General features: G+C 37.0%; 8 protein-coding genes and 1 pseudogene across 10 annotated transcripts; 6 read left to right on the top strand and 3 right to left on the bottom strand.

The window, feature by feature from the left end:
* Positions 1–11,794: 11,794 nt before the first annotated feature.
* Positions 11,795–12,769, top strand: LOC106716058. Its single transcript, XM_014509486.2, has 2 exons — positions 11,795–12,006; positions 12,177–12,769. The coding sequence occupies exons 1-2, from the start codon at positions 11,883–11,885 to the stop codon at positions 12,443–12,445; spliced, it is 393 nt and encodes a 130-aa protein (XP_014364972.2). The 5' UTR covers positions 11,795–11,882; the 3' UTR covers positions 12,446–12,769.
* Positions 12,770–19,907: 7,138 nt separating this feature from the next.
* LOC106716063 (tripeptidyl-peptidase 2) lies at positions 19,908–31,591 on the bottom strand. The gene is made up of 25 exons (XM_014509492.2): positions 31,413–31,591; positions 31,202–31,333; positions 30,518–30,704; positions 30,285–30,435; positions 29,328–29,491; positions 28,889–29,132; positions 28,258–28,388; positions 28,022–28,184; positions 27,864–27,934; positions 27,378–27,517; positions 27,080–27,257; positions 25,744–25,909; positions 25,504–25,670; positions 25,239–25,417; positions 24,925–25,142; positions 24,714–24,825; positions 24,463–24,585; positions 24,028–24,183; positions 23,866–23,954; positions 23,133–23,383; positions 22,309–22,420; positions 22,146–22,218; positions 21,989–22,074; positions 21,428–21,599; positions 19,908–21,223 (listed from the first exon to the last, which is right to left on the bottom strand). The coding sequence occupies exons 1-25, from the start codon at positions 31,575–31,577 to the stop codon at positions 21,014–21,016; spliced, it is 3,840 nt and encodes a 1,279-aa protein (XP_014364978.2). The 5' UTR covers positions 31,578–31,591; the 3' UTR covers positions 19,908–21,013.
* Positions 31,592–32,813: 1,222 nt separating this feature from the next.
* LOC106716061 (cyclic GMP-AMP synthase) lies at positions 32,814–36,642 on the top strand. 2 transcript variants are annotated; one of them, XM_014509490.2, is made up of 5 exons: positions 32,814–32,918; positions 33,350–33,397; positions 34,721–34,919; positions 35,293–35,817; positions 36,071–36,642. In XM_014509490.2, exons 2-5 carry the CDS (start codon positions 33,369–33,371, stop codon positions 36,428–36,430), a joined length of 1,113 nt encoding a protein of 370 aa, XP_014364976.2. In that variant the 5' UTR covers positions 32,814–32,918; positions 33,350–33,368; the 3' UTR covers positions 36,431–36,642. The 2 variants fall into 2 exon arrangements, with proteins under 2 accessions (XP_014364976.2, XP_014364974.2); XM_014509488.2 differs by having other exon boundaries at positions 32,822–32,918; positions 35,194–35,817; positions 36,071–36,638.
* Positions 36,643–38,208: 1,566 nt separating this feature from the next.
* Positions 38,209–39,640, top strand: LOC123722435 (NADH dehydrogenase [ubiquinone] 1 alpha subcomplex subunit 1). The gene is made up of 3 exons (XM_045684281.1): positions 38,209–38,404; positions 39,044–39,130; positions 39,549–39,640. Exons 1-3 carry the CDS (start codon positions 38,306–38,308, stop codon positions 39,573–39,575), a joined length of 213 nt encoding a protein of 70 aa, XP_045540237.1. The 5' UTR covers positions 38,209–38,305; the 3' UTR covers positions 39,576–39,640.
* A 1,237-nt stretch (positions 39,641–40,877) lies between these two features.
* On the top strand, positions 40,878–41,720 carry LOC106716054 (mitotic spindle assembly checkpoint protein MAD2B). Its single transcript, XM_014509482.2, has one exon. The coding sequence runs from the start codon at positions 41,114–41,116 to the stop codon at positions 41,696–41,698; it is 585 nt and encodes a 194-aa protein (XP_014364968.2). The 5' UTR covers positions 40,878–41,113; the 3' UTR covers positions 41,699–41,720.
* Positions 41,721–42,017: 297 nt separating this feature from the next.
* On the bottom strand, positions 42,018–43,405 carry LOC106716042 (gamma-butyrobetaine dioxygenase). The gene has a single exon (XM_014509469.2). The coding sequence runs from the start codon at positions 43,349–43,351 to the stop codon at positions 42,050–42,052; it is 1,302 nt and encodes a 433-aa protein (XP_014364955.2). The 5' UTR covers positions 43,352–43,405; the 3' UTR covers positions 42,018–42,049.
* A 1,509-nt stretch (positions 43,406–44,914) lies between these two features.
* LOC106716028 (sulfite oxidase, mitochondrial) lies at positions 44,915–48,837 on the bottom strand. 2 transcript variants are annotated; one of them, XM_045682240.1, is made up of 12 exons: positions 48,647–48,837; positions 48,023–48,180; positions 47,815–47,944; positions 47,149–47,327; positions 46,871–47,024; positions 46,528–46,717; positions 46,407–46,453; positions 46,237–46,324; positions 45,956–46,148; positions 45,570–45,770; positions 45,328–45,497; positions 44,915–45,212 (listed from the first exon to the last, which is right to left on the bottom strand). In XM_045682240.1, exons 1-12 carry the CDS (start codon positions 48,670–48,672, stop codon positions 45,084–45,086), a joined length of 1,665 nt encoding a protein of 554 aa, XP_045538196.1. In that variant the 5' UTR covers positions 48,673–48,837; the 3' UTR covers positions 44,915–45,083. The 2 variants fall into 2 exon arrangements, with proteins under 2 accessions (XP_045538196.1, XP_045538199.1); XM_045682243.1 differs by having other exon boundaries at positions 46,407–46,450.
* Positions 48,838–82,067: 33,230 nt separating this feature from the next.
* Positions 82,068–122,951, top strand: LOC106716047 (atrial natriuretic peptide-converting enzyme). The gene is made up of 17 exons (XM_045682201.1): positions 82,068–82,089; positions 95,414–95,495; positions 101,266–101,473; positions 102,345–103,055; positions 107,675–107,815; positions 111,857–112,051; positions 113,447–113,579; positions 113,740–113,892; positions 114,105–114,323; positions 115,886–116,033; positions 116,203–116,251; positions 116,309–116,435; positions 121,516–121,696; positions 121,881–122,034; positions 122,153–122,276; positions 122,350–122,498; positions 122,718–122,951. The coding sequence occupies exons 1-17, from the start codon at positions 82,074–82,076 to the stop codon at positions 122,916–122,918; spliced, it is 2,991 nt and encodes a 996-aa protein (XP_045538157.1). The 5' UTR covers positions 82,068–82,073; the 3' UTR covers positions 122,919–122,951.
* Positions 122,952–136,441: 13,490 nt separating this feature from the next.
* Positions 136,442–138,515, top strand: LOC123721642 (annotated as a pseudogene).
* Positions 138,516–144,179: the final 5,664 nt, after the last annotated feature.

Below are 144,179 nucleotides of genomic sequence, written 5' to 3'. Positions count from 1 at the left end.
CGTCAGCGTGGCATTTGTTTGCTGACATTTGTGCTACAATTACGATAATGACATAATGTTCTTAGTATTTTTTTGTCAATGTCTGCTCTATAATTGATTAATTTGAATCTCTTAGTGCAAATATATACGAGTAGCATGCAAATACTCGTCGCCGGAGCCAACATGGAAGTTATCACGCAGTGTGACTGCTTTGACAAATGAAGTGCGCCGGTATGCCAGCCGATTGGACTCGAGCCGGGACATTATGCCAGACGAGTGGCAGTTCAAGTTAATGCTAATGTACCAACATGTTGCCAATATATTGCAAAGTTTATTTTTATACTGAAATCTTTCCGTGATTCAGCATCTGTTAACAACAGTTATTGATTGATTTGAAGAGAATTGAAAAAGTAAGATTTTTTTGTAAGCATTGATATTGCTTATCTATCTTAATGTTAAAAAAATATTTTGAAATTTGAAATATTTTATTGGGCCATAATGTTTCTTAGTTTTTTTTTTTTTTAATGATAAGAAATATTAAATTGATTGTTTTTGAACTCAGGATTACAACACCTCGACTTTTGTTTACGCGATATATTGTTGTATTTGAAATATTTTTCCTTTCTCTTGATTCCTTTTCACTTGTACCGGAAACAATAAATCCGAGGCAGACGCCTGACCTTCTGTCTGTAAAAAAACGGTGGGAAATTTGATTGTTTCGAACAATCAAATTTCCCTTCGTTTTTTACTTTGTAACGTAAACATGATTTCTTTAGACAACAGAAAGTTAAGAAATTGCCATTTTGGAAACATTGCCAAACTTACAATTTATATTCTATTGTGTTTTATTTGAAATTTAATACAATTAAAATCTTCCATGTTATACGTTTTGGTATACCAAAAATGTGTTAAAATAAAAATTAAAATGCAAAAAATACTATATTTTTTACAGTGTCTTATAGCCAATTTACGCCCGCCAATTTATAACTAAATTTGGTTTGAATTAATTACATCTGAAGCTGACTTCCGAGTCCCTTAGCTCATAAATTACTTGTCTGACCGCTCCAGCCTGCGCACACCCTCACTATTCCCCTCCCAGACCCGCGACAGATTTGCATCTGACACTTGCTTTATTAACCCTTGACATTTGTTATTGTAATTACTATTAATCAGAATCACATTATAGATGATTCTGGGACATTAATGAATGTCTTAGAAACGTCCTAAATACGTCAATTAAGTGGTTCTTAGATTTGAGAGCGTCTACTTTAAAAGATTTTCAAAAAGTGAAGGCAACAACATAAATGTACTTCTACGTCAACATATTCAATACGGTATTACTGTTCTAGAGTTTGTCGTGGAATTGTAGAGGCTTTGTTAAATATTCACAATAGATCATAAATCATTTTCTCACGATGTCATCTCGGATTATCGAAATTGCCAAACTTACGCTATTAATAATTCGATAACTTTTTATTTATCTAATCTAGTGGCTGCTTTAGTTAACAGATAAAACTTATTCTGGGATAGAAAATAGCAAAAGAAATATGCTCAATTAGAAGAACTGCCGCTACCATAATTTAATTCACTGAGTTTTCTGTTTTAATTTTTTTTTTTGATAATACTCTGTATGACGTATGTAATGGGAATTTTCATTGTATTCACAAAAAAATACAACAGTTGTTACCTTTATGAGGATAACGAAAAAAATAGTATGAAATGAAAATGGAATACGTTCAGGCTTGCAATCAGAGTGTACACAATCCACACATATCTACGCTTTGAATACCAAAAAGTTGAACATATTCATATACTTAGTTAGCAAAACATATGACCATATAGATATAGGATGTAGGATGTAATGTTCCATACCCAAAAGTTTTCCCAAAAAAAAAAAAACACCTACAATCTTTACAAATGTTCTACCATTGGTCCATTGACTTGAAAGGTTATATTTAATCATTATTATGAATGAAGTACATGAAAATTATTTAAAGTTTTGCATCTTAAAAACATAGTCGAGTTATCAAAAAATAAATTTGCAATTTAATCGTTTATCAACAAGCAATTAAAATGAGATCGCTGCAGTTTTATTGATTCCCTGCGCGATACGTTTGCGGCACAATAAATTGACTATAATCCGATTGGGGTCATTATTCAGATTCTGAGAGATATTTGATTATTTCCGTACTATTTGCCTTCCGTGTTGAATTGTATATTGTAAAAAGTTATTACAATTATATTTTTATCCATCAAAAATTAAGATAGTAACTTGGAAATCATTTAGACGTAAAAAAACAAGTTTGTTCCGAGTAACAAGGTTTTCATTACATCCCCATTTTTAATCTTGTTTATTCTTTGATTCAACTCTTTTTAATGTACAGGATCATCAAACAAACTTACATTATCTTCATTACGCTATCGAGTTAAGTTCATAAGATTATTTTTAATAAACTTCATAAGATTACTGTAAAGATTGCGTTAAAAATAGCAACAAAAATATCACAAGTCAGTGTAGTACGATAGACAACGGAACAATGACATATCGTGGTTTTTTTAACGAGATGGAGTATGCTACGGTTTCTATTTATTATCTGTGAAAACATTGACTGGGTAGGGAAACGGTTAAAACACAATAAATAAATATCGTTTATATACAATATAATGAATCCTTTAGTATTAAAACTTTTAGATTAGTCATTTTAAAATAAACAATATTTTTAAAATAGCTTACAAGTTAACTGTTAAAGGAAAATATGTATTTTATACATGTATATAGAAATTCAAGTCCAGTATTTAACATCGACCAAAATTAAATTACTAATTTCAACGCCGATACCGATCGAAGAAAAAATGCAGATTTATTTATTTAAATTTACTTTTTGCGAAGTTTGTAAACAGCTGTTCCAAAACTCAAACGCTATGTCTAGGATACGTCTCGTCTAGACAGATTATTTGCCTAGCGGTTTATACTTGATTTTTTAATAATATAAAATAAGATAATAAAGTATACAAAAATATAAAGTATATCGAAAATTTCCCACTTACAATAAAGTATAAATAGGAGGATAAATTCTTTGAGAAACTATTTGTGAAGAAAAACTATAGCGTCTGAATGACTGACCGAAATTTAAAAAGATAAAACTACTTCAAAGTTTGATAAAGTTTCTTTTTGGCTATGTAATATTTTTTTCTATTTGATTGTTCTTTTTGAATCTATAACAGATATCAAACTATCAGACTAAAGTTTTGCAAACCTCTCGGAAATTTGCATTAAAAGTTCGTGAAAAGAAACGCTTTCATACAGTTATGCCGAATGCCTTTTGTTCTTTATCTGAACAAAGTTCCGGAGCCGCGGAGAGTTCAACTCATTGAATTACTTTACGAGCGATAACTTTTGTTAAAGCTGAATAGTTTGTTTTATCGGAAGAATATTAATAAAGTCCAAAATAAAATTTAAGAAAGAATAATTTTTAACAATTATGAGTTTACAAAAAAAAACAATTGGCTACTATTATTTTATACGATATTAGATATTTCTAAATTAGTTACTAAAAAACTATGCGGACAAATATTTTTACTTGTACTCTTCGATACTGAATGTTTTCTACTTGGAAAATGCATCCCGGTCAAGTGTGAGACGAAACAGTACCTCCTAACACAATAATGATTTTCGTTCTACGTTACAATGCCAATTACTTAAAATCTGTGCCAAGTGTGTGAATGAGGCGCTGAATTCCAGGAATCTTAACGTGGCATGTGGAATTAGTTTAATTGGCCACCCGCGTCCCTCCATCACCCGTCTCGCATACTAATTGCCTCCGTCATCTCCTGTCAAAGAAGTAATAGGAATACATACACTTAGATTATTATATTTATACAAAAAGTTAAATAGAAAATATTTTTAAGACCAAAAAAAATCACTTCCAACCTGCAACTTTTGCATATACACTTCAAAATTTTACACTCTTATTATTTTATGAATCAGGTCTAAAGTACATAAGCCTTGACTGCTAAGCTCCGCGATTTCATTTAACATATTTTATGCGTTCAGCATTTACATATAATTTATGTAATTATACACATATATTTATGGATAAATATTCATATATAAATTTTATTTTCGAAAACAATTATGAACTACGTAATAATAATTCCGGTTGTCATTGTAACCTCAAACCGATAGATGGCAGGCGTGTAAGTCAATGGTACACATAACCTGTAGGCTGTAGGCAGTGGCTGCACGCAGTATTTACGACCACCTGAGGGCCCGTGTAACAGTTCCGTTGCCAAGCACGTACAAGCTCCTCGAGCTCGGATTTACGCTATGAAAGAAATATGATTCTAGTTTATTGGAATTGGAACCAGTTACACAAGAAGTATTTGAAGTGAAAACGTTAGTTTTAAAGATACCTTTACAGTAAGATGAAGTAACAAGCTAATTAAAAAAAATCGAAAGAATAAAATAGAATAAAATTGCATTTAGTTTCGTAGTATAAAGGCCGTTGTTCCTATGCGCTACTAGTATTTTTTCCCCTTCTCACTGCAACATTTTTTTAGAAAATTATTTTAAAATCTCTATCTGTTAACTCAAAATCAACTAACGATAGACAATTTAGCTAAAAGCGGATCACAAGATTGTATTGACATGAATTCAGTTATGTTTCCTAATTTTTTAATAAACAATTAATAACTTTTGTGTACTTCCAAAAATCTGTATAAGGTTTACGAAATATACTCATCTTTCTTACCAATAACAAATTGGCCTTAAGTGTTACAAATTGAGTTATAAATTGTAAGAACGTAGATCAGACTACACCACGTTCGTATTATTAAAATTAAGACATGAAGTAGAATTATTGACGCGTTAATTATGCGACGATGTAATTTCTACCCTTAATACTTTTGCGAAAATTGTGAATTATTCATAAGAGTCTCGAAGTGGCGAGGCGATGTTGATAACATATAAAGTCTTGAATATGTTACTAATATTCGCGCACCTTCTTTTGCCACAGAAATAAATAGAAAAACGTATTTATTTAATACACTTTCGTATTCATTAGATATACTGATATATGTATACAAATATAAACGTGATGATAAGAAAAAAGTCTAATAATACTTACCATAGATATAGTTCAATTGTTTATATAAATTGAATAGTATCTAAACATATCGAGAGAGCTATTGATGTTTGAATAATTTAATGCTAATTCTGCTGTATTTTGATCATAAACTGACTACTCAATATTCGCTTGAACTAACATTCTGATGCAACAGTATCTAGTTGAGTATGCGATATAAATTGCACACCGCCGCAAAATACTGCACTAGTATTTGTATTTAATGTTATTGTTTCACTATAAGTTTACTTTGGTACAGTTGAAACCGGAGTTCTAGCAAAAATCGTGCATATTTATAAATTAAAAATTGTTTTATCGAAGTATTAAACACACCTTTTAACTGTGTTTATTCTCTTGTGTAACTTTTACAAATCACCAATTACACGATATAATTCCACCATCACCATTCTACCATCGGACGTTCAGACATACGGCTGGAATCCATACTTATGTAGTAGACGTGCCACGCGTTCGAACGAAAAAGTTTGAATCATCGTTCCTTGTGCGTACTGCTAAGGATTGGAATAAATTTCCGGCGTCAGTTTTTCCGTCCAAGTACGATGTGGGGGCCTTCAAGAGTAGAGCGAATAGGTATCTACAAAGCTAGCGCGTACCATCTTTAGACCACATCATCACCCCATCGGGTGGTATCGTGGTCAAGCGCTAACTTTTTCAATATAAAAAAACTAGAATCTAAGGAATGGTATAAGGCTATTTGCATTAATACAAGTGCCTCTGTAGTGGAGTTCTACGAACGATTCAAACATACTTCTTGATTATGTTTTATACGTTTCCAAAATGAATAGAAAAGTTGGAGTTTATGACCGATATTACTTTAAACTACCCCAGCTGTAAGCTATAACATCTTAATTAACTAAGGGCAAGATCAGCGTACAGTAACTTACAAATCTGCCCACTTGGAACTACGCCAAACTATGTTAAGGGAAACTGGATTCATTTCTGACCCAGTACTTATACGAGTATACACTAGAATAGTATAGTACTAGTAATAGTAATAAGTACTATTAATAGTACAAAAGTAATACTAACAAGATAGAGGTGTAGATGCCATCCGGTTTATTCAACATTGTATGATTTGCCAAAACATAATTGCAGGTGGCATGTGAGAGCTCCCAAATAAATTGAATTTCTCGTTTCGAATTGAATTATATAAATCTTATTAAATACCTTAATAACAAACGATTTATAAAACGTTTTACTTCAGCTTACTTTATATCAAAACTTGTACATATAGAACAAAGCACATGTCAAACATCTATAGTAGATGTTCGTATTTATGTCTCGTGTTAGTAATCAAAGCTTGGATTTATAGCGACCATATGACGTCACTCGGATAATTAATCGATGCTGTGATACGAATGTGTGTTGCAAGCATTACAATAATTAAATGCATTGTCCCAGCACAGATAATAGGAAGAAAAAAACATAGAATATACCCGACTCACTTTTAAAAATGTTAAAACGTTAACGTATAAATACGAGCTATATATAAAAATAATATATAGACGGACAGGACTTATCGCAAACATTTAATTTTTGCCATTTCAATGTCCTTTGTTTCTAGACTTCGAAAAGTTTATTGAAAAATTTATAACGTCTCTAGATTGCAGTTTTTTGTTTAAGAATAAAAAAAAACAAAAAAGCACTTCCTTTCGATTAAAATATTTTTTATTAAAATCGGACCACCAGGGGCGGAGCATCGCGGTAACACACATAAAAAAGTACAGTTGAATTGATAACCTCCTTCTTTTTGAAGTAGGCTGACTTAGTTGATACTGTGAGTCGACAATTATCTTACTTATATTATAAATGCGAACGTTTAGATGGATGGATGGATGGACGTTTGAAGGTATCTCCAGAACGGCTCAACGGATCTCGATGAAATTTGGCACAGCTGTAGAACATAGTCCGGAAGAACACATTATGTTTTTTTATTAATTCCGCGCGGACGGAGTCGCGGCTGACAGCTAGTTGATGAATAAACATGGCATTACGTACAAAGCTATCACAATGAGTACAGCGGCATTGTTTTGTCTTCCTCTAATTCCATCGATAGCCGGATTATAAAGTGAATTCAGTCCCGCCTCCATGATAATTTCACACGAGGAACATATAGCACAACATAGGGTAGCAGAACAATAGACAATGCAGTACTGCTCTTGTATACACTCACACACCGTGACAAATCAGTACTGTTTTGACAGTAAGTGTGCGACAAATAATAGCAGTACTCCACTGTCTACTATTCCGCCCCCGTGGAAAACCAGAGTCAGTGCCAGCGAGATAATATTTCATTGTTCCGGAATTTATCGGATCTCGTCGGTTTTTGTTGTGACGTATTCAATGGTGCCCTTTGTGTAACTTATGCTGCCAATTAATTGAATAACTTTATTGAATGTTTGTTATTTATGGTCTAATATTATATCTTGGCATTTAAAGTTCAATGGATAATATTCTGGTCGAATTAGTTCTAGTTATAAATCTGAATGACTGTTCAAATTTTACTTGAAAATAATAAAAATAGTCCAGTTGGTACCAAGATGGATGTTTTTTAAAAAATCACTTTTCTATAATGTTTTATTCATTGACGTCGAGGTAGCATGTCACGTATATAACATACGTGATGGCTTATAACCAGAGCGTAGCACTGTCGTAGGTCTACGTGCTACACGCGGCACTCTGTTCACAACAAGGCAATATTTACGATTAAGACGTGCGCCCAAACAACTTCAAACGGATCGAAAGTGAAGATTCGATGTTTGATTTATTGATACTATGTTGATACAACTCGAGTGACCCTACAACAAGTTAGCAAATAACCAATAACAATTATTTAAAATGGGTCTTATTCGAGAATTTAAAATGTATAAATATTACTATCTTAAGACTCTTCTAAGTTAAGAAAAGATGACAATGAGAACGTCTAATTTTGTAAAGAAGTAAGTAATTTCATATATACTTAACGCGCTGTACGCTAATAGTACTTAAAATTAACACAACATCGTAATTCTTGATTTAGCAAAAATCAGAATGTTTGTTAACTTACATTTATAATAAACTTATATTTCAGATACAGTTTACTGATTGTCGGAGTAAATTTCAAATGAATCTAATTGCTACAAAATCTGGACAGTGACTTCCGTCGCCCACTCGACCGCTTGGAATGTTACCAAAACCCGGTGCCGCTGCTGCTCTCTGTTGCCCACAACTACTCACTGAATTTACGTGCCATGAAACTTCATTGAAATTTTGTACTCAATAGATCCAGTGAATAAAGATAGAATCAAGCTACCAATTGCGGTATTCGATTGCGACATTTGTATAAAAGGATACCTCAGACAACGAAATGCCTAGTTTCTAACACTTTACATTATTATTACTTACCTAAAAGATAATCTACACCATGAGTCAGAAGCAACTTAGTTGTTGTATAGCGCCATCTATTGTTCTTTAAAGAAAATATCCAAAAATAAATACGATCATAACAGTGACCAAAGATATATCTGTTTATTTGTTATATGTTACCGATCATATATCATGACTTGAATTGTACAGTATCGGCTTTACACATCAACATTCCTCCGAAATCGGTCATTCGACCGCAACCCTCGTGTTTGCAGTCTGGCGTGTGACAACTATGTCAGATAAGCTAGAAAATAGGTATTTATGTAACCAATACGAAGCCACAGATACTGTACGTTAACATCGCCACTGAATGCTGTACATTTTTTTAATGAATATTTTGTGTTTTGTTTTATAATTTCGGCATTTTTCTTCACAGAATTAGATTAGTACTGGAAGGTAATAAAGTAATCAACTGTATGACAGTTATATATCACTAGCTGTTGCCCGCGTCTCCGTCTGCACGCAGTTAAAAAAAAATGAAAAATAGATGTTGACCGATTCTCAGACCTACTGAATATGCTCACAAAATTTCATGAGAATCGGTCAAGCCGTTTCGGAGGAGTACGGAAACGAACAATGTGACACGAGAATTTTATATATTAGATACAAAATATGTACGATCAAACAAGCACATTGTAATATGTATATCCATGTAAATGTATATCCACTGCAAATTAATTAAGTGAATTTAATTACTTTAGTGACAAAAGCATCTCGCTTTATCGCAATCCGACGTACAATTAACGCGTCCACGATTTATTAGTGAAAGATACGCTAGTAACTATCAGAGTTATAAGAAAATGTTTGAATTCGACGACACTAATATAAAATTAATGTTTAAAATATATTTTAATATTTAAGTCAAGCTTATAAAGACTATGAATCGCTTCTTACAAATTGAATGTGTCTAGATTTAAATCAGAGTGATAAAATGTTCTTGTTTTTGTTGATTCCGCAATAAACATTTATTTTTATCGAGGTTATGAATAAATATATATCTGAAGATATCGTAATACCCCCCTATACCTCCTTACACCTCACATCTCCCCGTAGTTTCACTATTGCAGCACGTAAACTTCAGAAAGGCTTTACATTCGATGCTTGCACGTCCGCCACGCTCTCGTAGCTTCCAATTCAGGAAGGCTTCGCAATACCGATGCTCCTTCACTAGAAATTGTAATCTCTACTAAGCTTGACTCCTATACACTGCAAGTAAATTGACTGGTAGATATATAAATTCCTTTTAACAACACGAGCTGTCACGTATTTTGTACAAAATAGAACAAAACATGTAATTTATCTAGCACGCCTGTATGAGGTAAAATTAATTAATTATTATTATGAGAAGTGGTGTTCTGTGTTTACAGAGTACAAGAAATGTACAAACTACAAACTCAAAGCTAATACTTTATAAAGTTACTAGCTTTTACCCGCGACTCCGTCCGCGCGGAATAAAAAATAGAAAACGGGGTAAAAATTATCCTATGTCCTTTTCCTGGTTCTAAGCTACCTGCCCACCAATTTTCAGTCAAATCGATTCAGCCGTTCTTGAGTTATAAATGGTGTAACTAACACAACTTTCTTTTATATATATATATAGATAAAATACCTTTTTCGCTGCAATTTTAAATCACTATCTCAAAGAAAAAACTTGTTGGCCTTATGTGTATGGACAAAATTAAAGAATTAAAAATATACATCAATCTAGATATCTACACAAGTCTATCTAGATTGTTTCAAATGTGTACAATTCAATAACTCGTCGGATTCAAACATATCTGTTGCTATAATGCGCCACTCGTCTTCGAGCACATTGTCAATATTGATATTCCGCTGTAATACCGAAGTCAACCGATATCGGGACCTCAGCGCGCCCGACTGTGACTTATGACACACGACTACAATGTGGCAGCATGCAAATAATTCCACAAAGGCACATCTGATACCTTCATAGATCCGGTTTATATTAGTCGAAAAAAACACATCTATGAAATCTCTTGAAGTTGTATGAAAACGCTTAAACAGTAATTTAACTGTAATTTTCTATTGTTGTAAAACCTGTATAAGAACATTATTATTATATCTGGTTATTTTTTACCGGATGATATAATTATTTTTATACATTTTTCAACTATGTACGATATATGAAATCTGGATTTTCTTTTCTTCTTTATGAAACATAAGCATAAGCTAAGCGAGCGTAAGCAGCTTAAGACTGCAACGGCAAGTCATTTACTTTTTACAAGTAATTTATTAATTGTATTATGAGATATGTAAAAATAGAGATCTTTGCATCAGCTGTGCGTTCAGAGGTGGACAAACTCTTTTCGTAGCCTACACAAGTTAGATAAGAAACGCCGCAACCAATAAAATAAATTTCTTGCTTTTAATTTGAAGGTGTACGATGTAATAAGTCGAATAACATATCGCGTTACCATTCCAGCAGCGGTGATATAAAAAGTCTGATTTACAATTCTAATGCCGAGCAAATATCAGCGGCGAAGGCAGACGCGACGCGTCGCCTTGACAAATATATACAAATATGAAGATGTTTGAGTTACGACACTCCATAGTTGCTATATTCTTATTACCCGATCTCGACGTCGGTTTTTCAACGTCGATGTTATCTTTTTGGCATTTCGTGTGCGCACCATGATTACTTTTTTCATAGTAAACATTTTATGATGTTATTATTGAGAAAAAACTTGTTACAGCATTATATTGGCTGAAGATAGGGCTTTTTTACAAATAAATCCAGTTTTATCAATTTTTTACATAACACAAGCAGTCATAATCTAAATCTAATATATAAAATTCTCGTGTCACAGTTTTCGTTCCCGTACTCCTCCGAAACGGCTTGACCGATTCTCATGAAACTTTGTGAGCATATTGTAGGTATAGTAGGTCTGAGAATCGGCCAACATCTATTTTTCATACCCCTATTAAGTTTTTTAACTGCGCGCGGACGGAGTCGCGGGCGACAGCTAGTTATTATATATATAAATTTTACAATATTGCAAAAATAAAAGAAATAAGCAACTTAAAGAATAAATAAATCATAAACATTATTAGGAAATAGTGATAACATGATGTATACTAGAATGTTTGAGTATTTTCTTTTAGAAATTGTTACATGTACAAGTTCAATATCATCCAATCCAATTAGGACGGTTACATTTGGTTGCGAAACGGAAAGCGAAACTTTCAGTCAGTTAGCGAACTATTTAGCGACCTCCCACACGTCCTACGTCGAATTGACACGAATGTCACTGTCGTACAACATCCCGACGCGTAAACATAACATAGACGAAGCAATAATATTTTATTTTATTTTTAAAATAGTCGTTTAGAAACATGTCTATAAAGTCTATTTTGCTGTTAATTACTTTATCGTTAGTTGCCTTTTGCAATGGTGCGTTTAGTGAACACAATGACGTCATCGAAGGCAGAGGAAAGAAGAAAAAAATCGCTTTATACGGTAAGTGGTCTTCATAGATTTTTTTAAATAAATATAACATATACAAAATGATCATTATTTTACTTATGAAATTCCCTTATTTTTTTTTAACTTAGACAAAGTAACTACTTATTCTTTGTCCAATACAAAGGAACATATTAAACAGCTATTAAAGAATTAATTATTTTCAGTGTACTGGGCAGACATAATAGTCAAGAAGATCTTCGTCCTGAAGCTGATATACGCCTTTGTTTTCTTCGTGGTCATCCACAAGGCGGGCTACTTCCTCTCATGGTTCATCAGTTACCTCAAGGAGCAGAAGAGAGATCATCATGAGTATCATCACATTCCTCATCATCACTATGACTACGGACCCCCAAGCAGTTACGGACCCCACAGTAGTTACGGACCCCCCAGCAGTTATGGAGGTCCATATAGAAGAGAAAGCCATGGCGTGTAGTCTTAATTACTATAGTAATAATTTAAAATATTTATTCCTTAATACTACACATGTATTGAACCCCCTAAGGTTTACTTGATATCTATATATGTATTTATCAAAAACATATCTGACACATTTTGTCTGATCCGAACCTTATCTCAAATATTTCATTTAATTACGTTTGCTAAGATTTGATGGCATTCCCATATCAATAACAATTGTACACACATGCGCCTGACACTTCCTTATATTACCCCTTAGTCTTGCCTTTATTACACGTCAATCTAATATAACAGATCCTAAACATAAATACTCGTATATTTACTTCAAACATAATATTATGACAGCCAGAAGGGAAAATGTATTGAAGATTATGTTTCCAAAGAACTACTTATTAACGTAAAAGTAAGCTTTTATTATTTATTAAAAACTTAACATTAAGTGAACAAAAAAAACTTAAAGTTCTTAAAAAATGTATAATAAAGTTTCATTGCGTCTTCTCCGTTGATTAGAGGTAGGCAACTCATCTGCAATTGGCAGTAGTGATGTAACGAATATTCGCATTCGCATTCGCATTCGCCAATATTCGCATATTTTTCGATATTCGCATTCGCATTCCTATTCGCAAAAAACGATGCGAATATTTAGCGAATGTATTTAACAAACAAAAAGGAAATTATTACATGGTTGCATATGAAATGATAACACAACTGATAAGATTTATATATTTTTATTTAACCATACTTGAATTAAAAAAAAATATTATGGAACAGTCTTGGTAAGCAACTAAATTAGAAACACTTTCTCTTTTGTTCTTGTTAGTCTAATTAAAATATTAACAAAATCACAACTTAACTCCACCACAGAAAAAATAATGAATGTCCATGCCTTACATATATTTTGAAAAAAATCTAATTCTAAATTCAAGTATCTTTTGTGAAAACAGAACTTCAGAGATCCAATCAAATCTAAGTATAATATTAATTTATAACCTTTTTGGCTTTAATTATATATTTTTCCATCCCGCTAGATATTTTATAAGAATTAAATATGATAATGAAATATAAACTTAAAAAATCAAATAATGAATACTTGACTATTTGTAAATAAGCTTTTTACAAAAACAAAAAATATTTATTTCTATTTAAAATTGGGTTAAATTTGGGAAATGCAATAACACCAAACTAACCTCAAATCAAAACAATACTTTTCGAATGAACTTTCTGTGACTAACTTCGTTCATTCAACCTGTATCGGCTCGGCTATGTTCAATTTAAACATGGCCGACACGAAATGTCAAACATTTTGCGCGCGCTTTATTTGAAATTTAACATTCGCATTCGCGAATATTGAAGATGAATATTCGCATTCGCATTCGCATTCGCGAATGTGAAAAATCCAACATTCGTTACATCACTAATTGGCAGCGGTCGCTTCGTTTTTTCGATGAATTCAGGTGGCCCCTTGCGCGATTGCCACTTTATAATATGAAAAAAAAAAACATACAAATAGAGATACTAATACAAGTCTAGATATAGCGACACTAAAGAAGGTAACTTGTGTAGTATTGTATAGCAACAGGTGAGCTAAATGAAACGGCCGCATAAATTGCCGTCCGCCGTAAAACTTGTAGCGCGCTTTCGGTGTTATTACATTTTTACGTGTTCCATAAACCAACGTGAATTCTGCAAGATTAATAAAGTATAAAAGAAATAAGTATCTGATAACAAAACGTTGTATTAAATCATAGATTGCGTAGTTCTATTGCAATGCATCGTTTGAGGTTTGTAATCGAAATGTTTTAGCGTATTTTGTATGGTGTGATCCGTGCTACTGAACCTTTTAATGCATAAATTATTTTTAATAGTAGTAAACAAAGTGAAATATAATTAAATTTTCTGAGATTTTAATCGTGTTTGTTTCATTGTGTATTCCATTAAAAACTCTACCATTCAAGTTTTAAGTTTAATTTAAATATGCGGTCCAGTGCCAAAACATAAAGATAGGAAAACTGACCCTCCCTGCTATTGAAATCTTGGAGTTGTGCCCGAGTCGAGTCCCAAAAGATAAATATGTCAACTGATAAAACAAATTCTATTCCGTACTTATACATATAATAGAAGTGAAATTTCAGCAGTAATTTTTTTTATTCTTCCACAAAACAACCATCATCATCAACCTACCTTTCGTAGGGGGTCGGCACTATATTTACTACTCTTTCATATTCTTCCATCTATCAGCCGTCATGTGTAAGCTCACTCCCTTCTTACGCATATCCTCTTTCACACAATCCATACTTTTTCTTCGGTCTTCTTCTAACTTTGTGACCATCCACATTCAATCTTAATTTCTTATTTATGTGATCATCATCTCCACACAATATATCTAATCCAGGTCAGCATGACCTTCTGCTCCATTTCTCCATCAATAACGCTATTTTCAAACATTGCTCTACTACACATTCTTGACTTTATCAAAACCAATAATGGATGAAATATTTTGCAGCTCTGTATCGTAATTAAATAACTCATAAGTAAACAAATCATTATTATCTTCAACTTATAATAAAATGGAGAATCCAATATTACAAATACAACGTACTCGTGACACATGCTTCTAATATCTGTATTTTAATTTTGAAGTTAAGAAGTAAGTGGAAATTCGTTTCATTATGTGAGCACTTTGGAAATTCTGATTTCATATTTTCCTCATCGTAATTCTGTCATCTGGAGAATATATTTGATTTGTTGAATATGCCGAGCGAATTACTCATGGAAATGTCTGATATTGAAATACTCATATATTATTGTATATAATATAGAAATATCCCCCGATACCTCAATTCGTATTTTTCCATATAGCAGGCAACCTATCTATTGTTCCGTATTAGTACATACAGTTGGAATTAATGCAGAATTTCAAATCACAATAATTATGTCACAATACACGTTTTAAATTCTGTTTAGTGTAACAGTTAGCTTGTTGTATTTGGAAGCTTATTAAACCACTATCTTTGAGCAATCATTTTTTTATGAAACCGCAAATTATTTATATCGCGGATATCGCATTTCGAAATGCGGTTTTATAAAATTCGTATCCTTTTTCTAGTTTTTACATTATTCTATTGGATTCCAAAGACATCATTTTTTAGGTTTAATATAAATGCAGTCAGGGTAGAATAGCATCAATAATTAGATGGCTATCACAATGTTTCAGAATGGAGAAATGTTCATGTCACAATCGATATTACAGTCCAACGTCTATTTCCGAGCAAATTCACACAGACGGCAGACGACGAGGCGAAGTTATTCGATATTTGTGCATTCAGAGAGTACATTAAGACTGCGACTGCGAACACATTTCAAATTGATGTGCATTGTTTCACCAGTGAGGCATAAAAGCCTCCTAGCGAACTCAAATTCATGCACACTTAGTGACATATATACCTATATTGAAGTTTAAATATCAAAAGGTTGTGATTATGAATATGCCTGTGGTTTGTCTTTTAAAAGTTTAATCATCAAATATATCTGTCTGATCTGAATTTTTTATTTCAAAATATGTTCGTATAATCCTTTAGAATAATCTCTAAGATGATTTCGAGTTGATTCAGATTCTGAAATCGTAGTAATGCAGTCGGGAAAAAATCTCATTTCCCTAAGCTGGTTGGACCTAATCAACTAGTCGTGAAATTACCTCAGTCGTGGTCGTGGTTCCTCTCTGAGGTTATTTAAAATTAGCCAACTGATGAGGTGGCTGTAAGAAAAGAATTCCTATTAATATTCACTTTCCTAAAGCTTCTTTGAAAGGCGCTCAAAGATACTGAAATTTATTACAATGTTTAGGTGTCAGGATAAGAAAAATAATTACACACAATCATTACATCCAATATATAAAATTCTCGTGTCACAGTTTTCGTCACCGTACTCCTCCGAAACGGCTTGACCGATTCTTATGAAATTTTGTGAGCATATTCAGTAGGTCTGAGAATCGGCCAACGTCTATTTTTCATCCCCCCCCCATTTAGTTTTTTTAACTGCGCGCGGACGGAGTCGCGGGCGACAGCTAGTAGATTAATAAGAATCTTATAATAGTATTTTTTAACGCTTCATTCCAATCCTTTACTTATTGGAAATGAGTAGGGTGGAGATTAGAATTCGGAATTAGCTTAAATATTTAATTCTAAACTTTTTAATTCTCTTCACATTCACAAGGAGAACAACGTTTTCGGTTAGTTTACGCGCAGGACGTGTGGAATAAACACCGAATAGTTTGGTTAGCAGAGTTGCGACGTGCCTCGAGCCACTCTCCTCTCGCTGGACGGTAAATACCACTAATGAAGTAGACCGCCCCGGGCCGGAGCGCACTCTAAACACCCTGCTGTTATAATCTAGCTAGTTTTAACTTAAAACAATTTATTTCTTCTGTATTTACTTGATCATACTAACAAACTAAAACGTATACATGAAGATATGAAACATTTTCTTAGAAAATGCTTTGTAAACTTTTCCAATTTTGTCGCGTAATAATATATTTTAGGCTATATTTGCGCTCTGCGGAAATGAGTTTCGTAAGCTATTAATACATTTTTATCGTATTATTCGATCTTTTATTTGATCTTTATCGAAATTTGTAATTAGCCTATCCAGACATTCGCACGACGACGCTTCGACGTTAACGAGACACAAAATTAAAGTTATACAGATGTTGCCAACAATTTAATTACTAAACTTCTTTCTGCAATTCAACGAGGGATTAAATTTCCCGTTACTGATTGATTTTCCAAATTGCCTATAAATCATTTTGATATAAAACTCGAATATTATTAAGTTGTTTTATAAATATACTAGCTATCGCCCGCGAATCCGTCCGCGCGCAGTTAAAAAAAAAATGAAAAATAGATGTTGGCCGATTCTCAGACCTACTGAATATGCTCACAAAATTTCATGAGAATCGGTCAAGCCGTTTCGGAGGAGTATGGCAACGAAAACTGTGACACGAGAATTTTATATATTAGATAAGAAAATATTTTACAATAATAAGAAGCATGTTTGGTTGTATTTTTTACAGGTAGGAGGTAGCTGATGTGGTTTTATTTTTTACAGATTTCTATTTCCAGTCAATTCGTTATTTCCTCCGCGAAATTTATTCGGCTAAGTAATGGCAATTATTCATCAAATGCAATATACCTGTGTATTTTATTCGCTCGCTTCGTGTTCCCGAGCAATAAATTCGCAAAGGTAAATTGGCTTCTGTTTAATCTGTTGTAAAGTAATCGAATACCATTATTTCTACTTTATGACAACCCTGTTAAAAGCCAAGCGAATGGAATCTATTTTCTGTAATACTCCAAAAACGTCGTGATTTCTTTTTTACACATAAAAAATAAACATGACCCTTACGTATTTGCATACTTAATAAAAATACAATAAAGATTTACCACTGTTACTTCTGCATCGACTTTACGATGTCATCAAACTGAGGCAATAAGTGACTTATTCTTTTACTGCTGAATTATTGACTCTGCGTCTCGCCAAAGATTCTTTTTTAAGCTTTAAATGTTGCTATTTCACATCACTTAAATAGCAACTCGTTGGCACTCCCAACGTCTAGACATCGGGGTTTTACAACTTTAAAATATGAATTTATTCCGTGAAATCATTAGATGTCATTTTATTTCTTGAAATGTACTTTTAGAAAAATCGACATGTATACAAATTGGACTTGATACTTTCTGTAAAAAATTATGAGCGACTTTATAACATCTGACTGTCAATTATACTGTTAAATAAATTATATGAAACCTTACAATAAAGAAACTTAAATTAGATCTCCCGCCAACTGCTTCAAACTGGCGCTGCTACATTCAAGATGACGCCAAGAGAGCGAGGGCCTGACCATAGAGCAAAACTTTCGTTTTTCCATCGTCGCAAATATGGGGTTGCCACATTTAAATATATTTCAAAAAAATTGGGTGTCATAAAACTCAAATGATATTTATTTATACACATCTTGATTAACAACCATGAAAAAAAAAATATTCATGACCACTACCAACCTTCAGATGTTGACACATGCAAGCACAGTCGCATTAACTGACGGTTCCTGCAATTTTGGACCTTATACCTTGCTATTAAGCATTACATTAAATGCACAAATCTTTTAGCTCTGTGATCGATAAACTGAATCTGAAAAACTAAAAAGGAAGTAAACACCAACATCTCTTAAAAAATTTAAAAATCCTGAAATTAATTTCTGAACAATAAACAGTTATTTTTAATGGCCCCATAAATCAATATTTTGTATGTTTGTTTTAACATCGAAAGTAAATTAAACAATTTTACAAATTAGGGAGGGTCTCTTGTGTTGTGCACACAAATAAAAACAACAAATTTTGTGTAATATTGCCGATCTGTATATATTTTCAATTTCATTTTACAAATCAATTTTCTTAAGTTACCATTTCCTTTTCCAATTTATCTTATATATAATTCAATTAATAACATTGAACAGTTTGAATTTTGAGTTGTAGCATTATTCTTTGTGGGTACATATTCATACCTGGCAATACTTTTACCGAAGCGATTCAAGGAAGCAATTGTTACTCTATTCTCTTTCCAGCAGACCTAACAAGTCTACGTAGATTTATCTGTCAATGTCCACTGATACGATGTGTAACATAAAAAAAAATATAAAATCTTTTGACTTTTTTTGACTTTTTATTCTTTATTCCAATATTTTAACTTGATATAAAATAAATATCTTCTAGATTAATATTAATTAAATTTAATTTTAATCTTAGAGGATTTCATATTTTTCTATCAACGTAAATACTGAACAGTTCAGTGGACATTAGAATAAACAATCCCAACGCGTACAGTACTTTCTAGACCATAGACAAAAGCGTTGCAACATTTTTCACATCACTACCATCTTGAATCTACAGCTTCGTTCTTCGCACAAACAATTACACTAATGAGGTCATCATTCTAACAAAAAAAAAATACATTGTCGATAAAAAAATAAAAAAAAACATTAACTAGTCTGTTGAGCACACGCCGAGAACACGTTAGCACCCTGTTGTATTTTATAATAGTAAAAAAAAATTAAATAGATAAATTTTATAGAAACGCTATGAATTCCTTCTGAAAGTAATTATCTATTTAAAAAATTTAGCATATCTATAAAATCTAACAGGCTCAATACATACATACATACAACTTCATTATCGCTGCAACTTTACAGAGCTGTTTGAATTAAAAAAACCTAAACATAGAGGTAGGCAATACATAATACAACTTATATATTAACTAATATACTTAACTTGTTAAAAAAATCTTAAAAGCAACTTTTTTCTATATTTAACCATGAAATTCTACTGAAGTAAAACTTGTATTGACATATTGCTGTCTTTATTCATTCAAATACAATAAACAAAGTTGGCAATATAATCTTATACAAGTCCTACAACAGTCGAAACTACACAGTAAAAAATATTGTACAAATTGAAAAGAGGGATATTATGAGAAATATAACAACAATTGTAGAGTGTACTTTGCAGCGTTTATGTGATGCATCTACTTGTACAAATGGAGTTGAACAATGGAGAGAATTGAACACAATATACATCATCAGCTCACTATACTTCCCCGTTGAGAGGCTCTGAATCTTCAACAAGTCAGAAATGACTGGTCTGGTCCAGTTCGGGTTGACTTCACATATATCTTTGAATTTCTTCTCAGATATGTGCAGCATCACGTAAGAACGTCGGATAAATGTACATATTTAAATCAAAAAACACTTTGTGCATGTCAAAATTCGAACCGAGGACCTGTAGATTGCAAGTCAAATGTTTAACCCCTGAGCCACCGATGCTAGCAACACAATATTACATATGAATAAAATGCCTTCATTTTAAAATTGATTAAATGACAAACCTCATGTATTTCTCCATTTTAAATTATTCCATACAATAGTGTATAAAAATTACTATATAAGATTTATATAATGTTCAATTTCCTCCATACTATTTACCTATGTGATTGACCTACCTACTTAGTTATCACAACTATCGACATATGGATTTTATTATCTACTTCTAATACTTGAATTCATTGATAAATATTTTCTATTGACGCAATAAATGATCAAAAATAAGTAATACATACAAAACATTTGTATACACAAACAAATTTCAACTGTAAACCGTTTGCTATAAAGTTCAAATTGACTGTGGCAATAATTTTATATTGGTTTCTATTTGTTGGTGTTATACTATAAAATTTGTTAACATCATATAAATCTATGATCTAGGTCTATCTAAGTAAACATGACTTTATCGTAAATAAAGAAAAGCCTTATGAAGTGACAGTACGTGTAAAGCAAGTTCTTACAAATTAAAAATTGATTGTACATAAGTTAAGATAAATGAAATACATAAGTTTATGATGTAAAAAAAAATAATACCAGCAAAGAGAGAATTTAAAATGTAATACATATAGTGTGAAGCGGGCAGCTGCGGGCGTGCCTGGGGGCGTGTCTGGGGGCGTGTCTGGGGGCGTGCCTGCGGGCGCGGGGGGGCGTGCCTCAGAAGGGGCGGTAGTGTGGGGGGTACTTGGCGGGGAGGGCGCGCAGTGCGGCGAGGGCGAGGTGGTGCCAGCCCAGCTGCCGGTACGCGCCCAGCAGCCGCTCCTCCACCTCGCGCGACGGCCTCTCCTCCAGGATCTTGTTCAGCAGCTTGATGGCGCGCCCCCAGTGCTTCAGCGTGAAGCAGTGCCACACGCCGTAGTGCTGCACCTGCATAACAATGTCTTAACAATACTAGCTGTCGCCTGCGACTCCGTTCGTGCGGAATAAAAAAAACTTAATAAGTATCACATGTGTTCTTCCAGACTATGTTCTATCATCGAAATCCGTTGAATCATTTCAGAGATACCTTCAAACAAACAAACATCCATCTATCCATCCATCTAAACATTCGCAAGTAAGCATGTGTGATACCTTGGTGTCTGTGAGGTCCGCGAGACGCAGCAGGTCGGCGAGGTTGTTGTGGAGCGCGTCTTCTATCTTGTCTCGTGCTGCGCCGCCCTGCGCCAGCGCGTGCAGCCGGCACAGCGCCGCCCCGCGCCGGCACAGCGCCTCCACCGCCCACCCGCGCAGCCGCTCCTGCTCCCTGCAGTACACCACACATGTCTCTTACATCATCATCATCATCATCATCACCTCACTATACATCTCCACTGAGGGGCTCGGAGCCTACCCTAAGTTAGGTATCACTAGGCCATAGTCAACCACACTGACTCAGTGCGGGTTGACTTCACACATATCATTGAATTTCATCTCAGATATGTGCAACATCACGATGTTTTCCTTCATCGTAAGAACGTCGGATAAATGTACATATGTAAATCGAAACTCGAAAAACACATTGGTATATGGCGGGATTCGAACCTAGGAACTGCAGATTATAAGTCAAGTGCTTAGCTCCGCACTTTACTCTAGTGACTAGAAACAAATTTAATTTAATATCAATTCATATTTAAAAGACAATATATGACTGACTGTTTAATCTTGGTGGCATCTGCGCGTGTGTCATTCTTCATGCCGAGGTAAGCCAGCAGCTTGTCCTGGTCGATCTGTTTTATCACCTGCCGACAATGAATACTGTCACAAACATGTTACATCACAAATATTTCATCATATAACGTGTGATGATCACCTTGTCAGCAATGGTGATGAGCTGCTCGCACCAGGCTGTCGTCACATCGGGCTCCTCCGCCGCGTGTGGCAATCTGAAAACACATTAATAAAAATTAGATCGCCTTAATTATTAGTTATTATTTTCCACTAAAGTTATAGTTTCACACCAAAAAGTTAGTTACTTCTTAGGGTCAGTGGGCGAGTCGACACTGTTGAGGTATGCGACATGCGTGCCCAGGTAGCCGGGATACTTCTCCAGCATCTCCTCGTACAACTGCTCCAGCTTGTCACCCTCTACAATCACACAATCTCATATAAATAGGTAACACAAGAGTCAGTAGTTTTTAATGTTAGTCAATAAATGGTTTAACATAATTTATCCGTAATATTGTATACTTTTTTTCTACTTTCACAAAGTTAATGAATAAGTGAATGACTAAATTATAATAGCTCACTAAGTGTGCTTTTATAAATGTTAAAAAAGTATAACAAGGTATATTTCATACTGTAGCTGTCGTGTTGTTTTTTCTTTTATTCCATTTTTAGGTTCATGTAGTTTTTACATAATCTCTGATAGAATTAACTGCGTTAAGCAGCGCCTATCACATCTGACCAAATCCTTTGACTATAACCAGCCGAGTAACGTTGAGCGCATGAAGTAACATGCGAATGAATGAATGAATGACGTGAATCAATAAATGAGTGAATGAATGAATGAGTGATTGAATAAATGAGTGAATGAATGAGTGAATTAATAAGTGATTGAATGAGTGATTGAATGAATGAGTGAATGAATGAATGACTGATTGAATGAATGAATGATTGAATGAATGAATGAAGTGAGATATTTATGAATGAAGTGAGATGTGAGTGAATGATTGAACGAATGAAAGAAGTGAGTTACGAATGAAGTGAGAAGTGAGTTACGAATGAAGTGAGAAGTGAGTTACGAATGAAGTGAGATGTGAGTGAATGATTGAATGAATGAGAGTGTCAGTGTACCTACCTAGCTTGGCGAGCCAGGTGGCGGCGAGGTCGCGGTGCGCGTCCGCATACTCGTCGTGTCGGCGAGGCGTGGCGTGCGTGGCGTGTGTGGCGTGCGTGGCGTGCGTGGCGTGCGGCGCGGGCGTGCGGCGCGGCGGCTCGCAGGGCGCGGCTCGCACGAGGTACACGTCCACGCGACGTCCGAACTCGTCCTTCGCGAACGTCACCGTGCCCGACAACGTCTGACCCACCGATATAGTCGACCTGCTCACTCTGACATACACATACATTACATTACTGGACAAACGAGACAGCGATAATAAAATGACTTAGGCTTTAATGGACCATCTCTTGTCTGCGTTTCAAAACAAACACTTTATTTTTTTATTTAAACTAAATAAACTGTAATGTTTTTATGTAACACTTTCTAATTTTGGAATATAATCGAAAACATAGAAAAAGAGATTTCACGATGAAAAGTTACGGCGAGTGAGATTTGAACTCACTCATATCACTGTTTTATAGAATTTCATCTGTCATGTTAACTATATATGTTACATGTCAAAATCTGTTCAGTCGTTTAGGGGCCCCCACACAATAGAATTTACATATATACAAACTGACATATATAAAAACAAACTTACATACACGGGAAAACATTACAAAATACAAAAGGGCAAATAATCGCTAGCAAATTACATTTGAAATGTCTGTAGCGGGGATGCTTCAATTTCAAACTATATAATGTGACTCACTTGTCAGCGGGCACGGGGGCAATGTATATAGGCAGGAGATGACCACTGTGCAGCTGCGCACTGGTGAACTTCTTGCCACCTGTCACCGCCTGCAATTACATCAGTTTCATAATAATATATAGGTTATAGGTATTGAAGATTCTGTGAGGTGTGTGGTTGTACCTGCGAGTGCGAGCAGTAGACATCGAGGGTGATGGGCTGCGGCAGACGCTGCTGGATGACGACGGGCAACTCCTGCAGCCGCTCCAGCAGCGCGCGGCTCTCGTGTCGCACTCCCAGCCTCAGGACGTACTCGCCCTTCTCCAGCTTCACAGAATACTACAACAACAATCATTATATTTATACAAGTATAATATATTATTAATTGTAAATTTTAGATGGATGGATGGATGTTTGTTTGAAGGTATCTGCAGCACGGCTCAATAGATCTCGCGAATGAAATTTGGCATATAGAGCATAGTATGTCAGTTTTTTTTTTAATAAGTAAAGCCGAACAATTCTAAATTAAATAATTCTTATTTGCGGAGCACTGGAAGTTATTATTGTATTTATCATTTTGAAGATGCTTTATTACTGAAGTTATAAGACTCGTGTTACCTTGGACGGGTAAGCGTCGCCGACGGCCATCAGCTGCTTGCAGCTGTTGTACAACATCCACATCTGAGACTCGTACTCAGACTCGTACAATGTGTCGCACAACAACGACACTATAGGTGACACCTGACAACATTAACAAACTACTTCCAGAATACAATTATTTTACAAAAAAAAAAGTAAGCAATACTTTATTTAAAAAAAAAAACTGTATAAAATATGTGTTAAAAGTTATAAGTAACCGGGTACAGTACCTCTGTGGCCTTGGCTATGTGAAAGTTGTATGTGTTGATGAGCTGGTATATCTGTCTGCCTGGCGGGATGACGTCACGCGCACTCAGCGGCGCCAGCTTGCTCTCCGCCGGTCTGCGCAACAACACTTACATCAAATACACATCCAACATAACAGTTATATAATTCCTGTCCCAAATTATACAACTAATAGGTTTTCTGTGTAAGTAATACCTGTAGACCGGCTCCGTGTGCTTGAGCTGGGCTACGGGCTGCACCTCCTGCAGGCGCAGCGCTGAGAGCAGCACGGGGGCGGGGGCCTGCGCTCCGCCCAGCCACAGCTGCGACCCGAAGTCCGGCCTCAGCCCGTGGAACTCCACGCTGTAGTCCACCACCAGGTCGCCGATGTTCGCCCAGTACTTCGCTATCGCCACCTCCAGCGTCACACCGCCCTGTGTATACACCAAGAAAAATTATCAGATTTTTCATATGAAAAATTACAATGTCAACTAAAGTTTGTTGCAGATGTAGATGTATGTGTAACCGACCACAACTTGGAAGGGCAGGTAGGTGGGCGCCTCCGCGGTGACGTTGAGCAGCTTGTGCGTCTCGTGCGAGCGACAGCTGCGCTGGGGCAGCAGCTGCATCGTGTGCACCAGGAACCGGCCCGAGCGCTCGCGCTCCGCCGTGCTCAGCCGCAGCACCGCCCACGTCGCGTCCGCCGGCGCTGACAACATAACGTCACATCGTCACATACACACTACAACTGTCTGTCAACCAACCGAACGAGAGCTGGAAAAGTTGTATAGTTACCTATAACGAAGTGTCGCTTTATAGTGGCGGGTTTGAAGAGCACGTCGCGCTCGGCGAAGCGCGGGCTGGCGGGCGCGTCCAGCGGCAGCGGCTGCGGCTGCAGCACTGTGATGTTGACGCGGAACACCGGCCCCTTCTCCACACACGATACGTCGTACGCGTTTATACTGCACACGACACGACACGAGTGTCAACATACACATATACACACACGCAGAGGTCGCAGCAGAGATGCGGTACCTGGCGTGGTGCGCGCCGGGCGGCAGGTGCGCGGTGCGCAGGCGCAGGGCGAGCGTGCGCGCGGCGTTCATGAGGTCGAGATGCGCGGGCGCAGAGACCCAGGTCGCGGCGCAGGTCAGCGCCAGCCGCACGCCGAACGCGATCTGCTTGGGAATGACCGACTTGTCTGCAACACGCATCATTCTACATACGTTTTTTTGTATCTGTTCACCAAATAAATATCGCTCACTTATAGCTATAGTTAAATCTATATACCTAAAGTTAATTACCCGCCATTAGATACATGATATTTATCCACACTTAAAATTACAATGCTTTTAAACGATTTAACGGTTTATAGTTTCTCTCTGCCACATAAAATAAATGAATCAACAATAATCTATAGGCAATATGCAATTAAATATCTTAGCAAATTTTTTAAACTAAGCAATCCATGTGTTCTTAGTATAAATTCAATTGCTAAAAATAAAAAATGAAACTATGCTATTATTAGAAATAACGAACTATTTAACTCGACATATGTACTTGTTCACTATATAACATGAATCAACATACATGTTAAACATATAAACATACCGCACGAGCACTGAGGAGCAACACATCCCACATGTACCATCCTAACCTTGTCCCCGCAGCCTACGGGTGACAATGTGCATTGCAAACACTTCTCTAAACACGACCATTACTAATTATAACGAAAATATAGCAATTTCATAATGTATTACTTTCTTATATCAAGACATTATTATTAAAATTAAAGAGATATTTCTCCAATCCAAAATGGATTCTAAAACTTAGTTATATTTAGCAAAAACTCATTTAAACCGATGCTTTTGAACCTGGGAGTTGTCTTAACATAATATGGCACTACAATAATATCATACAAAAGTGCAGATAAATGTATGTATATTTATTTGTGACAAAGCTGCACTAGATGTTAGAAGAATGCAGGATGTCGTTCAACAATAGTTATGGTACAGTGGTAAATCTCGCAACAGCAATATTTGTTGGTTGCACGATAGACCTTGTCCGATGCTGTACATCAACCACACAGAAGACACACCTTAAGTGGAAGCATGTTCGTTTAAAGTCTAATGAGTGTGTGTCGGAGCTATAATATTAGTCTCCTTTCCTTTCTCATCCATATCTTACAAGAAACGGTTTAGAAAGGAAGTGGATATTACATAAAAGGGAACCCATAGGACGGGGAAATATCTTCTTTCTGTGCATTCTCTCTTCCGTCGAATAACGGTAGGCAATGCATTTACAATAGCAGAATGTGTATAGATAGCGGTTGTTTTACCACTTTGACATATATAAAAAAAGAAATACTGACTGTGCAGGTCTGTGTGGTCGAGCAGGAAGTGAGGCTCCACTGTGACACCGATGTCTTGTGGTGGGTCTGCGGGACGAGGACGCAGCAAGATGCCCTTGCCATTGTGTGGCCCACATTGCAAGCTGAATGTAACATCTCGCTCCACCTCGCTGTGGTATTTAGTTAGTATCTCGAACGCCTGGAAATAAAATACATTGTTTTCTAATTTCCCTTAAAATTTATCTTTTAATTTCATAACCAACATATAGCAATAAATGTCATAATTAAGGTAATATGTGTTGGATTATAATATGTGTACCCTTTCAATATTAAGCAGACCGCAGCCCTGCGCCCAGGGCTCCACGTGTGCGAGGTACGTGGCGGAGTTCTCCAGCGCGCGCTTCATGCTGTACGGTGAGTGTGGCAGCGCACGCGCACGCAGACCCGATATTAGCGCCGCTACAATTATCACAAAAATTATAATTAAATCGACATATCAACAAATTATACTGAAACTTTATAAACAAACAACATTAAAATTAATTTGAACAAATTTTTTTTTACGAAGATCATCGTTGGCTCGGGGATTAAGCACTTGACTTGCAATATGCAGGTCCAGGGTTTGAATCCCGCAATTTACATATGTACATTTATCCGACTTTCTTACGGTGAAGAAAAACATTGTGGTGGAACCTGCACATATCGGAGAATTCAAAGATATGTGTGAAGTCAACCCGCACTGGACCAGCGTGGTTGACTATGGCCTAGTCACTCCTTAAATACAGTAATAAAAATTACAACTTACCAACAGCACCGGCAACATGAGGAGCTGCCATCGACGTGCCATTCATTAGTTGACAATTGCGCAGAGTGAACCTATGACAAATTATAATAAATAACTGATACAAAATGGCGTAAGACAGTGTCAAAGTCAAAGTGTAAGTGGCGGTGTGTGTTGTGTACCTGGCGACGGAGGCGACGGCGCCGCCGGGGGCGCACACGGAGACTCCGGGGGCGCCGTCAGCGCACGGCCCGCGCGAGCTCCAGCTGAACGCGCCCGCAGTGCTCGCCGCGCGCATCGAGTACGCCGCGCTCATCATCTCCGCAGATACGTACGCGCCCACACCTAGCATTACACATTCAACTATTTACTCTTCTTTCTTGTAAGGGCAGTGGTAGTGGCAGAAAATGTTAGCTACCTATGAGTACGGGGTGCGCGATGTCTGGTGGAGTACCGACGGTGCAGAGCGCGGGTCCGTGGTTGCCGGCAGACACCACCCACGACACACCGTACCGGTTCACCACTGAACTTATCACCTCGCCCACACGACTGGAATGTGTCACAACATTTATCTCAATTAGGGAAATCTTATTCCAGTTATATTACTTTCATTAAATGTTTATTTTAAAACAAAGCACACTTAGAATTATCTTAAATTATTACTTTATAAAAAAAACTATCAGCCGCGACTCCGTCGGCGAGGAATAGACAAAAATTGAATTAGTAGCCTATGTATTCTTCCATACAATGTTCTACATCTGTGCCAAATTTCATTATTGAGACATTCTACAGATATTTCTATTATTCACATTTATAATATTAGGAAGATAACATTTACCTATATCAATATTATATCCTCTACAAAGTTATTTATATCTCTTAATTGCGTATTTATTCAAAAGTTCAACATAAACTTTTTAATCCATTTTCACTGTATAAAATTATCGTTAAATTTACATAATCACAGAATATTTATCATTCTGATCTATTAAATTTTAGTGACTACATCTATTTCTACATGAAAGTTGATATCAGATAGATGCACTAACCCGGAGTTTGACCAGTGGGCATGTTCCCCATAGCTCATGTTGATGACGTCGATCTTCTTGGTGTTGGTGAGGTCCATGATCTTGAGACAGGCGCGCACGAGGGCGGTGCCTGTCTCCATGGAGCCGAGGCGGCCATCGCCGATGGTCAGGGAGACTATCTGAGCACCAGGCGCCACACCATTGCGCTCCGTCTCTTCGGGGAAGTAGCCAGCCGCTATCGCCGCCACGTGTGTGCCGTGCGTTGCTGCATACATTCATTCAATTAACTCTTACATCTATAATACCACTCACAGATTACAAGCTCTAGTATCTATACCTCTCTATTGCTACTTTATCTGATGAGTGAAAACAGTCTCTCACTTTTATTCTGTCTAACAAAAACTTCAGTCAATGAATAGCGATATTTGCCCACTTGAAGTGATTTTTGAATGTAACTCACAGCACATTCCGACCACTTCCAACACGTCGCCATCATCGTGCACGTTGATGCTGACGGTCATCTCGTCGAGGGAGGTGAGGTGTGCGTGCTCGTGTGTCACGCTGTACTCTCCCAGTAATAAACCTTCCGACAGCTCCCCACTCTCTGTTGTGTCGATACAGGCCCTATATTAAAAGCAAATATTATGTAGAACTTTGGGTGAAAAAGATACAATAAAACTTATTTTCAAATATCTCAGAGTTTTACTTATCTTTAAAAGAAAGAAATTATCCTAATGTAACCTAATTGTGAATTACCAGCATAGTGATAACATATTATGATTTATCCCAGCAGGGTTGCCATCTAATGTTTGGTACCAGTGGAAGTTGGTTATGTAGCAATTAAACATATTATTTCTTGTAGATTTGTTTAATTAATGCTTAAATATATTATCATATTTTTTATGTAACTTATTCTATCTCAGCAATGTAATTTAAGATACTTGTGTGACCTTTTTTTTGGTGTCGAGGGGGAAATCTAAAGATACCCTGCCTTTAGGGGGGAAGACAGGGTTATGTGGGATTTGACCCACTAAAACCCCCTCGGCGGCCAAACTCAAGTGCAATAGAAGAGAGTTCCAGGATCTCCAAGGAACACACTGGAACCCTAAGATACATGTGTGACCTAGTCTCAGTGTTGGGATATTTCTTGATTTCACTTCAAGATTAGTAATGAGCTTTTCAACTTTAGAAACAGCTCTAAATCATTAAGCAACTGCAAAAGTGAGTTAATTTACCTCTATCTTAGTGTTCTTTAGACAATATATAATCTATTATAATCTTATCAAAAGAAATATATTTTTACCATCCACATTATTAGATCATTATCTACAATTTTATTTCTTACACTTGACATTGTAGAAAACTAAGTCTCATGAGTTTCTACTCAAACTGAAGTATTTAAGTAGATAAGTATTACCTCCAAATTTCACCATCATGAAATAAGACACAGTCATATGTGGGGCCAACATCTGTGTATTTCTTCTCTGCTGCTTGCAACACTTCTACTCGTGCCTCCAACTCTTCTTTGAGAAGTTTCTCATCAGCACTCAAATTAGGATTTTTAGCAGCTAGTATAAAAATCAACAGATTTTAAGTAAAATAATAAGAAATTATTTAGTGATAAATTAAAAATATTCTTACAAAACTTACCAACATCAGTTTCAAACTCGTGTAGTTTTGCATTAGCCTCAGCGAATGCTTTCTTATGTCCCACATCCCACAGGTGCTCCTTCCTATGTTCCTGCACACGCTCTTTTAGCTTTGTGGGGTAAATACTGAAAGGATATAATACTCCTGTTCTCCAAGTCCCGGTTGGATTCTTCCATGTCTCTGGAATCTAAGGAAATTGTTAAAAAATGATAAAGGATACATGAAGTTAAAACAAAGATCATGTAAATGTTTCTTTTTTATTTATAACACAAGTTGGAAAATGCCAGTTCCATGTATTATTGTAGTATTGCACCAGTTGAGCAGGCCATTTGTGCATTAACTAATATTGATGCTGACTCTACCGCTGTTCGATGTTGTATGATCTATTCCTTGTATATTATTTATTTTATACTGATTGTTTTAATGGCTCATAATATTAGCCAGTAATCTTATTCAATTATGATCACCATCAGCGATACAGATAACATATTTTCAAGCAAAAGAACTTGGAATTACCCCAAACCAAAATATGACAAAGAACAGCTGTGAATCACATCAGGTCAATGACCGAATGACATTGCGAATATGTGCAAGAACATTCGACCAGCAAGTATTTAACATGTACCTTTTGAAATTAAAATTGTACTAAGAATAATATTAACAACGATAATATATGTTCCTTACTTTAAGTTTCCTTCCTGTAATACCGGTAATGTGGCCATCGACAACTTTCTTGATAATAGTACTAGTATCGACATCTCCACATCCACTGCAATCAAATCTATCTATAACCTTTATTTCGCCTGTCGACGTTACCTAGTTGAAAGAAATGTATCAAAATTTAATCACAACAAAATAACAACCAAACAAACCATGACAAGTCAAAAATATACACCTTAAGGCCGGCGGCCGCAGGATCCACACCAGAATCTAGAATAGCTATTATAGTACCCCTGCCATCATACTCGGGATATTTATTTAAAAAAGACACTACTCCTGTTTCTTTTTTCGGTAATAATCCCCAAACAGGGAATTCACTCTCGATCGGTACTTCGGCCATTTTTGATGACCCGATATTTTGTGTTGCCAGTTACAAGTTGCTCACAAATGTGGCCATTTTATAAACCAAGTAGGGACCAGTCCCGGGTCCGGGTGGCAAAAATATAAGTCTGATCTCTTTTCAACAGTACCCTTTCCGTAAATGACCGTAAGTGACCGTAAATGAATTTTTTATTAAGTAGTAAAACCTCGTGAACACGGGCGCACCCGGCCTGCTGCTGATTTTTCGATTCCGCTTATTGTTTGTGATCGTGATATATTATTTGTCAGAACTGAGAACTTTGTACTGTAAAGAGCAATTTTAATCTATATACCGATAAACTGAATCGGTGGGAGGGATATTGTGATAACTCACTAGCGCCTTTCTGTCAATGTCAAAAAAGTGCCTTTTTCCACTGTCCCTGTTATGTTTTTTCTTTTAAGTCTCAGATTAAGTCATTTTCTATGCCCTTGTAGGTTGTAGGTTGTACATATTTTCTGACAGAACTAACCGCAATAGCATCGCCTCTATCACGAGTCAGTCATCCTTGTTTGACTATACCAACATATAGGTAAATTATTTCCAGTAAACTTTTTTTTTTCTTTTAAATTGCAGAAGATAGGCAAACGAGTCAACATTAATGATATTGCTAAAATAGAATAGTGACATCTGCCCAGAGGAAATCCCATACATTCTTTAATGCTATAAATATTATATCTCCGCTTTGATAAGCACTTATTACTTGAACTTGAACTGATCTATTGAATATGAACAAAACATTGTTGTTTTACATTCTTAATGTACATATTAAAAAGAACATTTTTATTCTCTGTATAATAAGATCTTATTCATCATATTCGTACATTATATTTATCACTTAGAGGAATTACTTGTTTCCTCTAAGAGTTATCAGCGGTTATCGGTGGGGAACATAATTAGCTTTGTATGGTAAAAATTACAAAGAACTTTTGTATGCGAACACATACAACATAGTAATATCTGTATTAGATATCAGTTTGCGGACTACAAACTGAATTTATTTCCATTATCAACTTTATTCGTAACTGTTTAAACTGGGTTGTATCTTTTCACTCTAGTACCAACGACACAAGTTATTTTTGTCGTAATTTTCGTGTTACCATTATAAAAAAATAGTGCATCAAATTATTTCCGTTTCGGGGGATTCCCGTGTAAATTGATAAAGAATGGTGGTATTTATTCAGTCGCCCTATAATCATTAATCTGATGTAACGTTAATCTGATAAAGTTCCGAATGTGATATATAAAATAATAAACTTTGTATTGAAGCAAACAAAACGTATTCAGCTAATCTGAAAACAAGTCGTCAGGAATTCTAGATAAGTGAGTTTATTGGAATTGTTTGTAAATGTAGAAAGTGCTTGAAAATATTATGTTAACTATTTTTTTTTGTTTTCTAGTTATTGTTATTCCTCACGATGTTAATAATGTTTTTAGTGTACTTTAATTAATGTTAATTTCTGAGTTTCTTGAACAAAATTATTTTACGTATGTAGGTAATATTTTCAGATATATTTATTTATGAATATTAAACTTTATAACTCATAAATTTATGACTGAAATAAGTCGCTGACTATTATTTTAAACAATATTGAAATTCAATTAAAGCAATAATTTTTAAAACTTCACGTATTAATTTTTAGCCAGCTCAACATATCATTAATTTTTCCTACCATTTATACAGTAATTTTCGGTTGATTTATTACATTAAAACTTTCAATAACATTGTAGCTATGAATGTTTTTTTTTTTCAGATAATAATTCCAAATTACAATGGCGTTTGTTGAATGCGTACTGGACAGGTAAGAGTTAAATTCGAAATACTTAACAATATTATTGGAACGATTGGAACGAAGTTCCTTATCGCGCGTTGTGAAAGGGGGCTAGACGGAAAAAATTCTTACGAAAAGTTGTCACGACACTTTTTGCTATAGTAAGTATGTTAACGAAGAATGAGCGCTACTTCACCATGGCAACGACGTGACAATATAAAACGAAAATTCATAGAAATAAAATGTACTTCTTGTGAAGACTTAAGTTTTTTATTCACATTCAATCGAAAGGAACTTCGTTCCATCCAGGTGTCCCTTGACACCTCTCAAGTTTTTTATACATTATTTCTTTACTTTCACTCAAGGGGTGGACGGTACAAATTTTAGAAATCGGTCTAATAGTTTTTGCGTTTCTTCTTTAGACACAAAGATACAAATCTTACTTCTTCATGATATATGTTAGTGTAGCATATATTAATAAAGAAATTGACAGATAACATAATATACACAGGTAAAAAATGTATCGCTGTACGTCTGGCGATTCATAGTATTAGTTCGCACATTGATGTATAGTTAGATAAGTTAGAGTTAGGATTGGGAGGAGTGTGCTGCGCCTGGACAGAAGAGCGCCGCACCCTGGTGGCGGCGATAGGCGGCGACCTCTCACTTCCCGGCGTTGTACGCGCCATGTTGGGAAGTGAGAGGTCTTGGAACGCGGTCTCCTCCTTCTGCGAAACAGTCATGTCGCAGAAGGAGGAGAAGGAGCGGGAACGCGAAGGGGATCCCCTAGCGCCCCCGCTCCGGCAGAGAAGAGTGGGGAGAAGGAGGCGGCAATTTGCCGCTGCTGCCCTTCTCCCCACGCCTTAGATTTGAGGGCCCGTAGAGGCCAAACGCAGGCGGGGTCACGGAAGTAAGCTAACGCGTTTCCCGTGGCCCCGCCGTAACGCGTGAGAGGGCAGTCTGGTTTTAGTGGGTATTCCGGTCGCCTTCTGCGGCCGGCGAGTCCCACACTCCCCTACGCCATTGCACAGCCCGGCGTAGGGGGTGCGTAAATGCATTTCCAGACTTTAAAAAAAAAAAAAAAAAAAAAAAAGGATTGGGAGGACAAGGATGCTTATATACTATGGGTGAAAAAAAAAACGACAGAGGTGTGTCAGGACCGCGCAAAATGGAGGTCCGAGGTCTTTGCCTACTTATCTGTTATGTTGTTGTTAATTAATTAATATTAATATTATACTCCATATAATATATATGTAATACGTATTATACGTATAATAAGGATGGGAATTTATTGGATAAAGGCGGCATGTGTGTCTGTTTTGACGATATTATGATGAATTACAATAACTACAGAATGGTATCAACCTCGGCGGTGCCGGTGAAGCCGGTGCTGCGCGACCTCAACGATGTGCTCGCAGATGTCTATGTCAGGCACATCGCACTCAGAAAAGAGGACTGTCGTTACTACTACGAAATATTTACACAGATTTTCTACCGGATACATAACGCTATGAAGGAGGTGGATCCCTACTACGCCAAGTATTCGAGTGAGGTACGTTCTTTACGTCGTCGGCTTCTGGCAAGTTTAGGCTTGTTAAAACAAAAACGAAACAAGTCTCCATAATTTTCCATTAATACATCCGAATATAATGAGATATCAGTCCAAATTTTTTTTGGACATACATACATGTTTGGTTACATATCAAATATTGGGCAACAGAGTTTAACCGTAAAACGAATTAATTTGCCTTAAACGTTGCGAAATTTTAAAAAATTACTGTTGGACCATGCTCCTTCTTATACTAAATATTAATTATGGTGTACAGGTAAAATTCGCGGGAAGTCATTTCGATAGACTGCGCATTAACAAGCCCGACGAGTATGACATGGTGATCGTAGTCCATGTGCCCTTCAACTTCATACAGATCGAGCCGAAACATCCGGGATACGTGCAGCTACGCGTCGACACTCGCCCCGGCTCCCCCCGGCAGTACACACCCGACAGCGTCGAGGTCAAAACTGCCTACAAGTGGCTCGACAGTAAGAACTACATCCTGCGATCTGAATACGCCAACTGGATAAAGAGCATTATCATTAGGGCCATAGATCGCTTATCACGCCAGGTGCAGAATGCTAATAAGGAGAATATGTATACCGTGCGATACACTGAGACTGGGCCGGCCCTTACCCTTATAATAGAGAACGACACGGGCTTTAAGCTAGATGTGGACTTGGTGCTGGCGCTGCAGTTTTCGGAAAGTCGGTGGCCAGTGGAGGGGTACAACAGTATTCCCGCGGGATGCAGCGTGGGCCACTGGATGGTGGCGCCCAAGCCCAACCGGCACGGCTACGACATCCACGACGAGAACCGTTCCTGGCGTATCTCGTTACAAGAGCAGGAGAGAAAGTTAATACACGACTCGCATAATCTGCGCTTGACTGTTAAACTGGTGAGTAATTGTTGGAAAATTATAAATTATTGCCTTAGTCGTCCTTTTTTACAAGTGAACTAAAACTAAATTAATTACTTGTATACTTACGTGATTGATACTTGTTCAAATGTTACTGTATTGTTAATGGTATAAAAATTAAGTCGTTTATAATGTTAAGTAGTTGCAGCTTATTTTTTAATATTAAACAAACCATGTCTGATTTTAAGACTCATGAATGTGTATGCGTAATATTCTTTTAATGTTGTTTTAGCTAAAAAAATTACGCGACTCCAAAAACATGTCTCATCTCGCGAGCTATTATATAAAGACCTTATTCCTCTGGGAAGTGACTGAAAATACCGACGCTGATTTCTGGATGAGAAATGATTTAGCGACACTCTTCAAGCATATGCTGCAGAAGCTTCACTCGGCATTGCGTGTTCATAGAATTAATTACTTCTGGAATTCGAGGTACAATCTCATTGGCAACCTCAATCCCAATGTGGTAGAGTCATATGCAAACATCGTGGGCAACTTGCTACAATCTTTAAACACCAGTGAGAGCCACCTGAGCGTCGCAAAGTATTTACTCACTAAAGCTGAATTCGAATCTTATAGGAGATTCTTTTAAAACATTCAGTCTGAATTCAATTATCAGCATCCGAGACAGCATCTTGCAAGAACGATGGCGGATTGATGTGCATTTCTTAAATTTAACCCTAAGATATTGATGACCATTCCCGTGCTGAGAGCTCTCCGAGCTTCACTACTAGCTGAGCGTTCTGTCATGTAGACACAAAAAAGAAATAACTTCAATTTTGTATACTCAATAAAATATTTTATATAACTTTTTCATTTAAGATAACTGCGTTTTTTTATTACAAAAACATAATTAAAACTTTTATTCAATATTTTTAATTTATTTCTTTTTCTTTGTACCCACACATTAATATTAATTTCTTAAATTATAATTTCTTTTTTTTATTCCATGATCAAAAAATACTTTCTTTATATTTAATTAAAAAATATATTTTTTTTACTTTTCTAACTAGCAACTTGCTCTGCTGACAAATTAACAGACATACAAATAGAAAAAAAAAAATCAAAATTGTTTTTTGCTAAAAGCGATAAGATTTTCATGTTGTATACTTACATACAGGTGCACTAATTTTATATGTCCATATAAAATAAATACAGTAATAGAACTACAACAGAGAGTGTTTATTACAATTTTGGTAAATGCTCCAGTCCATAGATATAGGTTTTATAGAACGAAATAACGAAAACAGCCGATTGCGGAGCGTATGCACGTGTCGTAGTTTTCTTTAAACTTTTATCACTTTTAAATTTATTGTGATTCACTAGAAAAATGTTTTAAGTTTTTCTTAAATGACATACGAATCATTGTAAGATAATCTTTTGAAATAAATAAAGAAATCAAACATTTATTAGGAAAGTTCAATTCGCGTGCTCTACGGATGAAAATTGCTTTTTTTCTCTTCACGCTTCTGTAAAAAGGATAATTTCACCAAGTGACAAAAGAACTGGCACGTTGCAACTAGAAATAAGAATTAAGTTGCTTTGACATGTACAAAAGTCTAACATATGTTTAAACTAATTCATAAATGAAATTTTAAATAAGAATCCGGAGCTATTCAATCATGTGGTACCAGATGATCCCGTCCTTTCTTTTGATTGCTGGATGCACTTCAATGGGCGGATTTGGGCTATGGTGGCTCCATTATTTGGTCCTCGGAAATGTATGTATAAGTCGAAAACTTTAAAAAAATTATCGAAGTTGCCTGTGTGTTCTTCCAGAATATGTTCTCAAATTTCGCCAATATCCGTGGAGTCGTTTCGGAGATAACTTCAAACATCCATTCATCCATCCAAACATTCCATCTAAACATTCGCATTTATAATATTAATAAGATAACATTATACATTATTTTCCTGTCAACGTCCCGTCAAAATTGGTCCAGCCATACCAGAAATTCGCGGAACAAACACGGTCTTGCGGATAGACAAAAATAAATTAGTAAATTTAAAAGTGGTAGACGACAGCAACAACAACATTTGTTGCACGAATGGGCCGGCTCGCCTGGTGCAATACCATGATCACACAGAAAACAGGGGTGAAGTGGAAGCAAATATATAAAAAAGGCACCTGAACCTAAGGTTAACAATCCTTTGATTAGTTTGTTAATCAAAGAATTTTAAACCTGGTTTCAAAGACTGGTCGAATTCATATATCTTTAATTTAAATACTTAAATAAGGTGCTTTTAGCCAAAAAGTAACACATGCACACCTATTTTTACCTCACACACCTACCTATTTACACCTAAAATAACGAGTCACAATGTAGCTGCCCTGGACCTGGCAACATCAATATTTAAAATGTCAACTTTTAGCTTTTAGTATTTCTGTCAAAAAGCAAAGAAAGAACCTGTGCAAAGAACGTAAAAAATAGTTTTTATTTTGAAGATTTGAATTTAATTGAAAATAATGTGGTACCAAATATTGCCAGGTTATTGCTTAATTGCAACGTGCTTAGGCTTACCTGGCTGGGGACTTTATCACCTGCATAATTTGGTTTTAGGAAACGTAAGTTACTAAAATTAATTGTGTGTTAGGTAACACTTCACAGTTATAACCTAATATATATTTAATAATTTTCATTAATTATATAGTTAGATATAAAATACAACTTTGTTAAGTAATATTGAATTTGAGTAGGTGTTTCACGTTTATTTGTCAAACAGACTCGTTTCATTGGAATTGACAAACATAGAAACTGATATATAAAACATACATAATATTCTTGAAAAACCCCCCTATTATATATGTGGTAAAAATAAAGTTAAATTTGTAGTATGCACTTATAAATGTAAAACCAATGAAGATTGTACAAGATAATATACAAGTAAACTATTTGTGAATGTGAATTAATTAAAAAAAGTAACAAAATAATTGACTGATTAGTGCTATGACACTTAGGAAAGAAACAAATTAAAAATTCTGAGTCAATCAGGTAAAAAAAGTTAAAAAAAATTGTTCTAAAGATTTGTATAATAAAATAATATAATTAAAAGAGGCAAAAACACTATTCAAAAGATTACCTTGTATAAGAATTACTTGATTATTATTGAGTGTCTATGTTATATTTCTCAATTTATATGCTCAAGTAATTTATTAGGCCTTGGAAAATATACAGAAAACTTTATGCATACTAATGTGTTACAGCACTACAGGCGTTCAATGGTGGACAGATGGGACCGAATGCTGTACCAGAGAGACACACGGCTTACTGGTGATGGTTATAAAGTTATTGTAAGTTGAAGTGTAGCATTTTATATTCAGCTTTTAAGAATACATGTCTAAAATTGATAATCTGTGCATTGAATAATACAATTTGAGTTGGAAAGTTAACACAGAATTATTTTATTGCACTTAAATGTTTGTATTAAGAAAGCATGCCAACAGTGGGCCTTGCACGAATATTTGCGACAAATGCCTTTTTATCATCACTTCATCAATTATGTCAAAATTTGTATGAGATTTTTGGTGTACTTTACGCCTAAGATTAATACCCTGAAGACTTTGTCAATAGTTATAATTAACAAAATGTATGTATAGAGGAAGGATGATGTGGAAGGCATTGGATGGCATACTGTTGAAAGCATTGGGAATGGCCTTTATTCAGTGATGGTGGTGTGTTCAGTTTCTTTCATTATTTCATTTTTTTCAGGGCCTGGAGAGTATTCCGGACAAATGAACATAATTACATATGTTGTTTTTAGTCTTGCTGTGTTGAATTAATAAAATATGTTTTGTAGTTTATGCAATTAATTGTTTTATTAAATAATGAATGTCATACATAATTAAATTTTATCGTGTTTTATTTGTGGGTTGTACTAAAGCTGCACTTGATTTAGTTATTTTACCATGTCTCCTCTACTATTTAAAATTTAATCATTTTTTTTTGTCTAAAGTTTTCCTATTGACATCTGTCACTGTCATCAGTCGGTTTAGTCGGCAGTGAATCGCTATAGTCGAATTTTTAATTAGACGAAGCCAACTGACAGTAGCTAATGTCACTTTGTAAAATAATGTTGCCACATTTAAAGTTATAGTGATGCGTTCAGTTCTCGCTCAATCAGATGAATGAACAATGAGTGTGAATAATCATTTCAAACTATAAAAGAATATTATTTCTATTTGTAAAATGTATGGTCTCGAACACATGATCGATAATGTTTCAGACAGATTTTTTATTAATGTCGCCAAAAGCGATAGTGATGATTTTTTTTCTGATGATGATTAAAAATGTAATAAACGATGTTTTTTATTTTCATTACCTACCTATAACTGTTATATTTCATACATTTATAGTTTCAACTACATGATGTAGAGAATAGGATTCATTCAGGAGTTTTTTCAATCATTCAATTTGTCACAACACTATTTATATTTCATCAAAAACTGACAACACAGGAAACGTCAGCTAGCTTCGTCTAATTAAAAATTCGACTATAGTGTGCTTGGAAATTGAATTGAATCGCTAGTCTGTCCAAGGAAAGGATTATTAGTTTGACATCTGACGCCTATGAAGAATCGGATTAATTTGTATGAAGATTAATATTGTACATAATGGACGGTTGTCATAGTGTCGGACCGTACGTGCGTAACGAACAATCATGACCTATCGAGCATCGGTCTTGTAATAAAATTACTCGAACAAATAAGTACCATAATTTAGGTGTTTTATTCCTTTTTTTACAGATTTATTATAGATACTAGGCTATGTATTGCACAGTTAACCAATGAAATGAGCTTGAAATACATTTCTTTTTTGTTTGTCAACTCCTCGATTTTTCCGTTAATGTGTTATTTCTTTATGTAGTTCTTGAAGAATAGAAATTAGTAAATTTATTTATATTGTTATTCAAAAACAATAATCGAAATTTTCGATTTCAAGTTCTATGAGAATAACTATCGAAAATCGCAAAAGATTCATAAACGAGTTTACTCAACCCATCTCTAGTGAACTGTCAAACCAATCGACCTTAGATAGGCACAACATAATCGTATTGAAATTTAAAGTTTTAACATAAACTATAAAAAGATTGCGAAAACTACATACACCAAGGATCCTTAAACGACTATGAAATACACTTGTTCTATTCAATTTAAGTTACATAATTAAATCTTATGTTTTGCTCGTGGAGTTGGTATCTGTAAGGTAGTTGAGTAGTACTTAATATCTAATAATTTATTTAAAAAATTTAATTGGTTTGAATTGAAAGTATCATTATGGACAATTGTTTTATTGACATCACTGTAGAATTTTTAGCTATCGCATTTCACAACATTTTGTACTATGGCTCTGTTTATCCACGAAATGTTTTTGATACGAGAAGAAAATATAGCGTTATCGTATATCGCTGCAAACATCCAGAAGTAAATCAGTATATTGATTTATGTTTAAAAAGCGTAGAAGAATGTTTGAAAAGTGGTACATTGAGACGCCTAGAATTTGCAGTGACTGATGATGAATATATTCCAATAGCAAAGTTTGTATTTGATTTTGATAAGAATTCAACGTATGACGAAAATTCTGACGCTTATTTAGTGCAAGCTGAACAAAATTTACGAGCTTTTTGCCTAAACATTAACACATTAAGTAGCAAATTTCAAAACAACATTGAAAACAAAAGTTTTACTATTTTCCTACACACTAACGAGTCAACTGCAGTTTCTATGGGTATCAATCCTGATTTACAAGAGTTCCCTTATGTTGAAGTTGAAGATAAGACTGAAGATTGTGAAAGAATCTTACCATTAAGAAGATTTGAATTAAGAGGTTATAGTATAGATACCTATGTTAAAATAAAATAGAAATGTAAATTTGGCATATTTTAATGGTCATACAAATTTTTTATTTTTAAATTTATAAATTGTAGCAAATATATATCACATTGGATAGAATGGAATATCTGCAGATTGAAATGTATGCAGATTTTATGGTTAAGAAATCACTTCTATTTTATTATCTGGTCTTGAATCACTAATCGTGGGTTTCTGAGACCAAAATCCTCATTAAACACAGTGTAATCTCTAGTTTGTCAATGATAATGACAAGGATGACAATATGTTTTACACAGAGATTTTTGTCTCGGAAACCAATAGTAACTATTTAAATACTGTAGATGTAGTTTTCAATAAATAAATTATATAAATGTTTTTCAATCAATAATAATCCCTCTTTTCCAATTTTACTTTCAAAGATCTCAAGCGGGAGTAAACTTCATCCCAATCAACATATGCTCCTATTAGCTTCCTGATGTTGTTGTCACAGTCTTGGTACTGGTTTCGGCCGTGCAGAAGACGGATGTTGTCGAATGTGAGGATGCTGCCAGTGTCCACCTTGACTTTTGCACTAAACCTGCGATTTAGCTCGAAGAAGAGGCTGTGAGCCTCATACCACGGCCTGACCAGCTCTATTGGGCCAGGGAAATGGCTGCCCCTTTGCGGTATCGAAAAGTTGATCCTCGACACATTCTCAAGCTTATCGACGCATATAACGGGCGATCTGTAAAGCTTGTAAAATTCATTTCCGTTTTCTACTCCAATGTCACTCCATTCAATTTCCATGTCGGTCAAAATCCTGTATTGGTTGGGATGATGTTCTTTCATGTAGTTAGCGACATAGTGGCAGTCAGATAGAGTATTCTCCCCTCCATCTGATTTCGTCTGCACCAGACAATGGAGTAAGTTAACTCCCGGACAGTAGCCATAGTAAGGCAGATCGGTATGCATCTGTAAATTGCTAGACAAATAGGCGACGTTGCTCGTGTTGGCGACGTTCTGCACTATAAATTTGACGCCATAGTGCGTTTGTTTAGGGAAACCGACTCGTTTTATTATAGACTCGATTGCGGTTTCGTCGTTCGGCGTGTTTTGTATCAGACTCACCCCGTACGTTGATAAATCATTTAACCATTTAAACAACGCTTTATCGGACGATACTATTTCGTTATAGTCATTGGTGGTGCAGATTTTTTGAAAATCATCACCTTTCCATGTGACTTTCGGAGGCTTGTACAACTCCTTGTCGTATTGCTGTTGGTTTTTCTTCGTGAAGCTTCGGAACTTCAGCCAGTCGAGGCGGTACTGCGATGTATGGCCGTCGTCCCATGTTACTCTCACAGAATTCTCGTCTTTATGAACTTGCGTTGGTTTCGTATTAAGGTTGAATTTGCTCCAATCTAGTATCCGGCTTTTCGCCGACGGATGGAAGCACTGTTGGCACTGGCAGTTGTCTCTCAGCCACACATGGGGAAAATTCAATGTTTCTCCGTTAATTTCGAGTGTGATTGCGTCTTCGAGGCTGTGATAACTATATCCGCTTCTAAATGATAAACTGTTTGTATTTAACAATTCACGTGTTAGTCTGGGTAGCGCGGTGTTACGTAGCCTCTTTATCAGCAGCATGCTGGCCGCGCTCCGCGAGCCGATGAACTGCTCTCCGTAGAGATAAAGACAGAACATTTATTTATAATTTAGTTACGACGCAATTGGGTAATAGAGATGTTAATTACTAATTGTCGCCCGCGACTCTAAAAAAAAATTAGTTGCCTACATGTTCTTCCAGACTATGTTTTACATTTGTACCAAATTTCTGCGAGGTCCGTTTAGTCGTTCTATTTACAATATTAGTAACAAGTATGATTATAGATTTTGTCTTGAATTATAATAATATAGAAAATTATATGACGTGTTTTTTTAATTCTATTATTTAAAATTAACAATTAACGGGGACAGATAAAGAGATAGATAGAAGAATAAAAAGAACATGGAACAAATATTGGTCTCTAAAAGACATATTTAAAAGTAAGATCCCCACCGAACTAAGGACGAAAGCTATGAACATTTGTCTACTGCCCTGCCTCACGTACTCGAGTCAAACCTGGCCTTTAACTAGAAAAAATCTCGATAAAATTAAGATATGTCAGAGAGGCATTGAAAGAAGCTACTTAGGACTTAAAATAAGAGATAAAGTTAGAAATACGGTAATCAGAAAACAAACAAAAGCTAAAGATGTGGTGAAATTATTATTACGACTTAAATGGAAATGGGCGGGACACACGCAAAGAGTAAAAGACGAAAGGTGGACAAAAGTAATAACTAACTGGTTCCCCATCAACAACAAAAGAAGAAAGGGTCGTCCACATTTAAGGTGGTGCGACGATATCATAAAAATTGCTGGTAACAGCTGGACCAGACTAACATCGGACAGAAAGACATGGAAGAATCTGGAGGAGGCTTTCACCGCTCTAGGCGGCCCTTACACAGAAGATCAAGGAGAAAACTCACACTAACCATACTAATTTTAAATAATAAGTTTAGCATATACAGAAACTAACAAAACTAACGCATTTCTTATTGGTAGTAAATATTAGCATTATTTTACTAGTAATAGTTTATTGTTCGAAAATTAGGTTTAATAATATGTAATTATAATATGTAACTGTGTTTAAGGGAAAATAAAGCCATCTTTATCTTATTTAAAATTATGTTTTTGATTTTCATTAAATGTGTACAAAATTGTGATTGGCTTTTGTAAATATTATGAACTAGCTGTCACCGGCGTCTCCGTCCGCGCGGTGTTTAAAAAAATGTAATAAGTAGCCTATTTGTTCTTCCAGCCTATCATCTACATCTATGCCAAAGTTCATTGAGATCCGTTGTGCCTGAGATACCTTCAAACAAACATTTATCCATCCAAACATTCGCATTTATAACATTAGTAAGATAAGATATAATTCATTTTAATTATGGGATAGGGATAACAACATTTTTGGAATTTGTTGAGGTGGTTTTTGCTGGCTTAGGTTAAATAAAACATTATTTTCTAGACAAATAACATTTTATTGTACTAAAGCATGATAAGCTTATGTGAAACGAAAAAAGCAATATAAAAAATATTAAATTCATAGGATCCTTAATGATAAAGCAAATACATAATATACACTTTTAGTTCATTCGATGTTCAAACAAAAGACTAGATAAGCTTAGTATTTTTTATAAGATTTACTAATTTATTTTCTAGATTTTACTGTTTTTGGTTTCTTTTGTTCAATGGAAAAATAAAAACAAATTAAGTTTTGTTCAATAGAGAGAATAGTTGAAATTAGGATAAAAGAGTATCAAAAATAAAAGGTACATATTTGTCACATGTGATGTCATTGTCATGCTCCGACCGAGCGAGTGTCAGAGTGTGTCAGTGCTGCAGACGCACGGTGACGCGGTGGTATGCGTTGCTGAGGATGCCGCGGATGTTCCAGATGTGCTCGAAGGTCTCCGGCTGCGTGTTCAAGTTGCCGTCCGTCGCCTTCACCCACAACTCCGCCTGTTTTTACGGCAATCGCTTAAAACATCGGTGGGAACTTTTGAGTGCCGCAGTGAGTGACTAAATACTGAATGAGTGTATCTGTACGAGGTGAGAGGTGCTCGTGGCGAGGTACCTGTGCGGCGTGCGCGGGCACGGGCAGACGCACCGTCCACAAGGTCCAGGCGTAGTGTTCGCGGTGCGGCGCCGCGTCCTGCTGCAGCCGCGCCTCCGTCCAGCTGCGGCCGCCGTCCGCGCTCACGTCCACGCGCACCACGCGCGCCCCGCCCCCGGAGTACGCGTACCCTGCGCAAGTTGTCAGCGTGCACAGGACTAGAGCGTGTTGCGATGTGTATGTGCGTGGTGTCGCTCCCTCACCCGCGGCCTCGATGTGTCCGTGTCGCACGGTGACGGTGTCTCCGTGTCGCGGCGCGCAGATGGCGGAGGTGACGGGGAGGCTGTAGACGGGCGGCGCGCGCTCGAAGTCCGCGCTCTCCCACGTCGTGGACGGGTTGAAGGCGCGGTAGTCCTTCTTGTGCCAGTGCGACGAGCTCTCCTCCGACGATATCGTTATGCATTCTGACAATTTAACGTTCGATCGCTCGGATCCGGCTCGAAAGACCGAATTTTGAATTCGCCTTTTTCGGAAAAACTCGGTCTCTCGGTTTACTAATTCCAGATTCGTTTAAAGTAAATAAAAACTAAGAAAAGCTTGGATCGGGTAACATAAAATAGCGATATGACTGTAGAGTGTTCAGTCATACCGAGCCACTTGACGCTCCTGACGGCGGGCGCTCCGGGCACGATGACGCGCAGCGGGCGGCCGTGGTCGGGCGGCAGCGGCTCGCCGTTCATGTGCGTGGCGAGCAGCACGCGCGCGCTCGCGTCCAGCGCCAGCCGCAGCGGGATCGACGTGCTGAAGTTCTGCCCCGTAGCGTCTATGTCCGCGCCCGTCAGCTGCACCAACACCATACAATTTGTCAACAAAGAGAATACACTATGTACTATATTCTACTATAAAACCGAGCAAGTATTTATCACTCACGATGACGTGCTTGCCCTCAGTGTCGTCAGGGTCCACTCCGCAGGTCAGCAGCACGTCGCGGAGGTACACTCCGCTCCATACGGCGTTGCTGAAATATTACATTCGAACCGAAACGTCCGTCAAAGACAATATTTTAAATTTTAAATCAATATAGATAAATGACGACCCACCTTATGGCTCCGCCCGCCCAATCGATGCCTTTGACCGGTTTCACCTGCTTCATAAATAATAACATTTATTAAAGTCCATGATGTTTGTCGGTACGTGGTGGTGAGATGTACGAGGGAGCACCTTGTGCATCTCGCTGCGCCTGTTGCCGGCGCACATGAGGGCGGCGCGCACGCTGGCGGCGGGCAGACTCCGCAGCTGCTGCAGACTGAACTCTCTGGAGTGGCCGGTGTCCTCCAGCACCACCCGCACGCGGTGCGCGCCCGCATCCAGCTCTGGAACAGGCATGTGCTGCCGCACGTAAAACAACTCGCTGCAAACAAAACAAACCAACACTGTTGCTGTCTATAACAAACTTTTGTCTACATTTTAATGTGGCACATTACGTTATGTTGTTTGAGAGTAATAGTACAAATGTACGTATCCACCGGAATAGCATTGTAATGAATAAAATTCACGTTCATACTTGGGCGTGTCGAAGTGCGCGATCTGGTACTCCGGCGGTATCTCTGCGTTGAAGGGCTTGGCGGTCTTGACGATGAGGCGCGGGTCGCGGTAGGGCTCCGTGGCCCACAGCTCTTCGTCGCTGTGGTCCACCAGGTCGTCGTCGTGCAGGTTTCCTGTAGCAACCACCATCTTATTACCGAGCTGCATATGAAAGTTACTATCGTAATCCTGTCTTATCTGTTACACATATAAAAATAAAATGGGTACATTCCTGCAGAAGAAAAATCTATCACTTACCTATTCTATATGATTCAAGCAACTCGTATACTTCTTTTGTCTTGTGCATTCCATACACATTCCAAAAGGGCTCAATGCTCAGTCCGGCTGCATTATAGATTTGTTCTCCTCCGGGATGTGAGGGCAAGAATGATGTGACGTCATACACACCATGTCTATATGTCACCCAGAAACTATTCCTGTGATATACAAGTGACATGTGATATACATCGGAGATATCATTCATAATCAGATAATTGACTTTCATGACAATTATTTAATACAAGTTTTTACCTGCGACTTTGTCCGCAGGGATTTAAAAAAAACAGGATGAATAGCACAATTTGATACTTGAGACAAGTAAATATGATACTCATACATTGACATCTATTTATATAAAAGAAAGTCGTGTTAGTTACACTATTTATAACTCAAGAATGGCTGAATCGATTTGACTGAAAATTGGTGGGCAGGTAGCTTAGAACCAGGAAACGGACATAGGATAATTTTTACCCCGTTTTTTATTTTTTATTCCGCGCGGACGAAGTCGTGGGTAAAAGCTAGTTTATGATATTAGTAAGATTTGAAAGTTTTTAATTAACACATTCAGAGACAATATGGTAGTTTCATATGAAAATATTGCATTGAATGTGTTAACCCAGAAAACTTCTTGGCATAATAACTAACTTTGTGTTATGTTTGCTGATCTCCTCAGCTCTGTAAGTTGGTAAATTGGGCTTCTTCTCTCCAGCTTCTATTGTTTTATACTCTTCAGTCTTTCCTTGTTTGTTCTTTTTTAATTTGTCACTACTGACATCTGCAACAAAATAAAATGATTAAGTAAACCAAATATAACTTACAATTATACCTATTAAATGAAATCCTATAAAATTACCTGTAGATGTGGAACTCACTAAAACAGATGCTAATATAGCAGCTCCTATATTCCAATTAAAATTCCTATATTTTTCATTGTAGCCTTTATAGTCTTCATAATTGTAGTGATGTGATAAAGCTGGTAAGTAAGAAAATTTATTTCTTAGTTTCAGTGACCTGAAATTAATAATAGCTCTATATATAATCAGCAATCCTAAACCGAGCTTTGTGGTCTGACAGAAAAAAAATTGGTTATTCATTTTCAGAAATGCATAATGTGTATGAAATATTATTTTTTTCTCGATATATACAGACACTCTCATTTTATTAAAATGTATAGATAAAAGCAATATAAATATTTAAGTTTTAGTAATTACACCAGTAATGTTAGCTCTAAAGAAACAAATGAATATAACTGATATAATAGCTGCGTCCTACAAGTTATTTTTTCGTACAATGAAGAATGGTTACAATTCGACCCAAACATATGGAAAACTAGCCGTCATCATAGCCCAAACATCCTACAAACAACTACAATAATTTTGAATCACTTGAGGTACCTAAATACAAAATTACGTGATAAGCCAAATGAATAATATCAAAGTTCATCATTTCGTAATAAAATTTTCTAACTTCCACTTACCTAAGTATGAATTTTCTGAGAGACATAATGGCAAGAATAAATTCTTAAACAGTTTTCGTGTTTTCAAGTATGCTGCCACCAAAATTATATTGCTTCAAAGAGTGAAATCTAATAAATTGACCTTGATAGTGTTACTGCGTTATCAATGTTATCAGCTTAAACAATAATAAAAAACATCGTGATTACGAGTTGCGAGCGAAAAGTAAACAAAGTGTCAGTGTCAATGTCTGTCAAGCTACTGTCAAGTTTTGATTTTTTTTGTATTGTTTTATGAAAATTGCTTCATGGTTTAAGTCCATGAATATTAATTGTTTAATATTTTTAAATTAAAATAGTCACTGAAAAATAATGCTCATTAAAGATAGCACTTTATTCAACTTAACATAGATATTTAATGAACTTTGCTCTCGTTATAAAATAAAGTGATTTTCAATCGTTTCTTGGTCATTTTCACACATGACACACATGATACAGCATTTTATTTATTAATCGCTTCAGCACCAGAAATCTTCGAGTAATTAAAGTTCTAATAGCAATAATATTTCTGAAAATTTGTTGTTACATTTGCAAAATGTATTTAATACGCCACCGCCATCACAAGAAAATAAATTAAATGCGTTACATGCATTAAGACGTAAGAAAGTAGGAAAATGTGCAACTCTTTAGTTCACTAATGAGTTTTTAAAGACCCCATGCATTAGTCTCTGATTGCATTAGACTCGTTGCATTTTTAGTTGCATTATTTTGTTATAGTGTTTATTTAATAAAATAATTACTTACTAATTTAGATTAAATAAAACTAAAAAAAATATTATGAACTAAGGTTATAATCGAACTAGGCTACAAACTATCGATGATTTTTGAATTGAACAGCATAAACAGTAGCTACTGGGAATGCTTAGGATGATACGCAGAATCGTATTCCTGCACAGTCTTCAACAATTTTAGCGAGCGTAAGATATTTCTATTAACTTTAATGACGACAACTAAATTACAAGAATGTAATTACTTGAGCCTGTACATACAGGCGTTTCATTTCGAACTTTTGTAGCTAATAAAAAAAAACGCTCTTTTCGCCAGCGAACCCATTAACTCGGCAATGGCTGTCATAAAAGAAAAATTAAGCCCGCCATAAAATTTCACTCTAAATGTTAGCGAAATGAAAATATAATAATTTCGGTTCACTGGATTCGTTATGATTTATTTCTAAAACTTAAGTGTTACCCGTTAAGAGATTTAAAAAAAACACTCATAATAAGTTTCTTTCTATTTTTTGTCTTGTCTTCTAGGATTTGAATTCTGATTAGGCCACTACTACTCGATCCACACTAACTGAAGAAACATGGTATTGTAAATTTGTACTAAATATTGGTAGGTCGTCGGTAACACATTTTTTTTCAACAAACTTTCAGAATTATGATGAATAAAGGAATTAGTTTGCCTATTTGAATATAATATTCCAAAAGTTTTAAGACTCATTATACATTTTGGTAAGTTACGATTGGAAGGCAAACGCAGGCACGTACGTTTGCAAAGAAAATTCATGGGTATTTGTACTCTTTTCGATACTTGCGAGGACTTCAGCAAAGTTTTGTCACGACTTTCGTGTAGTTCATTTATTAGCTCCTATGGAACATGGGTGAATTCCAATCGTCATTCCTTTGATTTGGATCGGATTTTATTTTTGCCTTTGACAAAGAATAGACAATGTGTCATAAGGTAAATAGGTTTTATTGATGAAAATAATAAAGAAAATGAAAGTTAATGCTTAACATATTTCTTTATAAAATCTTACATTAACAATAACTTCGGGTTGTTGTCGTTGGAGTAATATTGTTATGATATTTCATAGACTGGAGACTTGCCAACTGCAGGAATAAATTCTTAAAACTTGTTCACAACGTAGCATGAACGTAAAGGTGACAGCTTATTCAACTAATTTCCAAGAGCCTACATTATAGTAACAGGTGCCGTCACTTCGTTTTGATCGGTGACAAATATAGGAGACGCTATGATAATAGTATCTGTAATCATTTTTTAAGCCCGCTACACACGTACAGTTTTAACTGTACAGCTATACGACTGTCTGTTAAAACTGAAGGTGTGTAGCGGGCTTTAGGGGTATGGTGTGGCACTGGAGTTGCGGTTGCGTTGAATTAATGTAAGGTTTGTAAAAAGTTACATTCAAGTTAAGTTTTTTAAATGTTTGCGAAATCTACGGGAAAAAAGAATATAAAAAAATATCCTATCCTATCCTATGAACTTGTAATATATAAGTTTAGAGTCCAAAAGCTAGTTTCTAATTATTTTGTTTTTTTTTTAACGTAGTATCAACGTCTTAATATATTTCATTATAATTGAAAGATGTGACGTATCAATTTCAATTTGTTACAATTCACATAAGAAATCAATTGTAGGTAGAATCCCGATCAATCACGAAAAGTAAACAATCTTGAGAGCAGATCGTGCGGAACTTATAAATCATTTTTCTTTATTTACGAAGCGTCTAGTGTCTTCGTGGCGATGGAAAACAATAAGCTTGTAATGAAAATGAAAAGTTTCTCGAAGGTCGTAGCTCTTGCTTCGTAGCAACGTAGCCATTTCATAGAATAATATTGTTTGGCTACGAAAGTCGTTCATCATTTCACAGACATGTTTTTAAAACAATATGGAGCAAGATGACTTTTTTATATATATAATATTTAGAATATATTAACGATTAACAACGTAATTAAATTAGACTACTGTTATGCCAACAATCATTAAATTTCTTGGTGATTTTATCTTAATGAGTTTAACAATAACAATACGGGTTCCCTGCATTTAAGCAGTTTGAACAGAATCTACTAGAGATTACTTTCTTCATCCGCGCGGAATGAAGAAAAACTATTGTAGGCTTATGTGTTCTTCCAGAAAAATACACCCATCCAAAATTTTGAATTTAAAATATTATTATGATTGTGTACAATTGGGAAGTTGCTTGTTGAGTGCTATTAGTGCAAAGTATTTACACTGAGTGGAAACCCTGTGCGGGATCGATAGCAATGTACATAGAATATGCAATGCAAGCCTCTCAGCGGCGGCAAGTGGCCCGAGCAATACAAATGGAAGACGTAATGGACACAAGTATTCGCAATTTACAAAGATTACGCTGCCCTCTAGCGGAAAGGAACTCACACAAATAATAAAATAAGTTTTTTTTTTTTCAAATAATGCACATTGTTTGTTATTTCTAAGATGCTGTATCATTTACGTTAGACTGAATCATGAAATTTCTCTTCTGTTAAAATATTGTTAGCTTTGTTATTTTAAAGAGAGTAAGAGGGATGAATATTTTTATGATGATGATGTCTAGTTACTGAGTCAGCCGATTTATTAATTATATTCAGACTTCTTGTAACAGAATGATTTAAAATTCAAATGCATTATACGGACGTAAAATTGTCTATTATAATCCAATGTTGAATATCAATGATGTCTATCGATTAGTTTTAGAATAACAATCAGATACGCCTTAAGTGCTGAACTATGTAACTTTCTTACGGCTCCCTTGATAGTTGCCATTTTACATAAAACATGATTCAATTACAATTTAATGTTTTAAATTCATTTAATGGATTAACTAGGCATACTCCTGAGTGTTTATCGAACATTTTTATTAAAATTACTGATTGTAAATTACAATAATGTTACATGTTTCTTGCTGAGATGTGTCCTCATATGTTTTACATTATCTAATACATTTAGGTATATTGTATTTTATATATTAGGTATGCAGCCATCGATGCGTTAGTATCCTTAACATCTCAATCACAATCCATCCAATCAATATTATTTTAAACTTCTTCTTTTCAGCCATGTAACGCCCACTGCTGGGCATAAGTTCCCTCACAGATCGCCACGATGATCGGTCGGTCGGTACTGTGCAACCCGCATTAAATATAATAATTAATTTGTCGAATATCGATATGAGTATATTTGGAGCTCGGCACAACACTGCCGCGTAAAAGTTTTCGGATAAAAATTTAAATTGCCCCGCGCGTGAGCTCCAGAGATCTGATATCAGCAAATAAAGTTAGCGGATTATCATATCGCTTTTACACTCCAAATGGATTTCGAGTGTGAAAAGTAAATGGAAATTTCTTGGTATTCGGTAACATGCCAAATACAATATAGGCAATGGTGATGATGTATACTGAAGTGAGGATAAGCTTGTTTAATTATTTTTTGCACATATTATAGCAATTTTCAAATGAATGTAGAGTTTAGCCGATCCTACTGTTGTTCTAGAACTGCTTTTGAATTAACTCCAATGTAAACTATTTAGGTGTTACAACGGAAAGTTTGGATGTGTTGTTATACAGTACAGCAATGGGCAAGCACCGGGTTGGAAAGTGCGGCAGAACCTGGTAGGACTTTAGCTTAGGCAAACAGCGGAATGTGTCCCGCGGGCGGAGGCGCGGGGCCGCGGGTACATATTGTTGAACCCTGCAGTTACGAATCAAGCTAATATATTTTAGAAAAATAGTTCTACTCATGTTAATTCAAAAGTACTATGTTTGTTTTATATACGCTTTGAAATCAAACATTGCAGTCTGTTATTACATCATTTAAATTTATTACAGATCACGATTACTAGTGTTTATTTTTATGTAATACTAGCGCAAATATTTATTTGAGATAACTGGTTTTGTTTGGTTATCATGTCTGTATAAATTTTATCCGATACTAATATTTATGAGAAAATTAAAAAAAAAGTAATATAAATATACCACATCCATAGTTGATGTAAATGAATGTGCGCCTATGAAATTGGAATCGATAGAATGTTGAGTATGTGGGCAATGAAAGCAGCTGTAATATTGGCTAAATTAACCGCGCCGGGAATCTGCGAGCATTGCAGTCGCCGCCATACTTATTGTATTCTCCGACCGCCGAGAATTATATTGCGACGAGAGGCAATGTCACCGGAAAATCTTTAACGCAGCCCGCTTATAATTTGTCCGGTTAATTGTAAACACTCGCCAAATCGCGTTCTGAATGAATTTCACTAATCGACGAGGAATATATCGACACTTTGTAAGTGTGACGTTGAACCTCCAATCTAAATATTCGCATTTATATTATTTATAATATTACCTAGATAAGTAAGCGAATGTGAGATGGATGGATGGATGGATGTTTGTTTGAACTTATCTCCGGAACGGCTGAACGGATCTTAATGAAATTCGGTAGAGATGTAGAACATAGTCTGAAAGAACACATAGGCTACTAATTATGTTTTTTTTTAATGTTGCGCGGACGGAGTCGCGGGCAACAGCTAGTGAAGTATAAAGGTGACAGAAATATAACTTGTTAATTTGTGTATAATATGTAATTTGACGAGGCAAATTACAAACGAGCTGTGGAAACGATTTGCCTGTGACAGATGGCACAATTTTTTACTAAAAATACCAAACTCAATAACAACCCGTATTCAATTACTAGGACTCAATCCAAACAATAATCTTTTTTTGGTACCTCTATGAGATGGCTCTTCTATAAGAAAATCGTTCACAATAAGCGATTACAATATCTGTAATTCAGCAAAGAGCAAAGGATTGAAACCGATTGTTAGTGTCAGTTTTCTGTCCGCGTCCATTCAGAGAAAATAATAATTTGTGACTAACTTTGGAATACGTTCTCACTTATCAGGTGACCGAGCATCAGTTATCATCGAAATCACTCTTTTTGTTTTTCTCTTTGGAAATAAGAGTGAGCGAGATGTACCTACATTGTATACAGGTGTAACCTCGCGCCGCCATTATCCGTGGTCATCCATCACACAGCGCCGCGTCATTCTACGTCACGGTGATATTACTTCACAATTGTTATAAAAGTCCATAATGCTGCCTTATTGATACCGTATTCAATGTTATTGCTCATGCTCCTGTCCCACCATTAATAAGCGAAAAAGCATCTGGAATTCTTCAAGTTATTGCTGATTTCAAGATTTATTTGCAATCAGTTGTACAATTTAAAAGGCAAAGGATTTATAAAAGTTTCGTATTATAAAATAGCTAGCTATAGCTAGTAAATAAATTAATATTGGATAAACTTTTGCCTGGTTGTGGTCTTCTCTCGCAGAAAACGTTTCTAAGAAAAAAAAAAAGGACGCGAAAGAAATATGCGAGGTTTGTGAAAAAGGAGACATAATCAGATATGGTAACTATAACAAAACAAATGAACGATGAGTGTAGTCGGAGGCAATCATTTTTATCTGCGGCAGTTACCCGGCAGTTTGTCCGGGGCCCGCAGATGCCAGCCGTGATTTATATAAACCGCAAACGAGAACTTTACAAATAAATATTCCAGTCATGATTTGTTTGTGCTTAGTTGATGTTATATTTATTGTATGTTATTAAAGTGAATTAAATAAGAGTGCGTAGCAACAGATACAAGATACAAGATACAAGAGCTATCGTAAAAAAGTATGTATGGTAAATGAACAAATACGACAGCACGGCGTCTCCGCTCTAACGATAAAAACCGCCCGGATATTTGAATACGCTGAATATCACCGATAAATCTTCTTGTGTTTTTTAAAGGTAACACTATCTTCATATCGTGAACATGCCACAAAAAAGTGAAATTATATTAAAGTTAACAATTAAATTAAAGACAAGTAACATGATTGAGGGGGAGTTTTCGACCGCAAAGAAAAAAAATTATAGGCGTCACAAAGAAATAGCTCCAGAAAGGCGATGCAATTATGGCACAGAGCGGACGTCTAAGCCACGTTAAGCTTCGTTACTTGAAGATCTGCGGTTGAAACTTTAATATTATACAATTTTTTATCCTGACTTTTTCTACAAAGAGCAATAAAATGAATCTCAATAATTGAGTTGTTCAGTGTGTTTTTTTATATTGTAAGGTGACAAACAATCAAGCTGCCACATGAATTCGCCGAAATAGCTTAGCGACCTTTGCCTACCTTTAATCGAAGGAGGAGAAGATGCATAGAAAGAGGATATGTCCCGTTCCTATCCTTATAAAAAAGGGTGAGAAGGGACAAAGGATTAAAATTAGGTCTCCGGCGCGCCCAAGCATCAGACGAAACGTTCCACTTCACGCGTGTCTCCTGTCGTCGCGGTATTGCAATTGCACCGGGCAATCCAGTTCATTCGTGCAACAGATGTTGTTGTTGCTGCCGTCTACCACTGTTAATATGTTAAATGTTTCATGAACATTGTGATCAAACATTACAAATAAATAGTACTACTAAAGCGTAATTCAGTATTACAAGTTCAAGCCTAACTACTGTGCAGCTTATTAAATATGAATTTGTGGTGAACTAATGCCGCTTCGCTTCTAACCTAAAGCCGTGCAATTAGCGCTACATTGCGCAGTATGTGGATTACTTCATATCTATGGTTGATTTAATTTACTCCTGAACAATAAATGAAGGCTTGTCAAAACAAATACCTACGATATAAATTAAAATAGTAATTTAAAATCTCTATTTTGTAATATAACCAATAGATGGCGCGATTTCATCGATAAGAGCCAGTTGGGTTTTTGGTTTTTAAAAATTAAGGTTTCGTTACTTACAACTTACAAAGAAGGATTGAATACATTATTACTAAAAAAGAATACTTACTTTACATATATTTTGCTCCAATTGAAACACTAGTCATATATTAGAATTAGAAAGGCTTAGCCAAGTCAATTGTGATGCTACTTAAGTGAATGCTTATAGTTGACTAGAGAAGGGATTAGGAATAGCTGTTAGTAAATGTGTAGCACACCTGGCCCGCATCGCTTCCTGCGAACATTATGTTGAATACATTAGAGAAAGTAAAGCCTTCAGCCGCTACGTGATGTGAATAGTAATGGAAGGTCAATGCCAAAGTGCTTCTAACTAATAATACTATATTTTATTACAGTCATAGTATATCTTGATGAAATATTGTATAATCACATTTTTAGTTATTTGTAAATATATGCCACAGTTGTCAAATTATGCTATTCAATTCCGTGGCTAACGGAGCCTTACATTCTCGCGTTGCCTTCGTGAATAGTGAGCTTAACTACATCAAGCTTTAAACGAAAGTTTGCGAAAATTCTCACCAACGCAAACTAATTAATGAGATTTGTTGGGAGATTATTCACACGTTAAATAAGATTTAATTGATAAGGCGAGAGATGAGGTGGGCTAGTTACCAACTACGAGTATACCGTTGTGAAATCATATTAATTTAAATTAAATTATGGCTTACATTCTCGTGGTGTAGTTTATATGTGCGATTTTAATGCTTCACTTGTTATTAAAGTCGAGACAAATCAATACTAATAACATAAAGAGGAAAGATTTGTTTGTTTCTTTGTGTTGAATAAGTTCAAAAAATTATTGAACCGATTTTTAAATACATTTTTGATGAGTTTACAAAATGTATAGCTTCAAACATTTAGATTATTCATTTAGATATAATATTTAAATAATCAATGCGACATCAAAAATTTTTTGTATACATATCGGCATTGTAGTTACATTTTTTAATCCTTCGACGCTATCAACGTATGTAGGTTCAATGACCTTCCGGCTGTCATTTGGTGCATGAACTTCTCACGTCATGCAGACTCACTGGGGTCGTTCAGGTTTAATAATTAAATGTTCGCATCAAATGAAATTCCACTGCGTCCAATACATTTTCATAACACTGCGATGTCTAAGCAGTGTCTAATGAAATGCTTAGATTGTTTAAAATCAAATTAATGTAGATTATTCTGACAAGGTATTTAAAGTCGAGGTATATTGTTCAATTTTGGATACGTAGTGTACAATCAGGTTCATTTACTATTCTACGTCTATAATACTTAAATCATATTGTAATGAATGCGCGGAATATTACTATGCAGGCTAATTAAGCGCTTTTACTATGTTGAATTTGCATTTGCAAATATAGTACAACTTTATATACGCTCATCATAGAAAACGCGGAATTACTTCCACATTACGATGTCTTTCGAGTGGCCAGATTAAACTATGTGGTTACGTCGTGGCGAGGGTAGAAATGTACCTTTAAGCAGGTTGACAAATGTTTATGTTCGGAACGCCTTTGTCTGATATCACAACTAAAACTTTATTACGTCTCTGTTTAGTTAAGATTTCCAGAAGCAATTAAAGAAAGATACTTCGGTATCACAGCGCTTCGCAACTTTAACTGCATCAGAGCCTCATCTGTTAGTCTCGGTAACTTCCTCGCACCACTAATTGCAAAGCTTCGTCGCGACGAATATTTAAATTTCTTGCAAACTTGCTTTTAATTGGTTGAGATAAAGTTATTGCAACACCGTTCAGTTTTCTGATTCTTTTTATATTAATTTTATTATTGATTAATTTAAAACAAAGAAACATTTTTAATCTCTTATTTTATACAGTTTAATGTATAAAATAAGAGATTTCGTCAGATTTTTGCTTCAATTTCAATTAAAAAGGTTATAATTCGAAATAGGATTTGTATTTATGGTCCGAAACTTAGGCATCGTATGCAGTGGCCGCGCGGTGCGGGGATCGGAGACCGGCTCTCGGTCGCGGCTCGTTAAACTTTATCGATATCAGGCATCGATCCGCTCAGATTGCGGCCGCCAGCCCTGGGGCTATTTGAAAAATACCGGCAAATATCTAGTCTAGCCAATTTAAAAACATCGAAACCTACTCTACTGCATAATTGCATATTCCACTTCTAAATCGATTTTACTAGAATTTTTTAATTACTTTGAGATGTGCAAGGAAACTTTAATTGAACATTTGAAATTTTATGACTATTTCAATTTGATGAACCAAAAATGTTGATCACAGAATGAAAAATACTCTAGACTCTAGCTATAACCATACGAATGTGGTTAGATTACACGGAAAAAGATTGTATTCAAAATAATGTAATTTGAAGTACTTAAGCTTGTCTTATTGTATTCCGCAGGTACCCTTTCCCTACAAGATCTGCCTGAAAAAGTCCATTAACGGCTTTCCCTAGCTACATATTTTTCATGATCGAAATATGAATCTAAGCAGCAATCGCAAAAAATATGGAATATTATGTCACACCAAACCCCACGTTTAATGGACGGGCCTTGGACCTTGAGCCACGAAAAAAACGATTAAATAATTTTATAAGTTTCCAAAGAACATCAAACTTGCTATATAAATAAAATTGCTCATATAAAAACTAAAAAAATGAAGTCAGTACCAAATTAATATCTATTCAATGTCGAATGGTACGATTTTAAGTATAAGATATCTTTTGTCAGTACATACAATATCAATGTCCGCACATTTGGTGGCTCCTCTGTCGGCGGCTCCATTCCCCTCACGTAACTCCCTCCTCTTACATTTTATTGACCGCTCGCTCCGTCTTAGAAAATGTTTTGCGTCAGAGAACAAATATTGGTTCGCTGCGTAAACCCGTTCAGGGTTTTAATATCAAGTTTTTAATCATCTTAAATTTGAAGTATTTTAACAATTATTATACGAGTAGATAAATACTTCAAACTACGTCTTTGTTTAAAGTGTTTATTTCATTTCAAGACTGTTCAAATTAATTATAAATATCTAAGTTGTAATATTTACTTAATATGTAGTAAGTCTTATATCTCAAGTAGGTGAGTATTTTATATATGAATATTCGATAGGTTTCTTTTTACAGTAAGAGCCCTTCTCGGGGATAGTATGTGAAACTACACGCGTATCTCGTCGCTCCCCGGGGCAGTATATGTCTTTGTTAATTGGGATCGGGTGAGAGCTGTCGCCATTTTTACCGATACGAGCCGAATGTCGCCCGGATCATGCCCTAGGCTTTGCAGTATATGGAACAAAAAGTCATTTGATAGATGGTCGTGACAATTTCAATTTGTTGATTCGAATGCTTACCGATTCATTAAATTTTTTTATTAAATTAATTCTAATTTAATTGTTTAAACTTTCATGAGACATAATAATTAATTAATTAATTGAGTCAGTGCGAAACGTGACGCGACCGCGAAGTTCTCAAAATAAACACTCGCCCTGAAGATGAACCCCTGACGGGTCCGAAACTAGTCGGTGCCGTCACCGGACGATCACACGTGAGTTAAGCCATTAACTTATATTAATCTATATTTCTAAATTATTTGCTGTTAAACGAATAACATAAACCATTTTAAGAATAAAGTTTATAACGTTCAGTTCAGCAGAAAATGATCATTAGAGATACGTAAAAGTATGTCACTTGAATATTTTAGTATACTTATACATACTATATACTAGAGATAGGTACAATAAAGTACGAACATTGTACAGTTGCACAGTAAGCAGGCCGTGAAACTGATTTAGTCAAAGGACGATCCCCTCGGTCAACGACCTGCGTCAGCTTCTGTTTGCTAACTCTCACAAGCGTATTCAAATATGTTTAATGAAGCAAATGAGAATATAACGTGATGTGAATTAATTTAAGATTTAAACGAACAATGTTAAGAAAATTTTAAAAAGAAATTGTAAATTATGACATCCCATTAAATATAAAAAAATCCTAGTAGCCATTATATAAAAAAATGCATATTGAAATTGAAAGCTCACTGAAATTAAAGTCACCAAGGTCTGCCTTTTATGTTACACTACAATATTAATATATCTATGCGTTGAAAAAATGTCAATATTACTTTGTGAGCTTCAAAACAAATGCTGGAGGCATTTTAATTATTCTATCCGAAAGTAATTCAACTTTTTTATCGAATTGTAGATTTTAGTTCATTTATTAAAAATTCTTTCACAATAATAGTCAATGGATTCGAACAAGTCGCTTGATCGGTTATCCAGTACCCTTGTCTTATTAGGCCATAGGCGCTGTGTTAAAATTGTTAAATCTTTTTTTTCAACTAGTCGTTGCAGTCACTTCACCTGGGTTTAGCTATTATTTAATAATTTTAAGAAATATGTTTGTTAAAAAATTACTCAAAGTCATTAATTGGTTTATTTAGCGTTAATTGCTTTCCGCGATCGTCGTGTGCTTTTACGCGGCGCTAAGCGAGTTTTAATCACCTTAGCTGCCGCAGCCGTGCCGCCTCGCCAACCTTGCCTGCCTCGCCGCGCCTCGCACAGAGACCCAATTGATTGACATCTTTATGAAAGGATTATTTTACAGTATTTATAAATTTAAGTCTTAGATTGGGCCGAAGCGGCGCGGGATCGCGAAAGTTGGAGCCTCTTATTGTCGGACGCCAAGGCCCACGTTATGTCGATACCCCAATTTAGTTGGATTATTAATATTAAATTACTGATATTAATTGTGGTCTCTTTTGGTTACGCGATGGTCATCCTTACAGCTTAGATTATAAACTGTTTTATTATTTTTTTTTAGTAGAAATTTTGATGTTAATCATTGTTTTTAAATTTTTCGATTTAGTACAAGTGGATGTAGCAAAGTAAGCAAATACAAGTGGAGTTCAAAGGACAAAACCACAACATCGGCGTGGCTCGAGCGATATTAAGCGGCGCGAGGACAGTTTCATTTGCATTAGAAAATAAAAATGGCCGCCATTTGTCGCTACTCGCTACAGCAACGACCAGCGACAGCCAGAGACTATTATTTATTGTTTTATTTTATTTACCACAGTAAAGTTGACTTCTTTTATTTAAGTTATTAATATTATCATTTTCAGTAAATTAAGATATTTATGTTGTTTATATACAGTAACTTATTATTTAAGTAGTCTTCTATTTAGGTAATCGATCCTTTTTAGTAAAAAAAAAACTATTGCATGGATATGTTTAATTAGAATGCGGTCAAGAAGTCAGAACACTAATAAGAAATTATAAAAGTTAAATGTATTGATAAAAAAAAGTCAGAACTGTACTACTGTAGCTGAGTGAAACACTGTGAGTAAATTAATCTTTGTACGTTACAAAGTCTCTCCTTGAAAATATGAAAAGAGATTAATCTTTTTTGTTTAATTTTTTCTTACTAATTCATCAAAGGTGAAAAAAAATCACAGCAAAGCTTATTTATTTAGTAAATTCGCGGACTAAAGGATACAATTCAGTTTACTCAAAACGGTTCTTAAATATTTCGCAATTTACTTGGCAAACATCTTGTCATGGAGTCCTTTATACTCGTTGAAATCGAGAATTTTGTTATTTAGCCACTTCCATTTCAAAAAAAGTGGCGTTACGCGGTAGCAACGTTTGCTGTAGCTATTTAACCTTTTAGGGTCAGATAAAAAGTATAAAGTAGTGTATCTTGGAGTCCAGTTCCTGTTAGGCGTTGCAACAAGAGATCCTGTGAACCTCCTTGACGTTGTGTGTCGTTTCCGAAATTTCCTCACATAAATAAAGCATAATTTACAGTAATAGGTTTAACGCTTTAATTCCATGTTAATTTTTAGTACTTAAATATTAGGTCCTTACATATGAAATTGGCGTTTTTCGTACTGGCCACTTTAATCACGAATTTCTCCTCTTTGGTAAGGAATTCCAAATTCAAATTTGTACAGCTATAGACTCATGTATTTGTGGTTCGATGACCGTCATTCATTTGTTTTTTTTTCTTCTTTTTTTTCTGTTTGCGTCACTCATTTTACAAAATGGAAAACTTAAAATATCGCATTATTTACGAGTACGAGTTCCGCCGTGGCACTAGTGCTGCGGAAACGACTCGAAGGGTGAATGATGTGTATGGCGGTCGTGTTGCAAAAGAAAACACAGTTCGTTTTTGGTTCCAACGTTTTCGTTCTGGAAATTTCGATCTGCAGAACAAGCCCCGTGGACGGCCTGAGACTCAAGTTGATAATGAAGAGTTGAAGGCTATTGTGGAAGCGGATCCATCGCAAACCACGTCCGAGTTAGCTGCAGGCTGCGATGTTAGTGATAAAACTGTTTTAATTCATTTGAAGCAAATTGGGAAGATTAAAAAGCTTGAAAGGTGGGTACCTCACGAATTGACTGAAGCAAACCGGCAAACGCGCGTCGACTGTTGCGTTACATTACTAAACCGGCACAATAATGAAGGTATTTTAAACCGAATCATTACCTGTGATGAAAAATGGGTTCTTTACGATAATCGGAAGCGCTGAGCGCAATGGTTGGATCCTGGCCAGCCAGCCAAATCCTGCCCCAAGCGAAAATTAACCCCAAAAAAGTTACTTGTAAGCGTTTGGTGGACTAGTGCCGGTATTGTTCATTACAGTTTTCTCAAATCTGGCCAGACTATTACGGCTGATGTCTATTGTCAGCAATTGCAAACCATGATGGAAAAGCTAGCGGCTAAACAACCTAGGCTGGTCAATCGCTCCACGCCACTGCTGCTTCACGACAACGCTAGACCACACACTGCGCAACAGACGGCTACTAAATTAGAAGAGCTTCAATTGGAAAGTCTAAGACATCCTCCGTACTCCCCGGACCTTGCTCCAACAGATTACCATTTTTTTTCGAAATTTGGATAACTTCTTGCAAGGGAAAAAATTCAACTCCGATGGGGCAGTCCAAATAGCCTTCAAAGATTTTATTGATTCCCGTCCGACTGGTTTTTTTAGTAAAGGGATCAATGAACTACCTATGAGATGGCAAAAGTGCATAGAAAATAATGGTTCATACTTTGATTAATTAAATATATTATATTAAAAAATATTCGACTTTTTGTTCCTCCCATACAAAACGCCAATTTCATATGTAAGGACCTAATATTTAAAAGTAGGGTAAAGGTGACTATTAATACTTGGTGAGTTCCGTATCGAGTTCCTCGACTGTTGAGGTCTCAATGCAACAGAAAACGCTTTTGGATCCACCGTAACGACATCGTTACGATAATTGATGGGTTTTCATGGCTAAAATAATGAAATTGAAAACACTTTGATTTTCTTTAACATATTAAAGAATAACATTAAATTAAAAAAAAACGTTATTTTCATATTGTTTAAATCGTGACTTGTAAGAGTCCCTATTCACCGTGTCTAGCATTCACAGTCCACGCTGGATTAAGTTTTAATTGATCCCCGATTGTTCGTACAATACAAGCACATACAGCTCTACTACAATACACAAATAAGCATAGAGTCGGCTTTGTTGTTCAATAATTCGTACATTTCAAGCTATTGCTTTGTCGTTTATTGTTCTTAATCGTGTTTTGTTATTTATGAAGGCATTACGTTAAAACATTTATAAATGAAAGAGTACAATTTTCAAAACAAAGACTCACACTTTTCGTTATACTATAATGTTATGCTTGAAGAACTTTTATCGTATAAGTTCCATAAAATTAAACTACGATTATTGTAGCGCCTACATTTCAAATATAACTACTATAATTTTTAATTAAATTTAAAAATACATTTGGATTAAAAAGTCGTTGAAAAAAAATAGGAAAGATTTTATGTTATGCTTGAGTTAAGGTGGCTTTTACTATGGGATTTATTTACATTTCTCGGAGTAGCAAAACAAAATGCCGGACTACATCGAGAGCGGTACACGAATAGAACTTGCTCGATAAATCTACCTACCTATCTACAGGAAGAAGAACACTCTCATTTCATTATTGCAATATACGTCATTCAACTTACACAGCTGTTTTTTGACACTTTGATTTTGAGATTGACTGAATTATTATTTTAATGGAGTTTTTGTACTGTAATCTATTTTTTATATTTCTTGTTCAATCATTAAAGTAAGGCTGTTCTTACGAACGAACGCTCCTTCAAACTTAATGATTTCTTTAAATATACGGAGTGGTATCTAAAGTTAATTAAATCTGTTCGACTCTACCGTACTGAATTGTTTTTAGTACAACTCTCTTTCCGCGTGTTCCTCAAACCGCAGCCTAAGGTTGAGTCTGAGCTAACATTTAGAATCTTTTGTCAACAGAATTTTGCACGCGACCCGTTCCAAGGACTCAATCCATTAGCAAGTGTGCGGAGGAGCGAGTCGCGGTGTTTATCCCGAGACCCATCTTAATGGAGAGGCTCTGCCGCCGTTCGCCGCGCGCCGGGATTACTGGGATCGAACCCTTTCTTATTTTTAAGCATGTTTTAAATCTCTTTAAGTGCTGACAGGTTTCTGGGAATTCGCTACAGACTGTATGTTTAATGTTAAAGTTCACTTTTTTACTAGTACATATGATGTGTGCATTTCATTGTTATTTATTATTTATTTCTTTACTCACTGATATTAGTGATAAATAAAACTCGAGATAAAATGTAAATACTGACTATTAACATTTATTTTTAAGTAACTTTATCATAGAATTCAGAATTCGGACTTGATTCATTATTGTTTTTTAGTAAATTTGCATTTTAAAATAAATGATAACTAACGTGTTTCTTAGGATAAAACCCCCGAGAAAAAAAAAGAAAAAAACACAAGTCGTGACTGACAGTCTTATATTTTTACCATCAATATAATAGGAGACCATTACAGTTTTTCGCGTACGTGAGAAACTGTCATTTCGTTACATTTTGCGGAATTTTACTTTCATCGCATTACACAGCGATTCTGTCGATAATGTCTACAAGACTTTATACCATGTTCCAACAAACTAAACGTATTATAATTGGAAAGTTTAATGACGTGTCTGTAAATTGATTTGCATATTTGAAGAACAACCTGTCTACGAAGGCTAGAACGGATGCATATGCATTGGCATAGACAAATAACTTACTTTCAGCATTAGTTGAAATTCTTACCGACTGCCTTAAAATTAACAGAAAATTCGTATTTTACAAAACAAAATACAAAAATGTACAATTTTTACAAAAAATACACCTATATGGTATAGGAGGATTTTTGCAGAACACAGATTTGTCATAATTGGTTTACGCAGGCGACACCAATCCAAAGCAAGAAATTATACCGTCTCAACCAAAATTGTGTAGCATACAACAACTTCAGCTCATTTAGTATCTTATTATAGATTACACACGTAAACAAACATCTATCAGTATACTTTATTTCTTTTTAATATACATGTAAGATCTTGCTAATATCCATATGAGACGTCGGCTAATGTTGTTTAATCTTACTAATATTATAAATGCGAATGTTTGGATGAATGGATGGATATTTGTTTGAAGGTATCTCCAGAACAGTTAAACAGATCTCGATGAAATTTGGCATCGATGTATATCACAATCTGAAAGAAAAGGCTACTTATTAGGTTTTTTTTTAATTCCGTGCTGACGGAGTTGCGGGCGACAGCTAGTTTCTAATAAGTCAAAAAATCCAATATTCATATAATGTGTTCACCGTTTACTGAGGGGCCGGAGGCGAACGTAAAAACTTGATATTAAATTCCTTAACTTTGCTTTTAAGAAGAGATTAATTTTCTATTTTTAATCGAAGGTATTTTCAACAGAATAATGGCATTCTCGCGTCCAATGGCGGATTAGTAGTAACACTGTTATCATTTCAAATCAACGCCTGATGATTGTTCCTTTTTTCGGCTTTTTAGGTTTATTGTTAGAACAAACAACAACAACATAACTCACTCCCGTAACCCAGAGGGATAGGCAAAGACCGAGGACCATTTGGTGCGGTCCTGACACAACTATCTTTCTTCTACATTCTTACTCATACGTATGCAAGTCGGTTTCGGGTACTCATCTTCTAAGGAAATGTTAGGAAAAAAACTTATCGGTTAAAATTTAATACTTAGAAAGCTTCGACTTGAGCAATATAGTCAGAGTGGTTATTATAAGCAAGGTTAAGAAGTCGATGAAAGCGCCTCGATCTCAATATTTCCATTTAATTTCTAAGCAATATTTAATACTTTGCAACGGACTCGAAGTCTACATTTCAATATTACTGTACAGTGAACAGATCACAGTATAAAAATGTAGCCTTACTCAGTCCGTAGCGAATCAATCGTCAAATTCATTCGTTCTAATAATAATGGGATTTCATTTTAATATATTTGATAAAATTCTATAAATCTTATTAACATTGTTAAGATACTTACTACTCAATACTTCTACTAATAATTCACAAAAACGGGACTTGAATTTAATTATAAAAGTAACACAAACTTGTAATAAATTTAATCACAAAATCTTCTAGATAAGATAATATAGAAAACCTCTCTAGTTCTTTGAATATTTTATTAAGTTTCCTTTATTAAACAGTTTATTAAATCTGTGTTCGTTCGGTCTTTTGTTGTGGGGTTACATTTTTAGTGATACGGTTATCGTGTTATATGAAATGTTCTGCGACTCCTGTAGAATATAACGAATTGATAAATATTTCTCTTTGGTGGTACTTCGTATATCGAATACCTTGTTATTAATTATGGGTTGATTAACTGACGAACACGTCAATGCGTTAACTGTATTTCAACTATCGTATTACGTTTATTTCTGTTTATTTCAAAGAGGGATAACCTACAGAAAACTACTGAAAGTAATTTAAACAAAGCAGCCGACCAATTTTATTTAAAAAAAAGCATGCGTTAACTTTGCAAAGCGTTAACTTCACATATTAAATTTAATGTTGTTTCCGATACGACCGCGGGCTTATGTGCGTTTGTTTCACAACATCTAAGAAACTCACGATTGAAAATGTAAACAAGAAAATAATTATAATGTTAACTTAGCAAAAGATTTTGAAACTTTGATTGAATTTTATTAACTTAACTTAACTTTTCATTGATGTGGTATCGATTTGTCATAAGTTAAACATCAGATAAGTGACTTTAAGTAAAACTGGTATTTAATCACATACCTAACTTAAACGTTTACTTTCTTCGTACATACATCAACATATTTCGTGTTAGAATAAACAGTACTTTATAGATTATATAAAATATATTAGTTGTAGAACAGTAAATACATTTATTATATATAAAAGAAAGTCGTGTTAGTTACACTATTTATAACTCAAGAACGGCTGAATCGATTTGACTGAAAATTGGTAGCTTAGAACCAGGAAACGGACATAGGATAATTTTTACCCCATTTTCTATTTTTTATTCCGCGCGGACGGAGTCGCGGGTAAAAGCTAGTATTATATAAATTATAATTCTATGTATCGGTGATAAAATAATTGACTATAATTAATATTGATTAAATTTTTTTAAATAATTAAAAAACTTTAAATATAGCATGGCTACCAAAATATACTAAAATTATTTTCAATTCGTACAAAACAACGTTACTAGGAATAATATAAGGAAGGTCGCAACGTAATGGGGTTAATCTGCTCAAAGAAACGCCGGCCTCGACATAAAAATATAACGAATTGTAGTTGTTAGAGTTTGTAGAGGAAGACGTAAGCGTCCTGCGTTTCTATCGCATGTTGTGTTAAAACCTCTGAGGGATTACGGTGTTTTAAAGGTGTTGAATTTAAAAACTTTTTAAATGTTAAAAAATTATAAATTAATCCAACTGTACAATAGCTGTAAAAATTTAGTTAGAAATATTTTTTCAAATGCATGTTTTGGTGGTGAAAGCTGTCCGTACGGTTTTCTTTATGAAAAGTTTTATCTGAGACTAGCAGTTGCCAGCGAGTTCGTTCGCGCGAAATTAATAGTAATTCGTAATTAACCGGGGACAATGTAGCTTGTCAAATCTTTTCTCTTCATACTATTAATAATATAGATTGTCAACGATTTTTTCTCTGCGGTCACGTGGAATTCGTCTAGGCGAAGACGCCGAAGTCTATCTAGTTATTATGTACAAGAAGAAATTCAAAAGAAACAATGAAAATGAAAACGAATGTTTCTATCATACAAATAACTTGGACCATTAATATAAAGTTAACAAGTTTACTGAGATTTAATACGAACTTATTTTTCTCAAGTCGGCATCAGAAAGGCTAAAAATGAAGTGAGTTGGAGCAGAAATCGCAATTTGTCTTAAGTTTGCGTCGCTCTTTCATATTTCATTGATAATTGATTTTGCATAAATTGCGCCGCCGTCGGTTCTCGGCCGTTTCTAATCTGGTTTGCCCACACTTTTATCTCCAACTTTAAATATTAAGAGATGTCACGTACTGAGCGAATTTACATATACGAGTAGTTCAATTTTTATTACGGAGTTTTTTTTACAAAGAAATCTGCGAACGTTGACAATGTTAAAAGGGAGGTAAAGTATTCGAACAAGATGGCCCACATTTATATTAAATAAATCAATAAACAGTGATTCCCTGTTGGTATTGAAGCTTTATGGAATCACCAGATAGTTTCGTAGACACGTTCCGTATTCTGTTGATTAGCCTCTTCAGTTTATTTGCCACCGGTGTAAGGTGGTCTCCCCTTGTATTCGAGTTTCGTTTGTCCATGTCTCCGAGGCACGTCCGTGGCACCGCGCCGTTGACCGACGGGCATCCAGCGAGCGACCGCTGGGATGTGATTGCGCCCGCCGGCTTTGCACGCTCGCACTCTATTTACACTGAACTTATACGGTCATAGAATGGTTTGACGTTTAATATTTGAGAAGTAAACTAATTAAGAAGGGATTTAAGGTTTAGAACATTTAAATCGAGCAATAAATTTTAACAAACATAAATATTTGTTACTTTGCAATAGCAGTTTTTTTTTAAGAAAATTGTTTATAAATTTACATTGTTTCAACTTCTTTATATTGTATTTTTTATATTCCGTCGATGTAACCAAACCTCTTGTTAGATCGTAAGAATCTTTGTTCCATTAATTCAATATACTCGTATGATGAGATGAAAATACAAAAGCCACCACTAAACCCCTCTTCAAAAAATTCACTGGTATGGTACGGAGCTCCTGCGTCGCTTCCCCCGTGCGACCCTTGGAATTATTATGGCAAAATGTCGCCGCTCGGAAAAATTCAATTAGGAGAAAACGATTTCTCTGAAACTTAATTAGTGGATCGGAGTGATTAAGCTGGCGACGGTGAGTGTAGCGTACAAATTTTTTTACTTAAATATTTATTACTCAGGTTTCACGGTGAAAGGAATCTGTGGCTTAAATACCATTTATTTCATCTAAAATTAAGTTAAAAGTTGAATGTTTCTGTCTGAAATGCTTTATAATTGAAACATTATTCTTCTTATAATACTCACTTTAAACTTTTATTTATTATAATGACTTATGGAAAATAGACGATAATTGTATTCGAATTTCACCGTAGAAATTAACTGCCGTGACACTTGTTAAAACAATGGAGTATTGCAGTACCTTTTTTGTCACAGATAATCAAAGGGATAGTTATTGTATTAATACGAGTGAAACCCACTGTCTCAATAATATAGAAATCTCTGTTGCAATATTATCTTATCTTTGCCAGATCGGCGATGTCTCCTGATCCCGGAATATTTTCTACGTATTGCTTCAAAGACGCTGTTTATTGAAAGGGATCACCCAGATATAGATAGCCGTTGATAGTTATATCTATTTTATTTTAAAAGAGTGGTGGAGAATATTTCAATGGTGAACGTTAATACGTCTTTGTACCGTGACGTCTTATCTATTTTAGATACCTTTGAGAAAGGTCACAATTTGTTTGAAGTACCGCTAAAATTTTCTTATACTATGGAAAGATATATAATGTTTACCCAAAAATTACTCCGAGGAAATCTAACTACTTTAATTTTTATCGTAATCTTTATGACTTCAAATATATTTTTTCTTAAGTTTCATAGTTTGTTTTTTACTTTGCTGCGATATTTGAGCGGATTAATTAAGTGTTTTAGCATAAACGTATATTTTGCAGCTTTAGAATTGATTCAGTGAATTCGCTTTGTAACCGATGTCTGCTGGAATCATAATTTCAGAAACTCATACTTATTGCGAACGATACGTGAGCGATATGATTTGAAATATGTGTCAGATGTGAACAAAATTGTATGAAAATTTTATGACTAAAATTGAGACACACCATAGACGAGGCGATCGTCGATAAACCAGCAACTTTAAGATTAGATCACCGAAGTTAGATAGAAATAAACATTTAAACGCTGACGCATATGACTTATAAATAGGAAAGAAAATTATTCATACCGACAGCATATATGTATTAGCTAGATTAGTTTCAATAAATCTTGAATGGTAATATTACGCTCTATTTCAAAAGCGCAGTGTATGAGTTGCTCGGGATTAAGTTTCAATCGGTGCATCCGCTACAAAAGCCACCCTTTGCTTCCGGAAGCGCAAGGGAAATTGGTATTCAATGATATGAGCCAAGCCGGCTTCCGGCATCAAATATAGTTACGACTAAATATGCCTTGAAAATGTTGATAAGAGAACAATAATAATGGACGTGTTTTCTGTTAAAAATGATACAAGGTATGTTCGTAGGTTAATAGATCTTTCATATTTACATTTAAATTTCTTAAGCTAACGTTCTTAGATAAAATTTATGATTGCAAATAGCTATATATCAAAGCGAAGAGGTAATTCAAAGAGGCAGTATTAATTTGCTGAAGGAGATACTCGTCCTAAACCAAGCGGAGTCATTAGCAAAATCAATATTGTTCTTGACGGAAGCATTCTAAGAAGATTATGTCCATTACGTTTTGCTTCTCGCTTTAATTGCTTGTCGATCTTCAGCAGATAGCTTATGTTTTACAAGTGTTGGTATTTTAATTTAATTTAGAGGTTTTTGATCGAGGATCTTTTACAAAAAGACTTTCATATAATGCTTTTTAAAGCTTTATAGATAGATTATGTAATATAAAAATATTGCACTTTATTGATACTATATCCCGGGTGTAACTTTTTCTTCTGTAGTTCACCTTCTTCCATAGTGATATGAAGTAAAAAAAAAAAAACAATGATCTAGGCCGAGGTGGTGAGGAGGTGAGGGTGCGAGAGGCGGGACCGCGACACTCGCGGTACTCACCGCGAGGTTAAGGTCAGAGCGCTTTGTTTTTTCCACCACTCATTGGTTTAAGTGTCAAGCATTAGCGATAGAATACTATAAACGTTAATGTACAATCGGATCTAATTGTCTTTTTAGTCTGCACTCCAGCCACATGAATTCGCCAAAATAGCGAAGCGAACGCTGGACATGAACATCAGCAATAGCAGATGCATTGCCTATCTATAGAATCGATGGCGGAGGGGAAATATAAAATGGAAGTTAAGTAGATGTGATAAGGCACTAAAACGCAGAATCCTTTATTGCGGGCCAAAGCATCGAAGCAATTCGTTATGTCCTACTGTTACTATCTTCTCAGGACTACGTCAAGTTATGTGACGTGAATTTTAAACATCGCCCGCCGCCAAGACAAATGGCGACTTAACTCTGAGCTGGAGATTTTAATAAGTGGCTTTTGTCTTAACTTGTCACTTCGGCGCGGGTAAAGTAGATGGATTAGAATTGATAATTATGCTGATAAATAGTTAAGATAAATTGGAGAAGAGAAGAATTGAGAAGTTCACTAAGTCATTTAGAGATTCAATAAATTATATACTTAGCTTAGTTAATTACATACTTTCTATTATTTATTCGGAAGAATCCGCAACAGCATTAGCTGCAACACGAAAAGCCAGGACAGGCGTGAGGTGGAGATATTTTCGCGTTCTATCTGATGAATGTGGTGTTTCCAGTCGCTTCAATATTTGAGCGTTACTAAGCGACCTTTTGCTCGTGTGCCACTGCATTTTTCTGGTATAAAAAGTACTTAATCGCACAATCAAAGCATCTAATTGTTTTTAAATGATAATTTTAATATTTCATGTGTGTAATAATTTCCATGTTAGTGACGTACATTTGTTTAAATTAGTGTACTCGACTGTAGGAGCAATGCGCGCGACGCTATTACGCCGTCACTCCGCCGCCGGCTTACGTCGTTTGATGGATGGTCTCCATTAAAACCTGACGACATTTTAAGCGCGCTTCTTTCTCTTAACTAGTATATACCACATCGCTTCTTTTCCTCTGATTATAAAATAACAAATTTTTCTAAAGAAATTTAAATAAAAACTTTTTTTTTTTTCGTTAAAAATTATTTGTTTTGCAAATTTATCCCAATATGAAGATAAATGAAAAAGACCTCGATTGAGAAGGCTAAGAATGTTTTTTTTTTATACCAATGTATTCAATTTAATGTAACCAATGGTGTATAGTGAGTTGTTGCCATCACAGCTGTACACTATAATGCAATTGGGTTAACCTACTAATTTATTGTAACAGTTCAGTTCTAAATTGCATTACCTTGCCATGATATTGTCAGAACAGAACTTATTTATTTTGTAGAATACGGGTTTTATAAACAAACGTTTTTATTAATGTCTCCTTAGATGTATAGAGATTATTTAGTTGTCAGAAATGTTTAAAAATTTTGTACTCTGACTCTTGATAATGCTTTCTATAGTTATATGTAAAGAAAAATATTTGTAATCAAAGTGTATTAATTTGAAGTAAACAATTAGGTACTTCGTACACAAGGCAACGTAAATCTTTGAAACTAATATTATTTGGTTGCGTCGTGAGAATTGCGCTCTGTGCGCTCCGTATACACAACATAGCATAGCGACTAAATGTAAACTGTATAGTTTTGCTACGCCATCTTGAAAGTTGTAGCAATTTTTTCACAACTATATTGACAAAAAGGTTGCGAGTGACTGTGTGACTGAAATTTCTGTTACGCGCGTTGTGTACGAACCTCTGTGACATTATATTGCATAAGTCGCCTAGCGATTAAATTTGTTAAGATTGACGTTGCCTTGTACGAAAGTTCTTAGCGTACATTTTAATGTGTTCGTATTGTGTTTAATACATTGTGGCACTCGTGTTTCACTCGAGACAGAACAATGTTCTCGGCATGAAGTGCTGTGTACTTCGGGATACATTTAACACTCCACTTGCGACGGACGTAAGTTTATAAAAGAAATTCACGTTAAATTTTGCCCGTAAAATGTTTTCTGGACGGCGTATTATATTAATGTAATTTATTTAGCTACAGAGAATTTTTGAACAAACTTCTCTAAAAACTAAAAATAAAACTATATAAACAGCGATAATTGTAATTATTGATGATAATAAATAAATAAAAAAAATATATAGGTAAAAATATCGTCTCCGCTGTAAATTGCTTTTCTACACAAAAATTAGGTTACTACGAGCTACGAGAGCGCTACGCGTGGGTGTAGATCTGCTACGAGCGTAGTAGGGGCGTGTTTGTTGTTATTTTGACGCCAAGCTGTCTGGTACACTCACCCATGTCTATAATTCTACGAAGTCGTACCTAAATAATTAAAAGTTAATCAATTGATTTTTTAAAGTACACATCATAAGTGTATAATAGGAAAAAATTAATCTCACCATAGAAAAGAAGAGCGTAAATTAAATAAGTTGTTTGTTGTTAAACAACGGACAGTCTTAGAAGAATTATTACACAAATTTCATTATTTTCTATTTAAATATTTGGTCTAAGAAATTAAACAGTAATCATTTACTAATAAGTCCAATACAAATATGTTTTTTTAATATTAATAACTTATTACAACTTTTAAAATCCGTCAAATTAATGAATAAACATTATTATTGATATTGGCACAGCTGTCGTAAGAGGCTTTACTTGTTTGTATCTGTCACAAAACGTTGAGTTGTTGTCAGCGATGTATGATAGATAAAAGTATGCCTGTCTTTGATCAATCGTATATACTCGTATGTTAATGTAACATGACAACACTAAATAAGAAATAAAATAACATTCCGCTGTAATATACTTAATCTGAAAGAGATTTTATTTAAATAGTAACTGACACCCGCGAATTCGTTGGGGTGAAATAAAATAAAACAACTTAATTAGTAGCCAATGTGCTATGCCTGGCTATGTTCTACATTTATGCCAAATTTCAGCGAGATCTATGCAGCCGATCTTGAGATTCCATCTAACAAACATCCATCCATCCACGATTATTTTTAGTTTCAAAAAATTTAAGCATTTTGTGTTTTCATTAATGACTTGTCCTAACTAGCTTTTCTTACCTTTTATGTCTTGTTTTTTTTTTATTTGCGCTAGACACTAAGGTTGTAAATTAAGACTAAATATATTCCTCTTTTTAGAGTATACGATGCATCCTGACGTAAATAATTAAAATAATCGAGAATGGAACACAGTTCAAGATCGCTTCGTTTTTTCTCCATCGAAGCATAATTATTTTTAAAGGTCTTCTTCATAGTTATGTTACTATGTTGTTGCTTTTTTTTTCATAGAAACGAACTGCACACGTAATTCAATAAAATTGAATATGAACAACCATTCCTTGTATCAATTTGTGATAAATAACACGTATGTACAAAAAAATACGTACCATTCGTGCGTAACCCAACAAAAGCCAGATAATTACGGGTAGGGAAGAAAAAAAAACATTATTGACGCGGTACGTTATCGCGAGCGGGGTGCCCCTTCGGGGGGTGAGGCGGAGGCTCGTCAGGGGGTGTGCTGAGGGGCAGGGGGAGGCGAGGGGTCAGGTAGCAGCCGGCGGCAGACGAACGCCGACGCGGTCGCGCGCGGACGAGTCGACTGCATTGCGGCCGGGCCACGCGCCCGCCGCGCACACCTGCAACACTCGCGCAGAACATTGTTACTTTTTGGTAAGTTATTATGTATTTATTCTTAATTACGTCTATTTATGTTTTTTCTTTGCATTTTATATTTATTTGAATTTTCTTAGTTTTGTTTCAGTGACATTTTTGTTATCGACAACATGTGATATTGGAGGTATAAGCTCTCGACGGAGAATTTTATAAGTCGGCTTTCAGAAAATACTTTTTTTTTAGTAAATTGTTTTATTTTATTTAAAACTTTTTATTTATTTATTCTAAGTGTCATCTGCAGTTATTTAAATTATTTAAAATTTAAGTTATTTTGAATATATATTTAAATTGTCGCCACATTACTCATTTTAAAATAATATTTTAGAAGTTTAATTACGGAATAGTTATAAAAATGTGAAGTAAATCTGTAAACTACAATTATAAGTGTTTAATTAATTGAAAATTTAATTAGTTGATTTAAAATACATGATTCTCTACCCAATTATAGTTTAAAAATTGTTGCACTGGAAATATACGATATTATCTATATACATAACACTTATTTTAATTTACTGTATTTTTTATATTTATTTTATAATTTTATATCGTTTACGCACGAGTTTAAAATTAATACAATAATAAATTTTTTTTTTTTCATTATATCTTCTTATCTATTGTTTGTTGGTTGTTGTTAAACTTAGCAAACCTAGCTTAAACCTAGTCTAGGCATTTTGTGTTTTTTTTTTTAAATTAAATTGTATAATTTTTTATGAAACTAACTAAACACCACGAGCATTTCTTCAGAAATATACAGTATTTCTTTCTAGTCGTCAAAAGTCTTCAATTTTAAATATATTTACTTCTTCTTATGGTCTTTTTTGAAGAATTAAAAAAAAACACCACAATAATTCACGCATTAAGGGCAATAATAATTAAGATTAGCATTACATTTATAAGTCAAATAACGAACTTAGTATTCGTTCATTAATGTTTAATTATCTCAGAAAAATTTCATAATAATTTCATTGTTAAGAGGCTCGAGATAAATTGATTATATCAATTAATTAATGGAGCCAAATTATTCAAATATGCCTGTAATTGGGCTTTTAAAGAAAGCAATCATGTAAAGATTTCTAATCTTTACATGAGGTGGGATCGTGGTCAAACGCTAAACTTACCTCGCTTTGGTATAGATCAGTGTTTCCCAAAGTGGGCGATAACGCCCCTTGGAGGCGTTTGAAACCTAGGAGGGGGCGATAAGAGGCCCAAAAAATGGGGGGGCATTGGAATTAATTAAAGCAATGAAATTGTGGTTTTTAAGTTTTAGGGCTGAATAAAAATTAGGGGTGTTCTGAAATATAATTGATTTACAAAGGGGGCGGTGAAAGAAATAAGTTTGACAATCACTGGTATAGATGTAGAACATAGTTTGGAAGAACACATAGGCTACTAAATTAAGTTCTTTTTAAGCCCGCGAAGACAGAATCGGGTGAGACAGCTAGTATTTTATGTTGTTAAAAAATTAATAACATTATAAATCATACCGTGTGTCGTTACTGTAACTTTGATCACTTAATTTAATTAGTTAAGAAAACAAATATGATACATCCTAAAGTCCTTCAAAGGACACCTTGTAAGGTTTAAATCCTACATCTGTCAAATATCACTCGCTATCTCACTCTAATCACTCAAGAGAGAGTAAGACAAACTATTTAATGGTACGCAGTCTTCAGAAGTAGGTCAAGCTGAGCTGACATCTCAACATGAATTTAATTCCCATATCTCTGATTTAATTTGACAACAAATAAACGGCTTTGTCTGTCAGTAAAAGAACTTTCGTACCTTTAATATATTCGGCTGACAAAAGTTACAAAGAACTTAAATTACTTTTCTTTGTTTTATAATTTGAAATGAAATTTAACTTCTCAAAACTATAGTAAAATCTGTTCCGTGACACGCGACGTTCCGCACATCGCGGCCAAACAAAGATCACTAAAAGTGACTTTGTTTTGTCTATGAAAAAGCCTTTTAAAATAAAGTCGTCTTTTCTTAAAGATTAAGCATTTCTTTTCTGTTACCAATCGGATTTGTACGATTTATTTCCAACTGTACAAACAACATATTATTTTCTTTTCTTATAATCATTTCGTATTTGAGTTAAATAAAAAAAACATTTGGTCCGCCAGCACATTTACATAGCTCTTTCAAGTTACCTAAAGTTCATTATGGGGTTGTTTTTTCTATACATTTTTAATCTACCCAATATAAAAAAGCAATAAGAGTGAACTGAAGCTGAAATCTCAATTTGCCCAAACTTTCCTCTGCCATCGTCTCGCTTTCAAGTTTCATAATAATTGCTTTAGCAAAAGATATGGGTATTTGAAACAATATTTTCCTTACGCTAATCTATCTCTATAAAAATATTTTAAGAACTTTTTAAAAATACGTGATTTAATTTTTTTTTCATTTTATGTATTTTATTGGCAATCGAATTAATTCCTAATCAATAATTCCATCTGGATTCACTATACAATAAAATAATTATGTTAGTATTTTTAACTGTTGTAATATTTTTTATCTTACCTTTTTATAAGATTCTGTGTGCGACAGATGTGCCAGCTAAGTTGGATTGGTGCCAACTACTTGAGAGCTTTTTGTTATCTACTAAATATCAATGTGTATAACTCATTTACACTCTACGATAAACGTCGTAACGCTCATGCTTCTATGACCATAGGTTGTTCAGTTGGTTCAGTCAATAAATTAAAAAATATATAAATATTCTTAGGTGTCAAAAAAAATAGAAATTAAAAAAAAATTAAAATAAACTCACTGTATGATACGGGTGATCTAATTTTTTACAAAAAATTTTTATATCAAGACAAGAAGTAAAAACAAGATTCAAAATATAATAGATTTTAAAAAGATAGTAATGTTTTGTAAGTAGTCCAAAGAGGTGCGGCGCACACTGGCCATCCAACCTCGGGGCCGTTAGTTCATCATCAATTCATTAAACTTCTCCACTGAGGGGCTTGGAGCCTACCCTAAGTTAGGCGTGAATTAGTCAACTACGCTGGTCCAGTGCGGGTTGGTTGACTTCACACATATCTTAGAATTTCTTCTCAGTTATGTTCAAGTTGCATCACTATGGTTTCTTCCACCGTAAGAATGTCATATAATTGTAAATATGTAAATCTAAAATCGAAAAACACATTATTACAAACCAAGTATCACCTCTGAGTCACCGAGGCTTTTAGTTAAGTAGTAAGAAAGTTCTTAGTCGCTATTGCCAAATTATTTTTCTTTATAAGAATTTTCTAAAACGACAATCTGTCTCTTAGTAAAATATAAATATTAATTATCTTGCTTATTACACATAATATTTATTTAAGACGAAAACTATGGGAAAAAAGATTTTTATGATTGAAAGGTCCAGATTTGAGAACAATTTTTTAGAAAGATTTTAATGTAAGCAAAATTCGTCGAATAATTTGAAAGTCGTTAAGTTACCTAAGTTGGATTAGACAGAGGCTTGTGTTAATTAAATACCAACCTGTCGACCTAATTTAATTTAAAGAGCCGCAGAGAAGAAAAATCATTGTAAGAAACATTATCTAGCCTTAGTGATTAGATAACGTTTACGAAGTGAATAAACAATTTTAATAACCTTTTCGGTTTATATAGTATAATTTTATATAGATATAATTTCATTAAATTAAAATTTACATTATTAAAGTTTAGGTATCGTTAATAAATCAAATTCATCCTTCACGTACAAATATTGTGAGTAAATCTTTTCTTAGCTTACAAGTGGCATATATTTATGATGTCCTTCGTGAAGTAATCCGTCAATGACGTACCATGCTATCTCTGATCGGAGATGATTGGCAATTCCGAACTTATTTGAAGGTCTGGTCGTACGGCGCACAGTAAAGCCGGCCTGAGGAATCGTATGTGTAGGTATAGGAAGGCTCGGGTCGAGATTTTCTGATTTGGTGTTTTGCATCCAGGTCTTGAATTGACGGGTTTTGAAGCGTGTTACGACCGTTAACAGAGTTGCGCCATTCTCCTCTCTAAATACAGATAAATTTATCACCATCAGAAAAAAATCTGTAATTCTATGATTTGATTTGTTTTAATATTTACGTTTCGGATTTATCTATTTTTTTATGTACTCGTTGAGATGTTGTGACTCGTTAGTGGTAAAGTTTTAGGAAGCGAGCGCTCGTTACTGTTCCAAAGCTTTGTGGTTGCAATGTCTAATAATTTCTTAACGTAATAAAGAATTTTCTTTTGAGGATGCTCGTAAAATTTTATAAAGTTCTTAATAAGTTCTATAAGCTTCGGAACTTTCGCGCTTTTCACTGCTTTTGCTACACGACATAAACGAGACTTTATCGTACATATGTAGACTTTGTGAGATATGTTTGGACTCGAACATGCTACCTTTTATAATGTCAAAACTTACTATTCTCTACTTTACTGACATTTCTAAAATATCTTTAAATATTAACTTAGTTATTTTACTTTTTCTTCATACATTTACCATTCACATGAAATAGTTACAAGAAAATTATATTACGACGGTAAATAGAACCACTCCTTGTGACTAGTAAAGATAGCGTTGGCCGAGCGTATGTCGGTGCCTTAAATTTCAATCCAGCAGCAAACAATTCGACACGATTTTGGTAATGGATTTTAGTATCGCATCCTACTGACTCAATATCTGACAGAACTATTAAGTTATCACCGACTGAGAAATCGAACCAAATTGATATTTTAGTGGAAAATCGAAATATTGTAACTTTTACCTATAGTTTGTAAAACCGTTTGCTTCTAAAGATGCTTTGTTTGAGCATTTTGAAATGAAAACTTTTCCTTATTAACGGAACAGGTAAACGAATGAAAAACAACTTAATTAAAGTTTTAATTAAGCATTGTGACACGGTGCTTTGTGTGATAAAAAATAAAGTTAATTGCAAGATAAATGCTTAGGGCTTTCTGGGTAAATTACGATGTTAGTTGTCACTTTACAGTGTTTATAGCAGTGCTTTGCTTTTATAATGCCCTTTATTATAATTTTTATTCCTTTGAATATTTATTTACCGTGGGTTTCTGAGACCAAGATCCCCGTTCAAAACATATTGTTATCTGTTTTTTGTCAAAGATAATAACAGTGATGACGATATGTTTTATATAGAGATATTGATCTCAAAAACTAACGGCTAATCCGGTTCTTCGCTTATCTGCAATTTGTCTGATTAAAATAAGGTTTCTGATCAGAAATAAATTATAAAATTTTATAAAAACAAACCACATTATGTATTTCTATCTTATATAAAAATCCATCAACAATTCTACATACACGATTTTATTAAACACAAAGTTACTATATTTCTTGAACTCCTATATTTTTTTTAAATAAGTGACATGACACAAAACCACAGAAAACGTATATTGTCAGATATATCTTGAATTCGTAGTTGAAAAGGTAGAGACAGGAAATTAAATCGCCAACCGGCGCAGCGTCACCGCAACGAGAACGCGGCCTGCTGTCGAATGTGGGCTTTTTACTGAATATCTATTTACTTTTACCTCAATACAGATTGAGTTTGTGAAAAAAAAATTCAATCACGTTTTTTACAGGACAGGTTAGTTACATTTTTGTAGTATTGAATTATATTTATTTAACAGAATGTAAATAATGTAAGCAATTTAGTAATTAGAACATGAACGATAGCGATGACGTTTGGCATTTCAAGTGAGTGTTCATACTTACGTGCAAAAATCTAAAACCTATCCTTATCATTCAATCAATCATCAAATAAAGATAATAATATGTTATTAGAAATGTATACCAGCGGTGGAAATTCATTATTCGTTTATTTTAATCTACAATATATTGTTGAAAAGACTTGGTTACATTACGACATAACTTCTGTGTGGTGTGCGGGATTTCACTGAAGTTATACGTATTGATTCAATATAATATACACTATTCACACTCTGACCGTTTAAATTGTACATAAAGGAACAAGTGTAAATAAAGGGACAAGTTTAATATAAACATTTTCTTATGTTATTTTTTACATACCATCGAAAATCGGAACTAAACTAACAAATGAAACGAAACAAAAATGTTCTGTCAAAGACATTTATTTCGTACTTATTGCAGTGAAGTTTTCCGTTTAGAATGAATTTATGTCGAAAACTTGACAGACAAACGAGGTAAATTATAAATCCTATAGTGATAGTTAGCTGTACGATATTCTATACTAAGTGGGAAGGGAATTTAATTTTTTGACTGCACAAAACCTTCAGATCATCATCATGTCGTCATTACATTGCATTATCGCGCGATTCACACATGTACGCCAATTACACCTCAATCAGTAACCGGGCAGTGGACAAAATTTAATTTGCAAGATTTGATGACAAACATTGGAACAGATGAAATTAAATAAAAGCTTGCAATGATGGATTTTTCTATTGGAAATTAAACTTGGAAGTTTATTATAATAAAATACTAGGAACAACATAGCTATTGGAAGCTATTAAAATTGTACGCGCGCAACTGACGAGTTCATATAATACATCAGCCGTCGAGCAAAATGATGCGCGTCAGTCACTCTGCTGACGTTATGATAGTGATGAATGAACTCGAGCAGATCAGGAGGTTAACAATTAAATAGAAGGCAGAACTAGCGATACTATTTATTTTGATTAAATAGTTAATTTAAGATAATGTACATTTCTCAATTATATAAACATTATTATTGGAACAAAGGAAGTATGTAAGCAGCTACTGCCGTGGCGCTACTGCTTAAAAATTATTAATACATTAATGTGCACAGGTGCTGGCTGGTCCCGAGGGCGTGTGTTGTGAGGGCCACGCGTCACACGTCACGCATTCCGCGCCACGCGTTTCTTGCCACTCGCTGCGCAATCCATTAGATGAGGAGGGACTACGATGGCTTCCTTCAAAGGTGAGTGCTCTCACAGTATTACTAACGTTTCCGTACTTGAATAAATTGAGTACAATGTGTGTGGAATTATTCGAACTAACCGGCAATAGAACTATAAATGTGCCATACATACATATATACAAAATTTAAACCCGATTTACAAAGCAATTTGTTTCTTAGACGTCAGTTTTCCAGTATGTTATATTTTCTTGTTTCCTTTAGGGTCCTCTAGTGTAAAGGATGTCTATGGGCGTCGGTGACCATTACAGTGCTCCCGCTGCTTGTGTGTTTGTCTGCTTGTGTGTCTCTGATAAAAGATGGAAAGTTTTGATATTGTTGAATACTACAATTTTAAAGTATTTTGACTACTTCATCTTTGTTATGCTTTCCTAGATTAATATTTTTTCCTGGTCAAAATCAGTACAGTATAGTAGAAAAATACTTTAATGTCATAGCAAATATACGTCTTTCAAAAAGTTTATGTCTTGTAAAATATGCAGAAATATTCATATTTTGGCTTAGACAGTATCACGAGCAGCAAAACGTAAAGCTTTATACCACGCCACGGCCGCGCTGCCGTAACTCCGTTATCCCGCTCCGCTGGTGACGCGAGCTTTCGGAAGCTTACAAACCGGATGTGTACAGTACGTTTCTATAAGAAATAAAATTATTACGAGACTTTTTATTTAATATTTACACGTCCTAATCAAATACTATTGTATTTATACGGATGGGTTTCCACTGTTGACTCAGTTGTATAAAACATATCCATAATACCTTTCATTGTCTTTGAAAAAGGAACGACAATAATATCGAATTCACAGTAAAATTACACTCAAATACGTTAGGAGTATAAACTGGAGATTATTTCACGTGCGCTTTTCTACCGTACGGTTTCATTCGTGTGTAATTTTACACGTGGACATATTTATTTACTTATGACATAAATAAATAAGTAAATAAAAAAAAAATAACTCTAAACTGGATGACTCCCAAAAAAATATTGATCATGCGTTTAAGCTATTGCTTTTTTTTCGTACGCTAATTTCTCTTGTGGTTATTTCATTTGCACTTACTTCCAGACGCGAATTTTTTTAACAATAGTTTTCTTCCCTATGAGTTCCAAACGGGTGCGCCGTGTTCGCAACTAATTGAATTTTCGAGTGCGCGTATATCTTGTTACGATCTAACGGCAAAATTAAATAAACAGGGGTACGTCACATTCTATACATAGCGGCTTTTACAATGTTTCACTTCTTCAGTAACTTTTGGAAATCGTAAGATAAAGTGAAGTGTATTTTGATTTAAAATTGATAGTAATATTACATATACATATATGAAATGTTAGAATATATTAGGTCCTTACATATGAAATTGGCGTTTTTCGTACTGGCCACTTTAATCACGAATTTCTCCTCTTTGGTAAGGAATTCCAAATTCAAATTTGTACAGCTATAGACTCATGTATTTGTGGTTCGATGACCGTCATTCATTTGTTTTTTTTCTTCTGTTTTTTTCTGTTTGCGTCACTCATTTTACAAAATGGAAAACTTAAAATATCGCATTATTTACGAGTACGAGTTCCGCCGTGGCACTAGTGCTGCGGAAACGACTCGAAGGGTGAATGATGTGTATGGCGGTCGTGTTGCAAAAGAAAACACAGTTCGTTTTTGGTTCCAACGTTTTCGTTCTGGAAATTTCGATCTGCAGAACAAGCCCCGTGGACGGCCTGAGACTCAAGTTGATAATGAAGAGTTGAAGGCTATTGTGGAAGCGGATCCATCGCAAACCACGTCCGAGTTAGCTGCAGGCTGCGATGTTCGTGATAAAACTGTTTTAATTCACTTGAAGCAAATTGGGAAGATTAAAAAGCTTGAAAGGTGGGTACCTCACGAATTGACTGAAGCAAACCGGCAAACGCGCGTCGACTGTTGCGTTACATTACTAAACCGGCACAATAATGAAGGTATTTTAAACCGAATCATTACCTGTGATGAAAAATGGGTTCTTTACGATAATCGGAAGCGCTCAGCGCAATGGTTGGATCCTGGCCAGCCAGCCAAATCCTGCCCCAAGCGAAAATTAACCCCAAAAAAGTTACATGTAAGCGTTTGGTGGACTAGTGCCGGTATTGTTCATTACAGTTTTCTCAAATCTGGCCAGACTATTACGGCTGATGTCTATTGTCAGCAATTGCAAACCATGATGGAAAAGCTAGCGGCTAAACAACCTAGGCTGGTCAATCGCTCCACGCCACTGCTGCTTCACGACAACGCTAGACCACACACTGCGCAACAGACGGCTACTAAATTAGAAGAGCTTCAATTGGAAAGTCTAAGACATCCTCCGTACTCCCCGGACCTTGCTCCAACAGATTACCATTTTTTTCGAAATTTGGATAACTTCTTGCAAGGGAAAAAATTCAACTCCGATGGGGCAGTCCAAATCGCCTTCAAAGATTTTATTGATTCCCGTCCGACTGATTTTTTTAGTAAAGGGATCAATGAACTACCTATGAGATGGCAAAAGTGCATAGAAAATAATGGTTCATACTTTGATTAATTAAATAGATTATATTAAAAAATATTCGACTTTTTGTTCCTCCCATACAAAACGCCAATTTCATATGTAAGGACCTAATATTAAATTCATTTCATTGCGTAGAATGAAAAATTCGTTAAGGTTAATGTTACGTAAATATAAACGCCTATTGTATACATCTCATTTAAATATCGATGGTAAAATTTCCTCATTCGCGTCTATGTCGTAGAAATATGCATTTTACGAAGTAGGCAAACTTCTGGTTTTATAATAGAATTTTTCCCAGCTTCGCAATTCATACCCTAACTTGAAGGTACTTGGAATTGGAAGTCGTAAGGTTGCTTGAAGTATTGTTAGAAAGAACAAAGATGACGGAACTTTTTTGGTACTAAGAATATTTATGGTTTCGGAAATAATTACCGCAGTTGTTTTCTGTCTTAAATACAGGTACATTATCAGACATTTAAAAATAAAACGACAAATTTTTGCTCAATTTTCACAACTCGTTTTTTTCATCAAATTTGACGAATTAATTTTGCCCGTAAAATTGCTACTAAGAAATTGCACAAAATATTATTATTACCGTAGTTAGTATTTAGGTTCGCTTTTGCTCGCTTTGTGGTCGAGTGGCGCTAATCTACGACCTAAATATCATTCAGATTTAATTGTACTCCAACGCTAATGCGGTTTTAATTGTTAATTTTACAAAGATCTATATTTCTGTTATACTAATATTTAAATAATTATTACCTTGATGAGATAATCTAAAGAGATTTCGTTGACTATTTTAGTGCTCCCATTAACATTAGAGACAAGCTAACGTCTGCGAATTCATCTGGGTAGACATTTTTTTTAAACCCGAACTCATTTACCTTGAAACGTGTCTATGTTAATTTACAATTAATTCAGCTGAAGGAAAAACATTTCTGTATAAACTTTAGATGACTTTTGTAAAATCTTTCTTAGAGCTCGCCTACTTAGTTATAGAAATGTTAACAATTTAAAGTATTCGGTTCTTTTCTTGAAATGACAGAACAGTCAAATGATCAAAACTTTTATTTAATTAATTAAATTACATGTGACTAAAAGGCAATTAAAAAATCGTAACACAGACCAACAAAGACAATTAAACGGAAAGTATTGATTACATTTGTAATTTTTGAGAAAAAACTTGTTATAAATCACGACGTAAAAAGAATTGAAAAGGGTATCGATGGTTCGAAATCTTGGAGGTAATAAATGAAGAAAGCAAGACGAAGATTTATGAGGGGAATTCTGAATGTAACAGACAAGGAAATTTATATCTAGTAGCCGTATGCATAAAGTTTACTAAGTATACGAATACTATCTTCATCTAATATATACTCTATAATAGCCATGGAAATCTAGAGATATAAGGTTATCTTTTAAATTATTCGGCAGATATGTGAAGGAAATTTTATTCTAAATATAAATGCATCAAAAATGGCAGATTTTTTTTCACAAATTGTGAAAAAAAATCAATGGAATGTAGTTTTAAGCAGCAAACGTGTTACTAAGATAAAGTTAAAATACCTATATAGCTTAATTAGTTGAAGTAGTTGTGATAATAGTCAAACAAATATCAGGTGTAAAACATCATACAAACATAATGTGAACTTTTACTTGCGGTTAATAAACTATTTTAATTTTGATAGCTTTGGATAAAAAAGGCAAAATTTACGTGCCAGTAAAGTGTTATTCGCAGTCGGCGCGACTAATTCCGTTATCACGCGTCGCAAGCTTCCGCCTCTGTCATTTCGTGTCACTATAAAACTACAGTATTTTTAAAAATGTTAGACCAGGCATTTATCATATTATATTGTCTAACGCAGCTTAACTTAAAGTCTCATTTTCGTGGTAACAACGAAAACGGGTACTGAGCATCATAATTGATAAAATACTATGAGGTTCTAGACAACAAATAAATCGGGGTTTGGGATTAAATACCTCGCTTCCCAAAAGGGTTCCGGCATTATACATCTATCAGTACGAAGGTCGGTCGTAGTTAATTTTTGATATGAAACATTTTAATGAAAAAGATCGATTGGAGGCTTTTGTATTAGTTTTTTTTTTCATTATATACTTTACACATTATCCATTCCAGTTAATGAGATTTGCTCGCATGTTCGCTATGTTCGAATATACGGCAGGGGGATATCGTTATCAAATACGTTTTTAATTAGAAGGGAACTTTAATATTCCGCAAGGCGCTTAATTACCGAAACTTGAGGATGCTACCTCTAATTATTTTTCTTGTTACAGCGCTGATTTTATTAAAATTAAGTAAGCAAGCTGCTGTTTAATTAACTCGAGCCTATGTTTAACACAATTCAGTTATCATAACATTTATAAACTTGTTCACAGGATAATTTTGTAAATTGTATGTTTTAAATATGAAACATATGAGTTATACTAACATTCTATAAAAAAAACACCACAAAGTGTTTAATAAATTGAAATGGGGCGCAATATTCGATGACAATCTGTGCAATAAAAGCCGCAGCGCCACGCTACAACTGCGACCAGCAGGTGCCTCACGCCGCACTGAATATATGAACATACACATGTACGAATAAAATAAATAATATAAATTAATTTTACTAATTGAATTATTAAGTAAATATTTATAACGCTTTACAGTATATCTGAAGTGACTCCAAAACTATTACTATATTCTCTGTTTTATCAAAAACAGTAAAAAAAGATGTATTGTCATCTTTTTTTACTGTTTGTAACAACACACGTTTCACGGCAGTGGAATTCGACGGGCTTTGTCATATAAAGTGGACGCGTTATGTCGCGCTCCGCTGATCGCTCGGGTCTCTGTGGAAGTTGTCGAAGTGAAACTCAAACAGAAGACCGCCGGTGCGGGTTCATTACAGTGCGGCCCGACAACAGAGGCCCTACTAAGTTTCAACACACGTGTATATTAATAGTTGTGTAAAAAGTTTCGATTAATATATGTGGCTACTCATCAAGCCTGGAAATTTTTAGACAACGAATAGTGGGATATGTAAAGTTTTAGATGGAATTCTAAAAACATATTTAATAAACAAATTCTTTACTATTGGGACCAAAGTGATTACTATTCATTTGTAGTATTTACGTTGTTTCTAATAATATTATTTAAATCGTCTGACATTCGACCATTCACTGTCTTTTTCCTTTATAATTTTTTTTAAAGTCGGTTGCACTTTTGCTTTCTTATACCATAAAGGAAGATTACGTCTCACAATATTAATCCCGATCCTTACGGAGTTATTCTAAACATCAAAAATTTAGACATTAAACGTTAACAACAAACTATTTAAAAGCTAATAAACTTGTCTAAGACTGTATAAGTTTTAAACAATCAACTTAGCATGACAAAACTATTCCAGCATTTAGCGTGTACCGAGATGTTAAAGCGTCATTAACGTGTAATCAAACACCCTGTGAACACTGGAGTCTCGGCGCTCTTAGAGCAGGCGGCGCTTATCAGATGCCTGAGTTTACACTCTTATGGAAGCATCGAGCTACTCAATTAGAGCGGGAGTAATGACTTGTATAGTGACGTCGAATCTTCTGACTGTTCTGACAGATTCTGAAGTTGCGTAAATAAATCATCAATTACATCATAAAAAATTGTAGAGATTAATAATTTATTTTTATAGCAAAGAGGATATAAAAATTACGTTAAATTAAATTTCCATTATCACTTAACGTAATAATAGTCTAGACAGACTACTGCAAAGAGTCTTCCAAACTATCCCAAGTTTATTGTTCTTTTTTTTTAAACTGCTATTTAATTTATTTTTTTGTGCAAATTACCAGTTTCATTTCTAAAGCTAAAACAAAAATCCAATCACGTGATTGATTTCGCGTGCACTTATCAATTAGTTTTATGAATCAAAGAATTATTTTTTTAATTTGTTTCAACGTGTCAAACATGTTTAACTGAGCAAGCTTATTAAGAGCTAAGCTATACGGCACAACTTATTTCGTCCTCAGAGTACTCTACCAAAGTTTTATCATAATCTGCACTGTGGTTGAACAGGGCATACATTGATCTTTGTTCATACGTGCAGATAATTTAATTCGTTGATCAGTTGCACGTGGTATCAATAGGGATAATTGAATTGTGTTAAGCGGCTTATTATTTTATATGAACAAGCAGTAAAGTGATATAAAATAAATCTGCGATTTTAAAGATATCGATGTGTCACTAACCATGAGTCTCCGAAACCAACTTTAAATCACTATTAGTTACTAACTGTTAATATTTTAACAGTTTATGAACTTTTTTTTAAATAGACTTACTAATAGGTTTATGTTCAAATGCTTCAATTAATCATTATTATTGCTGGTCATTAATAAGCATTAACGCAAGTCATGACGATCTAATAACTGTCTAGACGTATGTTTATGCTCTGTGGGAAACACCTGCTGTCGAGTCGCATCACTGTCTTTACATAATAAAGCACCTTTGATTAATGTCATAAAAATTATAACAACACAGTAAATGAAGGAGAAAAGCTTAGATAATTAATTTTAGGAAATTTATAACATACTAGTAAATAAATTGTGATTTTGTATAAATTGCGGTGCCTGCACAAGAGCAGTTTTAATTAATTTTCGTAGGCGATGTCGCGTCGAACACTTTATGTAATTTATGTTTGATGAATATCATAGTGCGCAAATATTTATATCGATAATTTGAAAATTGATAACTAAATTTAAACAAATTATGATCAATATTTGTGATAACAAGCTTGTTCAATAATTATTATTAATTAACTAAATTAAAATGGAAGCAATAATGCAATTGAGAAGTCAATTTTAATGTTTAATTTCGTGTTGTATATTTTGTGGTGTGTGGAGCGGGGGCCTGGTGATCCATCACACAGGGTATCACTCTAGTTTGGACACCAGTCCTTTGCCCATCGAGAAAAACCAATAAATTTATATTTATTTAAAAAAAAACTATTTACTGTAGCATTAAAGACTACAATCAATCAATTATCTATAATATAACTTTAAAATACACATATAGTAAATCATAAGTATTAAAGTTTGCCTTCAAGTGACAAAGACGCTTATGAATTAAGAAACGAAATTTTAGTGAAAGATTGGCGACTTTTAAAATTGAAAATAATTAAGTTTGGATTTATTAACAATGATTCGTAAGTGAGCTATGCCATGTTATTTAGTTGTCGCCCTTAACTTAGTCCGCGCGGAATTAAATAAAAAATTAGTAGTCTATGTGTTCTTCCAGACTATGGTCTACATCTGTGCAAAATTTCATCAAGATCCGTTGAGCAGTTCCGGTCATACCTTCAAACAAACATCCATCCATCCATTTAAAAATTCGCATTTATAACGTTAGTAAGATATTCTCCCGTTTTTGTTTCTTAATTAAAGGTTTAAAAGTTCTTCTCCTTTCGTAAATTTTTCTCTTTTTTCTAACTTCATTTTCTCCAACTCGTCTTAAAAACTAATTGCCTAAGTTGTTTCAAATTACAAAAAATATAATTTTTTTTTTTTTTTTTTTAGTGAAGAATTTCCCTTAGTAAAAATTTTAATTTTCGTAATATTTTAAAACTTTAAAAGGTATTAAAAATTTAAATACTTTGTAGCATTATTTAACCAAATTTTTGAATAAATTCTTTACACAGTCAATATTTTCCTGTTGTGTTTCAAGTATGTGCGAGGTCACAGCAGATTTACGTCTTTCTCCTTTCTTGATCATGTAATTTTCATAAAATTAGTTTGATAACAAACGAAAAAGTATTGCATAAATTAACAGGTTAGCATAATATATTTAACGATTAGGCGTTTTATTATATACTAGCGATCGTCGGCGACTTTAGAAAACATAACAACCTTTCCATCACCTACCTTCAGGTTAAAACCCCATCAAAATCGATCCAGCCGATCGGGAGATTACCCAGAACAAACGCGGCCTTGCGGACAGACATAGAGACAGACAGACAAAAATTTTAAAAAATTGGTACTTCGTTACGCAAATACATAACTTAATATTGTTGTTTTTTCTCGATATTACAAACAGATACTCCCGTTTTATTATTATGTATAGATAAATATCTTAAATTCATAAATATTTGAACGACGTAACAGCAGAACGGCTCAGAGCTGTTTAATGTACACATGCAAACACTTTTATCCTCCGTTCGATTCGCGTATTTCTTCGAATACATTTCTTTTAAGAGTAAGATAATGTTTCACAGGTCATTTCTTTACAAAGATCATCATGTCTGCGTGTAAAATTTATATTGTACAAATCGATTTCAACCAAAGCTTACCAAACAAGTACAATAACTACTATGAATGGATTCGCAAAGAGATTGTAAGCACATTTTGCTTTTAAATTCAAAAAGCCAAAGGAAAAGATTTTGTATTAAAAAATTCAACAACAACAGTGCATTTCGTGTAAAGACAAATCTAATATCTGCAAAATGTATTGAAAGGATTTCTAAAGCTTGTGAGATATACTTTGTCATGAAGAATAATTTTGAAAGTAATAAAATCTTAGCGAGTGGCAAAAAATATGTTTCAAGTGAATCACGTTTACTAAGATTTTATTAATGTAACTAAAATAAACATTTATATATATTCACAGTTTTAAAATATTACAGTCGTAGTATACATTAAAATGCAAGCAGTACATACCTAAGTTCTAGTGGTTCTCGTGTAGAATACGGTGTGTTCGTGAACTGCGCCCGGCCGCAGCGGGTCCAATAGCAACAACGCCGATTCCTGCCCAAATTTTTAAACTTACTGCCAACACTTTATTATCATAAATCCATGTCATTTTAAGTAATTGATATTATAATTCAGAATATTTCTTTGAAAGTATTTCTTGTGAAAGTAATCTCTTGTATAAATGTTTTTTTTTGAAAGAAGCAAGTTTTCTTTTTTAACGAATTCGATTCCTTCAAAATCAGAAATTAAAACCTTATCTAAAACTAGTCCATTATGAGAATGATCTGTTTTTATCTTTTATTGATAATTTCTGAGTATCGCGGCGGCGGACGACGGCTGATAACCCGATAATGTTCGCAAGCTATCGCAATTAATATCAATACGAAATGTTTTATACTTAAAGTTGTAAAGACGGTAAAACAAATACACGCGGTAGAGAGCCAGTTAGAAAATAGGAAAAGCCTTTGATGAGCTTTTGAATTATCTATTCTCTAATCCGCAGTTCGCACAAAAGCCATTAACAGGAATATCAGCACGGCTAATGGATACACCAATCATTTTCGCATGAAATCATCTTATAATCATGAAACATCCAAACTACTAATTTCTAATTGATTTCGAATTTATCCCTTGAAATGTCATGTAACTGATTCAATGATTAGCTCGCACTATACAGATAGAATCACATAATTGACCTAGTTCGGGTTGTTAACACAATTGTACCTGATTACGATTGCCTCTGCTTTGTGAGATTTAATTGGCAAGATTAATGCAATTTATTATCAATCCACATTGATGTTCTTGTACTAAACATCAATATATATTTGTTAATAATATCTTATTTGAATCTAATATACTGTTCGCAAGAAACGGGATTCTTACCACGATTAGGCTGTTTGAGCTCCCGATATTCTCCCCAGTCAACCCGTGATCATGGTGCATGCAACTGTGCCGAAATATCGGGAGCTCAAACAGACTAATCGTGGTAAGAATCCCGTTTCTTACGAACAGTAAATTAGTAAAAACCACGAAAGTTTGAAGTTATTTATTTGAATCTATTTGAATGCCGAGTGGTTCGCATTGTCAAATTAATCACATTATGTGTTGTTATAACATTAATTTTTTCATTCCTGTTTTACTGTCTGTTGTATCAAAGTATCAGATAGTATAAGGAAATAATTAAGAAATTATCAAAGGATAAATTAGTTTAATTACAAAGATAAGATTAATGATGAATGTTGATAGCATAATATATCTTATCCTTCAATTTCTTTCTAACAATATGAGACGTCATTTTGGATATTAATTATATACCTATATAGCTGCTTACATTCGTTCAAATATTTTCCTTTTACCTGAAAATTATACATACTTTTATGGATTTGTTCAAATGACAAATGATGTACATATATTTGATATATTTTTTTGTGGTATTTTCTTGGGATTGCTAATATGATTCCATTTAACATATTTTTAAGATTCATTGAAAATTATTAGAAAACTTAAGAACTATATGAAGTGCCACTTTCATCTCAACGCCCGCCTCTGCCCCAGCCCCGGTCTGCCCCCGCCCCGCCCCGCCCCTCCCCGTCCGGCTGATTTATTACTTCCCCCTACTGATATTGGAATCGGCTCAGCTCGATTGGCCCGAGACTTGACTTTGTCTGATTGCTCTGGCCGAGCCGATTACTATTCAATATTCCTTCATTTAACATCTTTAAGAACTTTCATTGAACAGCTTTTCTATGAAACGTACTTTCTAGGCATTGTTTTCTTATGCGGCGAAATTAAGTTTCATTTTCTCGCTTAGAGCATCTTACTACGCAGCTGTATTTTATGTACTATCTACTAGAGCTCTAGTCTAATGTGTAGAAACTGAATAATTAAATTAGTATATTTCCAATAATGTACATACTTTCAGACAAAGTTTTTATGAGTAATTATGCTTGGGTCTAAGCTAGGAGTAAGTGAGTTTGTGAGCAACACGTGTGGACACGGTCTACGCAGCTAGTAAATGTTTACGAGCCAAAGTTGTTACGCTCCCGCCCCGATACTGCACAACTTTCACTTTAATTATTATACTGTTTTATAGCATTCGAAGAAAACTTTATGTTGAGTTTAGTGTGATGCGGAACGAAGAAAGTATTCGCAATTGAGTAGGAATATTTTTATTTCAAGTGCATGTACAGACATCAAAACACATATGTTAAACTGTTGGACGATGTTCGACTATAAGATTACTTTCTGATATTTATAGTGTTTGCTATATCTGAACTGCTCTGTGTCTGACATCTGTTATTTCTTATATCATCTGATAGAGCTTCAATCAAATCTATTGGATTGTAAACAAATATTTGGAAATCCATTGTCAAAGTCCTATAATAACAAGAATTAAGATTTCATAGCTGCGGCCTGTCGATTTAATAAATTTACTTACCTAAGGGTCGACCGTGGCGGGTGGCGGGGGACAGATGGTGGGGGGCAGCTGATCGTATAAGATAACCGCCAGGATATAGAGTAGTCACGTGCCACATAAATATACGTGGGTCCGGACCTTGTGGTCTAATTCATATTATTTAAATCAAGTATGTCAGGACTAAAGGAATATCCTGGGTTATACACTAGCTTTACTAAGTTATATATTCGTAGTATAGGACCACTTAATTGCTTTCGGAGATGTATTAGCTTAGTGATATAGATAGGGCGATAAAAATGAATACGTTCATGTCTGTTATAGGAACACGTATTTCAGCTATCGATTTTATTTGTCAATCTCACTGTACCTTGTAATTGACGTCATGCCACGAACATGCATTTACTATTTAAAAATAACACTTTAATTTCTTTCTAAGCTTACAAAATTCATGGGTATGATAGTAGACAGCTTAAAGGCGACCTGTTTGTCTGAAGCGCTTTTGTCTGCCGCGTTGACGACATCTGTAGTGGCTATTTGCAATGAATCACAATCGGTATAAAAGTTTTGTTTCGCTTGTCTGTAATTATCTTTACATATAATTTTATTATGTTAACTTTAATGTCAATTAATTTTTTCTCTTTATTTTTCAAAAAAGTATGAGGAAGCTATGTTCTCTTGTTAACCCTTTGTGTTTATTTTATAAAAAGGCAGGTGCGACAAAATTCATTATTTCTACGTTATTCGTTCAAAATATGTCCCAGCTGTTGTAATAATTTATTTCGTAAATTACTCGACCAACCAATTGGGATCCCCGTTCTGCAATAACCAAACTCTTATCGTATAAAAGCCAGTACGCCGTATGAAGTTAGCGCGGCTCCCGGCCCACCTGGCGGTAATAATTCAACTTTCTATACGAGCTCGTGTCGGTGACAAGTTTCCTATACTTTCCGCATTAATGAAACATGGCGATATTTACCTTGCTATGAATTTTTCCGACCTCTTTTTGATTTAGAGGTCAGGCAAGAATAAGCGTTTCACTTTGAAAAATTCACATAACTTACACATCTTACTAATATTATAAATGTGTAAGTTTGAATTGTTGAACGATAAAACGGCTGAATGGATTTGAATAAAAAGATACAGAGATAGATTAGTTCTAGAGTCTGGAATATATGATATCTGGAGTATAAATGAATGAATTTTAAAAATACATCAGCGAATTAATGTAAAGTCCTTATTAAAGAAACGTATCTTTAGTAAATATAATTTAAGCATATTTTTAATAAAGAGAATTATGTTTTTTAATTAAATGAAATTTCTCAAGATCGAGGAAATAATTACGTTAAAAAAAAGAATGTAATTAGAGTGATTTGCAAGGAAACCTCTCAGGAAATTTATTTATACTTTAAAACATTTGCTATTTGACGCAGCATTGAAAATGAGATATGTCTCATTAGTTTTCCTTCCTCTGTCTAGTAAAAATAGGCAACGTATCTGCAAATGTTAATGTCTATGGGCAGCGGTTGCTTCGCAGTTTTAGCGAATAAAGATGGCCACTACACTATATAGGTAAATACGGATCATAAATTAACAATTCGGCTTGTGCACGTGTTCAATGTTTGTTGTCGTGGTGGATGTAAATTAAGAATGGTTGCATTGTTGCAGACTGGCTGACGGTGACGTGGGCGCAGAGCGGTATGCAGCTGCAGCCGGCCGCCGCAGACGACCCCGATTCTGTCAGGAACCGGTGAGCACTGTCTACTGCTTGTTGCTCCCTGCCTCCTACCTACTACTATAACCTTCTTCTTTAATTTGATCTAGAAATAAATCTAGAGAATTTGATATTACATTTATTTCAATTATAAAAATAAACTTAAACCGATCTGATATAAAGTTGACTCTTCTATGAACCTGATTAGTACTATTTATTTGGTGTTTCCCGAACGTTCACAATTTAGCCATTAAAATAATTTCTATGAACAAACATTTATTTACACATTTATCTTTAATTCTGAATGTTGATACATAATTTAGAACTCGGTTTAAAAATAACTGAATAATCAATAGGCGAAGCAGTCATATTACAAATGTATATTTTCTCCAAAAAATATTTAAAAAAAATGATTCGATACATTTCATTATTATTATTTATTTTTGTTTACTATATATGCGTCGTGTCTGAACTTGTATCTACAGGTCCTGAGTTCGATCAAATGTTTATTTTAATTCCCGAATATCTTATGTATCTATCTGGCATTCTTACGGTGAAAGAAGTCGTGATGCAGACTGTACATATCTACGAAAAAATTCAAAGGTGTGTGTGAAGTTTACCAACCAGCACTGGACCAGCGTGGTTCACTAAGTCTTAGTCACTTATAACAGGCGCAGCAAATTAAATCGACCACCATACTATCTATAAAAGCGGGGTATTCAATTTTACCGTTCAAATTGGTGAATTTATCAAGAAGGGCGGTATTAAGTCAACCCGAAACCGACGTACATGTATGCGTAGATGTATGAATGTAGAATAACCGAGAGAGGTGTGTCAGGACCGCGCCAAATGAAGGTCCGTGGTCTCTGCCTACCGCTCTGGGTTACGAGCGTGAGTTACGTTGTATATTAAATAAATTAATTTAACTAAACGTACTGACGTTAGTGCTACTAATAAAAATCATAATATAAAATTCTATATTTTATCTCTCATACATGCCTATACAGATTATAACATTTTACAGTACCAAAATCACATGAATCAAAATCTAACATACATATATATAACGGCCGGGGTGGCTCGCTATCAGAATTATTATTGATTGAGATCACTTGTGGGCGGCTATGGGTAATATCGGATTCAAGGAATACACTGCTTATCACTTCTCAACTCGTTATAATTGATTCACAGGCTCATGTACAACGAACAATGCTTTAGTTACGATCCATATTTCCAGAATGACTAATGTCAGACGCGCATCGTACAAGAAGTCTCTTCGAACACAGCTCGTGTTCTAATTTCGATTTATTAAAGTTGATTTCTTCTTCTGATTGCGACACGGCCGTCCTGCGAACACCCGTCCTCGGGTGATGTTAGATTGCAAACACCGGCCTCAGTGTGCTCTTAGCATGTGAACATTAACTCAAGGAAATATTTTGTTACGCTCGGCCACTCCTGGCCCAACTTCTGTTATCTAACGGGACACCGCCGTAAAATCAACTTAAATACTCTACAACATTAGTTACTCCCAATCTCCCAGAAACCCACCGAGTAAGATCTCTAACGCCACGGCCTCTCGACCGAATTTCACTCAACGGCTCTCTAGCCGAATCTTTCACCACGGCTCTCCCGCCGAATCTCTCTCCACGGCTCTCCGGCCGACCAAACACCTGTGTTACCGTGATATCACACCACCGATCTGTACAAATGGATAGGCTATTTGCTTGGAAATGATAGCTTTTGCTTAGTTCTGCCCTAAAAGCGCATGTTCACGGTTGTAACAGTTAATTCTATTTCTATTATTAGTTTGAATCATCACTACTGCTACCAACCAAAAATACAGTCAACGTCAAAATAGCGAAATCAAAAATCAAATACACAAAACACCACGTCTTCAGCCTGTCCATTTATAGAGGTCAGTGCATCACACACACTGCGGTCCTCTAGACCTCGATCTCTGCCCGTCACCCTGTGACGTGCAGTTCCACATCACGGTCCTCGAGACCTCTGCCCGTCACCCTGTGATGTGACAGCTCCACACCACGGTCCTTGAGACCCCTGCCTGTCACCCCGTGACATGACAGTTACACAAACCGGTCCTCCTGACCCCGACCTCCGCCAGAGTAGAACGCGCACCGCTCACCCACGGACTACTTGAGTTGCCCCAAGAGATACCGATTTCCACAGGGCTACGGTTACGACGTAATAACTACTGGTACGGTCGAACACAATACGGCCGATAGAGATCTTTACCCGAGTTTCTGTTACAAATTAGCTTTACTAAATATCACCAAATTCATTATCAACTCCACTTATCTTGCACCAAGCTTTGCAATCCTGCAAACGTCGCTGGTATCCACCAACCGCTGCCACGCAGACGCTACTGCAGTGGCTTAAACCCGCCAGTCTCGGCCATACTGACATTAGCACGTCCCCGTGCTATCCTCATAACAGACTTCCTTCATATTGTACATCTGCAAAAACAAAACGAAACCGCAGAGATTACTGTGTCACACCGCTCGTCTTATTCTGACATCATACGTATCATTACGATTTACGAATAGTTAATAATCATATCAATTAACTGTAAGAATGTTTGACCTTAAGGACATTAATATCTCCAATACAAAATTCTCTCCGTTACTAACTCATGGCAACATGGCTCAAACAATTAAACCATCTGCACCAAATGTCATTTCGTACGATAACGTCGACAACATCATTTCAAAGATTTACTTCATAAATTTAGTAGAAGTCAAACTTCCTTATTCACAATTTACAGATTTTAAAGTTTTGACATTAAGTAAAGGAAAAATAATCGGTAAAGAAACAACAATAATATTCGTAATGAAAACATCCTGTAATTACATGCCATATTTTCATTCAGTTAGTAGCAAACTCTAAAAGCTCTTTTTTTCTTAGCAAGCATAGCTCCTAGGCACCAGATTCAAATTCTCGTAAGCATATTGTGATTACATTAAAACCCAAAGATTTAATATCAATGCCAACCCGTTTTTATCGATTTTACTGAATTGCACTTGTTAATTCTTACTAACATCTTTACGACACCCACATTAACACCTAGACACGGAACCGTTTGAACTAGTTAATGTCAACAAACCATTTGTTTACTTGCAATAGTAACTAAAGACCGAAGGGCCAATCCGCTAAGGGAAAGCCACAAACAAGAAAATGAATTTAATTGAACTTCAGACCGAGAAGAGTTTACTATCTGTCAAATCTAATCACGTCTAAACACATTTTCGCTTTTAAGAAACAGCTACAAGATTTAATTCATTTCTGTTTAAATAATTTTCATTAAAACTGTCAGGGTCATGTCAGTTGACATTCAAAGAACTCGCTATATTTTTAAAATTTTGACAATCAGTTTCATTTTTCTGAATCGTCAATCATTGAGAACAACATCCTTTAATTACAAAATTGACATGACATTATTGATTAATGACAAATAAAAACCCCGAAATGTAAAATAACCGACTCACTAAATAACTCCGAACATAACTGCATTGCACAAATAACCGAAATACTAATTGAACCATTATTTTGGTGCCACTCATTAAACCAATAGTTTTAAATTATCTAACTTTAATAGAATACGTTACGACTAGTGCCCAATAGCATAACAGCTAAAACACACAAAATAGTACAGAAACGAACTCACCGGATGATTAAGTGAAGACACCACCTGTAGGATGATTATGAACTGTTGATATGAAAGAACACACATTCACGCAGAATGCATTCAAAGCATTCAATAGGTTGCACGACCCAACTACTTTTGGGAGACCTCTAACCCCTTGCGTCATCTTGCTCTTAAAGCCATCATTCTTTCTTTTCAATTTCAATTCGTTTCATTCTGATCTAGAATATCGTTTCTTAATTGTTGATGATCATTTTGGACTTCCGTATTAACCCGCATTGAATTATTTTGTCCTTAAGATTGGTTGAGGTGGATTTCGGCTATCCGGTTTTATTCACCTCTGCTCCAAATAGTGATTCAATGCCCATGCCGAACCAATGTCTAAAGTGGCTTGTTATTATTAATGTAGCAATACATTTTTACGTAATCGTTCTGCAATATCAACGTTATAATTTTTCAATTATTTTCTTTTGACATTTGGTTTCTCGAAGCATAATGTCATGAATCCTCGCATGCGCGTTGGATTTTTCTTTCTTTTCTCGTAATTTATCTTCGAAATAGTTTTCTTCAAATTATTGTGTACCATAGGATTCCCAAATTACGTTAGCGGCTCACTTGTATCGGTCTGCGTATACCTCGTACTGCTGCGTAGCGACCCATGCATACTTCGTTTACGTATTTAGTTGCTGAAACCTCTAGATCGTACACAAAATCAAATAATATTCTCATAATCTTCCACATCAATGTTTCTTACTTACGTTCTACCAAATTAATTGCGTAGTCGGAATAATTTTCTTTAATGACGGACGGAACGTCATGTTATTTCTTTTCTTTTCTCAATGTCATATTTCACGGAGAATTTTACAAATACCAACTGAAAAAAATTACGCTCATCTCCATTTTCTCAATTACGACTTGAACCGATATGAATCCCACTTCTGATAACGGCCGGGGTGGCTCGCTATCAGAATTATTATTGATTGAGATCACTTGTGGGCGGCTATGGGTAATATCGGATTCAAGGAATACACTGCTTATCACTTCTCAACTCGTTATAATTGATTCACAGGCTCATGTACAACGAACAATGCTTTAGTTACGATCCATATTTCCAGAATGACTAATGTCAGACGCGCATCGTACAAGAAGTCTCTTCGAACACAGCTCGTGTTCTAATTTCGATTTATTAAAGTTGATTTCTTCTTCTGATTGCGACATATATATATCAATATTTATTTCATAAGAAGTATATCTTACGTTTTCCGAGCAAATATTCGTTTCACAAAGAAGACGTTGCTTTCATTGTATACTCGTATCTATGATATGTGAGACGAGGAATAATACAATCGCCTATCCAAGGTATTATCTACGTCTTCTTTGTACTAGATATTACATATATTCCGCCTTAGACCGGCGAAACTGGCTTGCGGCCAACATGCTACCTAGATAAATATTATTTTACATTTAAATCTTAAAAATTATAATCTTTTAATTGCACATTTAGAATGTATACAAGACGTATTTTTAAATGAACCGCGACAATCTCTGTATCTTACACTATACATTTTGTAAATAAGAGAGATTTGTAAATATATGTTGAACTAAATTATGTATTTTTGTGGCAGCCCTATTGCTAATGTTGTCTACATCGGGTCAGACTCAATCAGTTGGACATTAGGCGGCCCGTAATTGTGTCAGGCTGATGTGCCCAATCGTTGTGTGCCGCCATTACACGCCTAATGACATAAAGCCATGTTTTAAAATTTGAGGAAGAAAATCTTTATTACTTTTTATTGATTTAATTTAATTTTATATGATGTATAGAGGGCAGAAATTCATTTACTAATTCCTTAACATTAATATTCATTTAAGTTAATGCGGTAATGGGATATAATTATCTCGCATCAAAGATTACGGCGCGAGTCCGCACTCCACGTGAGGTTTACTTTCCTGACCGCCGAAAGCTGACAGGCAATCACCAGCGCCGCTAACTGTTAGCTATCGCTGCCCCGCAGGCTCACGCTGTTGATGTTGTGTGCTTTTGATTCCTTGCAAAGAAGTTATTTGCAGGCCATTGTCACCAAGCGTTAAACACGCTATCCTCATTGTTGATGACATGTTACGATTAAGCTGTGTGTGGAGCAGGTGCGGACGCGCCGGGAGCCTGGCGGCGACGCCGGGCGAGAGACTGCTGGAGCTGCTGCGGCCGAGCGCGCCCACTGACACACCCGCGCCACGCCGCCACTCCACCGCCGCGTGCGCGCCGCCGCCGCGCCCCGCCGGCTTCGTTTACTGCCCTTCCGACGCGCTGCCCTATTGCCCACCCTCGAGACTGGCGCCGCCCAGATCACATGTCAAGGTACACATCTGCGTATGTGAGAGCGGAGCTATAAATAAAGAATTAAAGTTTTGCACTATGACCGACCAAAATGAAAGTCTGAATTTTTTTTTGCAAATTAAGATTTCCTTCTTTCGATTTTCTAAATAAAATACTGAAAACTTTTGGAATCCGTAAAAATAATGTAATGCAATCAGTTGCAAACAAACCAATACAATAAATTGGTACAAAGATTGCCATTGGGCAGATCAGCCCAACAGAAAACACCCCAGATTCCAAACACAAATTCAATAAACGTCCGACGTCTGGTAATGGTACAAAACTGTTCAATATTAAGTTTTCTTGCCGACATTTATTTTGTGCCTGAAGCCGCCACTACTCGCGCTCTCCACCGCATCTCAAAGTCATTATAATTAGCTATTTAAGGCGGCTCCCATTGTTGGTTGTTGTAAAATAATATAACGTGATAAGAGGATTAAATGATACCTCCGTTGTTCGTTTACTTTGCTGACGTTTAAGGATTCGGGGCGGGCTATCGATTTATATCAGAACAATAAGGGTGATTAATTGCTTCACAAGCCGCTACGTTTAGATATCTCCTGTGACACTAATTGGTTTAGTAATACAATTTTATTAAGTCCCGCATCACAATTATACCCGGTCTACTTAAAATTGTGCGTTGCGTTGTGCACTATTTCGACTTGTTATAATAAGTGCGTACCTAAATTTTTAGGTACTTTTTATTAATTCCCTTATTTTTTATAATTAAAACAATTTCATTAAAACAAATAAGAGAACTAAAAACTTACTGCAACAAAAATGGACTTAGCATTCTGTACATTTTATAATCTTTTAATTCTGATCTTTAATTACAATTGTATTGTAGCAGATACCTCAGCCGCCGCAGGCGTCACCCGCACAGCCTCCCCCGGTGCCACAGCGCACGGTGCCCGCGGTGAACCCTGCGCCGTTGCACGTGCCCCCCGCGCCAGCGCCGGCTCCTCATTCCGTGCACCGCGTTGTGACCCCGGCGCCGCTAGCTGTGCCTCCCCCAGCGCCGCCGCGTCGCTCGTCACCACAGCCGCCCCGCTGCGTACCTCCACCGACCCCACCGCGACCTGCACAGCAAGCCCCGCCATCGACCGATACCAACGGAAACCGGCGCACGATGCCCCCGACACCGACACCGACGCAGTCGGCTCGGCTTGACTGCAACAAGAACCCGCAGCCGCCGGCCCCCAGGAAGCCGCCTCAGAAGATGCCAGACACGCCCTATACGCCGCCGCAGAATCAGATCAAGCGTTCCCCGAGTTCTGGCTCCAATATCAGCGTGCGTCAGGACTCTAACGTGTCCTCGGACTCTTTTAGCCAGACCTCCTCACCTTCTTATACGACCAAGACGATGGAGGCGCCGCTACTCCCGCACCAGAACGTTAACAAGAGTCTTAACGCTAAGATAGCGCGCGGCCTGTTGCTGAAGGAGCAGCAGGACAAGGAGTCCGCAAGCACTTCCATCACAAAGAGCATGTCGACACCAGCCTCGTTGCAGACCATCGTCAGGTTCCAGAACGGCAGCAACATGTCTCTGCACCATCGGGTGAGTTAATGCATGCTTACCTACATATAGTCGGACACAAAGCGCATTCAGTTGCAATTATTATAATATGATCCGACCTAATGGAAAAAGACAAAGAATTGTAGACAACTTGGCCTCCGCTTACTTTTAAAAGTTGCGACATCTTATTGAATTAAAAAAACACTCAATAAGGAAATTAATAAATCGCACGTGTAACCTTTTAGACCTCCAAACCAGAAACCGAGATGATAAAAAATATCTGTATTTTAATTTGTCTCGTACACAATTAAGAATCAGGTGGGCCCGCGACATGTGATCAACTATTACAACTACCACTTCACCAGGTTCACTTTTTAATGTGTTTTAAATATGAGAAAACACCGTTTGCAATAGCTAGAGGTAATAATTGGCACATCAAAATGCTTTTAACCCGTCAGATAAAATTTAGAACAGTACCACAGCTGACCGTTGTGCGGATAATCGCCTCGCAACATTTAGTTGCAAGCGAGTCGTAATGGCCACCCAACCACGACACAAGTGCGGCTAGAGCTACATTTAGTTCTATTGACCAATGACAATAACTATAAAATCTGTATTTTATATTTCAAGTTTAGAAAACACACGAATCTTTTTCATCTTAGAGATGGCGTTTCAAAAACATCGAATATTTATTTTTAACATCATACTGTTAAAAGCAGACATTTTCGTTGGAATATGTGGCTATAACAAGACATATAAAATAAAAAGGCGGGAACACTGAATTACGGTGACATATATAACACAGGAAACACAATCTGTTTCGTTAAGACGTCTACTATTCTTACTACTATCCTTGAAAGGCTGTGCAATCTTTTCTCTTTTTCTTCTTTAGTCCCTATTCCACAATACAACTGGAAGTTTGTCTTGCTTTTTAGCCACCTTCTACAAAAATAAACAATATGAAATGTGAATTTTATTTTTGATTTTTTTCTAGAGCAACGTCCGACGTGTATCACTTGCGGCGTAGAACGTTTTATTTCACACTTGAAAGCGTTTTCCGTAAATTACACTTCATTTGATCGCAAATCTCGATTGCGGACTGGATTAAATTGAAAATGTGGATTTATCTGATTATTTCATTAAAGCGAGCATTTTAATCGGAAGAGTATTTTTTTCATTCGAAGGTAAATTCTTTCAGTTATTTAGATTTGAGCTTAATTCTTTTGACGAATTTGTTCGTTACAAATTATGGTAAAAAGAATATAACGATATATAGTAAAAATGTAACTTAAGGACTTTTCTTTAAATAGCTTACATAACAAAAGTGACGTTTCGAGAAAACAACGATAAAATTTAAGAAAAGATAAACGTTACAGTAAGCTTACATGGCAGAAAAGGCAAAGAGAGAAAGGTAGCAATAGACACATATGCAGATTATGTAACCGGAAAAACATTCATCGATTAATCGATACAGATCACAGGGTATAATGACAAATTGTTTGGTTTATATATAATTTCTAACTGACAATGGCGATTATCACAAATATTTGTGCTAGGTCTAGTATTTTATTCACACTCTTTTTAGCAGCTTACAGTTCTATTTTTGTCCCTTTCTCTATTGTCCTCAAAACCCTTTAAAATAATACCCCTTTATAAAAGTAAGTGCATACCTAAGTCATTTTATGTGTGTTCACATACGTCAAGGAACTACAAATTAAATTCATGGTATGAATAGAAAATCACGCGACATGTGGTCGTTGGAGAGTAACGAGGTAGTCGGCGAGGCCGTTGCAATCTCGTCTCAACAAACATAATATGCCTCCCGCCGCTCGGCCGGATGTATTATGTTTGTACATTTAGCTGTCACTGTAGTGAATATGATATTTGACTTTAGTTTTGTTCAGTATATCATACAACTAATATTAATCACGATATAACGGTAGAAAACATTTAGAATAATAGCAAATTGCTCCTCCGCTATGCATTCATTGATGTCTAACGATGAACATAAAGTATAGAGATAATGTAGTAAGGGTTCCAAATAGTAAGAAAGAAAAAAGTTATCTTAGTTGATTTCTTTAATTGTAAACTAAGAATGCTTTTGACTATTTGTGGTTTTATTAGGTTTATGTAAGAGTTTGCCCTGAACAATGACAACGACAACGACAAAGGGAAAGTAAAGGCTTCCAATAACTGACTATGAACTAGATATTTTTTTTATTTTTTTTTATCTTGCGATGCTTACGAAGGAGGCTGCTGAGCGATCACGTGAAAGGTCTGATCCCACTCGGCGACGACGCCATCGTGGGGCAGCTGTTCCCCACGATGTTCCTCGGGCCACCCGGTAATGACACTTCATGCCTTTTATGGAGTTAGTGGGTTGCGAGTGTTCAGGGTGGGGTCCTTAACACTCAAACAGCCTTGAGAAGGCCAAAATGAAAAAGGAGCTAGGTCGAAAGGACTAGCTAAGCGATTAAGGGGTGACGGTTGTGTTCCGAACGGAGATCCCGCCTCCCCTTGTTTGCGCCGGTGGCGACCACCGTGGGGTTTTAGTCGGTGTGAGTCCGACATAATCCGACTCTACGCCCCATAGAGTCGGATAAGCGTAGTCATTTCCCCACGTTAAAAAAAAATATTTTTATCTTGACATTAATTAAAATTGAAATTAAACTATCTACTACAGACTGTCGTTAAACTTGTTATATTTCTATTCTCCTACTTCTTACCCATATCCAATTTCATATCGTCTAATTTTGACGATGTAAAATACTGCTGATAGAGATGTACGAAAGAGTATGGAGAGTACTTATTGTGCCCACCGACCGCAGGGGACTGTTCAGGAAAATTATTTAATTTTAAAAGACTTTTGTAGTGTAAAAAAAACATAATATAGTAGAAATCAAAGAGCGGGAGCTGGAGGCTGGGCAGTTAATTGCACAACTTATGTCAATATATGTCAGCGCCGCAGTCTGAGATCTTATCCCAAGCAAACATAAATGAGGTCCGCCGATACACGTGCTCGTCGCCTCGCGTCGCACACACTTTGCAATTCCGAGATTGCAGTGACCGCTCCGCACTGCATCTGCACTCGATAGATTGCACTGCAACTTGTGCACTTATCACAATGTTGTTTTATTGTTTACGACACTTATTAAACTATGTAATATTTACTACCTATTGAATAATACAGGCAGCGAACATGCTCCTTTAGAAACATTGAACCTAGTAAACAATTGTTTCTACTTTAAAATGTTTTATATCATAAGAAATGTGAGATTACAATGCTAGATTTGTAATAACTCTAGGATTATTGGACATTTTGAAGATTTTATGATGAAAAAAAAAAATGTTTTGACATCATCGGCGGAGGACGCTCTATGGAAATTTTTTTGTGTACTTAAATCTAGAAATATCTCTACTTCGTCTCCACTACTAGTTTGGAAGAGCAAGAAAGTATTCTTTTTACCTTTTGTGAAGTAAAAACAACTAAACATTTATTATAAAGAAACCTAAGTATAATTGCATATGTAGTAAATTTTCATATCTACAATACATATTTTGTGTATTTTATTTTGAAGTAGAACTTTTCAGCAGCTATAAAATGTTCTGTAGGCTGCGAACATTCTCATCATATAACGCGGCTTAGTCTCAAAGGAGTAGAGTCATGACTTATTCAAAAGACAATCTCCCGCTTTTCCGGCGGCTTTGAATGAGCCGTGCGGCCGTACGGGGCGGTGCCTTTGTTGCATTCTATTCACTTATTATGTCCCCGCCTGCACTCTGACACATGGGTATTCTTCGAATAATTCAAAACATCTACGTCTGCATTGAATTTGACACAATTGTGACGATTGCCAACTTGTTGAAATTATGATCCAATTATATATAATGCAATTTTACGAGATTAGATATACAAACATGTTAACGGGTTATGGTTAAATCCTAAAGTGTTTATTAATTTACTTTATACCATAGCCTTCAGGAATGTTCTAATCGTGGTCTACTCTTCTGTGGCAAAAAGCGGTGTGAAACTGTTATAATGAGTGGAAACTTTAACTCTAATCGTTACTAATTTTTCATCCTAAACTCACACGACAGAATAGAATTCAATATATGTAATGCAATCTGAATTTACAGCGCGTTCGCAAAATGTCTGCAAAACGCTTTGTCAGCAAAACTGAGGGATATGCAACTCGTTAGCAGCTCCGACCCGCGCCTCTCTCTCAGACAATGCCACCGTCTCGGTCTCGCTTGTATTTTTCACACGAGTTACTCTGTTGCACACTAGATACTCTTTTTAACTTAAAAATCTTATTAATATTATAAATGCGAATGTTAAGATGGATGGATAGTTGTTACGTTTTAGTATTTTAACATATATTATGTGGCGCAATCATATTATATGGCTAAAACCGTGAAATAATATAATTAATTTCGTAGTTACATATAAATAAAAAAAACAATAATTAGGAAATTTAGAGACGTAGGAATTAGTAGAGGGTTGCAGTTCAACCTTTTTACTATACCACACGATAAAGGGAATACCTATTTCTTTGGAATTTTCTATGAAATTGCAGTTACCAAAAGATTTCATTTTAAAATTATGAAGATTGATTTTCTAAGGCTTTGGAATATCTACTTATTTACATATGTTGTGTCAGATGTTGCGGGAGATGCGCGGAGCGAGCGGCGATGGCTCGGGTCACAAGTTCCGGCTGGTACAGCTCGCGCTCAACGCAGTGGCAATACTCGCCATCACCGCCGCGCTCTTCGCCTATTTCCGAGCCAACCCAGCCGTTCAGGTGTGTACCAATACGATTAAGTTTAATATTAGATGCTGGTAAACGACGAAGCGACCGCTCTTTGCATTCACACACTTTTTTATGAAATTGCACGTGCCGATATCTGTAGAAAATTAAACCACTCTTAACGTCTTCACACATTATACTGACTCAATCTCTTCAACTAGAACTATCAGTTCGATATCAATCAGCCGTCAACTACGTGATCAACGCTTCGGTCACCAGTGGTTATCAAATAGCTCGACTTCTACTATATCTATCGGTCGTTATTCGAATTTCAGAAGCAGGCGTACTCACTTTACATAAGTTAGTTAAGTTGCCTTACATTTAAAAACAAATTGATAAATTAAAGAGACAAAGATGAAAATCATTGAAAATATCATTTCAAAATTATATACATACGTGTACCTCGTAGACAGAGCGTAGGTGTCGCCATTTCAACGACCCTTGGTGCCAGTGCGCCGACAAATGCGAAAATATGCTCAAGGGCAGACGTGCCACGTAAGCGCTCATTAAGTATCTATATTGTGTCAAATACGTAGAATTACCTTAGAATTTCTCTTAATTGTTTGTTGACGTTTGTCACCATCATTAGTGGTCTAATTTTGTGTGTTGTGATCTTTTTATCTCATGTTAGAAATATATCGTAACCGAAATAAAAAGTCGTAGACGTTAGAATCAACATCTGTTGCACGAATGAGCCAACTTGTCCAGTGCAATACCACATGCTAAGTGGCAGCAAATCTGCGTTTCGCCTCTTGAGTGAGTGTAGGAGGCCTAATTTTAGTCCTCTTTCCCTTCCCATCCTTTTCTTGTAAAGGGGAAGTGGATAGAATATCCTCTTTCTGAGTATCGCCTACACCTTCGATTAAAAGCAGGCAACGCATCTGCAATCGCGGATATTTATGGGCAGCGGTCGCTTCGCCATTACGGTGAATTGAGGTCGCATGCTCATTTGCCACCTTATGATATAAAAAAAATGTTTTCATTATTTTACACCACAAAAGCTACTCGTATATAAAGATAAAGATAAATATTTATTTCAAAATTTATTTCTTTTATCTTTTTTAAATATAAAATGTTTCGATACTTATCTAAGAAAAAAAAAACAACGGATGCTTTTTAATGTTAAGACGAAATGTAAGTTAGAAACAACCGGCGTTTTTAAGTTTCGTGTACGAATTTCAAAAGACATTTGTTATCGTTTGCTTGTTTTCAATTCCAGGAGACGTTTGTGCAATTTCTATTCATTAGTAAAGTTCGCAAAAACTTCATTGTAAAGGCAGCATTATTGAGAAAGAGATTTTACAAGGTTTCCCTTGAATCTGACCTCCGCAGGGATTGTTAGTGAGTTATACAATGGTCAGAGGTAGATGTTTTCTTTTGGAATTTTCAATAATGCCTTGTTAACTCAAACATTGTAAAGATATATTCACTCGAATTGCAAATATTTATATGAGTGTGTGAAAATTTTGTTTTCAAAATGTAATTGTTTTCGTTAAAAATGATTTTTTAACCTGTCTGTGAAATTAAATATTTTGAAAGTATCTTGCACTAAGTTTCAGTATTTCAACGAGAATTACAAAAAATTTTAAACCTTGTCAGAATTCATAAGAAGAAGGCTGTTGAGGAGCCTAAATTACGTACTAATTATTCAAAGAGCTATTGTACGACATCTATTGTATCCGTTACAAAGTTTTTGTACTTTAAGAAGGCCTCAGAAGAAACCTTCGTTTTTATTATGAATTATAGAGAACTTTATTATTAATAGAAGCTATAAATATATATGTTATATACACATTACTTTGATATGGTTTCATATTTGCTTCACAATGCATTACTAAACATCAAAAAATTATAAATCAATATAATGATTATACGATGTATCACAAAATTCTATGATTATCTATTCTTATTTTATATTGAAAACATAAAAACATATAGATTTTTTTTTTATATAAGACGTAAGCGTCGGTAGCTCAGGGGTTTAGAACTTGACCTGTATTCTGCAAGTCCTGGGTTCGAATCCCGCCGTGAAACAATGTGTTTTTCGATTTTCGTTGTACATACGAGTATGTATGTACATTTTTGTTAGTGATAATGGTCTGTCTTAAGTTAGGAAAAGTATTTTTAAAAACCATACTTTACTAACTCTAATTTTTTAATTAAAATAATCTACAGGCACAGTGCTCGAGTTAATCCTTCTTTAATTATCCGAAGCGTTAACTCTTTGCTAGAGTCAACAAAATTTCCCTGTTAGTTATCAAGTCCATAACTACCCCGGCGGCTGACTGAGCATGCCGAGGCCTAATGTCAATACTAATCCCAAACCTCACAGATAAGAAACAAAACTCCTTAGTTTTTCGAAAATTGACAATGCTTAGAACAGACAAATTTAGTAATGAAGTACGTTGGCAAATAATATAGATGACAAGGAGCGCTGTTCTTTGAATAACTTATTAAATACTGGCGACCCGCCCCGGCTTCGCACGGGTGCAATGCAAAATATACCTACTACAGAATAAATGCACAATTTATTTAAGGTACTTAAATGGATAAGGATTAATGCTGTATTGTTTAAAATCACTTCGCGGACTTTTTTGTTGAACTTTTTAAGGTGAACAATACTGTAGTACATTATTTTGGTCTATCTCGTAGGGTTCAGCCAGCGTTTGCAATATAAGCGCAAAAAAACGTGCTTATTTACGACATCACATTAGAAAACTTTAAATTTCAGTGTTTCTCTACTATATTATGCATTTATTATACATACAAACCTTCCTTAAGAATCACTCTATCTATTAAAAAAAACCGCGTCAAAATCCGTTGCGTAGTTTTAAAGATCTAAGCATACATACGGACATACAGCGAAAGCAACTTTGTTTTATACTATGTATTGATTATATAAGAACTTGTGATAACAAATAACATTCATAAATATTAAAGTAAAAAAATAATTCAGTTATAGTTGGTAATAACTATGCAATGAAAATATTTCCATGTTTATATTTTGCTTTACCTTGCCCATTACTATTACTTTTTCCATATGACCTGATGATTTGAACCTGTGAAGTACTCGTACATAAGATTGCGCTTTTAAACCGCAGTTCAAACGTCTCGCACGAAGTAGGTCAAGTGAGGAATTGCCGTTTATTCCGTTCAGAAAACTTTTCTTCGTCTCAGGCATTCGACGGGAGACAAATTGTTTTTGCAGCTTTGTATTCTTGTTATGCATGTATAATTTGTACACTTTGTAATTAACGAGCTTAAGTGTTTATTGAAACTTAAATATCTGCGTGGTTTTTTTTTATAATGAGAGTGAATTATGTATTGATGCGTCTTCTTGGTCCTGAAAAATGAATGGCGTGGGGTCGTAATATAAAATATGTATTATTTTTAAAATACCTAGAATTTCCTACTTAGAAGTCATTTAGAGTGAATAATCCCTCGCTACATATTTGTAAATTTTTTATTATGTGAATTATCTAAGGTAGAAAAACAATTTAAATGAATAAAATTTCTTGCAAAATTCCAGGTCTACCCTCATTTAAGCGAGCGCGTTTGTTCCGCTTACAAAAAAATCTCATTTTAATTAGCAACGTTTCGGCCAAAATAATGTTTAGAACTAGGAGGCCGGGGAATGTGGGATCATTGTATGAAAAAGTTAATGTACGGATGCCTCGGGGCTCGCTACATGCCCGCTTTTATATTACGCATACTCTATTTAAATTATTTTCTTAGGACTTTTTTACTTAGGTTAATTAAAATATATTTGAAGGAGAATTATAAATACATGTAATATTACTAAATCAACTAGAGATTTTTTGTTTAATTTTATAGAAAAGAAAAAATTGCTCTTTTTGTAATTAGAAAAATCTGAAATTACTGGACGTATGTAATAACTCTCGCCCCATTCCTATTCTAAAGGACCTCCAACTTCCTTATTATAAAGGAGTAATAAAATAAATGAGGAACGCCAAACACAGACTGATGTAAAATTTTTCCATTAATGAAAGAACTTTATAAGATGTTTACCCGCAGTACGTGTCCCAAGTGGTGAACCGGTCGGTGATAGTGCCTTGGCCGGCGCCGGCGGAGCCCCCGGGCGCGCGTAACCCCGCGCCCGGCGTCTGTCTGCCCGTAATCGTCTCCTTCTGTCACCAGCATCGCATTTCGTACAACTTTACCGTCTTCCCCAACTACATCGGCCACTTCGGCCAAAGGGACGCTCAACAGGTGAGTGCTGTCACAATCTTATGCTGTTACTGTGCTGAACTTGTAGTAACAAATGATTTAACACCTTTTGCATAAACAAAAGCTTGGTCTTTTTTTTAAATTCTATTTAAATAAGATCAAAAGTTGAAGCCCAACTTGGCTCCAACGGTCAGAATGAGATAGTGAAAGTGGGACGTGATTCCACGCTGACTGCAGAGATCAGGACGTGTCGTGTTTACAAATTAATTAATAGTGAGCGAGCTAATGATAACGAGCTGTCAATTAACTTCGCTCCCTCCGTATTCAGTAACAAACTTACTGTCAAGCGATTTCATCTAGATTGATTTTATTTAATTAGTATGGTATTTGAAATTTGACATTATTTTGACTTTTGACGTTTTTCCTTCTGGCGTTGTAAGGTTTAAACTAGTCTCACGTACGAGTAAAAAGTTAATCAAAGCCACATGTACCGCAACAAAACAGTGATATTACTAGTTATTCTATCTATTAAATTTCTTCCCATATAACTAATATAAATATTCAATACAATTTCATTTCTTAGCTTTAATAAGACGGGTTGCTTGGCTACACAGATCTCAAAATCTAATTTCTCGACGCCAGCTCCAACTAGCGTTAATAAATAACCCTTTGTCGGTGAATTCCGACAGGCAGATGTTAAACGCACCCACCATTGTAGCAGTGACGTTGATTGATACCACTTCGATGAAAGCAACCCCTTAATTACTGTAGATGTCGTGTTTACGACGACTGTATAGTTCATTGTTGCGTAGGCTACGTGGCCTACGGCGTAGCATTTGGTTATCAAATTTACTTTTTTTAAAGTGGAAAAGAAAAGACTAAAGTTACAAATGATACTAATAAATGGTTATAATGACTGGAAACTACTTAAATGTTGATGACGCAATCAACAGATATTTGCGACACGCGAGTTCGTAACGTCATGAAAAAAAAAATTTGATGTGATTTTTTGATGCACTTTATGGCGCTATACAAGTATATAAATTTTGTCGATAACGTTACGAAACCGTTCTCACGATTGTTCGTGCTAGGCCTGTGTATCTCAACGACCATATCAAAACGGTGGTTTCTAGCGATTTTAAATATTTTCGTTAGTGATATGGCCGGGGTGTGAAATTAAAGACCGGAGGCCATCGAACTGGCCGGCGGCGGACGCGTGCTTGTGGCTTCCGATCACTTAATCGGCTCCCACATCGCTCGCGCCCATTACCCGCACTGATCGAATTCTAAAATGAACTTTAGGAAAATGTCAATTTGCTAAATCAATCGGGAAATGTTCCTTAACTACTGTTCAACTTAACACTTGATTTAATATAATTTCAATCAGAAACTTTACTATCGTATTGATATCAAAAAGTTATTAATGTCTCGTGTCAGGATTTGGAGATATACGACGCGGTAGTGGACGTGCGGTGCTACGAGCTGACGGCGCTTTTTCTGTGCTCGCTGTTCGTGCCCAAGTGCGGCCCGCTCGGCCACATGGTGCGTCCCTGCCGCAGCCTCTGCCAAGGTCAGTCTCCACCTGCCCCTAACTGCCCTCGCCTTCATATATACAGTTCGGGTCACTCGCCGTATATATTGTATTTATTGACCAATTAAAAAAAAATCTTTAAAATATTGTCTCAAAAACAATCCTTAACTAAGGACTTCGATCGTTAACGACTACACAGAAACAATGCGGCGATGCGGGTTCTTCCTGGAAGTGTTTGGTCTTTCGATGCCGGACTACCTCCAGTGCGAGATATTCCCGGAGTCCACGGACACGGACGTCTGTCTCGGCAACAGAGAGGTCAAGGAGGCTCGGATCAGGGCCGCTAAGCCGGGTAACTACTCAAGTTCTTTATATCTGGAAGCAAATAATTCATTTATTTTTTATTACATACGAGTAGAAAGAGGCAAACGACGGCTAACTTAAGTTATTTGACCCATAAATATGATGTCAACACGTGAAAAATAGGAACGGAAAAAAGTATCGAATGGAGATGGAATATTGTCTCTACGATTGTATGGTTTGATTTGATGTATCGGTGCGTAGTGTGCCCGAGCGGGTTCCAGTGCGACGTGCGACGCTGCATCCCGCACGACTGGCGCTGCGACGGGCACGTGGATTGCGCCGACCGCTCCGACGAACTTAACTGCCGCGTCTGCAAGCATGGCGCTGACCTGCACTGCGGCAACCAGCGCTGCGTCTCGCAAGTGCACCTTTGCGATGGCCGCGTCGACTGTCCATGGGGGCAGGATGAGAGGAATTGTCGTGAGTACTTCTGGTCACCTATATCAATAAGTAACCTGTTTAAGAAACTTCACCAATTCCTGTGTACGTTTGTAGTTACCTCTAACATAGGTTGATGACAAATTCGAATGTTTGAATATAGTATTAATACGTATATATGTTCTGTGTATGCTCTTATCTTGCAGCCGGACTGCAATTTCGATCTTGGATTTCAGCCAAGAATACATAGAGATGTACTAGCACATGGAAATCGGTCAATTTATAGAAATTTGTGATTTAGCTGTTAAAAAGTTTAATTCCATTATATAGTTATTCTACTTACTCATATATTTGCCCTTTGTAAATAATAAATTATTTAACACGGTATTCTTGCTAATGATGAATTAATAACCATTTACAACAAAATTAAACTATTTATTTATTTCTAGTAAAATGTAATATAGAATATTGTATACTTACTCGTACACATTTCAATAATAGACATATCAATTTTACAGAACAAATAAGTTAATGTTACCATTTTGTAAGCTTTCAATTCAATTGCATTCAATAGCCAGCGAATGATTTATGAAAATCTCTCCAATTTCCGAAGTCAACGTGGAGCGATAAAAATGTTCCATTTTCTATGCGATCGCCGCATTGTACGTAAATCAAATCCACTGCCACGGACACATGCAACATTCATTCAATTCACTGATCATTAGGTACTATAATTTTTAGTCAATAAATGTTAGCAATTATTAAATTGATTTATCTGAAAATGTTCACATTAATAGTCGTAACTTTTTATTAATGGTAAGCTAAAAGAGTGCGAGAAATAATTTAAATGACCTCAAACTGACTAGGATAGACATATACTTAGGACTTGACGAACGTCATATACATGAAACGTGTGGTAAGTCCATGTCTAATAGAAACCAGTCCCTGCTGACCTATGTACGGGATATATATTAGTGATGCAACGGATGTCTGTTTCCGTTTCCGCAAGTGCGAAAGTTCCGCGCGCTTTTCAACATCCGTTTCTGCTTCTGTTTCCGCTACTTTTATAACTTTACGACGGCTGAGAGAACCAAATGCGCGGCGCGAGACGCGCAGTCCGTGCGTCGCATTTGTTTGTTTACGTACTTTTTCGTGAATTTAAGCGCGTAATATTTTATACGGCTATTTGAAACAATCAGTTTCTCTTGCTGGAATAAACTGTCTAGTTGTTGTCGATATAAAATTTGACAACTGGGAAAATGTGTCTATTTCATACTTACGAGTTATTAAATGTACTTTTGAATAAGTGATAACCATGTAATATATCATCATCATTTTTATCATCAGCTCACTATACATCCCCACTGAGGGGCTCGGAGCCTACCCCAAATTAGGGGTGACTAGGCCATAGTCAACCACACAGGCCCAGAGCAGCTTGACTTCACACATGTTTTTTTTTCTTCATATTATTTACACTTCTATTTCCGCATCCGTTTCCGTTTCCGTTTCTGATAAAATTTATTTTTGACATCTGTTTCCGTTTCTGGTTCCGCTAAGACACTTCCGTTGCATCACTAATATATATTATCGAGTGTGTACGGCAGTGCGACTGAGCGAGGCGACGGGCGATGTGGGGCGCGGCGAGCTGCAGGTGTACCGTGCCGCTAATCAGTCCTGGTTCCCTGCCTGCATCGCTGCTCGTGCGCTCGACTCCGCCACCGCGCACAAGCTCTGCTCCATGCTCGGATACTCGTAAGATCCCTCTCTGTAATATCCGTCCGTACTTGTATACGTCCCGTGCTTGTATGTACGAGAAACGCAACGAGAAATTTGGGAGACCTAAAAAATTCTCCGTCGAAGGACATCTTCTAGTGAGATTTTTGTTAACCGGAATCAAATTTAACCTCTTAATTTCTTGTAGTTTGGTGAACCGCAGCAGCACAGTGGGCGGCATTGGTCGCGCGGGGCGCATGCACCCGCACGTTGGGCTCGAGCACGCGGAGCACTTGCACTCTGAGCACGCGCACGCCGAGCAGGAGCACGGTGCGGCACAGTCCTTCCGCGCCTTCCAGCGCCGCGAGGGCGGCCTGCTGCGCGAGTTGAAGGACTGCCGGCACGACTCTGCGCACATACACCTCGTCTGCAACAATTACGGTGAGTTTTTGGAGCTGTAGAAGAGCTAGGACTAGCCTCTAGAACGAAGTTATTTGGAACCTTACTACTTACAAGTTAATACCTCGTTGTACAGAACGGCATCAGGTATTGATTGATAAAGAATCGAATTAGTGATCTTCTCGAGCTTCTGTGTTCTTCGCAAAATTTCAGCATGTTTATATCACAATATTATATTATTATAATTCACGTATTTTCTGCATTGTTAGTAAAAGTAGTTTATTCTAAAAAGCGTTGGAAAAATATTGGACTACGTCAACGCACCCGGTATTTTGACTTGTTAATATAGCGGGCGTCTGCCGCGTTATGTGCTTACTCGTAAATAAACAAAAACACGGGGAGTCCGGACGGGCGTTGCGTCGTCCGGTGCATGCAAAGCATTCCACTACAGTTTTAATAAAATAACGCGCACATTTCAGCGGCGTTGCCGGACTCGGCTCGTCGCTTTACAACAAAGGGAATTAAATAGGTTGCTACTTTGTTTGCAGGAACATAATCGCTAACTCATACATAAAATCCGCTCAACTCTAAAATTCCTTTCAATTGAATTTTCAAGTCCACTCGATCGAGGAGTTTAGTTCCCAATTAAAAAAGTTTTACTGTTCCTTTTTCTTTAAAAGATTTTCCTCGGTTTTGTTATTGAATACTGGTAGCAAAGGAATTTTTTATTGTTTTTACTCAATTACGTCCAGAAGCGTAATGGTCTTTTATACTCGTATACACGTGTATTATCAATCGATCAAAGCACATTTGTAATTCGATTGGTGTTTCGAATGTTCAAAGGTAGCTTTATCTACAGCTCGTTTAGTGTCGAAACTTTAATGGTGTTTGGTTGACTACAGACTACTGAATTTCTTCGCCGATATCTGCAGGTTGCATCGCGAGGTTTTTCTTAAACTTTAAAGCCATAAATGTACATATTAAATTTGAAAATGGAAAACATACATTGGTACATGTGAGGGATGCTTGATGATTGAACAAATCCGTTGCTTAACCATTGCTCCACCGACTCAGTAACCTTGACGTGTCCTGCATAATTTTTACAATCATAATAAATATATTATTTTTCTTCAAAAAGCTAACAATATGTTTTTAATCTTTCGTTTTTTATCATTACGAGTTTATGAGCGCCATGATTGAATCGAAAAGTTGAATAAATGGAAACTGCCTCATTATTTGTAAGACGCGAGCACTGAGGGTGATGTGTAGCGTAAATAAGGTTTTCCAGTGATGAAAATTTTGTGTAAAATATTGTGATCCTTATCATTTAAATTGAAAGAAAAGAGACAAAAATACAACAATGTTACGGCAGGGAAAAACTTTTGAAATTAATTGAATAAACAAATGTCTGTGTTGACATATAAAAAGAAATTATGTGCATAATTTGTTTGGACTCGCAGAGATTAAGTGATACTGGCCGACAAACTTATCCGAGCCTGCGAGGGGGCTGCTTTAATCGCGGTTAGTTCTGTCAGAATATATAGAAAACTTTCTCAGGCATGAAAAATTACCTACAACATTAGTCATGACGTGATACAGTCCGTCAAGAATATTAGAGGAGGCGCGAATGTGTTATTGTATTTTTTTCACCGGACAAGCCGCGAGTATTAATTAAACAAGTCATTTAGCTAGTAAGTTACTGCTAAGTGTTATACTGCTCGTGTTAGGGACACGGTGAGGGGAGGGCGTAGGGGGAGGTTGCTGTCACCTCCAGATTATTCTACTTAATTTTATTTTGCCAACTTACTGTATTGAAGACTCAGGTTCCAATAGGTGCCAACAATTGTGTTTTGTTACAAATGCACAATTACAATTGAATGATACTAACAATTATTCAATCCGCTTAATTAGTAGTCTCTGATCACAAACTTTAAACTGTATACATCAAGAATGTAAACAATTTTTTTTAATATTTCGATTTCATTGCTTTGTTGTTCTTTCACACGTTAGTTAGGTTTTCCTGGTTAAAATTTTTTATGACTTGTTATATTAGTTTGTTTAAAAGACAAAGCTATTATAAATTCAAAATAGCTATAGATTGCAACCACGACTTTCGTAGAGTACAATTTTAAAGCACTTAAAGTTATTTCATTCGAACCACCAACAGATTTTTAAATGAATTTGAAATGAAATAACAAAGTTATTATTTCATTACAAAGTCATGATTCGAACAAAACACTTCGCTTAAAACATTTGTACTATGAAAAGTTTTACCAACTTTGAGAAGCTCGAAAACTGATGTTAAATCTCCTCCGCAAAATCAATTTCAGTCTTGTTCGTAAGAATTGTAAGTATATTTTAAAGTTAAATCATTTTAAGTGTTGAATAAGATTCTGTCTAGAACGATGATAGGTCTAAAAAGAAAATAGATTGTAATCTAGGCACTACTGAGCTCCGAACATAATATCATAATGTTACTGGAGGAAAATGGTGTGTATACCCTCGAATCCATTCACACTCGAAGAACTTAACATTAAACAGCGTGTTTTGTCCACTGTCCATGCTCGTATCCTCACTCACTTCGGGTATGTAAGTAGACGCAATTATGATGTATCCATTAAGCTGTTAGTAGCGCAAAGAAAAGTAGAAGACACTAGGGCATGACGAAGATCCCCATGAGGCGAACAAACTATGCTTGCATTTATGTGCAAAAAAGCAACAGCCCGGAAACAATGAAACGACTGAAAAGAAGATGAAATGCACAACATATCAGGGTTGGTAATGCCTAGAATTTTAGTTTACTTCTTTAGTTTAAAGATACATGAAATTTCATTTTGTTTCACGACATTATTCAGAGACACATTTGGAAGTAAAAATACGTCGTCCATGTTCCCATGAGTGATATAAAAATATCAATATTGGAGATCGTAAAAAGGGATGTCACAATAACAACAAAAGACACCTTTGTCATAAAAAATTCTCATCAACGAAAATAATATCTGCCGCCGACCGCCCTTACGTTTTTACACAATTTTTACTAAAACAAAAATTAAAGCCACGGGCCTCAAATAATGTCTTTGTGCATTTGTTGAAGTCAGCCCTTTCATCAAAATAAAATCTAAGCAAAAACCCTTTTTGTTGCCTTTGAATTTGATTCACGGGTTGGAAGTTAATTCTTTAATTTACATGTTTGCTTTATAATACAATGGAAGGGTTAGTCACTATAGCTAGTGTATTCTTCATAGATTTTAGTATTTATATAATTAAATAAACGAAAAATACGACATTTCTTATTTATGTAGAAAGCAGTTATGTTGAGCCGGGCGACACCTGCCGCAACACGAAGCTTCTCCATCTCAATTATAATTAAACTTTTTGTAATCCCTGCAAATTACATCAGAGAAAAACAAATTACTGCTCGCTAAAATTGTATCCTTGTCGCTCTGAATTAATTTCACCGACAGAATTGACAAAAACATTACCGACGTAGACAAATGAAGTGTCTGACAGTTCTAAGTTTATCTTATTAAGTAAATTCACATTGTAATCATCTCATGTGTCTTAAAGTAATAGTCCGTTGACATATTAAGTTTTACCTAAATTTAACAGAATATAACTACAATCCCACCTAACCTAACCTAACTATATCACTTGCGATGAAAAAGTCTTTGAGGTTTTTTGACCCGCTTCCGACTGAGCTGTGACGTCAAGTACACAATTTACATACATTGGCCTCTACCACTACGATGTATTTCCACATATGTACGAAGATTGTTTTAGGATAGACGCAAAGGCAACCTTTTCACTCAACTCGAAGTGGTTAGGCGCCGGAGTTCAAATTGACAAATCCAGGTTTAATCTCCCAAATCTACCAATGTTTTTTCGAATTTCACTTGTAAATTTATTCGACATTATATGCGAAGAAATTCAGAAATGTGTGTAAAGTCAACCAATCTGGGTTGGGCGTGCGTAGTTGTCTCAGGCCTAGTCAGGCTCGAGTCCATCGGTGGAGACGTAAAGACAGCGATACAGTTCTATTTAAACTTGGATAAAAGTGTTAAAAAGTGAGCTCGGATGAAGGTAGAGTTAATGAGTTAACTTAATTATTCCGGCCGCATCGCACCGCTCCTCTGAATTAATTAAACATCAGGTCGATCCTCTGAAGCGCGGAGAAAATGTTTTATTAAGCAACCAAATTACGAGCAGGAATCCAACGCTATTTGTTATATTGGCATCTCGTTTTAAAATTATAAGTGCACTCACAAATAAGCAATGGTTCAGTGTTTAAAATCTCACATTATTCATGGCTCCCATATAAACACATTTAGTTAAAATTGAACATTGTGATATTTGAAGTAACTTTTTACTTGAACTCTTGTATTTTATCAAGACTACACCGTATTAAAAGTACTTTTGTCTTGGTCGCTTCAGAAGTAAATTCGCTCGGTTCCATTATTTATTCCTCGTAATGTGATTCTTTATTCACATCAGTTGGCTCAAGAAACATTAAAGGGGTTATATTTCAACTTCAAGTTACGCAGAGCTCCCACTGGTCCACATCATTACGCAGACGACCGCAGCCGACCGCAGCTGAGCACAGCCGCTTGTCACCGTGATGAATGAACAAGAACAATTCGGAGTTTCCCGTTAAACAGCGCTTTGCACTTTTCTATACCTAATGTCTGCAAACGAAGCAAATTAATTTTAATATTTCAACCATGAAGAGTTCAGATATAAACGTAAAAAATACTTTTGTCATGCACTCACTGTCTCCTAACGGGCCATTGATTTTATTTACATTATTAGGAATATCTTTAGATCTTATAAATACAAAGTTCCATTGAAGATGCGAGCGAGGCGTGCGAGGTGGCATAATATTGAGGCAAATCAACAAACTTTTAATTGAACGAGTCAAAGTTGGAAACTAGGTTATAAACAAATATTAAACGGGTATCAAATTTCAATAAACACTTTCCGATTCAAGTTTGTACGAGACGGACGTAAATCCTTTAAATATTTGTTTTTGGTAAAGCGTAAAGATTATTGAATCTTTAATAAATATTTAACAATATATATTTTGCCAGTTATGTACTCAATAGCGTAATTATGTTTTCATGTGCAGAGTGCGGCAAACGTCGAACAATAGGTGGAGGCACGAAGCGCATCGTGGGCGGCGTGGAGGCGTCGCCCGGCGATTGGCCCTTCCTGGCCGCTATCCTCGGTGGGCCCGAGGAGGTGTTCTACTGTGCCGGCGTGCTCGTCGCCGACCAATGGGTCCTCACAGCTTCGCACTGCGTCGGCAAGTGAGTAACCGCCTTTATAAATTTCTTTATGACCAGAACGGCAAGAGTCGCCACCCTGAACATGGGCACCTTCGAACACTCTTCAAATGATTTCCATAACCTTATAATTAAACTGTTTGATAGCCATACTCTGAATCCGTTATTTCCTGGTCTTGAATGAATTAAATACTGTAACTTTCTCCAGTCATTCGGACGTAAATGGATGGACGATCCAGCTGGGCATTACGCGGCGGCGTTCGCACGCCTACTACGGCCAGAAGGTGAAGGTGCGCCGCGTCGTGCCGCATCCGCTCTACAACGTAGGCGTCGCGCACGACAACGACATCGCCCTTTTCCAGGTACCTCGTCCGCAAATACATAGATTGTGAGCAGATCTATTGGCCGTTAGGGCGAGGGTTACACAATAATCACCCAATGCTGAGATATTTGGTAAAGTGCATCATGTAATAATCGCAGCTGGCGGTGCGCGTGCGATATCACGAGCAGCTGTCCCCAGTATGTTTGCCGCCTGCGCGGCGCTCGTTACTGCCCGGTACAGTCTGCACCGTCATCGGCTGGGGCAAACGCGACGACAAGGACAGTTAGTATACAAGTCATGTAAATACGGCTGTGCCAGCCCGCAACTAGGGGCTGACTATGTTTCATGTGTTCAGTGTCTGAGTACGAGCCGGCGGTAAACGAGGTGGAGGTGCCTGTGCTGAGCCGCGAGTTGTGCAACCAGTGGCTCGAGCACCGTGACCTCAACGTCACCGCCGGCATGGTCTGCGCCGGATACCCCGAGGGCGGCAAGGACGCTTGCCAGGTACACATCATTAGTGTTTTCCTCGTTTAATTTTTGTTTGGTGTCGTAGAGTTCTACATAGTTTAGAAATAATCAAAGATATAGGCAGTTCTACGCCATAACATGTAAACCATCACCCGTTCTGACAAACCAGCAGATTTTTTCTGTTCAAAAATAAAAACGTAGTAACTTGTCTCTGTCAAAGTATCACAGCATAATATATAAAATTAATAATTACAGGGTGACTCGGGAGGACCGCTCCTGTGCAAGGACCCCGACGACCCGTCGCGCTGGTATGTCGGCGGCATCGTTTCCTGGGGCATCAAGTGCGCGCACCCGCGGCTGCCCGGCGTTTACGCGTACGTGCCCACCTATGTACCCTGGATCCTACGCCAACTACAGCTTTATAACGACGACAACGCGCCCTCTGACGACACTTGAACTGCGCGGCTCCATCGGGAGTTGTTGACGTGGGACTTGTTGTACCGTTAATTTTTGGAGACTATAATGTGAAATTATCTGTTTTCCAAAAGACTGGTTCCATTTTTATTTCTTATGATGTTTGCAGTGGTTGACAGATAGAGAATCTGTACTTTTAAAAATCAATCACAGGGGGCTATAAAGCTAAATTTAAAAACATTGGCACTTCATTGATTAATTATATTTTGATTTCTTAAGAAAATCTCCAAAATTAATGGTGAAACGGATAATTGTTATTACCACGTTATAACTGTGTTATTAGACTTGTATTTATACGAAAATGACGAGATGTGGAAACTTTTGACAATAATAAATAATTCATTGACAATAATATTAAACTTTGGACAATAAATTTACAAATAATGACAATATATATATTATATGTAAAATGTTTTATTAGTACATATAGGTGTATAGTCGCTCGAGGCGGCCGTTTGTTGTTGTGATGGCCGTCACGAACGTGACAGGACGCCGCATTGTTGTACTGAAGTTTACAATACTTTTTTAATAAACTTTGTCATTTTCTCTCGAAACCTTTTTGTCGAGACGTGACGCTAAGTTGCATTAATACTGACTTGTTTAGGAGTGCTAAGACGCTTTAGGATAAATGAACTAGCTAGTAGTGGAGAAAAGCTTTAGAAATTTTTACATGGTGCCCTTTTATTTCTCTCGTGTGTTCTAGTCTAGATATGTTAGTGTGTATTTCTTTGACGTTTGGTGTCGTAGTGTTAGACGAGGGCTTATAAATTGTTATAAGGTACTTATGTATCGTTTGGATGCAGATGTGTTAATATTTTTATCAGTACCGATCTCCATCCAAACGAAGTCGTCTATTTATGAATAAGCTAAATGTTTTCATATAGATAGATAATCACAAAAACGACAATAAATATATATTTAGTTGATTTATGAATCTATATTCAAAAGTTATGTTCAAACATTGAAATCTATATATCGATATGATAAAGAAAAAATGCAAAGTGACAATATTCTTAAAAATATATTTATGTAATTATTAAAATAGCTTTAATAGTATGTAAGGAAAAAATATAACTAACGAAAATATCATCCTAAAAAAAACTATAGACGTAGATTATGGAAAGAATTTTATTTAGATATAGCCGATTTTTACTGAAAAAAAATATTTATATTTTTAGTTGGCAATCTCTAATTTTAATAATTTATCATTTTAGTTTATATACCTGTGCCATAGTAGTTATTTATATTTGCAAAATTATATAATATGTTATATAACATAATTAAACTGCGTTATTAATGTAATAGAAATATAATTGATATGCTCAAAGTTACTGTAATGGGTAATACTCGTATAATATGTATTTATTAGGTGTAGTTGTGTACAACGTCCAGCGGAAGTCAGTCAGTGCGGTCAATCTAATTATTGTTTTTATTTTATCATTGTTGGTACAACTGACTAGTAAAATTAGGAAAGGAATGTTCAGGAAATTAGTATAAAGTTTTTTTTTAATTAAGTTTAAGACAATCCAAAAGAGCAATTCACGAAATTAGTTTTTTAGAATGAAAATGAATTCAATATGTGATTTTTCGAGGACTTAACTGACTGGATGTTAGTTGTGTGATGTACCATACTACTATCCAAACTTTATGGCGGTTCGTAAAGTAGCACGAGATGCTGCACAAAATTTTACGTATGGGAGGGACGTAAAGTGCTCACGCGCTCACAGCTAACGGCGAGCGGCCATAAACTTTGAATCGTTTGTTACAACATTGACAACTAACATTCGTGTTCGCTGTACGTAAGGTTGTCGACTTCTTATGAGCCTCCTTCTTAACTCGAGCTTTTCTACTAGAGTAAAAATGTTGGAATTTTTATATAACTCATAATATTGTTAAGACAATATTTATTAAAATCCACTATATTATACCATGTTATATAAAAATAATACGTCGTGAACCTCAATTTGTTAAAACCTCTGAGTCATATTTATTTAACTTGTTTTAAATAGAAAACAATATTTATTACTTGATGTTTTGAAACAATTTATTAGACTGTTATGTATTTATCCCTTTTAATCAGAATATATTTTTACAATTTTCTTTTAGCCAGTTCCAAATATTCGGTGGTACTGAAATTACTGTTCCAAAAATTTGATTTAACTTTTACTTTATTTACATCATTAAATTTGTAAGAATTGTACATATAACGACGTTTCTATTAATTTTACACAAATAGGATTAGTCATTCCAATAGGTCTTAGGATAAAGGAGTTCTGTACGTAGGTGATCCCGCACTAGCGTTTCCTATCTTTCAATCCTAACCTCAAATCTCCTTCCATTTTACTCTCGTTACCCGTTAAGTTGTTTTTATTTGTAGTATTGATCTAATACTTGACAGATAAATAACATAGATAAAGCAAAGAACAGATAAATGACAATAAGTTATCATAATTCATTTTTCAATTGTTGTTATTTTTAATACTGTTCTCTGGAGACACTTTTAGTACGAGATCCCGCTGCAGGATTGGTGTGCTCATCGACTTTTTGTTTAAAACCAAATTTTTATGTTTATTTATAGTTAAGAGAATATATATTTACTAGGGTGCCTATCAAAATTTAGCCGCCATTATTTTTTTTTTTAATTATTTTTAATTGATTTTTGGTAAAAAATTTCGTTTATTTATTTTTTAAATAAAATAACGTCTACATAACGGTAATTAATATCAAGATTCTAAAAAATCACGGTTGCCGTTGCGCACCTGGCCGCACCTCTTTACAGCCAGCTATTTTTATTAATTATATGTCAAATTAAAGCTAATTTTTTTCTATTAATTATCATATAAAGTTGCTCAATTAAATCTGGCCGCAAATAAGGGTTACTGGCTGTTAAAGATAATAAATATTTAAGGTAGAGTGAAAGAGAGTTAGCGCGTAACATCATTTGTCAGACGAGGACAGCGATTGCCGGCTGTGCGACGCTTTTAAGCCATTGCGCATGCGTCCAACGTTAGTGTTCTCAACCACCGGGGAGTAATAGAGACGACTTATAATAAATACTCCAAAAAATATGTAATTTTTTTCAAAATGACAAATTTAAAAATTGCAACAAAAAATTAATATTGATTTGATATATCGACGGTCTAGTTAGGAATTTGTCTAACTCCTTATTTTTTAGAGGGTGATTTTTTTAACATTTTGATGAAGCAATAATCCAATTACAAATTATTTGAATGATTCAAACTTAAATATTATATCTCTATTAGATATAAATACAGTCAAAATCTGTTATAACGACATCGAAGGGACTACTCATATTGAGTCGTAAAAACCGATAGTTGTAACAACCGGTGACAGGTATTAATAGGAAAGATATGTAATAACATTCAGCCAGGACCTTTGATTTTGGTCAATTTAACCGGTATGTTGTTCTAAACGATGTCGCTATAAACGGTTTTGACTGTAATTTTAAATGGTTTTTTAAAATGATAATAAATTTTGAAGTAATTGTTTTTTCGTACAAATAAAAGATTCTCTAAAAAGGAGTTAGATAATTTGCTAATTAGAACGTCGATATTTAATATTAATTTAAAAAATAAAAAAATAAAACCAAGGTGACTTAAGTAAAAGAAAATTTTATTGCAAAAGTATTATTCAAAAATTTTATTAGATTTTATTCAAGTATTTAATTGTCTGTTACATATTAATTAAACATTTAAGCAAATTAAAAAATTAATAAATTTATCTTATAATTCTTATATTTCCGTAACTCTTATTTAAAAATCTGAATCATCGGAGCTTTCAGTTGTACTGTCATCGGAGCTATCACTTTCATCGCTACAAATATCAGAATCGTCGTTATCGGAAGCTTTGTTCGTGGATTCACATAGCACACTATTAACTTGCGTTGGAGTTGAGTCTCCCAGGAACCATGTTGGTTTTAAAAAACCATCTAGTACCAACTAGCCATTATTTTCTGGGCTGAATGGCTTAAAAGCGTCGCACAGCCGGCAATCGCTGTCCTCGTCTGACAAATGATGTTAAATATTTATTATCTTTAACAGCCAGTAACCCTTATTTGCGGCCAGATTTAATTAAGCAACTTTATATGATAATTAATAGAAAAAAATTAGCTTTAATTTGACATATAATTAATAAAAATAGGTTATAAACGTATAAATTTATCGAAATCATACCTGTTTACACCTGGCTGCAAAGAGGTGCGGCCAGGTGCGCAACGGCCACCGTGATTTTTTAGAATCTTGATATTAATTACCGTTATGTAGACGTTATTTTATTTAAAAAATAAATAAACGAAATTTTTTACCAAAAATCAATTAAAAATAATTTTAAAAAAAATAATGGCGGCCAAATTTTGATAGGCACCCTAGTAAATATATATTCTCTTAACTATAAATAGAAATAAAAATTTGGTTTTAAATAAAAAGTCGATGAGCACACCAATCCTGCAGCGGGATCTTAGACTATTTATCAATGAAAACGTTTCGATCTTCACACTATGCTTTAATCTTTTGTAAATGTTATTTCGCAATCCCAATATCTCTTCAGTAGTGTCGCTTGCGTTGATTTTTAGAAACAGACTTAGTGTGTAATACACTCAAGATACATAAAGATTATAAATAAACAAGAAATGCATTGGTAATTGGCTTTATACTGAACATGTAGTGGACATGTTCACTCTAAATGTAAAAACATATTAGTCGTACACAGCTCAGAGTTTGTGTCGTTACGTAATATTATATGTCGTATACATAATATTTAGATTGTAATCAATGTTGAATTTTTACTGAATAGATGAAATGTTTCGTGTTCATTGATCATTTTGTTTGAGTCAGTCGGTTTGGCTCCGATTCGTAAATGTAATGCATCTTTAAAACGGCACGTGTTCCACTATATTGTATGCGAAACTTGACAATAAATATTGTATGGTGATCAATTAAAATAATTACTGTGATCATTAACTACTTCGCTTGCGACAAACTAAACATGACGTTGAAGTAAAATCGACATTTTTTGTAAAAACATCACTATTTTTATATGAGAACAGCACATTCTAAAGTTTTGCCATTGTGGGCATCATTCTATCATACAAGTAGGTTCTAAAGACAAATGTATTTTACAGGCTAATATAAAGGTTGTGTTATAGACATTAATGTAATGTCGTAGTGTTCATATACCAGGAGCGCTGCGGCCGCTTGGTTCTCGCTAATATTCCTCGTTTTAAGACGAAATACGAACGACGAGACAATAGACGAACCCTTGAGGAAATAAAACATTAGATAACCTATTAACAAAATTGACAAATAGTATACTTGAAGAAATCTTGATGAAAAAAAATACAATATCAGCGGTCAATTTAAATTCAACGATTTTCGACGAAAATGTCAAAAATAAATATCAATTATATACCTATACACTATTAAAATACGAAGTAGATAGCGACTTTATAAAGATTAGTAACTCTATGGTAGACAATAAACTAAATGTGACAATTAATATCTAACTAGTTACTATCATGTCTATTGATAGATACATTGTATTTATAGAAATTTGTATTTTTTTATCGTGTGAGCGCGAGTCTTCATAGGCCTTAGTATTGTATTCGATGTACGTGTGAGGCGGATCCGGAGAGATACATTAATCTTTATTTTTAATCTATAGTTCAAGAGAGGACTTGTTTTAGGACCTCGTTCAAATTAGTCTAAGCTTGTGTAAAGCGTAGCCTGGTAACATACACGCACAACATTTTCTCAACTTTAATACAGCATTTAGATGTTTCTTTTTAGACGTGCCGATGTCAATGTTGTTATAGTTAATGAATGTTTAATGTTGTTGCCGCCAGGTGTCGCTTTCTCGGCCTACTTCTGTTCCCACTAGGTTCTTTTTAAATTAACGTCGATTAGGAAATTGAATTTCTTTATATCGTTGAATGAATTTGAAGATAATTTATACAACTTATTTACAATTATAGATTGTAATACTGCAAATAACATATCACAATAAGTATTTATATTAATGCGGATACGTTTAGAAAAGAGCATAGTTCCTCCTGTAAGAATCACTTTCATGACATTACTATGTTATCAAATCTTGTTGTTATTTCATTTTCACTGACTATTTTCGTATTCAAAACCACTGTTTATTTAATTTGTGCAAGTTTAAATATTTTACACAAAACAAATGCTGCAGAAACTGTATTTTCGATAGCTTATAAAACGTGGTAAATTGTGAAAGTATACAAATGTGTAATATTTTTCTAAATTAAGCTAATTATACTACTAGGTAATTATTTTTCTATTTAACACTACTGCTAGCAAAAAGTTTAAATGGCAACATAAAAATTCAAGAAAGTGGCAACATTTTATTTAGAAGCTAGCGATTTTAACTGCTTGCTCCTTGTTACGTTTTCTTATTTTAACATTGTGAATCTTTACTTATAAAATTTTTCTATGTAAATGTTAGTTTTCGTATTATTGGAAATAAAATGTGTGATAAATGTTGCTTCTAATAGTTTATATTGTGTAGCTTTTCTTTGTCTCTGACGCTTGTATTAAAAAAATTAAATAAAAACGTGTTTTATTTAATTAACTCTGAGCACACAGCAAACTACGTTTAGTCGACGGAGGAGGAGACGAACGGAAAGAGAATATTTCCCCCTCCTTCGTTAAATCTCCTTCTTATCCTTTCTTCTCGTTTTATCAGAAAATTGTGGGAAAGAAAAGAAGTCTAGTCTAGCCTAAAACTAGACCTCCCGCATGCACACTCATTAGACGAACACTCACTTGACGCTTGTCATTGTTATCTGGCGTCTACTTAAAAATAACACTGTTTTAAATAATGTGTTACAACAAGGGAATATTTAATGAAATGAAATAAAAGTCAAGTGTTTAATATATATTTTACTAATGGGTATATCATAGGTATATATTATATAATCAACAATGGGTATAAGTAACTAGACAATTAACCACTAACTAGTATACATAATACGTGGTTACAAGTCAGTTTACACAAGTATACGCGCCGGAGTCACAACTAACAATTTATTTTATAATAATCCTGACGTTATGACAATTGTTCATTTTGTTTTTATATAAAATTTGTAATGGAACTAACTTGTCATCGCTAGTTTTCTAAAATTGAATTTGAAAAAATTGGTAACGTAATTACGTGTTAAAAATATTTGTTTATCGACGAGCATAATACTTGAGTTGTTGGCAAATGAAGGCTGACTCCGGTGACACTTATAATTTACACAAACCTAATAAATATGTATACAGTTTGAAGAAACCCTCCATCGCAAGACGCCAACTGCCTATGTATAAATATTGTCCCGATGTTCGTTATTCTACATGACGTAAGATCGAGTTATTTACACGTTAATGAACAATGATTTGGTAATGGGAATTAAACGAATTGGTGTAGTATTATACTTAAGCATTGACATGATAGTGGGCGAAAAGAAAAAAAACAATCAAACAAATAAACGCATTTTCTTGTACAATATTAAAATAGGTACATTTATATTATGTTGTCTGCAATGATTCAAAAAAAAAAATTAAGAGAGAAGTCCTTGGATTCGGAAGGCGGAGGACCGCATACTGTGGAATGGTCTATGTCCAGCAGTGGGCAGACAAAGGTTGATGATGACGATGATAATGAATAGTAGGATAGATAACTACCTATTTTTAATAATGAAAAAAAAAAACGATTGATATACCTTAATGAAAATATTAAACAGATTTATTTTCATACATAGAATGCTATATTTATATTAGTTCATTTAAGTTATGTTTTAAATTACATTTCGTTATAAGTATCTAATTTTCGATGTACGAAATTGAAGGGTCAAGTCACACTGGGCGACATGCCGCGTCTCGTAAGTCGACGGCGTCTTACAGAAATATAAGCGCGCAGTATATAGACCCTTATAAAATAGCTTGCAGGAAATTGCTAAACAACTATAGTAAATTGTTGCTCCCAGCTTAACTAATCGTAGCCTCCTATAGCTATGAGAGGAATAAATACAGAAATGTAAATAAAACTCTTTAAAATAAGTAAGTAATCTTAAACCTTATCACAACGCGCTAAGACATATTTTGTTCCAATAAGACGAGAAATGAGATATCGCGGCCATATGTACCACCTTCAGAGTGACTGTAACAATTCCAGTTGTTACAATTGCTCTTAAACATACTGTCCTACTTTTTATCATATGCATAATTTAATGAGATTCTTTTTTTTCCAAATGTGAGGTATTCCTAATTGACGTTAGCTTCCTTGATTGGAATAATTATCAAATGGCTAGTAGACTGTTTTATGGTTCATTGTCACATAGTTTTTTGTTATTTTCGTCGTTAAAGAGATATATAACTTCATAATTGACTTTACACAACCCGTAGCATATGGCCGCGAACTACAAAATACAAACAAAGTCCCACTCCCCTGCTTCAGTCTTGTGTAGATTGTTTCTAAATTGACTAATTATTTCATTATTATTCCCCTTAAAGTGATAATTTCTAAAGAAATTAAAACATCCTACGTGTGATAATGAATAGCAAAAAACTTTGAAAATATAAGGCATTTATAGAAAAGCTACTGATTATCAACTTAGTATGAGCTATGACAATAAAATAACAAAAAAAAAAGTATCAAGTAACAGAAAACTAGTTCGAATTTACCATCGCCGCCTAATTATGTATTACCTAAGTTGCGACAATCTACTGGTTTACGTCATGAAATTGATTATTTGATGAATTAAGCAAGATGAACTTTAGTGGATTAAATGGTACACGTTCAATCCAGCTCCTAGATATCTGTTAGATAGAAAAGAAGTGCACATTTACACGACCGGGACAAATTTACAAAACTTTAAAAGTGATAAAGTTAAAAACAATGCTTAATAAATAGTATTCGAAAATAGAAATAAATACATTTTTAAATGCCCATATAATACGCTATTATGAAAATTTATATTATGTTTATTTCAAAAGTTAGAAAAAAGATATGTGCAAATTGTTAGTTTCACTAATTCGATCAATATAGAAAAAAGACGCTCCGGACTAATAAACTAACAATACTCTTTCGTTTAATTTATTAAAACTTTAAATAATCTAATAAAATATTTCTAAGTGAGTTAAATGGGACGTATATGAACATTGAATGCGCTACAGAAAGTGTTACAAATCAACAAAGACATACGGACGTACACAGAATCTGTCTTTTTTTATATATTCGATTAGTTCTTTTGTCATTTAATTAGCGTTAAAGTCTTGACCTTTCTTTTTCACTTGCTCCAACATTATATTAACAGTTTGGACAACTTTCGACTTGCACAAATGTATGTCTATGGACGTACACATGTCTTTGTCAACGACTATTACTACGCTAGTAAATAGAGCCATTTTGCATCGGGCAGATAATTTAGATAAATATATGAAATATATCGCTCAAACAACAAACATCTAAAAGTAATTTCTAATAAATATGATAACGCTATGGCGTTACGATTTTTATGCTTACATGTAATGATATGACAAGAATGCAATACTTCTTCCTCTAGTGTTGATGTCAGTGGCGTGAAATGTACGCAAGCACTTTGTTAGGCCGAATGGCAAAATAAAAACTTTTTTAGGCTTTCACTTTTGTTGTTCTTTAGCTTTTTAACTTTTTATATAAATAGATTTATAATATTTCCATACTAATTCAATGTTACTAATTGGGTATATTTGATATCATTGGTCTGCAACGAAATCCTCCTTTGAATAAAAGTATGATCCGTTTAAAGAGTATACCATCCTCAATCTATATCTGCTTTTCGTTTTATGCTATCACGTCTAATTTTTTTTTTTAACGTTGATTTTAGATTTTTAGAAATTATGGGATTTTTTGCTATACTAATATTACTATACTATGTTATTCTCGCGTTAAAGCAACTTTAATTGGTTGAGATTGTATTTGCACACAAATAAACGGTGTGCAGTGATAGAAAGAGAGAAAAAAATATTATCTGACGCTTTTTTTAAGCGAATATGAAAGAAAATTATATGGGAATATGGTGTTATTACTGCAAGAAATCAAAAATTCACAATACGCATAGAACATTTGTGTTGATCTAAAAGTTGTAGCAATTTTAACTGGCCTGCAAGGAGGATGTCCTCATTGCAGTCCAGTTAAAATCACCAAATGGTAAATACCAAATTTTGTGGTTTTTTTATGTGAGTGGGACAGTCGCGCAAAAGACAAACACAACATAGTAAAAAGACACACACCACACAACGACCACAAAGAACGTTTTTTTTTTCAAAATCAAAACCTCTCTGAGTTTGTCTCCTGTATCTAAATATGTTAAGGAATATCCTTTCGTTCCTAGTGAAAAAAAAAATCCACCACTTCATATAAAGCTGGGTCTTATGAAAAACTTTGTGAAAGCCCAGTACTTTCAGTACTAGAAAACAAAGTTTCCCCGGATCAGGCGAAATTAGAAGAAGGAATTTTTGTAGGTCCTCAAATACTCGAGCTTATGAAGGACTCAAGTTTTAAAATAAATTTAAATCAATTCGAAAAAAGGGCGCAGACTGCTTTTGTAGAAAATTTGTGCCAAAATTTTCTTGGAAAAAAATCAGAACTATCAGGAAATCGAACAAGAACTTCTCATTTCCTACAAGGCTCAAAAAAGTAACATGTTTCTTAAAATTCATTTTTTTGCACTCTCACTTAAAAATTTTCGCACCAAATCTCAGAACAGTATCTGATGAAGACTGTGAGAGGTTTCATCACGATATTTTGCACATAGAGAGGACACAACGGGAAATGGTCCGAAGTAATACTTGCAGATTTTTGTTGGTCGATTTATCAGGAAACTCCATTATAAAATATGAAAAGGAAAAAAAACGACTAACTAAAATGGGATTAACAACTAGTAATGATATTGTCATATGCGTTTTAAAGGTTGTGTAATAGTGTACATCAAACATTATTTAAGTAATTAAATGAATGATAAAAATTTCATATTAAAAAATTGTTTTTCTTAAAAATTCCATCCCAAAGAATATAGACGTGCTAGAAAACTTTGAATGATATATTTATGTTCAGTATTGTTGTATCAGACAAGATAACTGCATAACATTTGAAGGAGAGAAAAAAAATTTTTTTTGCAGACCAGTGTATTTAACCAATAAAGGTGAGAGCTGGTGTAAGTACTTTAACTCAATTTCCACTGTGTGTGTATGTATGTGTGTGTGTACATTACATGCCACTGTACAATGACAAATGCAATGATCTACTTCACAACGAATTTGTAATGGCCTTAACGTATATGAACGTAGGAGCATTGCCCAATAGTTACTTATATAAAAGCTTAACGAGAGAAAAGGTAACGACATAATTATTAACCGCTATATATAAATAAATGCAAATTACCTGCTAATTATTTCTAAACCTAAACAAAAAGAGAAAGTCTTAGAATTCATCAAGAAAAAATACTTATTATCTTTGGTGCAATCAGTCGTCAAAATATACATATTTTTGAGACTAAATATAAATTAAATTAAGAAAATCTTATCATTTTGTAGATGATTTTGTAATAACACATCGCAAGCACAAGTACAAAAACACGAGTCAACGTTTCTAATTCAACTAAAATATATTGACTTGTGACGTAAGTTTAACGACAACGTTCACAATTGACGCTCAAACTGTACGTGTAATTGCTTTGAGTCCTTCGAGCTGGATACGAAAGTACTGCGAGAGAACACACAGACAGTACACATCTATGCATCTTGAGTATTTCTACGCACTAATACAAATATAAACCAAATAAGATTCACGCGACTCATCCATTTGCTATTTGGTAAGAAATGTTAGTTCTACATTTTATTAAATAAAGTTTACATTTAACGTTCCGTTCTTTTCCTATTTTTTTTTCGAGAACATAAAGCCATTGACATTATCAAACAATTACGACTTGGTGTTTTACAAGAACATTAAATTACGTATGAAACAAAAACTATACAATAGCTACCTGAAATAATCAGATCTTTGTTAATAGATTTAGAGGAAGACTATTTATATTTTAAGTAATAAAATCTAGGAGTAGTTTGAACAAACATTTCTAATCAAAACTTATTTATAAATGTAAGTAAAGTGAAGCTAAACAATTAATATTAACATATATTTTAATTCGCTGATACTGTGTTAGGCCTTGGCAATATAACACATGCATGCAGTACATTTGTAAATCGATCAGTACTAGAGTTAAAATTAAAAGTATACAAACTTATTTTTTCCTTAATCAGATCTTAATAATTAATAGTAAATAAAATATTGTACATATTTAACATTTCCAATCATAAACCTCAAACATTAATCATACAGAAAATGAACCTTCAATAATCTTTCACAACATTTTTATAATTTAAAAATTTAAAACATGAGCAAATCGTTTTTAAACAAGCTTAATGATAAATTCTTCCGATCAAAATTCGATTCTATTATCTAGTTATTAAGGTTAAAGTTTCTTATCGCACAGATCAATTGACAACACCAGTTTAAAAATGAAAGTAATCGAGGCCTTCAAGGTGATCGCATTAAGGGTTTAATTGGATTGATGTATGGAAGCGAGGAAAGCCGGGTCGACGGAGGCCACCTTGGCCGTGAGGAAGGCGTGCATACAGAACAGGAGGCTCTGCAGGATCTGGCACTCCAGTTCCTGTCGATAAATCATATTTATCTAGTATTTTAAACAATGGCGTGATTTAAACTTCCCACATTAACATTTTAAACATAAGGTTTATTTCAAAGCATCGCTGAAAATGAACGTGTTTCAATTTGTTGTGATTCATAATTGCTCACCTTAGTCTCTATAACCTTGGTCTCCGTGTCCTGGAAATGAAGTTTCAACTTTGATTTTCCATCGTCGCTCGAACCTCTTAACTGTGAAAACCTAAAAATGAAAATCACAGTAGTATACATAATAAGTCAAGTATAAGTCGTGTATTGTGAATCATTGGTCAACCAATTTTACAAAAAAAAAAAAATAGATGACCGATATGTGAGCACGTTGTTGCAGTGGAAGACTGTAAACAAGACAAGATGTATCGTGTACCTGTAGGACCAGACTGGGGGCGCGCCGGGCGTGCCCTCGCTCAGCGAGAACCCGCTGGCCCAGTCCAGCGTGAGCCCCGCCGCGCGCCCGCCGTGCACCACTGTGAACGTCTTCTTCTGCAACAACAACACGATATCAATTCTAATAAATATTCCGGTTTCATCATCGAAGTAAAAAATAAAGGTCTAGCAATCAGAAGAGTTATGAACGAAAACGTAGAGGAAGATCAAGGAATGAAACCTAAATTTTTTCATTATCAAACCTTAAAACTATATGTTTTGAAAAGGCCTTAAGAATAAAACATGACGCAGAGTGTTCTTAGATCTGACGTAGACGTCAACGATATTTTTATTCACAGAAGTCATAATAAGTTATTTTAAAAATGTTAAACTCGAAGCACGACGCGATCTGCACGGTGTCGCCAGCGCAGACGCCGGTGTTGATGGAGCTGCCGCCGACGGCGAGCGCGTGGCGGCGCTGCGTGCGGCGAGCGCGCCGGCTGGCGCTGCCGTGCGAGTGGCACCACGCCAGCGCGGCCAACCTGCGCAGCCGCCGCAACCTGCTGCTGGAGCGGCGCCGCCAGCTCGCCACCGCCCACTGGCTCATCTGGCACCCCTACAGTCCCCTCAACTACTACTGGGACTGCTTCGTCGCCACGCTCATGTTTTTGCAGTTCGTTTATATGCCTTTCCAAGTGTTCGTTATATGTGAGCAGAGTTTGTTAAATAGTCTTTTCTATGGTGTCCACGTCATCAATGAAATGACATAAACTTATTAAGCGTTTTATTTCCCTGGTAGGTCCCGATCCGAGGGATCCGTTCATCTTGCTGGGCGATGCGGTCGCGTTTATGGACATAGCGGTGACGTTCCTGACGGGCTACACGGACGAGGACAGCAAGCGCGTGGTGCTGCGCGCGCGGCGCATCGCGGGCCGGTACCTGCGCGGCGGCCTGTGGCCGGAGCTGTTGGCGGCGCTGCCGCTGCAGCTGTACCAGATGTTCGACAAGTGCAAGCTGCCCACCAACACGGCCATGTTCGTGTTCAAGCTGCCGCGGCTCGTGTCCATGGAGCGCAAATGGAATAACATCCGCGAGCAGTTCGAGCTGTCCTACATCACGACCGTGCTCCTGCTGGTCGTGTTCAGGATGATTCTGTTCTTCCACTGGATGACGTACGTGCACTACCAGGTGCCGGCGATCTGCTCGCACTTCTACGCCATGGACCGCAGCTGGATGCAGCGGTTCCGCGGCGTGCAGCTGCCGCACAACACCGTCTTCAAGAAGTACACGGCCAACCTGTACCTGGCGTGCGGTCTCTGCATCGGCGCCGGCTACTACACGCCCATCGGGGTTTATGTCATTCCAGGTGTCGCACGTCATTCCTGTCAATAAGTCATATGTCCTTGTATGTTTAGAACCGGAGTGGATTTAAAGTTGAATACGATTATTGTTTCAGAGCTGCTGTTGACGGCATTCATAGGTCTGATGGGACTGATCTTCCTGCTGTACTGCTTCACGACCCTTCTGCGACTGATGCTGTACAAGCAGTACGAGTCGTTCCTGTACCACGGCAAGCTGCGGGAGCTGGAGGAATATATGGAGCTGAAGCGGCTGCCCGGCCTGCTGCAGAAGAAGGTGCTGCTGTTTCTCAAGTACGAGTTCAACGGCGGCTACTTCAACGAGCCCCTGATTCTGAGCACCATCAACGAGCAGATGAAGCAGGACATCAACATGCACTGCTGCCGCAAGCTGGTCGCCAACGTGCCCGTCTTCAGCGACATGCCCGTCGCGCTCCTCAACACTATAGTGTTCAGCTTGAACCGCGTCTTGTACATGCCCGGCGAGGTGAGTCCTCATCAGCATCCGGGGCCGCTTCGATGCGGACATAGCAGGGATACTTCTCCGCTAACGGTTTTGTGTCCTCAGACAGTGGTGAGGAGCGGGGAGCCACTCACGCGCATGTATCTGATCTGCTCCGGTACAGTCGCCGTAATGAACTGGGCAGGGAAGGAGGTCAGTTTAAGAATATCGCTTTTTTCGTTAAATTTAAATATAAAAGTATATTTGTTAAGAAAAAGCCACATAAAAACTTCGACTTCTACAAATGTAACAGAAGTAGTGACGACGTCGTTACATGTTCAGATAGCGCACCTGAAGGACGGCGCGTTCTACGGCGAGGCGGCGCTCGCGGGCCACAACCTCGCGCCCGGCATCACCATCATCGCGCTAGAGATCACCGAGATATACACGTTCGTCACACCGCACACCGCACGCACGCCGCACACCGCACACCGCACACCGCAACACCGCATGCCGCAACACCGCACACCGCACGCCGCAACACCGCACACCGCACACGGCACACCGCACGCCGCACGCCGCAACACCGCACACCGCACACCGCACGCCGCAACACCGCACACCGCACACCGCACGCCGCACACCGCCTCTTGCTAAATGCGAGGCCGGAGCTACCAACTGTGACGTGAGTGACATGTTGCAGACTGCGCAGCGACCAGTTCCAGTCGTGTGTGGCGCCCTACCCGCACCTGCGCCGTCGTCTGGCCGCGCTGCGCCCGCGCACCCCGCCCTCGTCACCCTCCCACCCCGACCACCCCGACCACCACTGACACAACCGTGTACCTCGGAAATGCCTCTATTTTACCAATACTTTTAACATTATAAGGACCAATTAAAATTAAATATAATTTATCCGGGTGTTTTTCTACCATATGACATGTCGTATACATTTTCAAGTTTTCAGACACAATATTATTACGAAAGCATCGCAAGGGAAGTTGCTGGGGGACATAGCGCGGAGGAGTGGTGGAGGCGAAAGCGGGGGGAGGAGATGCGGAGGCGGGAGCGGAGGCGGGAGCGGAGGCGGAGGCGGAGGCGGGAGGTGGAGGTACGTACCCCGAGGCGCACGACGGAGTTGACGATGTTGTGGGTCCAGGCGGCCTCGACGCGCAGCAGGTCGCGGCGCGTGTCGGCGCTGAAGTAGCGCGGGCCGAGGGAGGCGGAGGCGGAGGCGGAGGCGGGAGGTGGAGGTACGTACCCCGAGGCGCACGACGGAGTTGACGATGTTGTGGGTCCAGGCGGCCCCGACGCGCAGCAGGTCGCGGCGCGTGTCGGCGCTGAAGTAGCGCGGGCCGAGGGAGGCGGAGGCGGAGGCGGAGGCGGAGGCGGGAGGTGGAGGTACGTACCCCGAGGCGCACGACGGAGTTGACGATGTTGTGGGTCCAGGCGGCCTCGACGCGCAGCAGGTCGCGGCGCGTGTCGGCGCTGAAGTAGCGCGGGCCGAGGGAGGCGGAGGCGGAGGCGGAGGCGGGTGGTGGAGGTACGTACCCCGAGGCGCACGACGGAGTTGACGATGTTGTGGGTCCAGGCGGCCTCGACGCGCAGCAGGTCGCGGCGCGTGTCGGCGCTGAAGTAGCGCGGGCCGAGGGAGGCGGAGGCGGAGGCGGAGGCGGGAGGTGGAGGTACGTACCCCGAGGAGCACGACGGAGTTGACGATGTTGTGGGTCCAGGCGGCCTCGACGCGCAGCAGGTCGCGGCGCGTGTCGGCGCTGAAGTAGCGCGGGCCGAGGGAGGCGGAGGCGGAGGCGGAGGCGGGAGGTGGAGGTACGTACCCCGAGGCGCACGACGGAGTTGACGATGTTGTGGGTCCAGGCGGCCTCGACGCGCAGCAGGTCGCGGCGCGTGTCGGCGCTGAAGTAGCGCGGGCCGAGGGAGGCGGAGGCGGAGGCGGAGGCGGGAGGTGGAGGTACGTACCCCGAGGCGCACGACGGAGTTGACGATGTTGTGGGTCCAGGCGGCCTCGACGCGCAGCAGGTCGCGGCGCGTGTCGGCGCTGAAGTAGCGCGGGCCGAGGGAGGCGGAGGCGGAGGCGGAGGCGGGAGGTGGAGGTACGTACCCCGAGGCGCACGACGGAGTTGACGATGTTGTGGGTCCAGGCGGCCTCGACGCGCAGCAGGTCGCGGCGCGTGTCGGCGCTGAAGTAGCGCGGGCCGAGGGAGGCGGAGGCGGAGGCGGAGGCGGGAGGTGGAGGTACGTACCCCGAGGAGCACGACGGAGTTGACGATGTTGTGGGTCCAGGCGGCCTCGACGCGCAGCAGGTCGCGGCGCGTGTCGGCGCTGAAGTAGCGCGGGCCGAGGGAGGCGGAGGCGGAGGCGGGAGGTGGAGGTACGTACCCCGAGGCGCACGACGGAGTTGACGATGTTGTGGGTCCAGGCGGCCCCGACGCGCAGCAGGTCGCGGCGCGTGTCGGCGCTGAAGTAGCGCGGGCCGAGGGAGGCGGAGGCGGAGGCGGAGGCGGGAGGTGGAGGTACGTACCCCGAGGCGCACGACGGAGTTGACGATGTTGTGGGTCCAGGCGGCCTCGACGCGCAGCAGGTCGCGGCGCGTGTCGGCGCTGAAGTAGCGCGGGCCGAGGGAGGCGGAGGCGGAGGCGGAGGCGGGAGGTGGAGGTACGTACCCCGAGGCGCACGACGGAGTTGACGATGTTGTGGGTCCAGGCGGCCTCGACGCGCAGCAGGTCGCGGCGCGTGTCGGCGCTGAAGTAGCGCGGGCCGAGGGAGGCGGAGGCGGAGGCGGAGGCGGGAGGTGGAGGTACGTACCCCGAGGAGCACGACGGAGTTGACGATGTTGTGGGTCCAGGCGGCCTCGACGCGCAGCAGGTCGCGGCGCGTGTCGGCGCTGAAGTAGCGCGGGCCGAGGGAGGCGGAGGCGGAGGCGGGAGGTGGAGGTACGTACCCCGAGGCGCACGACGGAGTTGACGATGTTGTGGGTCCAGGCGGCCCCGACGCGCAGCAGGTCGCGGCGCGTGTCGGCGCTGAAGTAGCGCGGGCCGAGGGAGGCGGAGGCGGAGGCGGAGGCGGGAGGTGGAGGTACGTACCCCGAGGCGCACGACGGAGTTGACGATGTTGTGGGTCCAGGCGGCCTCGACGCGCAGCAGGTCGCGGCGCGTGTCGGCGCTGAAGTAGCGCGGGCCGAGGGAGGCGGAGGCGGAGGCGGGAGGTGGAGGTACGTACCCCGAGGCGCACGACGGAGTTGACGATGTTGTGGGTCCAGGCGGCCTCGACGCGCAGCAGGTCGCGGCGCGTGTCGGCGCTGAAGTAGCGCGGGCCGAGGGAGGCGGAGGCGGAGGCGGAGGCGGGAGGTGGAGGTACGTACCCCGAGGCGCACGACGGAGTTGACGATGTTGTGGGTCCAGGCGGCCTCGACGCGCAGCAGGTCGCGGCGCGTGTCGGCGCTGAAGTAGCGCGGGCCGAGGGAGGCGGAGGCGGAGGCGGAGGCGGGAGGTGGAGGTACGTACCCCGAGGCGCACGACGGAGTTGACGATGTTGTGGGTCCAGGCGGCCTCGACGCGCAGCAGGTCGCAGCGCGTGTCGGCGCTGAAGTAGCGCGGGCCGAGGGAGGCGGAGGCGGAGGCGGAGGCGGGAGGTGGAGGTACGTACCCCGAGGCGCACGACGGAGTTGACGATGTTGTGGGTCCAGGCGGCCTCGACGCGCAGCAGGTCGCGGCGCGTGTCGGCGCTGAAGTAGCGCGGGCCGAGGGAGGCGGAGGCGGAGGCGGAGGCGGGAGGTGGAGGTACGTACCCCGAGGCGCACGACGGAGTTGACGATGTTGTGGGTCCAGGCGGCCTCGACGCGCAGCAGGTCGCGGCGCGTGTCGGCGCTGCAGTAGCGCGGGCCGAGGGAGGCGGAGGCGGAGGCGGAGGCGGGAGGTGGAGGTACGTACCCCGAGGCGCACGACGGAGTTGACGATGTTGTGGGTCCAGGCGGCCTCGACGCGCAGCAGGTCGCGGCGCGTGTCGGCGCTGAAGTAGCGCGGGCCGAGGGAGGCGGAGGCGGAGGCGGAGGCGGGAGGTGGAGGTACGTACCCCGAGGCGCACGACGGAGTTGACGATGTTGTGGGTCCAGGCGGCCTCGACGCGCAGCAGGTCGCGGCGCGTGTCGGCGCTGAAGTAGCGCGGGCCGAGGGAGGCGGAGGCGGAGGCGGAGGCGGGAGGTGGAGGTACGTACCCCAAGGCGCACGACGGAGTTGACGATGTTGTGGGTCCAGGCGGCCTCGACGCGCAGCAGGTCGCGGCGCGTGTCGGCGCTGAAGTAGCGCGGGCCGAGGGAGGCGGAGGCGGAGGCGGAGGCGGGAGGTGGAGGTACGTACCCCGAGGCGCACGACGGAGTTGACGATGTTGTGGGTCCAGGCGGCCTCGACGCGCAGCAGGTCGCGGCGCGTGTCGGCGCTGAAGTAGCGCGGGCCGAGGGAGGCGGAGGCGGAGGCGGAGGCGGGAGGTGGAGGTACGTACCCCGAGGCGCACGACGGAGTTGACGATGTTGTGGGTCCAGGCGGCCTCGACGCGCAGCAGGTCGCGGCGCGTGTCGGCGCTGAAGTAGCGCGGGCCGAGGGAGGCGGAGGCGGAGGCGGAGGCGGGAGGTGGAGGTACGTACCCCGAGGCGCACGACGGAGTTGACGATGTTGTGGGTCCAGGCGGCCTCGACGCGCAGCAGGTCGCAGCGCGTGTCGGCGCTGAAGTAGCGCGGGCCGAGGGAGGCGGAGGCGGAGGCGGAGGCGGGAGGTGGAGGTACGTACCCCGAGGCGCACGACGGAGTTGACGATGTTGTGGGTCCAGGCGGCCTCGACGCGCAGCAGGTCGCGGCGCGTGTCGGCGCTGAAGTAGCGCGGGCCGAGGGAGGCGGAGGCGGAGGCGGAGGCGGGAGGTGGAGGTACGTACCCCGAGGCGCACGACGGAGTTGACGATGTTGTGGGTCCAGGCGGCCTCGACGCGCAGCAGGTCGCGGCGCGTGTCGGCGCTGAAGTAGCGCGGGCCGAGGGAGGCGGAGGCGGAGGCGGGAGGTGGAGGTACGTACCCCGAGGCGCACGACGGAGTTGACGATGTTGTGGGTCCAGGCGGCCTCGACGCGCAGCAGGTCGCGGCGCGTGTCGGCGCTGAAGTAGCGCGGGCCGAGGGAGGCGGAGGCGGAGGCGGAGGCGGGAGGTGGAGGTACGTACCCCGAGGCGCACGACGGAGTTGACGATGTTGTGGGTCCAGGCGGCCTCGACGCGCAGCAGGTCGCGGCGCGTGTCGGCGCTGAAGTAGCGCGGGCCGAGGGAGGCGGAGGCGGAGGCGGAGGCGGGAGGTGGAGGTACGTACCCCAAGGCGCACGACGGAGTTGACGATGTTGTGGGTCCAGGCGGCCTCGACGCGCAGCAGGTCGCGGCGCGTGTCGGCGCTGAAGTAGCGCGGGCCGAGGGAGGCGGAGGCGGAGGCGGAGGCGGGAGGTGGAGGTACGTACCCCGAGGCGCACGACGGAGTTGACGATGTTGTGGGTCCAGGCGGCCTCGACGCGCAGCAGGTCGCGGCGCGTGTCGGCGCTGAAGTAGCGCGGGCCGAGGGAGGCGGAGGCGGAGGCGGAGGCGGGAGGTGGAGGTACGTACCCCGAGGCGCACGACGGAGTTGACGATGTTGTGGGTCCAGGCGGCCTCGACGCGCAGCAGGTCGCGGCGCGTGTCGGCGCTGAAGTAGCGCGGGCCGAGGGAGGCGGAGGCGGAGGCGGAGGCGGGAGGTGGAGGTACGTACCCCGAGGCGCACGACGGAGTTGACGATGTTGTGGGTCCAGGCGGCCTCGACGCGCAGCAGGTCGCGGCGCGTGTCGGCGCTGAAGTAGCGCGGGCCGAGGGAGGCGGAGGCGGAGGCGGAGGCGGGAGGTGGAGGTACGTACCCCGAGGCGCACGACGGAGTTGACGATGTTGTGGGTCCAGGCGGCCTCGACGCGCAGCAGGTCGCGGCGCGTGTCGGCGCTGAAGTAGCGCGGGCCGAGGGAGGCGGAGGCGGAGGCGGAGGCGGGAGGTGGAGGTACGTACCCCGAGGCGCACGACGGAGTTGACGATGTTGTGGGTCCAGGCGGCCTCGACGCGCAGCAGGTCGCGGCGCGTGTCGGCGCTGAAGTAGCGCGGGCCGAGGGAGGCGGAGGCGGAGGCGGGAGGTGGAGGTACGTACCCCGAGGCGCACGACGGAGTTGACGATGTTGTGGGTCCAGGCGGCCTCGACGCGCAGCAGGTCGCGGCGCGTGTCGGCGCTGAAGTAGCGCGGGCCGAGGGAGGCGGAGGCGGAGGC

This window comes from Papilio machaon, chromosome 2 (assembly GCF_912999745.1).
Source record: "Papilio machaon chromosome 2, ilPapMach1.1, whole genome shotgun sequence".
Classification (NCBI taxonomy): domain Eukaryota; kingdom Metazoa; phylum Arthropoda; class Insecta; order Lepidoptera; family Papilionidae; genus Papilio; species Papilio machaon.
Note: the sequence above shows the minus strand (reverse complement) of the source record. Positions and strands in the feature narration are given on the sequence as shown.

Excerpts from the sequence above, each read along its gene's own strand:
- LOC106716058 (XM_014509486.2), top strand. The coding sequence starts at position 11,883 with ATGTCTATAAAGTCTATTTTGCTGTTAATTACTTTATCGTTAGTTGCC. Across the intron at positions 12,007-12,176 it reads GAAAAAAATCGCTTTATACG|TGTACTGGGCAGACATAATA; the intron begins GTAAGTGGTCTT and ends AATTATTTTCAG.
- LOC106716063 (XM_014509492.2), bottom strand. The coding sequence starts at position 31,577 with ATGGCCGAAGTACCGATCGAGAGTGAATTCCCTGTTTGGGGATTATTA. Across the intron at positions 30,705-31,201 it reads TTACAGGAAGGAAACTTAAA|ATTCCAGAGACATGGAAGAA; the intron begins GTAAGGAACATA and ends CAATTTCCTTAG. Across the intron at positions 30,436-30,517 it reads CGAGTTTGAAACTGATGTTG|CTGCTAAAAATCCTAATTTG; the intron begins GTAAGTTTTGTA and ends TTTTTATACTAG.
- LOC106716061 (XM_014509488.2), top strand. The coding sequence starts at position 33,369 with ATGGCGTTTGTTGAATGCGTACTGGACAG. Across the intron at positions 33,398-34,720 it reads GTTGAATGCGTACTGGACAG|AATGGTATCAACCTCGGCGG; the intron begins GTAAGAGTTAAA and ends CAATAACTACAG. Across the intron at positions 35,818-36,070 it reads TGCGCTTGACTGTTAAACTG|CTAAAAAAATTACGCGACTC; the intron begins GTGAGTAATTGT and ends ATGTTGTTTTAG.
- LOC123722435 (XM_045684281.1), top strand. The coding sequence starts at position 38,306 with ATGTGGTACCAAATATTGCCAGGTTATTGCTTAATTGCAACGTGCTTA. Across the intron at positions 38,405-39,043 it reads ATAATTTGGTTTTAGGAAAC|CACTACAGGCGTTCAATGGT; the intron begins GTAAGTTACTAA and ends AATGTGTTACAG. Across the intron at positions 39,131-39,548 it reads GTGATGGTTATAAAGTTATT|GGCCTGGAGAGTATTCCGGA; the intron begins GTAAGTTGAAGT and ends CATTTTTTTCAG.
- LOC106716054 (XM_014509482.2), top strand. The coding sequence starts at position 41,114 with ATGGACAATTGTTTTATTGACATCACTGTAGAATTTTTAGCTATCGCA.
- LOC106716042 (XM_014509469.2), bottom strand. The coding sequence starts at position 43,351 with ATGTTCTGTCTTTATCTCTACGGAGAGCAGTTCATCGGCTCGCGGAGC.
- LOC106716028 (XM_045682240.1), bottom strand. The coding sequence starts at position 48,672 with ATGTCTCTCAGAAAATTCATACTTAG. Across the intron at positions 46,454-46,527 it reads GGCGCAGCGAGATGCACAAG|CAGGTGAAACCGGTCAAAGG; the intron begins GTGCTCCCTCGT and ends TTATTTATGAAG. Across the intron at positions 46,325-46,406 it reads TGGGCGGGCGGAGCCATAAG|CAACGCCGTATGGAGCGGAG; the intron begins GTGGGTCGTCAT and ends GTAATATTTCAG.
- LOC106716047 (XM_045682201.1), top strand. Across the intron at positions 116,034-116,202 it reads TGCTCCATGCTCGGATACTC|TTTGGTGAACCGCAGCAGCA; the intron begins GTAAGATCCCTC and ends AATTTCTTGTAG. Across the intron at positions 116,252-116,308 it reads GCATTGGTCGCGCGGGGCGC|GCCGAGCAGGAGCACGGTGC; the intron begins ATGCACCCGCAC and ends GAGCACGCGCAC.